This window comes from Pimephales promelas, chromosome 23 (assembly GCF_988280905.1).
Source record: "Pimephales promelas chromosome 23, fPimPro1.hap1.1, whole genome shotgun sequence".
In the NCBI taxonomy this organism is placed as follows: domain Eukaryota; kingdom Metazoa; phylum Chordata; class Actinopteri; order Cypriniformes; family Leuciscidae; genus Pimephales; species Pimephales promelas.
The window spans coordinates 11162269-11306447 of NC_142791.1; the positions used below are offsets into that span (position 1 = coordinate 11162269).

The 144179-nt window shown below is 37.2% G+C and overlaps 4 protein-coding genes and 1 long non-coding RNA gene across 9 annotated transcripts; 2 read left to right on the forward strand and 3 right to left on the reverse strand.

Annotated features, from left to right (window-relative positions):
- Window positions 1–240: 240 nt before the first annotated feature.
- On the reverse strand, window positions 241–78510 carry LOC148969409 (uncharacterized). Of its 2 annotated transcripts, XR_016149533.1 has the most exons (4): window positions 78218–78510; window positions 71971–72125; window positions 3120–3277; window positions 241–677 (listed from the first exon to the last, which is right to left on the reverse strand). It is a non-coding gene; the product is annotated as an uncharacterized LOC148969409 (long non-coding RNA). The 2 variants fall into 2 exon arrangements; XR_016149532.1 differs by lacking the exon at window positions 71971–72125 and having other exon boundaries at window positions 78218–78508.
- A 714-nt stretch (window positions 78511–79224) lies between these two features.
- Window positions 79225–81403, forward strand: ppp1r3c2a (protein phosphatase 1 regulatory subunit 3C2, duplicate a). 2 transcript variants are annotated; one of them, XM_039675757.2, is made up of 3 exons: window positions 79225–79398; window positions 79604–79669; window positions 80082–81403. In XM_039675757.2, the coding sequence occupies exons 2-3, from the start codon at window positions 79656–79658 to the stop codon at window positions 81043–81045; spliced, it is 978 nt and encodes a 325-aa protein (XP_039531691.2). In that variant the 5' UTR covers window positions 79225–79398; window positions 79604–79655; the 3' UTR covers window positions 81046–81403. The 2 variants fall into 2 exon arrangements, with proteins under 2 accessions (XP_039531691.2, XP_039531692.2); XM_039675758.2 differs by having other exon boundaries at window positions 79607–79669.
- Window positions 81404–94012: 12609 nt separating this feature from the next.
- prkab1a (protein kinase, AMP-activated, beta 1 non-catalytic subunit, a) lies at window positions 94013–99019 on the reverse strand. The gene is made up of 8 exons (XM_039675430.2): window positions 98887–99019; window positions 97712–97925; window positions 97459–97628; window positions 97048–97141; window positions 96307–96421; window positions 96004–96137; window positions 94780–94848; window positions 94013–94689 (listed from the first exon to the last, which is right to left on the reverse strand). Exons 2-8 carry the CDS (start codon window positions 97856–97858, stop codon window positions 94612–94614), a joined length of 807 nt encoding a protein of 268 aa, XP_039531364.1. The 5' UTR covers window positions 97859–97925; window positions 98887–99019; the 3' UTR covers window positions 94013–94611.
- A 6190-nt stretch (window positions 99020–105209) lies between these two features.
- phf24 (PHD finger protein 24) lies at window positions 105210–140727 on the reverse strand. Of its 3 annotated transcripts, XR_005623535.2 has the most exons (10): window positions 140356–140727; window positions 129670–130097; window positions 123545–123730; window positions 112725–112803; window positions 112348–112550; window positions 111671–111837; window positions 110437–110472; window positions 109453–109542; window positions 107866–108012; window positions 105210–107310 (listed from the first exon to the last, which is right to left on the reverse strand). XR_005623535.2 is itself a non-coding variant. In XM_039677941.2 (9 exons), exons 2-9 carry the CDS (start codon window positions 130093–130095, stop codon window positions 107916–107918), a joined length of 1284 nt encoding a protein of 427 aa, XP_039533875.2. In that variant the 5' UTR covers window positions 130096–130097; window positions 140356–140727; the 3' UTR covers window positions 105210–107915. The 3 variants fall into 3 exon arrangements, 2 of the variants coding, with proteins under 2 accessions (XP_039533875.2, XP_039533876.2); XM_039677941.2 differs by having other exon boundaries at window positions 105210–108012; XM_039677942.2 differs by lacking the exon at window positions 110437–110472 and having other exon boundaries at window positions 105210–108012; window positions 140356–140725.
- LOC148969410 (uncharacterized) lies at window positions 115371–119241 on the forward strand. The gene is made up of 5 exons (XM_089126223.1): window positions 115371–115671; window positions 116092–116168; window positions 116381–116470; window positions 116619–116711; window positions 118811–119241. The coding sequence occupies exons 3-5, from the start codon at window positions 116432–116434 to the stop codon at window positions 119114–119116; spliced, it is 438 nt and encodes a 145-aa protein (XP_088982349.1). The 5' UTR covers window positions 115371–115671; window positions 116092–116168; window positions 116381–116431; the 3' UTR covers window positions 119117–119241.
- Window positions 140728–144179: the final 3452 nt, after the last annotated feature.

The window sequence follows — 144179 nt, forward strand, 5'->3', positions numbered from 1 at the left end:
CACACAAAGCCCTCACCTCTGAGAGCAGATCCAGACAGGGGCATCAGGATTAGGCTAGGATCTGCTCGGGTTATAATCACAGAAGAATCCAAATGGATATTGCACAGGCAGTACAAAAAAAATCAATTTGCCTATTTTGTCAATGGTGGTATTAATCACATAAAAAGCCATTATGTGAATAGGGATTTTTAATGCTTAAAAAATGTTATGCCCCCCCCCCCCCCCCCCCCCCCGCCCCCCTCACACCCACACACTCAAATCCTTATGCGGTTTATTCACAGAAAAAAGATAGGTCAGTAGGTTAAGAGGAATTTTACGAAACAGAAACACTTAATCCCCCTTTATAAAACAACAGACAACAGGTTCCAACTATAAGTTCTGATTGGACTGCATTCAAATGTGAAAATTGTCAGTAAACATAAAAGTTGTGATGTAATTATTGTGAAGCTTTATAGACATAACACTTTATAACAAACAAAAAACTTTTTTATATATTATTATAAAGAAGCATAGAATGTTTTAGAGCAGCTCAGCTACTGTGGGGGCGGGGTCAGCAGTGTGATATTTAAATAACATGCAAATCATTATTTGACTGCTGTAGTCAGATGGTGACCAGACAAGGAGGCCCGCTGTACATCTCTTAGGTTTGTCAGCAGATGGTGGGAAGTCAGACTGATCTGTGTGGGAGACAAGATGGAGAGAGACAGAGAGAAATGCATAATCAACTATTTATTATGTTTTATTCTTCCAGTCTCTGCTGCATCTGCCTTAGGGGCATCGTAAGGAACTTCAAATCAATACAGACCTCTCATTCACACTCTAAAAAGCAGCTCTGTTTATCGAAAACACGCAACAGACAAACAAGACATTGCTCTCTCCACTCCGGTTCCCATTTGTATTTTAATTAAAATGTTAAGATGTTTGGCAGTTGCTACCTATTTTACACCCATTATGTGATATTCCCTTTCGAGGGAACTTAACACTGCGTCATTGAAAACAACTCTATGGGGACGCTCTCTAAGTGTGCGCTTCTGAAGTATGAATGAAACTTGTCCAATCCTGATTGGTGTTGCGTCGTGACGTAAGGTGACGGTGACATAACCGGATGCATAAAAATGATCAGATGATCACACATCAGCTTTCGCTCTCCAGCAAGCGCTCTATGTTACGACTGTCTGTCTTATTTGGTGTTATTTGTCTGATTCAAGTTTATTTTGGGCAGCAAACAGTTTAAGAGGTGTGTGCACCCCACACTACAGTGGTTCCAGAGCAGGCTAAGGTGATGGAACAAGAAGTGCAATCTCTGCTGCTAAAGGAGCCCATAGAACATGTTCCTCATTCAGACAGGTAGTCCGGGTTTTACAGCCGGTACTATATAGTTCCAAAGAAGGATGGGGGGTTGAGGCCGATTCTAGATCTCAGAGTTTTGAACCGGTCTCTGAGGAGATGGGTTCAAAATCAAATGCTTAATCAAATGTTCAGGTTCAAAATGCTTACTATTCCTGTCATCGTGAGTCAGATCAGATCCGAGGACTGGTTTGTCACGATAGATCTAAAAGACGCCTATTTTCATGTATCCATCCTTCCATGTCACACGAGGTTCCTGAGCTTCACTTTCGGGGGCGAAGCTTACCAATATTGGGTTCTTCCGTTTGGCCTAGCACTCTCTTCCCACACATTCACCAAATGTATGGATGCAGCACTTGCTCCACTGAGACTTCAGGGCATCCACATACTGAATTATATCGATGACTGGCTCATTCTGACCCAGTCTCGAGAAATGGAGGTTCGGCATTGAGATGTCGTCCTTTGCCACATTCGAAAATTGGGGTAGAGACTTAACACAAAAAAGGGTGTGTAAGAACCATCCCAGTGCACAACGTTTCTGGGCATTGTGTGGAATTCGATTACGATGCAGGCATGCATGTCTCCTGCACATATCGAGTCCATTCTGGCGATGGTGTCACGGTTAAAGCTAGGCCAGGCCATCACCGCAAAGACTGCTGGGTCTCATGGCAGTGGCTCCCAACATTACACCATTGGGCCTTCTACACGTGAGACCCCTTCAGTGGTGGCTGAAAGCCAAGGGGTTTTTCCCTAGGGGAATCCGTTTCGTATGATCAGAGTAACGCGCAGATGCCTTCATTCTCTACTAATATGGAAGAAACATGTCCCAAGGGCCAGTGTTGGGAGCGTCATGTCGCCGGAAAACCGTTTCGACAGACGCCTCCCGCTTTGCCAGGGGTCTGTGGCAGGACCATCATCATTCTTGGCACATAAATTGTCTAGAGATGTTGGCTGTTTTCAGGGCTCTGAGGAGCTTCCTTCCAGACGTCAAGGGTTACCATGTCGTACGATCGGACAATACATCATTGGTAGCTTATCTGAACTGACAAGGGGGACTCAGATCGCACCCTCTGTAGAGACTGGCGCATCAGATTATTCTTTGGTCCCAAGTAGGGATGGGAATTGATAAGATTTTATCAATATCAATGCCACTAACGATTCTGCTTACCGATCCGATTCTTTAACGACTCTCTTATCGATTCCTGATAGCACTGTGTGGGAAAAAGTAGTCATATGCTTTTTTGGAGGAAAAAACAAGTGGTTTTGTTTGTTTTAAACCTTACACTTGACTCAGCAAACTGTACTTTCTATGTAATTTATGTAATAAATGGAACCTTATAGAAAAGTGTTATGATTAGTCATACACCGATTAAACGTCCCATGAGTTCAGTGTTGTTCAAACTGTAATTTATAGTTCAATGCTTTACAATAAACGTACAGTATACAGATCCTTTACTAATGAATTAATTAGAGACCAACCTTAAAAATTGTACTGAGCATTGAACTACAAACATTTATTTTCAGATATATGCTCAAAAATGGGGGTGAAAATTGATAGTTTTTTGTTATTATATATTTTTTAAATTATTATTATGTATTTTGCAGACATATTCTCAAAAATGTACTCGAAGTATGTCCTATTTGAACAAAATGGCATGTTGTGTTGATGCCACAGTGAAGTTCACCCAAGAACGACTTACTTATAGTTGTCTCAGCACATTACACAGATATAGGAGAAAGAATTTAACTATCGAAAAAATTACACACTTCACCTTTTACTCAGGAAATTGAAGCCCCATGTGTCGTAAGTAGTTAGTTGTCTCTTTCTGTCTCTCTCGTTTTCTTGGAGACGCCTTCGGGACACAGTGGAGGACAAGCTGTATTGTCAGACCACACATATACACACACTCATGCACCACTGGTCATGCGCCTGGCAGGATGACAAGGAGAAAGCAAGGTATGAGCTATTCCCCAGCCACAAACTTACAGTACACACACACACACTATCATATGGATCCGAATCTCAGCATCATATATTCCCTCTACTGTCATCTTCATTGGCTTAAGGATTTATTGAGGCTTTAGTTGGAGTGTTCCAATAAACCGTATTTGATAAGGAGGTGCGGTCGACCTAGAAAGGGAGGGGGATGGGAAAAGCGTTGGATGATAAAGGGGATTACATGGTAAAGGTGATAGCTGTAAAGGAAAGGTGAATAGGTTTCATGTTAAAGACGCGCTTGATGGTTATTTTCAGAGCATATTGTCATGTAAATTGGACTGGTTCATATTTCATTTCAATTGGAAATGGAGATTGTCCTCCCTGTGGAATCAAACCTGAGAGAATGTGTTTGGAACCGGCTCCTTCCGGATCTAATTCCTCTTGCGAAATATTTTTGTTGGAATATAAGCCTTTTGGTAATACTAACCTCAGCCCCAACTTGTTTTTAGCCACTGAAGCAAATTTGGGCTGAAAACTGTCCAAAAAGAAAGAAAGAAATAGAAAAAAGGGTGCTGCATGCAAATAATCATGAATGTAGTTTATAAAAGAATAAAAACACCTTCACATATACAGTTGCAGGAGTCAGTCTCATCCGGGCAGGTGTATGGGAACTTATCATGGTGTGCATCCCCATCATTGAAGTGTAAATCCAGAGGTAAATATGGATGGGAAAGGGACATACAGGGATTAGTGAGAAAAATCCATTACAATCTTGGGTGTGTGTGTGTGCAAGTGAGCGCTCTATGTCTGACCTCCTGGCTATGCACTTAGATTTGTCTGTTGTAGAAAGATATATCAGTCTTAACCGAACCGAATTTTTAAAAAAAATTAATATATCATACAGCAGCATTACTAATTATATCGAAAACAGTCTGTTTTGACCTAATATATTAACATACAGACACAAAAACGTTAGTATATTAGTCACGCGTATATTGGTCACGAATGTCTATCAAATGCGCCATAGCCAATCGGCCCAATTATACCAGATGACGTATGTAGAGTGACAGAAAATTAAAAGGAAGAAGACGATGGGTCAGAGATTTATGTACACACAAAGGCTGTATCAAAAGGTAACTTTGCGTCCGCTGCCGTGATAGATCCAAAGATATAAAGAAACAAATGGCCAGTGTTGCCACCTTGTGTAACAACTGATCAATGCAAAATAAAATTCAATATTCAACCCTTGTGTATAAATAAAAACCATTTAAACCAAAAAGTATACTGTAGACATCAAGTGTGTGATTAAAAAAACCAAGGTGTGTCTAATCCTCTGAATACAATTTGGCAGAATTTCAAAAAAATAAAGCCATTCTGATTAATGACACTTTGCAAAGCTTGATCTTGTTTAAGATGCAGCAGGCCAGTTTCTTATGTAACGAGAACAAAATCACTGCTGCTCTTCTAGAAGATAATCCTGATTCTACAACAGGGGGAATTATATACTGCTATTCTTGTAGTATATTCGCCTTAATCTATTATGCTCTTAGAATATTCTTCATAGCATTTACTTCACACAATCATGGACTTATCCAACAATTGAGTGGTACAGAACAAAGAGATGTAAAGTCTAATCTCTAAGCAAGATACCATTATGAGTTTTATGCGAATGGAAAGATGCTTCCACAGCATTAAATCCATAAAAGAAAAAGGAGAAGGGACAATTGTACCTCCATTTCATCATGCTGGCATTCATATGTTTGCTCTTACCCTCTGGGAGGTTGTGAAGAACAAATGCTTTTTCTCTGTCTCTCTTTCTCCCTCCTATTGTCTTGTATTTTTCCTTGTCCTGTCAACTACACTCAGGCTCATTAGCATAGCATACGTTCCATAATTTGGTTAACTATTCAAGAAGAAATTTAAATGGCTCAAGCCAAGTATTATTTGTATTGTCCCGTTATATATGATGTTCTCCCATCACCACAGAACCTTAACATCTAAGTAGGAGAAGATTCCTCTCAGTGTTGTAGTCGAGACCACCTCACTCGAGTCCAAGTCGACACCGAGACCAGAGAGAGTCGAGTCCGAGTCAAGACCGAGTCCATAGAGAGTCGAGTCCGAGTCAAGACCGAGTCCATAGAGAGTCGAGTCCGAGTCGAGTCCGAGACCAGAGATGGTCGAGTCCGAGTCGAGACCGAGACCAGTGAGGGTTGATTACCTAATTTACTTTTATTTACTTGGAGAAATCCTTTTTTTTTTTTTTTTTTTTACTGAATTTACTTAGAGTTTAAAAAAATATGATCAGTTTAGGGTAAAAAGGCCACATAGTAGGTGGTGTTAAAAGTAATTTTATTACAATTTGTCATGCGCAGTTGCACACTAGAAAATCACCAATCACTGGGCGTGTCAATCAATTTAAAGAAACGTTTTATTAACATACATTAATAATCATGAAAAATATTTTTAATTGAACTCGAGTGGACTCGGGAATAATTCCGAGTCCTAAAAAAAAAAAAAATTTTGAGTATGAGTCAATTCCGAGTCCAAATGGACACGAGTCCATGACAAGACCAAGACCATTAAAATATGGTCTCGAGACCGAGTCCGAGACGAGTCCGAGTCTCGAGTACTACAACACTGATTCCTCTTGTCCTTTGTGTTCATCACCTGCCACATTAAGGCACATTTTGACAGCTTAGCCAAGGTCGTTTTACTTGGCGCCATGACCAAGTACAGCAATGTTTGGCTTTAGCATTGGAAGGCAAGCGTAACATGACCAATAAGTTGCCACCTGTTCTAGCAAAACATTACACACAGAAGACAATATCCCTCCGCCCAGGCGAGCAACCACCAAGAAAAGGTGTTAAAACCAATTCTCGCCCAGGACAACTGGAAGCTGCTAGGGACTGGAAAATGCTGGCTGATCTTGATCAATGGCTTATTTTTTGCACATGAGATTGCTACCACTAACCTCCGACCAAATATTGTTTTGTGGTCTGGATCAGCATGCATTGTTCAATTGATAGAGTTAACAGCGCCATGGGAGGATGTGGTAGATGGAGGCATATGAGAAGAAGAAACTCCGGTATGCTTATCTGGCCACTGATTTGCAATTATTTATTTATTCATTTGTTTATTTATTTTTTATTTTATTCAAATTTGTTCATGAAAAAATAAATTTCAGCATATTATTATGACACAGTTTTATATTCTGCCAAGCAGAATATATGCAGATTTTTATTATGTCTAAATTTTTATTTTGTTTAGATTTTTTTTATGTCTAAAAATCTATTTTATGAGGATGTTGCTTTTCTTTTCTATAAATGTATGACAGGTGTATCTTGGTAAAATGCTTTTTTATGACCTAAATTAACCTAATCATTTGTCTTTGTAAGTATTCGAATGTGTTATTGCAATGCATGAGATGAAATGTCTTGACCGTGTCACTGTGCAAGCATAGGTATAAGAAACATATGTAAGAAACATCCAAATGCATTAAAGATCTTTGCTTTTAGTTTGGGTCATTTAACATTTCCCAACAGGCGCATGATATTGTGCCACGTAGTTAAAATAAACAGCCATTTTTAAATATATTGTTTCCCATGGCACAGGAATAGATATTCTCACCCGGTGAAGATCAGTGCTGTGCCATAGCTCGATGGCAGTCTGTTTACTGTGTACACACTTCTTGTATTTTTATTGATTTTAGTATTAGACCCCACAACCCAAACCCCATTTATTTAATTAGAGTGCCCTTACATTCCTCATCGGGGGCGTGATTAATTGAATGTGCACTGTATGAACTCGTTCTATGATTAATGAAGGCCACACAAGACCAACATTTTTCACTGTTGCCAAGCTGCCTTCAAATTCAAGGTAATCAGGGTTTTGTGTGCAAATAAGAAGCTTTAGTGCTGTTTGCAAGTCATTGTTAAATATTTTTATTCAATTTTATCATTTTGTCTGACATTAAGCAGCCAACACAAAGGCCAAATAGGCAAACATTTACTGGTAGTTCTAATCATGAAAATATAGCAAATTTGTTGTTTACCCAAAATCATGTAATTTCAACTCCATTTACCTTTCTTTTTCTCCATTCATGAAACACAAAATGAGATGTTTGACAAAATATCCAAGCTGGTCTTTTCTCAAAATGTCTAAACTGGCATCAACATGCTTACTTGTAAGATACTGGCACATACACTGTTGTTTTATGGAAAAGAAAAACAATCTTTTTGTGTGTGTGTTTCACAGATTAAAGAACGACAAACAAGTTTGGAATGACATGAAAGTGAATAAATTATGTTAATTTTGTGGTAACACTTTATTTTACGACCCGCAAACAACTGTATAAGTACTGAAATTACGGTGTACGTTTCTGTAATTATAATGTACTTCCGTGTAGGTATAAGGGAACAATATGTTAAGTTTGGGGTAATAAAGGGGTAACAAACAGATATACAACCTGCAAATAACTGTGTAAGTACACTGAAATTACGTTGTAAGTTTCTGTAATTTTAGTACACCTCCGTGTAGTTATAAGGGAACAATATGTTAAGTTTGGGGTAATAAAGGGATAACAAGCAATACAAGCAAATTATTTAATTAGTTAAAAAATAACAGGTACCTATTCTGTTAATATATTCCAGGCAAAAATTGTACGTCTGTTGTTTATAAAACATATCACATTTCTGACAAAATATGTTCTTGTGCAATGTTGCAGGGTAATTTTGACATCTGTGGGTTAAAAATTAAACACACACACACACACACACACATATACACTGTATATATACTATGATAAAAATTACATTTATTGGCATTTCTTACTAGATTACTTAATGTTAAGTCAAAATAATTTGTTTTTGCTATAATTTTAATTTAGACCTTACCATGTGGTAATTAGTACCTTATCCCATTGAATTGCAATGCCACTTAAATGTCATGGCAAATATAATGTGTAGCCTAATTAAAAGGTTTTTTTTTTTTTAGATAACAGTACCTTTCTCTGTAATTATTACAGTGCGTGTTGTTTCGTACTGCTACATAGTAAGTAGCGTTTGTTACCCCCTTGTTCTGCGTAGTTACAAGGTAAGTGTAACTCCTGCGGGCTGTAAATTAAAGTGGTGCTTGATACCCCTTTATTACCCAAAACTTAACATATTGTTCCCTTATACCGACACGGAAGTACACTATAATTACAGAAACGTACACCGTAATTTCATTGTACTTACACAGTTGTTTGCGGGTCGTAAAATAAAGTGTTACCAATTTTGTTACAAGTTAATTCTTGGATGAACTTTGTATTTAAAACTCAACATTTGTTCTGGCCAGATCTCAGTTGTCCCTTTAAATTCGATGACCTGTATTTGCTCTGTGGAGTCAGTATCAAAACTGTTCTAAACTTCAGAAAGTCCTGGGTAGCATTACAAGTATCAGTGAAATGGTTGAGCTGACACTAATGCTGAGAAGCATGATTCTGGGGGAAAATCTAGAAGGATTCCGGAACAACGAGGCCATATCTGGCTGTCCTCTCAGCTTTCTTGTGGCAGAGATCACTATCAGAATGCAAATGTCAGTACAGTTCTATTGCACAGGTCTTAGTTGCCCAGTAATATGAAAAAAATAAAAAAATAATTAAAAAAATAAGAAAAAAGCAAATTAACATTAATGATGACCTTGCTATGTTGTAAGTTATGAGAGCCTATAAATATAATTTGACTTTGAGAGAGAAATTTACAACACTCCCAAAAATCTAGTTGTTAAAAAATTGCAATTCCATGAAAGATGGTGTTGGCTGGTACAAGAAAATGATGGTGGGGTTAAAAGTAAAGCCAAAAGTTTATCCTGACTAACAATATCTACAATAATACAATAATTAGTTTTCCTATTATTAGTTTTATCCATAAAGCTAAAATAAGATTAAGAGCAGCGGTCTCTGATGGTGAAATGAAAAAACTACATTGTGATTGATCATCTTTAGGTTAAAGTTTTAAGTTGGGTCTTCGTGAAAACAAATAGATGATTTTAGACGTGCCAGCCAATAATGTGCAAGCTCCATTAAACAACCCCAAAAGTTCAAAAGAATTGGAGGCTAGAGGCTAATATTAAAGAAGTCATTGATGGGCAATACATTTTACAATACAAGTTTTAAAGGTTATATATATATATGTATATATGTAATAACTTCAGGACTTTCTGTATTGGACTCTCTTCAACCTGTCTATGCTTCAAACGCACGTTGTTGTTACCACCCGAATGTGTTAGAGGCAACAATGCCAAAGGAAATACGGGTGGAAAGGAGGAGGAGCAGATTATGAGGCAACCCTATAGACATTTTTGGTAGTTTATAGACAGCCCATTCTCACCCCCAAGGCGTCACCTAACTGACGCCTTGGGAAGCATTTGGACATGCTTCAAAATCTGACGCTTTAGGCGCCCTTTAGCGTCAGTAAGATGACGCCCTAGGATCGCGTGTACCCTACCCCCACCCCACACCTAAACCTAACCGCGTCCTCTAACAGACGCTTTCCTTTAGCGTCAGTTAGATGACGCCGTAGGATCGCGTCATGTAAGTGACGCTAAAGGGCGCCTAAAACGTCAAATATTGAAGCATGGTCAAAGGTGACGCCTTGGGGTGAGAATGCGTTGTTATAGACTATTGGCAGTTCATTTACACGACAACAACTTTTTGGGGGCTTAAAAACGCAAACATTTTGAAAACGGTATTTGCGTCCATAAAGTCTAAATCAGTCCAAAGTTTCAAAAGGGTTCTTGGTGAATGCTTTTGCCTATTTTAGACTGAGTTAGTTAATGTAAATTAATAATTTCAAAAAAACAGCTGATTTATTTGCTCATAGTTTCTGTGTGGCATATACATTTTTTATTCATATTAGATTTCTTCTTTGATTTGATAGCTTCTGTTGTTCACCACTATTTTTGCCATGGCATTTTTAGTTGCATTCAGGGCCGTCATTGGTGTGGTGAAAGGGGTGGCCCACTTAGTGTAAATTTACCTTTCCAAGGTTTCTTGATTATAATAACTCCTTTCAAATTCCAGATTGATTTATATTTTCCATAGCAGAAAAAGCTAAATGAATACATTCAAATTCGAATAGCTTGTGCTGCCTATAAAACGATTTAAGATTTTCTGTCAAACTGTTACCTACTATAACCCAAGCCTCCTTCTGACTTTAAAAGACAAGTGTTCTCTGTGAAGCCTGTTGTGCCGGCAAATCTTTCATCAAAACAAAGTTCAAAATCTTCAGAGTTTCAAAAAGGAACAGACATCTACACAGCCCCCCGCTCACAGCTGTTCAGAACAATTCTTAAGTGTCTTTAACATGCCCGCTGGGAAATTTGCAAAAACCCATCCCTGACAAAAGCAAAAGAGGATGAGCAAAAGCAAAAGCACAACAAAGTAGAGGGGGTTAGACAATCAATAAATAAATGCTTCAAAGGAGATACCTGGGAGAGAGGTGGGGATCACTCCAAACAAGAATATAGAGAAAGGGGAAGAGAGAGAGAAATTGATTTTCTGTAATGGTTTCTGTGCCACACTCTGACACGATTATGATTTAGCTTCGTGTATTGGCACAGATTCAGGCCATGGTCAAAGCTCATCACTTACATTAATTAAACTACACAATCAATTGCTTGTTTAAGAAAATTACTATTATACAGCATTCATATTCCTGACATAATCTTCATGAAGGGAGTTTATTATCTTTTAGCATATGCTACGGATGGGATTTTATCTCTTGAGTCTCGAGCCTTGCCTCAAATGCGTCTTATGCGCTGAAGGATTTGGTTGACAAATATATCAATTCCAGAGAATTCCAGAGTCAGATTACGTTGTTTGCCAGGTAGAAGGCGAGATAAACCCAAAGCGAACAACATCTGTTTACGGTGCAGTCTGCATCCTCCGTTGTTTACTTCTTTGACATTCTTCTCATGGCTAACAATTCAATCTAAAAGCCCTTGTAACCCCTCACCTTGCCTAAGGACACCCACTGCACCTTCACCTAGGAAGCGGCTTCACCCCTTGGGCTGCTGGGTTTTTTCAATCAGGTTAGTCCTTTCCCTCAGACATGCCAACATGACAGCTGACCTTCACAAAAGTATAGCCTTGGCCTTTTTCTCGGCAGAAAGTGTTTTTACTGTTATCCGGTGATGGAATGCTTTAGCCTCCGAATAAGGTAAAGCAGAATGGACTTAGACATGGGGGGAAAGAGCACAATAGAGTGACCCAGAGAGACCGATAGATGGAGAAAAGGAGAGTGGTCTGAAGAATGATTAGCTTAAAGGGTTAGTTCACCCAAAAATGAAAATCAAGTCATTAATTACTCACCCCCATGCTGTACCAACCCCGTAAGACCTTCGTTCATCTTCGGAACACAAATGAAGATATTTTTGATTAAATTTGAGAGCTGTATAACTACCACATTGGCTCCTAAGGGACTGCCTCTTGACGGCCCAGAAAGTCATTGAAGAAAATGTTTAAATATTCCATGTGACTACAGTGGCTCAACTATAAGTTTATCAAGCGACAAGTTTTTTGTGCGAAAAAACAAACAAAAATAATGACTTTATTCGACTATTCCTTCTCTTCCTTGTTGGCCTGAAACGAGACTTCCTTAGATTTCCATGACGCATGCGCGAGAATTGCGATCTCCTTCAGCTACTTCAGTTCAGTTCTCGCGCATGCGTCGTGGAAATCTAAGGAAGTCTCGTTTCTGGCCAACAAGGAAGAAAGGGAATAGTCGAATAAAGTCGTTATTTTTGTTTGTTTTTTCGCACAAAAAGTATTCTCGTCGCTTGATAAACTTATAGTTGAGCCACGGTAGTCACTTGGAATATTTAAACATTTTCTTCATTGACTTTCTGGGCCGTCAAGTGCTAGTCCCTTAGGAGCCAATGTGGTAGTTATACAGCTCTCAAATTTAATCCAAAATATCTTCATTTGTGTTCCGAAGATGAACGAAGGTCTTACGGGGTTGGTACAGCATGGGTAATTAATGACTTAATTCTCATTTTTGGTTGAACTAACTCTTTAAAACCGGCTGTCTTTTTTTTCTTTTTTTTTTTGGTAAAAATTGGTCTCTTGGAATTACACTTTCCTCAAATTGCATGACAGCCAGGGAGAATTTGTTTTGAGAGGCAAAATACATCACACAGTTGGCAACTGTAATTGTACACCAGGCAAAAAGAAGTATTCAACCTTACTTTCGGTGGCTTTCTCTGATTTGAACATTAATTGTACATGCAAACAAAAACGTGAATCGGAATTGGAGATTTTAACGTTTTTAAAGTGTAAAGTTAAAATTCATTTGAGGGGAAAAAAAATGTTGCTTGTGTCGATTATTACACAACAACTGTAAAGTCTGTCAGATTGCAGTAGTCTCCACAATCTAGAACTCAGAAATTCACGTATGGGAATTGTAGCGTGCAAATTACGTTTTGTCGCTAAAATTCCAAAGACGATGTTTCAAATGAAAAAGAAAATTTAGCAGCCACAATTCTTTCAATTAATCCACCCCCTCTCCCCTCCAAAGCCTTCACAGCTATTATAGTGTGCACTTTAATGATCTCACCTCGCAGGGGTCCTTTATTTTCATCAAATGCCAAAGCTACAAAAGAGGAGTAAATGGATCTTTCTCACAGTGGACACTTGTTTAGGATTAAACAATCTATAGCACTCCAGATGTGACCCTAGTAGTTTCTGTCAGGCGGCAATTCCTGTGCAGAAGATTAAGGCTCTGAGGAAAGCATGTCAGTGTAAGGTCAATCGAATCCATCTCCAAAACACACTTACTGTCGCTAAATATCACGCTGAAGATATCAAAACATTGCCCGCAATCTATCTCGGCAGATGTCTGCTTGTGTTTTGCTTCAGTAGGGGTAGTGGAAGAACGCAGATAATAAGCTTAACTGAAATGACAACACACATTAGGTTCAGCGGCTGCAGACTTTGGAAAGTTTTCCATATGTCTCAGCTAAATGTGCATTCGGTCCAGAACTAAGGGAAAGCCGACGCAGGCTGTCACTTTAGTACAAATATGGGCTGTTACTCATGAACTTCCCCTTCGGCTATACTTCATTACTGACCTAATGAGCCTAAACAAACGAGTAGAGAGCTCTAGCCCCGCTAACAACACAGAGCACACTTTAACCTCGCAGTTGAACGCTGTATGACTGTAGTCCATGGTAAGTGAGCTGACTCGGGTTGCTGTCCTGTCGAATTAAGTTGGCTTTATTGACCTGTTTTTGGACTTGTTGGCATTCTAGATCCAGGAACATCTCTAAACGTGAATAACATATTTGTTTTGAATGTTGAATACAGTTTTCTGAAAGCTAAGATATCTTATACGATATCTTCATATAAAATTGCTGGGCTATAACTGCCACACTTGCTAACCAAATTTATACGCTAAATCCTTTCTTCTTCTTTCTTTCACACTTCATTCTAATTAGCATTACATTTGCATTATGTGGTTTGTGTTGACAAGAATAATGTGACTAATGAGTGACTTATAAGGTGTCGAATGTGCACCAGACACAATATAAATGGCACTTTAGGTACTTTCCTGTTGATTTCCAGTGCCCAGCATTCCAGTACAGAAGTTTGAATAAAGTTGATACCTCTGTATTATTAAATTAAATTAGTCCCAAGTTTGATTTGGACAGGCGTACAAAATGCATGAGATGCAACATTTATAGTGCAACTGATTACTGTTAAATAAGACACTTCTTATTTAAATTAAATTACCTTTTTTAGATGAAACATTACAACAAACATTAATCACTCAAATTTGTGCTTTAAAATTGCAATTTTATTTTATAAAAATTATAGTATTATTATGAATACATGGTTAGTATTATTTATATAAATGCATATGGGTGTATTAGCCTACACCAACACTATCTCACGACCAATTCGTACGAATTCGACACATGATTAAAAAGTGACTTATTCGTACTAATTCGTAGGACCTCACTCGTACTAATTCGTACGATTTGTCTAAACCCACGTGATGGTTAGGTTTAGGGGCGGGGTAAGGGGTAGGTCATTCGTACGAATTCATGCGAATTGGCCAATTCGTAAAATATGTACGATTTAGCAAAATCGTATTAATTCGTACGAGTGAGGTCGTATGAATTGTTACGAATTAGCCACTTTTTAATCATTCGTCGAATTAGAACGACTTGGTCGTGAGATCAGGTTGCCTACACACATGTATACTCATGGATGTATGGCATGTATATTACAGAATTTTTATGATGGACTTTCATATTTCATGAAAATCTGGGTCTGGGATAAGAGTAAAAACTTAAAATAAATAAACTTTAAATAAAAAAAATGAAGGTTTGTAAAAGATTTAATGTTTTAACAATAGAAAAAACAACTAGTAGGGGCAAATTTGGGTTGTGGATAAGACTGTCACATGCCTTTGGTGTGAGAGACCCGGGTTCGGGTCCCTGAGCAAGACACTTAACCCCAGTGCTTCAGAGGAGTGCAACCTCTGGCATATATAGCAATTGTAAGATGCTTTGGATAAAAGCTCAGTTAAATGTAAATGTAGTAGTAGTAGTAAAAAACATCAATTCTTGACGATGACAGTTGAATGCTGCACACTGGTGGGGGTTGAGGAGATTTCCCCTTCCATGTAAAGCGCTTTGAGTACCCAGAAAACCGCTGTATAAATGTAACAAATTATTAATTATAATTTGTTCTATCCAAGCTCCCATAAATCCTTAAAAAAAGGGCTGTCGTCCCTCTAGTGCGGTGGCAGTAAGCTCACCCTCTTCTCAAACACTGTGTTACTCCAAATGGCATTACCCTACATCACAAGTACAGAAATTCCTGGAAAGGCTGTTTTTCAGTGGGACATGCCAGGGCCAACTCTTGCTAAAGCTCAGCTTTTAGTGGCTCTTTTTTTTTCCTTTTGAGACAAGCCAGTTGAGGGAAAGACTCTCATGGCAGATTTTGCCTACATCAGAAACAAACTGGTGTCAGTTGGAATACAATGACAAAAGTTTGATGACATCCATAATTTAAGTCTGCTCAGGAAAAATGCACATATGATAATGAACTTATAACAATTTCCTGCATTTTTGCTTATGTTACTCTCTTTCCTCAAGTGATTGTGTCAGCTGAATGTTTTGGCTTAACATATTCTAGCCTCATTTGGTAAACAGCTCTCATGTTCCCGTTTATTCATAAACTCAGTACTGCCCTCTGGATTATGTATTCACATCTAATTCCTTTATTGCACTGTACCTTTGTTCCAACTGATTCAAATTTAATTGAATAAATCAAATTAAATAAACATGTACCTAAACATAAATGCATGTATGTATACAGTCATTTACATTTTTAATTAACCTTGTTTTATAATTGTGTCATTGTTTTATGTTACATTAAGGTTAAATAACTTCACTCACATTTTTAATGCATCTCAGATGTACAGTAGCATGAATACATTTACAATGCAGTCGTAATTACATAAATTCTGAGATTGTTTTAAATATAACATTTTGAATATACAAATGTGAAACGGTGTAAAAATTAAGTTAAGTTTTCTTAAAATATAGAATATTGAAAATCATATTTAGTACTGATACTGTCAAAAGATGGCACAAGTCTTAATGAGTGAGTCATTGAACCATTTATTCAACTGAAAGTAATGAAGTTGAATGAAGTTGTGCAATGGTTCCACAAAAGAAAAGTAAAAAGAAAAGAAAAATGACACTTTTTGGTGTCTTTAATACTGTGTACTCACATAAAAATGCTTAGGTACAATATACTTGTTCATGTTGCTTTGCAACACACTTTTTCTGCTATTGATGTGGGATAAAGGTAAGGTTAGGAACAGATTTGGTAATACGGATAGGTTTAAATGTGGGTTAAGGGATTAAGGGGTAAGGAAAAGGTCAACTGTATTTATAGATGTCATTATAGAATTGAATTATAAATTTAATATGCAGGCATTTTGGTTACACTTCCTTTTACAGTGCATTACTTACAGTGTACTTACCTAGAAAGCGCTGGCTAATATAAGGTAAGTACATGGAACAGGGGTAGGTTTAGGGGTAGGTTCAGGGTTATACTAGTTATTACCCAGTAATTGTAGTTACTAAAATAAGTACATAGTATTTACATACACAATAAGTGCATTGTATCCGATTATTTTGATATACATGTTATAGTACATAGTGTTAAATACACTTAATATAAATTGAGACTGAGAACTCTGCACGACATGAGTGCATTCAAAATGATCCGGCTGCAAGAGAAGCATATCTTGCGAAAAGAGAAGAATGAATTGTATTTAGTATATTGTGTTTCAATAATGTTGCTATGCATCTAAATTCTAAACTGACAGGCTGATGATTTTGCATCAATATGAAACATGACTTTTGTTGTTATTCAGTCAAAGTCGATTACAGTGTCAGTTGATCTAATCAATCTATTGCACTGTTTTGAATGTGATGCCATGTGATTTATTCTGTTTTTGACAACTCACTTGTCAAAATTTTCTGTCAAAATCACTAGAAAAGGCAGTATCCTCACAACTACAGTATGTTCCTTTGTTAGAAAGAAATGGTATCTGCCAGGATTTCCAGTCAGGATTTAGACCGTACCATAGAACAGAGACTGCTATCATTAGAGTCACTAATGATTTCCTCTTACCATCCAATCGTGGTTATATCTTTATATTAGTTTTACCCGACCTTAGTACAATCAACCACATCATTCTTTTGAATAGACTCGAAAATTATGTTGGCATTAGTGGAATTGCACTAGCATAGTTTTAAAATCGTACTTCGATCAAAAGTTCAGGAGTACCACAAGGCTCAGTACTAGGACCGTTGCTGTTCACTCTGTACATACCCTTGGGAGATTCCATTAGGAAGCATGGCATTAGTTTTCACTGTTATGCTGATGATACTCAGTTCTATATTTCTTTGCACCCCAACAAAACACCATAATTTACAAAATTCCAAACCAGAGTCGGGGGACTTAGTTAAGTATTTTGAATGAATGGTTTTAAAATAGTATTATATATAAAAAATAAAAAATAAACTAATAATAAATCACTCCTTCACTCATTTTTGGCGCCCCTATTGAGTGGTGGTGCCCCTAGCATTTGCCTATATCGCCTATGCCACGGGCTGGCCCTGATCTCTACTAGACATCGTCCCCTTGCCGAGCAGAAACAGAGAGAGTTGGCCGAAATTCTCTAGCCCAGAGGAGGCCACTGTCTGTCAAGATGTGTTAACCTCACAGAGGTTGTTGGCTTTTCTTTGGTCTCAGAGGTGAAGGGGCTTTATATGGCTCTCTTACTCAGAGAGAAAGCACAGGATTGCATTTCCGCCCAGAATCATGAAACTGGGAAATAAACTTATTGAAGCCACAAATAGACCACGTCACATACATTCTGGGGGGGGGGGGGGACCTTAAAAAATTAATTTAAATATGTATATTTTGCCCATTCATATATGAGTACAAAGCTCTTAATTTTTTTACAAGTTTTACATTTTTATTAACACATTTTATTTGTATTGATACAACAACTGTTATAATCTATGCTGTATTGACCATTGGCTGTTTGTCAGGGTTTTTTCTTTATTTCTTTATGTTTTGGAGTGTGTTTTTGTTCTGAGGATGAGCCAAATACCATATAAGAAGATCATTATATTTTAGAAACCCTTGGAATAAGGGTCAGACACATCTTTAAGCCAAACATGCAACAACATAAGCAGGAATTCAGTTGTGGTATAAAGGGATTTTTCTTTCTCAATTTCCGCTACAAGTGTTTAAAGAAGGTAATGTGATGTCAAAGCACCCACCACCTTTGTATGAATTAGAAAGTGAGGGAAACCGTGGGAGAATGGTGCATGCAAAACAAAGACACACACACATCTCAATCCCTAAAGCAGTGCATGAAATAGCCGTCCTACTTTCTAAAGGTTGTAATTAATGTAATGCCCCATCCGCGATCCTCCCCGCGCCATTTCCACCCGACAAACGGGAGGATCCTGTTAGCTCTCCACTAATCCAGCTCAGGGTGGCACGGTTCCCAGATCATCAGAGTGGTTGGACACAGAGAGATTACCGCTAACTGAGGAAATGCAGGCCAGGCCTGTGACACGGGCGCTTTTTACGCACATTCACAACTACTTCTACAGCCTAATGCCATCCTTACCCTCTGTCTCAGCCAGGCCACATGCATGTGACAGCAGTCTCTCACCTCAAATTACCATAATCAACAGCTTTCTTCAGCTTAGTCTTCATTTAATGCTGTAATTCTATACATACAGAGCAGATTCCGGCTGTTTTTTCACAACTACTGTAAGTGCTCTACATTACAACACTCTTCCTGTATGTTACAACTGCGCTTTTATCGGTTCATTCAGATCTTTCTTTAAGCTTGATGTTTTTCACGTTAGGCTTCATACATTTTTTACTCAGGTGAAGAAGGTTGTTTGAAGACTGCTCCTTATATGTAATGCAGTGATACATAATTCTGCACTACCATGTGTGAGGTGTTTTGCACAGTCATAAACTCACTATAAAATATTTCCAGGATTTGATTTAACTGTAACTAGTTAGTTAAAATTCTGTATTCGGCATACAATATAAATGCAAAATCAGTTCAGGCCAGATCATTTTCTGTCATAAGACAAGTAATTACTATAAAAATTGACCATATTTCATTACTGTGTTTCATTTGATGTCACCATTATGATGATTAGCATTCCCTTTGGCTGGAAGGTTGGACTTGTATTACTTTTAATTTTCAATTTCTCACAGGCGGTGTAAGGGGCCATCACACAGAACGTTTTTCCTTTAAAATGTGAGATGCAGGACGGTGGACTTGGGAAAAAAAGGTTTTACTTGTGGAATGTTTTCAGAATGGTATGCATATTCAGAATGGAGCTGTTGCCAAAGTCAAAACACAAGCACAATGGTCAAAAGACATGCAACACAGTTTCATCTTCATTGTATTCCTTTACTATTTTGCCTGCTAGTTAGTTGTCCTATGTTCTCTGTTATCCGCAACTAGTTTGTCACCTTGGTTAAATATATAACAACTCTATATTGTATTCAATTTCCTAATTGTCTGGAAATTCACACATACACTTTGGGGGATTTAGATGTCTTTATTCGTCCTTGGTCCTTTGCAACCTTTCCGCTTTTGTTTTCAGTCTTTGTTTTTCTTTTAAAATTTTCTTGCTGGTCCTTGTATTTATCATACAGTATCTACTTGGAGGCACAGAAGTAACCATAGAAACTTTCAAACCTGTTTCCTTATTTTATCTCTCCGTCATTTTTCTTTCCTCAAGTGTCCCTGACATTTAAGGGGGACTTAAATTTTCTTTATGACTTTTTTTCCCAACAGGTTTGCTGTATGATTACTGTCTGAATGTTGATTTTTAAAATATTTTAGCTGATATGGGGCAGCAAAATGTAAAAACGCACAGGACATTGTGTACCAAACATGATTATGCTCTTTCTTTAACCCTGTGACAAGAATTATGTTGTATGTATTTTTACAAAATATCTATAATTATTTAAATAATAAAAAAAAAAAAATGATTATGCACCTGGTTAATTACTGTCTGAATGTTGATTTTTAAAATATTTTAGCTGATATGGGGCAGCAAAATGTAAAAACGCACAGGACATTTTGTACCAAATATGATTATGTTCTTTCTTTAATCCTGTGACAAGAATTATGTTGTATATTTTTACAAAATATCTCTAATAATTTAAATAAATAAAAAATGATTATGCACCTGGTTATGTACTTGCTCATTAATTTATTTTGGATTATTTTTAACACCAAAAATTATCCAAAATAAATTAAATAGCAAGTAAATAGCAGTTAAATAGCATTTAGCTGGTTCAAAACTGCTATTAAATAGCAGTTTTGAACCAGCGTTCAAAACTGTCTGCTTGCCTTAGCTCGATTCAAAACGGTAAGCATGTTTTTAATTCCAGTGGTACTGGTGGATTTCCATGTGGATTTCGCTTTCGAGCATGTCTTTGAGCCATTACGTCACATCTGTACACATAAAGAAGGAGGTTATATGCTATAGGCTATATTGCGATTGAGGATGCTGGAGGTAGAGATTTATAGCCTTTTTTCACATAACTTGATATAAATGTATCAATTTGATGGAGGATCCAGAAAACAGTCCCCAGTGACAACAGATTCACCCGTTGTAAAATGCAAAAGACTTTGTTCGGACTTCGGAGTGGCTACAGAAAAAAGAGACTGCAACCAGACCCATGCGAAAACATGGATAAATATCAGAAGGGCATTAAATGCAATCACGTTAGATTCGTTACAAGAATACAAGAATAGCCACACACGTAGTGATCGTTAGATTTAATCGGCATGATTTACTGCAATGTTTTTGTTTGTTTTTTTTCCCTATGTTTGTCATAAAAAAGTGGATGTTACTTACTTGTTCCTTACAAGTGTTACTTGCTTGCTCCTCAAAACATCGGATTCATCCGTGCTGTGCCGTGCCGAGGCACAACCCCCGTAAAGTTGATATTACGCGTATAGCTGCAATTGCAGATTTTGAACAGAGATGGCGGAAAAAAGAGGAAAAACTGTGGACAGCAGCTTTAAATAAACTATGTATAAACTATGTACTATATAAACTAAGTTTCTGTGCTCCTTACTGTTGATGTTCACTATCTCTCTCTCTATCTCTCTCTCTCTCTCTCTCTCTCTCTCTCTCTCTCTCTCTCTCTCTCTCTGTGCTTCAATGAAAGCATTAATATAGAACAGTGATTAAACTGACTGATTAAACTACCTGTGCATTAAACGGTTTTAATAGGCACCTTCAGGCCAATATGAATCGAATATCCAGACAGACCATGGTATAATTCAATATAATTGAATTTTTTCCCCTTTAATTATTTGGTGTACTGTAGAGCTACAAAATTGAGTGAAATATCATATTTTTCCTGAAGCAAACTTTCTCACTGTTGTCAATGGGAAAAGCTATGTGTGCGCTCTCCTTGCCATTACCCTAAAACATGTTCAGTTTTGTCTTAAAAGAAGAAATTCATATATCAATTGTGTTATTTTTCCTTATATCATGGAAACACTTCTAAAAATGAATAAATGTTATAATACAATTGATGCCAGTAATTATTCCCAATGAGAAAATACATTAATGCAATTCCATTTTCTGTAACAACATCTAATTGTCAAAAATGGAGCAAAAGAAATGCCAACATGTGTTTAATATAGAGCACTATGTTGAGTACTTGTGCAGGGGTCTCCTCGGTAAAAGCAACCCTGGGAAAATGAGTCTTGAATGGAAAAAATCAATGGTAATGTGACTTAATAACAGCATAATACTTGAAAATGTGACCTTGGTATTTACCAGTTAGCATTCAAGACCAAAACGATCTTTTTTAAAGTTCTCTATATTCCCCAAACTCTCCTTCCTTTATTAAGAAGTTCTTTCTAAAGGTAATGCGCTATATTTCCCCCTTACACACACAGGACAACCTCAAAATTAAGAGAAAATAAAAGAAGAAAAATCATTAAAGTCAGCCGAAGACACGCTGGAAACATCACAAGTCTGCACAGCATGAAAGCAAAGTGTTGGAGGAGGTCTTCTTTGCCAGCCCGGCTGTGAGGTGTCGTAATCAATTGAATGTTCCACTGAGGAGAAACCCCCGAAGGCCCTCCATACCCAGCCAGAAGTAGGCCGCAGTGAACTTTCTGCAACGCTGCCCCGAAAGACATGTGTCTTAATTAAAACCTGGGAGTTGTTAGGTCCACCAACTTTCTCCTTCTCTCCCTCATTGGCAGTCTAGTGCAGTACAGCCTCTCTGAGGGCCTAGAAAAGGCCCCTCTGGAGGGAACACTCCGCTCCGAGTTTGCCGGTGACAGGAAGCTGCTGTATTTCCAGTCTCAGTAATCATCTGCTTTGGTCTTGCAAGAAACTTCACATGAATAAACTAAAGAGGATAAGATCCCCTGCTAGAGGTCATTTGTTCTTGTGTCTTGTACCTGAGCACCTCTTTACAAAAAGTGAAAGGTAGAAGTCAAGTTTAGCAAGATGGCTGAGGTCAAATATATCCAATTTGGATATATTTTCCTTTGCTTTATGAACTCCAAAGCAATAAGTTCCTCTGTGATGGCCACAGCTCTGCATGCTGCTGGAATAAAAGAACACATAAATAGCGGCAGTGATGTTAAATCAAGTTGTCAGCAGACATAAAGTTGCCTCTGGTGCTTGAATGAGCCGCGGGCGTTTCTGTTGTAGATTTGAAGAGCTCACTATCTTATTTGCTTGTTAAATTGCACTCTACAATGCACCAATCAGTACAAAGTTCATTGACATTGAAAGATCATTTAAGTCCTGTTAGATGACGTGGGTGTTCTGTTTCTTTACAGTGACTAAAAGACTTTAAAGCTTTGGCTTCTGAAATCAGTGTTCAGATTATTAAACCCGATAGGTCAATGCACCACACAGGCTCCTTTTTGCTTTTGTGAAGCCATTTGCCTGTCAGGAGCACTCTTTTATCCCTGGAGCTTTTTATTCAGGGGGCCTTCAATAGAAATTAGTCATTGATTGACAGTATAAGCAAGTCCTGATGAGACAAGCTTTGATTTTAGATCTTTTTAGGGGGTTTTAGTTCTTTTTTTCACCACAGTTTCTAAAACTGTTGCATGCAGATTCAAAACAGACACATGTGGAGAGACTCAGGAAGAAATTACGTTTCTGAAAGGTTAGCTGATGAATCTATGTAGTTACTTTGGAGTTTATTCATCTTATCGATTAGCATGTTCTGTCATGATTATCTATAAATTGTTGTACCGGTGCTCATGTAGGAACTCTAGTAGGACGTTGGTATCGACCCATATTTCATAATCAACTTTTGCCAATCATTACAGACATTAGACATCGCGGTGCAGACATTATATCAATAGGTGTTATAGCGAGGATATAAACATGACGGACTGTGCGCTCACTCAGGGCGGGATGTGGGTGTGGCTTGGCCCTACTGTATCATCACTGTAGGGGGAAATCTGGAACAGCGTATTTTTAGACACTGCTTCTGATTCATGGGGATTATTTATATAAAAAAGTGAGTGGGTGGATTTTTATAGGCTGGTTGTTTACATCAGTGTTCAAACACCATGTAAAAGTGAATTTTGCATGAATTTTGCATTTTCTCACTGAATATTGGCATGTGTTATTAATAATTGCATTTAATTTGTGTAGTACTGTATCAGGTCTTCAGTATCATTTGTTTCAAAAATGAATTGTTTTATTTAATTAAATTTATACCTGGATTGGTATTATGAAAATAAATAAAACAACTACGAAACCCAGTGACCTTTTTTGCTATTATTTCGACATGAAAATAATTAATCACCAGTGCAAAGTATTGGTTAACAAAGACTTCCAGTGATGCAAGTCTTTTAATTACAGGGTTGTGGAAACATGCGTTCCACATTAGTGCAGCAATATGGAATTAATTCAAGCATTTATCAAAGTGATAAGCCATGATTGGTTTTAATTGGTTTCACAGCCTCCTCATCTCTTTTCCATCTTCCAAACATTCCGAAGCTGTGTTCCAAGAATAACTCATGGAGTTACAACAAACAACGGCAGACTATATTTGATACAATGATTATATGTTTGCAGGACCACAACACTTATTTGACTGAAAGAATGAGAATTTGAACATTTCCATTTCTTTTTTTGCTCCTTGTTGCTGGATTAATTATTTGTTGCCATGATGTGAGGAAAAAAAAAAACAATAACAATTTTTTTTCAGTCAGCATATAGAACGCTACAGCAAGAGTGAGGATTGGGTCACAAGCCACACTGATTAAAAGTCAACAAGGTCCTTCCATTCTGATTGGACGGCTCGCAGGTGATTAGCAAAACATTTGAAACGCTCCGGTCTGTTGACAGAACAGAAAACAGCCATGAAATTCATCTGTTTTCTTTGTCCCCATAAAGAAAGAAACTGAGAGTGACATTGCCAAAAAAGATCATTAATAATAACAACGACTTGGTGAAGGAGATCAGCTTACGGCCATTTATCTAGAGATGACAGCCGAGGAAGCGCTGAGGAACATACGTTTTATGAGCCTGGATGGTATTTTTACGCAGATGCTACTTGACATGCAGTTCACGGTGAGGGTTCGCCCCGGACCATCAAATTATGTGGCTATTCTTGTAATCTTCAATTTGTTCACGCTGCCATTTCTGAAAGCATGTCATATTCTTTGTGTCTCAAGCATGAAGACAAACCTGTGTGCAGTTTTAAAACGGGCAGCTGAATTCTGGGTAATTTCACTAGCATAATGAGAAATGATCTGATAGCGTTATCAATGAATCTCATTCTCATATGTGACATGCGCCTTCACTTATCTGTGGACAAATCATGATTGGTCACCAATGATTCTCAGTTTAATCCTAAAATCCATGAGGTCACGTGGTGCACTGATAATAAGGGAAGCTCATTCAGATGCATACAAATGATGTAGATGACTAATTGTCCAGATACAATAAAAAAAGAGTTCACTGGTCCATGCCTTAATTTCATTTTGATGACGATACACCAATCTTCTCTTTTGTGGTATTAACACAACAAGTCTTTCTTTGGTGATGCTGGAAGACTTTGCTCCAGACACAGGGGAATAGATATGGATCTCTCCTCCTGGTATTTAGCTTTTAGCGGAAAAAGGGATTACCTGCCGTGGCCCAAAAGCTCTCGAGCTCTTCAGAGTGATTCCCCTTTTAATCGGCCAAATTGAAAAAGTATTTATAGTCAATCTGGCGGCCTGTCTCTGCGACCAGATAATCAGATCTGGGACGTGCTTTTGTTGCAATTTGTTTTAGGTTGAAGACCCTTGTGCACATGCACCTGCTAGTTTGGATTAAGAATTTGACTGAAATTCACTGCAGAGATTGAAGCTATATTGAGTTTGACCTGAAAAATTGAGTACTTAATGTGATCCCAGAAACACTTGTTAGCTGGCAGAATTAAACGCACACCTATTGCCATTTATTGCAGACATGACTTTCTGAAGAGGTAAAGGGTGTTTTGTTTGCTATTGCATCGCTATAGGATGTAACTGAATTGTTGACCTGAAAGAAAAGAGACCCACAATTCTCTCTGACATTCAAATGCTAAAATATGATCCGTCTGATTTCTTTTTAATGACTTTTTCCCACCTGATTTTTCATCTGCCAGATTAACATTCGAAATCCAATAGCTTAAAAAAGGAAAGGGAGCAAATATATATATTTTTAAATATCATATAATGTATTGCCAAATATTGGCAAAATTGTGTGGTATTCCTTCAAAATCATGTTTTAATAAACTATGTTATTATTATAATTATTACTACTCTTACTTTGAGAAGTGCATTCCACTGTACAGTAGTAATATATTTCTGTCAAACTGTATTCAGGTTAAAACGTTTGTAGTGAAGACCTTTGATTGTATGTGTGTATCTGACCATATAGATTTATTAAATGGTTAAATGTCCATATGGGAGAACATTTTTATTTCTGAGCAGGACAATAATTTTTTCCAGCTTTTTTACAGAGTATGTGGACAATGTTCTTTGTAATCATTCATTCTGTTCATATTGAAGCAACAACATGTGAAGTGTCCTGTAATCTCCACCCACTCGTATTACCTCTCTGCTCTCCACGTCAGATGCTGGACAATTTGTATGTTTCTTATGTTCTACACTCAACACTGCCATGTTTTCCACAGTGTCCTTTACACATTATATCCTAATTATTTTAGCGGTGTAACTAAGTGGAGCCAGAGAGCTCCCTCTTGTTTGTTCGCTTCAGTGTTGGCATGCACATTTGTGTCATTGATTCTCTTTAAGTTATTGTTGGTTCAGAGATTTGTTAAAGGAAGTCTGCTTTATATAACGTGCCAGCTGCTATTGTTCATCTGTCTGGAGAGCTTAAATCAAAAACCTTTGAGTGTGGCTGTGCAGCAAAATGATCTATATATGTAGCCTATTTGTATTTGTTGCACTGATAAAATCAGCTGTCTATGTTTCTTTTAAATACAATTGAGCGGAGCTTAAAATAGAAGTGTAAATGAAATGCTCATTTTAGACCCTTTTCCTGTAGCAGATATGCCTTATTTAGATAGCAGAAATATAGACACAACCTTTATGTAAAATAAATGCATTTCAGCATGACATTAAAATTCACCCTATATATTTTCTAAATGCATACAATATGAGCATGATATATCAATTATCAATACAATTTACATGTTCTTTTCTTTCTTTCTTTTTTTTTGGACCTTGTGTATAATCAAAATGTCAAAACTGGGTCTTCAGATGAAAACCGCACACTTCTCTCTTGTCATTTAGTGCGCTTTGACCCTGTCATTCCACAACCTACTGCAAACTCGTATTTATTTTTAGAGTGCAATGCCGCATCTCAAATTCAGCCAATTGAACAGCTAATTTCTCTCGAGAAAACACGCTTGTGCATTTTTTTTCTCTGATTCGATCATAAACTAGCACATTTCATATCGTTTCACTAGCCTGCTTTCACTTCACTTTAGCAACATCATTATGACATGGCATTGATTACGGGATTTGTTCACACAGTGCGTGTTCAGGACTGAACTTGGTAAAGTTACTAAGTCCCAAACCCAGCATCAATCCCAAATCATGTTTGCATTCACATAAAAGTGTTAGTAAAAGTAATTTCTTGGATATTTCCTGGGATCAACGTGCTATGTGAAAGGGTCTTTAAATTCATTCACTGACCCTTTCGACAGGTTACAATGTTTTGCCAGTAAGTGCTGACATTTGTATGCCACAGTTCTGCACAAGTGAGTCATTGAGTTATTCACTTGACTGATCTGTACAAAATATTAAGTTGTTCACAACCAAAACAAGTCTGAGTTTGTGTAGACTAAAAAAACATGTATTTTACCTGGCATTAACATAGAATATTATACATTTCTATTCTTCAAATCAGTTAAATGATTATTAGGCTGCATAGATTAGGTCAGTCAGAACCGGGGACACTGCCTATAACACCCGATGTACTCGTTACATCATAAAAAGAATGGCATCTACGCTGATGTTAGTCTTTCCATTTGTTCCTTGGTTTACTAAACTCAGTCAATGACAAATGAATTAATGATAGCCTACATACAGTACATGTTGTCGATTTAGATGATTTAATAAATTTATAGCAATGAATGAATGGAATTTTTCCTGATATGACACTGTAGTTGATGGTTGCATTATTTTTTTCTCTAATATTATCAATCTTGTAAGTAAAGAAGTTCATAAAGTCATTATTGCTGTGCAGCTTGGAAACGCATCACACACACGTATCATGACCAGTGTCAGCCAATAATGAGCCACAGAAGCATTAAAACGCTACGCGAAATATCAAGGCCCACAGAGAAGGAAATGAAGAGTTTAATAAAAGACGTTGTACACAAAAAAGTATTCTTGTCGCTTGATAAACTGCTGTGGTCACTTGGACTATTTTAACAATGTCTTTAACTTTTCTGGGCCAGCAAGTTCCGATCCCTTAGAAGCCTATGGAGGAGTGATCCAACTCTCAGATTTAATCAAACATATCTGAATGAGGGTAATAACTGACAGAATTTTTATTTTGGGGTGAACTATCCCTTTAAGACATCTAAATAAACCAAAAACAGGACAGAATGCTCAAGCATACCTGGTCATATTCTTGTCACAGGAGATAAGTTGCCCATTACAGTTCGGTACAGGCAGCAGATTCCTTTGCATATTTTATGAGCTCCTTGTGAGTTCTCAACTGGTAAAAATACCATCATATAAAAATACAATGAGCACACACAGTCCAGGTTGTGCAACCTTGTCCTTATGCCTTTTGTTTTGTAGCTTTAAGTTCGGTTTCTTATCATTATCATTTATATCATAAATCATTCTTTTTTTTTTTTTTTGGTCCAGACCAAAATAATCGACGGCCCGGCTTCAGTCTAATATTGTTTTTTCACTCACCAGAGCTCCGGGTTTTCATTTACCTAATTTATTTGACCCAATAATGGGACACCATGTTCTCAGTTAAAGTCCTGGCTATCTTCACAGTTGGCTACTTGTTGTGTAGCCGAGAGCCCTGTTGTTTAATGCACCTGTGATCGTATTAATATCTTGAGAATGCAAGAGTTATTCTAAGAATAAAGTCCGAATAACACCTCGAACTCCAGCCATTGTGCTTTATGCTCGTCTAAATGCACACGGCCATAGCCGCTTTTGTAAGCGTGTTACCAATCACCATGGCAGCCGGGTTTTTTGTCTCCAAATGTAACCTTTCTTCTTACATTGCCAGATAAAGGACTTTAAAGTGATAGTTTGTGTTGCTATGATGATTAGATTTCAAGCGCTCAAAATGGAGACTAAGCAGGGGAAAGAAAAACATGAAAGCTTTGCAGGGAAGATCTGGGGACGCCGTCGAAAATGAACTTCTCCGCTTTAGACCTGGGGCCATTTTCCCAATTATGCCGTCATCCTCTCCAACAAACCCAAATGAATTGACAAGGATCTTGATGGGCAAGGTTTAATTAAGCTAACGCAAGCTCATTAGACAGCCAGGCTTAAGCAACGCCAAAGCTCTAAAGGACCTTGGATCGACAAGAGATTTGGAAGTATTCACTGTCTTTTGAACTGCGTCCATTTTTGCTGGGCTCATTTAAAAGACCTCCTGTCTGACTAGCAATGCCTTGCAACTCCCACTCAAAGTATGCAAGGAAGCTGTGCTCTTGAAAAAAATAAGAATCTGATGAGAGCGTGGTGAAATTGAAATCACTGTTGTATCAACTCGAAACGACTCCCTCCAGTTGCTTTTGATTTTTCCCTCGATAAATCTGTAGAATAAGTTTCTAGACATAACAATTGTGCTTTGATCAGTAACTTTAAGTTATGTCTTATATCTCTCCTGGAATGTGCGAGGAATCCACGCAAGCCTGGCACGAGCATCGCATGTCGAGGGACGTGCCCTCTGTCGCCCTCTTGGCTGAGACTACTGTTGCAGTGGTGCTGTGCGTTCTATATGTGTGTGTGTCATTGTGTTATAACGAGTGGTGATTAATCACACAGTGACTCTTGGTCCCACAGCTGCGTCCGCTCAGGGTCCGCTGGGGGTGTGCGACAAGAGTTCCTGGGGACATCCAGAGGGGCCGAACCTAGTGCGTTTGACACTGTAAGATAGTGGCCAGACACCTCTCTTAAATCCCACCTGTCACTTCCAATCCCCTCAGACAAGCCACATCCCCACACATCGCTTCGACAGCTCCAACACAAAGTCTTACAACAAGCTTTTAGGGATAAAAACAAATCTTTCAGTGCAAAAATAACATTGATTGCAGAACCATCCACTCGCTAGGTTACTTCTTACCATCGCTGCATCTTATCTAGGCTTATGTTTTGAATATGCTTTTTAATAACGCCTCAGGGCACACAACAGCAGGTCCTTGAAGAGATGTTACAGAAAGGCAAAATCAAACGAGGTAATGTAAAAGGTTTACAGTTTTTCTCAGTCGCTTGGGTGCATTTCTTAGATCAAAAGTGCAATTCTTAATACTACTTCTATAAATTACAAATTATCTTGTCACTTGTGCACATCATTAGCAATTTCTTATTCAGTTGAACAAATTGCAATAGCATTTGTAAATATTGCAATTGATAATGTACAAGTGTCAGTTTTTGTTCCACATTTTCAATTGCTCATATCATGTTGATCAAAATATAGTAAATGGTTCTATGTTGAATAGTCTTACCCCTGAAACATCTAGGCATTAGTTCATTGCAATTTGCATAAGCCAAAACAAAATCCTGTGCAGTCTTTTCAATCAATAACACCCACATACTGTAATATCTAAATAGTACTGTTGAAATTGATATATGCCATAGAAGTGCAGCTTTGTGAATTTTCAAGTAACTGTCATCCAAACTGTAGCCTAAGTTTACATGAGGAACTGTCAAAGTACACAGCAAGTTCTATCTATCTATCTATCTATCTATCTATCTATCTATCTATCTATCTATCTATCTATCTATCTATCTATCTATCTATCTATCTATCTATCTATCCATCTATCCATCTATCTATCTATCTATCTATCTATCTATCTATCTATCTATCTATCTATCTATCTAAGTTCGTTTCAGTTTGCAGTTTGCACTGAAACTGTCCTTTGGACCTTGAACCGTTTGGTTACCAGTAAAGTGCATTATATGGAGAAAAATCCTGGAATGTTTTCATCAAAAACCTTAATTTCTTTTCAACTGAAGAAAGAAAGACATGGACATCTTTGATGTCATGGGGGTGAGTAAATTTTCGGCAGAAGTTTTTTTTTTTTTTAACTACTCCTTTAATGTGAATGTATGTGCCCCTTTCTATTTTTTACAGTATATGGCCCCCATGGGGAATATTCTGTTGCTTTAAACATACAACTTTATTTGTTGTATGCCTGACAATTGTTCAGGTAGGAGTATGTGTGATTTATATGACCTCAGCTATTAAGACCTGTTAGCTGACTGAAAATTACAAGGTTGCAGTTCATACTAATAGCAATCTATGAACACAAAAAAAATGTAAGTTGGGTCTCAGAGTTGGCTGCTGATATGCGCTGCATGTGATTGTGTATATTATTTTTGCTGCCTGGCGATATACACACATTAGCAGGTTTAAAAAAAAAAAGGATAATACTTGGAACACGTAATTGGATGATGAAGAAAAGCATTATAACTCCCCTCGGAACAAAGGAACCACGCACGCTGCTAAAACATGCACGCGCCGGGACAGGCCATGCAAGAACGCCGCCACCGCGCTCCACGTGACCCACGCACGCAGGAAAGCACCTCCATCCAACATACACCTCCATCCAACATGCACCTCCATCCGCGTAAGGAGCCCGCGACACACACAGACCAAATATGTATCATTGTAACGTAGTGAATGTTTAAGTAGTTCTGCCTTATTAAATGCAATATACATTCATTTCTGATTGATTTACTGTCTGCTCATTATGCCAGTCCCTGATATGCCGATCAAAAGCTGCAAGCTTTACAGAACTAAAGATACCTAAAAGGGTATCTGTTTATAGAGCAGGAAAACTAATTATTGTGGCCACAGAATTACTTTTCATAAACTCTATAACTAATTGAGCTGATTAATTTTACCTGTCTTGTAAAATGTGGTCTGTGTAATTAATTACAATAAATTAATTGCAGAGATGCACATGCATGCATGCGGGTAAAATTGACAAAGCTTCCCTCAATGGGAGATTTATTAACATGTAAGACTGATCTGATCCAAATCTGTATGAATAATTATTAATTATCAATTATTAATTATGATATGCAAATCCCCCCTTGATCAGACCCAAACAGAGTCTTTACACACACACACACACACACACATATATACACACATATATATACTATATATATATATATATATATATAATTAAAATATATTTTTTCAATAGTGACAAATATTCATGAGAACATTTATGAAATCAGGCAAAATCTAAGTCTGTGTCTTTCCATGATTCACCTGATACTTGTTTCCATGTTGTTTTAGTTTTTCACATGTAACAGTGTTATTATGTATTATGTACCATTATTATGTCAACTCAGTTTGCACATTTGTAATTTTTTTATTATTATTTTGCAGTTTCATTTTATTTATTCATGAATGATTACATGCCATAGAATCTCTTAACCAATTATCTTTAACCACAAACATGAAAGCTCACTTCTGAGCCAAAAAAAATAATATAATAAAAAAAATTAAATCCATACTCACAAAAACAAACCCCTTGGCCCCAAATGAATCCCTCCGTTTAAAATAGCGAGGCTATTAACTGCTTGAGGGGATTTGAACTGTAAGATGACTTAATGGTTGATTTATTTGTTGTATGCCTGACAATGTTTTCATCCATTTTCAAAGACCCACCTGCCTCGCTATCCCTTTGTTTGAGGCGCTGCATTATATGATGAGCAGAATAGCGTTACGCTATCTGATCATCATTCATTTAAGATGTTCCACCGTTCAATTCGCTCCCTCCTCTTTCCTCCCCCCTCCTCTCTTGTTTGAATCCCATCCTGCTTGCTACATAGAACAGAATTCAGATTGTTCTGCTATGGGAACCCGCCATCAAATCTCCATCTCGTCATCCACCAGGCGGAACTATCAGACAATAGCACTCTATTCAAGGGAGCTTGGGCAAAGTGACACAAAAATAGTGTCATTGCCATCAAATTGATTCACCAAACCTGGAAAGCTCTTAAGAGGAATATGGGAGACCATGTCGAGGTGTTTGGGCGAGAAGACACAAGTGAAGGAAAGTGGTGGGACAGGATGTGTTTGTAGCCACTGTTCATCTGAGATTGAGAGTTAGCTAGCTGGGTTTTCATAAAGCCCTTTTAATGAGCACCATTATTAGCATCATGTGGCAGCCCCCACACCTGCCACTCCAAGCATCCATGCTAGCCGGTCACGCAGACGGAGAGTGGGCGGCTAATATCGAGAGGTGACAGAGAGGCTATGTGAAGTGCCTGCTAAAGCTGCACCATTTACATTTCCAATGCTAACCACCAATCTGAAAGTGCTAACTTTGGTGAAACCTCCAACACCACCACATGGAATCTTACTAATATTTCTTTTCAGCCTCCAAGCTTAATGGAACGGTAATTGTAGTGAAATCATTACTTTGAATCCTGCTGTGATTTCTGTTGGTGTTGGTGGAGACTCTGAGCCCCTAATTAAGGCTTAAACCACCCAAAAATGAGTTAGTTTGTCCATAAAAATAGGCACTCGCCTATATAGATACTGTATACATACTGTATCACAGTAAAAAATAAATCCATAAAATAACAGAAAAGGTACAGACAGCTTACCTGGACATTATCCAGTCATTTTATTGTGATCAGTTTTGGGCAGTATGTCAACAAAACAATTACAAATATATTGGTAAAAAAAACTGTATAATGTTTGACATTTTGTTAAGTGTGCAAATGAGATTGATAGACAGATTGTTGAATGAATGACAGATTGTTGATTGTTGTTTAAATGTGCTTTTTAAATAAATGTACTATTGCAAATCTACATTTTGTAAATGTGCTTTGTGTTCATATTGGTCAACCTTTTATACAATATGCAAGGAAAAAATAATAATTTAAAGGCGTAATAAAATATTAATATTTAAAAAGTAAATTAGTTTTAACTATCTTTAATCGTTATTTTCAGTCATTTTTAAATCAATTTTCTTATTATTTAATCTATATTAAACAATGTAAACATTAATAAGAAGTGAAGCACTTTTGTTAAATATATATATATAATTACTATTCATAATAATAATCATTAAGAGATGCTTTTTGTAATGAAATGTGAATTATTTTACTGTATGCTCCCATATATATATATTCAATTTTAAATTTCATATTTATATGCTTCTTATATTCTGACATACATTGCCAATGTAGTTTTATTTGTCATTACATTGCCAATTTTTTTTTCACTGGCTATGAATATCATAATTGTCTTGTGAAAGCAATGCTTCAAAACACTTTTTCTTTCCCATCATTGATACCTTTTTCTCTTTAGATCCTCATCTACATGCACAGAAAACTCGGATGAAGAGCAGCAGATGATAAGCCAGGCTTTTTCTACAAGTCTGTCCCTCTCAGGCACAGAAAGGCTTAGTAAGAGAGAAGATGTAGTCTCTGACTGCGTAACAAGATCAGGACAGAGTTTATGATCCTGTGGGACTCCCCTCATTCCTGTCAATGGCGCGGAACGCTTGATCCCGTGGCATTAGACCTCCTGTTTGAGTTAATACCCCGGGTAAAGCTGTTTTATTCTGGCCTTAGAGTATAATGCTTCTGGAAGTGTGTGAGTCGTGGAGGCCTGGGACCGCAGCTGGTCATCGAATCTGTCCTTTATAAACCGTTGTATCTGTTTTATTATCAAATAAATATATACACTCCTGGGCAAAAAAAAAAAAAATGGCTAAACACTAAGCTTTTCATTTGTTTCAACCAGAAATTATTGGTATGGAAATTAGCAAAAAATTAAGCAAATGCACTACTTAAAAATCCATTGCTGTCTCAGAAAAAACTTCAAAGACATAATTAAGTTTTTGTCCTGGGCGATGAATCACAATGAAACACGAGTTGCATGGTGATGCTCCAGAGCGGTGTCTGAAAATCTGCTGAGAAATACAGTATAATAATAAATGCATCTAGTGAAGCATTGAGGAAGAGTGTCATTGTGTGGAGAGCTTTTCACTGTTGGTATTGGAGAGCTACTGGAGAAAAGTCATTTAATGCTTTGGAGTTGAGCAAATTATTGCAGAATGACTTGCTTCCCACAAATGAAAAGTTTTTTAAAGAGGAATGATCAGATGTTATTTTTCAAAAATACTCCTACCCAAGTTGCAAAGACAACCAATAAGTGGCTTTAGAAAAAGCCTGATGGCTCTCATGTTTGGGGATAGTCAGAGTCCGGATTTGAACCATATAGCGAATATTTGGTCTCACATTATACGTACTCGGTTACTAACGTAACCTCGGTTGTCTCAAGGGAATGACTACTGGGTAATATCTTACGCTAGGGGAAAACCTCTTTTCCACAAGTTATCGAAGCCAAAAACTATCCTTAATTTTGAATTAATGTAAAACGTGCGTGGATCCAACACCAAAGTCCCAAAGGCCTGGCGCTCATATGCATAATCACCAGGGACTCACAGAGAGTCTGAGAAGAGAGGCTAGAAACATCATTCCCAATAAGTTAGCATCGTAAGGGTGCTAATCACATCAACAGTGTTCCACACAGCCAGGGTGAACTGTGTAACAATGTGTTCTAATTTTATCGATCAGAGAGCAGTGCTCAAGCGGTTGTAGTATTCTGAGCTGAAACAACGGGGCAGACATTACTGATTTTAGACCGAAAGTTGTTTAGCCTGTAAGACGGGAACCTCTAGGTAGATGCGGAGGCCCAGCCTGCCGCCATACGGATATCCTGCAAGGTATTCCCATTGGACCAAGTCCACGACGAGGCCATGTCTCTTGTGAAGTGCGCTTTAACACCTAAAAGAACACTTCAAGCCTTTAGACGTGTATGTCAGCGCTATGGCATCAACTATCCATCTGGATAGGCTCTGTTTCGATGTGGCTAGTCCCTTAGCACGTCCGCTGAACGAAACGAAGAGCTGCTCAGTCTGTCTGAAAACAGACGAGCGAGACACATAAGCTCTTAATGCCCTGACTGGGCAAAGAAAGCTGCCTTGATTTTCCTCCTTGTAAACCGGCAGGGTAGACAAGGAAATAACCTGACCCCTGAATGATGTGTTGAGGGATTTAGGCACGTATCCGTGTCTTGATTTGAGTGTGCCTTGAGTCATTTTGCCCAAATTCCATAAAATCTTGCTTCACTAAAGCAAGAGCCATAAGAAACACTGACTTGAATGACAGATGTTTCATGTCCAACAAGTGTATTGGTTCGAACCGGGCACCATTCATGGCTTCCAAAACCATGGGGACTGAGGGGGGTCTGGGAGGATTCAGTATCTTAGCTCCATTAAGGAACCGGGTGACCAGAACATTCTTCCCCAGTGACTGGCCAGTTAGTAAACGCTGCAATGGTTGCCATGTAAACTTTGAGCATGGATGGGTTTCTGCCCTTTTCCAGTAGTTCTTGAAAGAAGGTGAGAACTTCCATAACTCCGCACTCTAAGGGTGAAAAGCTTTGCACCAGCCAGAAAACACTGACCATTTTGAGGAATCAAGTTGTCTAGTAGATGGCGCTCTTGCCTGCGTGATCGTGTTTAACACTCCCTCCGAGAGGTTTGCAGGTACCTGTTGATGGCTCATGCATACAGCTCTGGGCGAGGATCCCAGATCAATCCCTTGGCCTGAGAGAGGAGGTCTTTCCTCATCGGTATTGGCCATGGGGCAGTGCTTATCAGCTTATCATGGGGCAGTGCATCAGAACTGGGAACCAAGCCTGGTTTTTCCAGAGCGGAGCTACAAGCAGCACTGCGCATCCGTCTTTCCTGTGTCTACCCGTACTCTGCCGAATGTCTCCCACAGCAGTAGGACCGTTTGTGGGTGCAGAGACCATTCTCCTGCTGGAGCATTATTTCTGGACAGTCTGTCTGGTCCCAAATGTAGGTGTCCAGGCATATGTGCTGATCTCAATGAGCGCAGATTGTGCTGAGCCCAGACCAGGAGGTGTTCTGTCAGCCTGTAAAGGTTTTGGGACCTGACGGGCCCGGCAGAGCGAGACCGTGGTCTCTGGTCAGACAATGCTGCTGAGACAGAGACCATTCCAAGACTTCGCAACTTCTTCATGAAGCTCAGGAAGGAAAGGGACGGGCCTAAAAGGCGGTGGGACACTGTCCTTTTGCAGGAAACATCCGTCCAGCCGATACTGCACGGGCGCCTGCCACTCGAGGCCTGTGAGAGCAGACTTGATGCTGGCCCATTTGCCTGACGACTCGCGGACAGAGCGGGGGAGGTCCACAGAGCTCGCCCACTCCTCACTGTCCGACGTCAGGATAGAGCAGCTGGCCTCCTACATAGATGCAGCTGCCTCATCGTTGTCGGTGGCGGAAGCGGCGGCGGATGGTGGCTGTTGTCCGTCACTGAGTGACCCGAGTGAAGCTGCCCAAGCTGGCAGGCGAACCAGCGAGTGGAGCTTTTTACAGCTTGGTGAAGGATGCCAGGCAAGTCCTCAGAGGCAACATGGGATATAGCTCACAGTGAGGGCAGCAGCAGTCAGCGAGCGTGAGAGCTGCATGTTCCTCTCCCAGGCAGGAAACGCAGATGACATGGTGGTCTCCATGGCTGAGTGCAGCTCGGCATGAGCGGCAGGAAAGAGGCATCTTTAAAAAGACAGGAGCTCTTTTAGAGAGGATAGAGAGAGAGAGAAAAGGAAAGACCAGGGATTGAAATTAAGGTTTTTGTTCACCAGCCACTGTGGCCAGGGGTTTTCCAAAGTTACTTGCCACTCAGCATTTTCACTGGCCACAATTTTGACATCGATACCATGGGGGAAAACTGCCACGTATTTATTTTATTATATCCACAAGTTTCCGAGGGGCGCTCCTGTAAAAAATAAAGTGGGTGAAACTTCCGGTGACGCGGCGGAAGTAGCATTCCAATGGTATTTTGTGTGTTAGTTAGCGAAGATGCTAGCTGTTGTTCGGAGAATTATTTTACTATTTAAAGACGCAAATCTTTATGAGAGATGTCGTTACGGAGCTCAGGGACAATATGTGCTGTTCGCGGTTGTATGTATAACCGGACTAAACTAGTTCAGTGGCTTAAACGTGATTGTTTTGAACATAAGCTGAAAACGAGTGATCCTGCTAGAGCCCGTCTCTGATCCTGCCAACGACTGTAACGTTAGTTTCCATCACCTCCCAAAAGACGACGAATCTTCCTGTGTACATTTTTTTTAATTCTTTATATTTTATAAACTCTATCAGCATGTGATTGGCTGTTCGCTACTGATGTTACACCTAAACTCAGGATCAAAGCCTGTGTTGACAGAATACCAAATGTGCCAGTTAATGTATTCAAGCAACACATTCATTTATAATTTTGAATAAACTCCAAAGCACAATGACTAAGTGTGTATTTTTTTATTTGAATTGTTTGTCAGCTTGCACATCTGTCTGTCACCATGCCTTGATGAGTATTGATAATTAATAATGTTATTATAATACTCCCAATCAACGACTGCGGAGGGTAAAGGTACTGTTATTTCACCCTTTTTAATTTCGTTGAGGTTGTGTTCCCACATCGTTAGCTAGTTTGGATCGCTATAACTTGAATGACTGTCAACTGTTGAATGAACGAGTGTCAAGCATGTCAAATCACGCTTTGTTTACTTCCAACCGGAAGTCGCGCCCACTTTTGACGCAAGGCCTCATGGGGCGTAGGAAACTTGTGGATTAGGCTGATGTCAATTTAAGACCTGAAACATACTGTTACACATGCGTTTTCTTTTTCAACTGTTTACGTTAAAACATAACTGACTCTGTTTAGGTGAATTCTCGCCAAGACTGGCATTTTGACATTATTTTGTGTGTGTTTGACTGTTTAACTGCAATAAGCAGAAAAACATTTGGTGAGAGCACAAAATCTGTGGGAATGAGTAAAATTATGCGCAATGCAATCCCATGCCAAAATTCAAGCCTTACAGCAACAACATTAATAAGGAGTAAATGAAACGAGTGAGTGAGAGGAGTCTGGTTTCTGTGTCAACTCGCTGTCGGAGATGACTGAGTGAGAAATGCTGCTATTCTGTGGGAAATGAGATTTGGAAGCATTTCAGATATTTCAGTATAAATATATACATTTGAAAAATCTATATTTTTGACAAGACTACATTGCACTTAGTTTATTTTTCAGATGTATTTTTAAAAGACAATTGCAAAGTGTATGTATTATATGTGAAATTTAACTCACCAAAGTGGTAAGTAGGAGTGACTGTGCTACATGCCACTGCTGAAGTCCACCTGGCGAGTGGTAATGTCATGCCCTGGTTAAGACCATTAAAAAAAAAAACACTAAATATTTAATATTTATATATTTTAAAATATTTATATATCAGTGTTTGTCAGAATCAACAGTACATCTGAAACTGTAATGGTTTTTAATGCCTCATCCACAGAGGGGTCCATCTGGCCCTTGGTTTGAATGGCAGGTGATCCCTGCATGCTCCTTCCCCTCCCATATGGATGCGGTTGTGGCTCTTTGAGAGAGTTCACACAGTGCTTTGGCTCTGTGACTTTGCTTTGGGGAGAATGGCATCTCTCGAGGACTCAACTTGACAAGCTTGTTTTGTTTGGCATCAGAGAGACCATTAATGAGATGAAAGCCACAGAAAGGCTTGAGATCATGCATTTTGTGGAAACGAATTTACAGCATCACCCCAATAGATTGAGAATGTGTTCAATGAATGATTGCATAATATGAACGTGTGTGTGTTCACTCTTAAATGCAGCCCATTAAAGGCCTTTTTGTAAAGTCAGACCCCAGTCAATTCACCTCCAATTACTGACAGTCTTTACCCTTTGCAAGGAAAATGTCACAGTATTGACTCAACATTGTTTCTCCCTTGTGGGTTGCCGGGCAGATTTTCAAATGCACTTTAATTTTTCTTTCCCCCTCCCCCCTTTTAAAAGACACGTAGCATTTATTAAAGTTATGAAAGCTAAATTAGTATGGCTATTCCAAATGGATTTTATATGTGTTATTTTATAATATGCGCCCTGCAGTAACCGGTTAGGACACACAGAGCCGAGTCGGTCATTAATAATAGTGTTATTTGGTCAGTAACTATGCGCATCGCTTAATGCTAGAGGAAGTTTGTGTAGTACAACTTTGTGTCACTAAACTGTAATATAAAAAAAACTCAATAATTAAATCATCCAGATACACATAGAGTAGTCTAAACCATATCAACAGCCAAAACATGGAACATATCCACTGAGACGGGGGTCAAACCTGATAGCACTATTATTTCCTTTCTTTCATCTGTCTCCAATTATTTGTATTTCTCTCTCCATTGTTCTGTCATAAAGTCCATTTGACAGCCACCTAAAGCCCTCCAAGAGAGATCACTGACAAAAACACTATTAAAACATAATTAAATATTTAATTCAGAATACACTTCCCCTTTTCAATGGCTGTTAATGGGATAATCCACCCACAAATAAAAATTGGTTAATTAATTACTCACCCTTGTGACGTTCAAACCCCACTGTACATCTTCAGAACACAAATGAAGATAATTTTGATGAAATCTGAGAGCTGTATGTCCCTCCATTAACACTACCTCCATTACCTCCACTGTCCCTCCATTAACTACCACTTTGAGGCTTCAAAAATGTCAAAAAGGGAGATTGTAAAACTCATCCATATGAATTGAGTGAATTAGTCCAACATTTTTTTCATTCCATTATTTCATTCTTGTGTTACACAGCACCTTCTGCAAATGTGGTTTAGTCACGCAGCATGTTTGAGCTTCAGCAAGAACCAATGAGGTTCATTCTTGTGTTACACATCAGGTTTGAGCTTCTACAAGAACCAATGAGGTTCACTTTGTAGATTTTACTTGGCAACAATGTCTAAAGTGATTCTTTCTGCACGTTTGTGCGATGACAGGAGCACTGGAGCCAAACAAAATGATTTCTTTCATGATTCAGAGCTGTAAAAGTGAACAATTTACTACAAATGCTCTGAGCCAATGCTATTTTGTTAACATGCACCATCTACTTAGTCCGGTAACGATTCCAGCCTGATTAATTCATCACTCTAAAGGGAGAGGAGAGGGGGAAAAGACACAATGATGAGGAGTGGGAGGTATCTCACTGGAGATGTGACCCAAGATGAGGAGACAGTTCACAACCTTGGACAAATTGGGAAAGACAAAGGACGGTTGTCCTTCTGAAGTATCTTGAAAGACATAGGCTTTTAGTTTCTCTAATAGTCCTCTTACATTTAAAGTGCATAGTATTTGAGGCCATCTAAATGCTAATATACCTAAATGTTGATTTGACATTGATGACTCATCCTGCACTGATTTTTCCAATAACATGTTCTTCTTCTAAGACCTGTCAGGAACAACAATAGGATCTGGCAAATAAGGGTAAATATAAAAAAATAAATATACAAAGAAATTACACTGTAGCATAGACAGCTTAAAATAAAGATTATCCAAAACATTTACCATCAGTTTTTTGAAAATGCTCTCAAGTAGTACATGACAACAAATTCGAGGTGTCAAGGTCTAGCTTGTTAGCATGTTTCAGTTTGCCCCTGCATTTTTATCCATTGATAGCCATTTAAAAGTGGTTGCATATTACAGCTGAATAATTGTTACATTCATATTTATATTTCAAGGAGTGAATCTGATCTTTCAACTGACTCCCGGAGCATAAGCAGCCAGTCACCTCCACCATCATAATTTAGGCATCTTGGTACCTCATCTTCCAAGATATATCTTAACTCGAGTAAGCTGCTTCAAGCTCCTCTACTGCAGACAGCAAGCCAGGTTTTCAGTTGCAACATTTTTCCTGTTTGCTGTCTTTGTCATCACAACTCTAAAAACTTTGTAGTTTACATCAGCCAATCATCATTGCCATCATCTAGTAGCACTGAAAGGATTTTTACAGCAGAGTTATCATGGCTAAATAAGGAATAGACACAATTTGTTATACAAAAATGCTGATGACGCTCAAATATATATTTCATCACGGCCAGATGAATACGCTAAATTATCCAAATTGACAGATTGTGTAAAAGATATAAAAGATTGGATGACGCGTAATTTTCTTTTATTAAATCCAGACAAGACAGAGGTAATACTTATCGGTTCTAAAAACCGTCCACAAAACCTTTCGCAGCATGACTTTAACATATTAGGATGCCCTTTTACTTTATCCGCTACAGTAAAAGACCAGGGTGTTACATTACACTGCAACCTGTCTTTTGAAAAGCATATTTCATATGTTACAAAAACAGCCTTTTTCCACCTTAGAAACATTGCTAAGCTACGCAACATGCTATCTGTCTCTGATGCAGAAAAGTTAGTTCATGCATTCATGACCTCGAGACTAGATGTAATGCTTTATTAGCTGGTTGTCCTGCATCCTCAATAAATAAGCTACAGTTAGTCCAAAATGCAGTCGCTAGAGTTCTTACTAGATCAAAAAAATATGATCATGACACCATTCTATCATCACTTCATTGGCTACCTATAAAGTTCCGTATTAATTACAAGGTATTGCTTTTGACATATAAAGCTCTAAATGGTTTAGCTCCAGTCTATTTAACGGATCTTCCATCGCCCTACAATCCATCACGCTCCTTAAGATCACTAAATTCGAGGCTTCTGGTCATTCCTAGGATCTCCAGATCCACCAAAGGCATTTTCACATTCAGCTCTGAAGCTCTGGAATAGCCTTCCTGATATTGTCCGTTGCTCAGACTCGCTCTCTCAGTTTAAAGCTAGACTAAAGACGCATTTATTTAGCCAGGCATTCATATACATTTTTTTATCTTACAGTTACTATAAATTTGGCCTCTAAACGCCAGAGGAGAACTGGCCCCCGACTGAGTCTGGGTTCTCCCATGGTTTTTTTTTTTTTTCTCCATTGGGTCATATGATGGAGTTTTAGTACACCATCGGGTCACTTGATGGAGGTTTTTGGTTCCTTGCCACTGTTGCCTTTGGCTTGCTCAGTTGGGGATATTCAAATTAAATGACCCATCATACCATTGATCACCTCTACCAAACTTGATTGTCTTTTTTTTTTTTTTCAAACACTGTTAAGTTGTCTTGATTGATATTGTGAAGCAGCTTTGACACAATCTGTATTGTGAAAAGCTCTATATAAATATATTTGACTTGACTTGACAATAGGAGAAAGTTTTAATATTTGCATTTCAAATCGCTGTCAATATGGTAAGGCAGTATAAGCTCAGGTAATCCTCAATCACAATTTATCTTTGCCAAAAACTGGTTTAATATTAATAACATTAAAAGAAATGTTGGTAGCTAAGAGTAAAAAAATATGTTTGTTTTTTTTTTTTATTTTATTCAAAGGTTTGTGTCATGTTACAGCTATTATAAGCAGCACACACATTAGCCAAATGAACAGTGTTCGCTGATCCCAAAAATAAGTGACGTAGATTGTGATGTGTGCAATATAAGGGAGCGGAGCACATGAGGAACAGGTGAACACAATTAGGCCAATGATGACCAGACAAGGACTAAACAAGGGGGTGTGGTAAAGGGAAACATGGAGGCAGGATGAGGCCCCATCCGCACGAAGACGTTTCGATACGTATAAAATTTTTATCGTATTGGCGTTTCGTCCACACGGATCCAGCGTTTTGGGAGAGTGAAACCGCTATTTTTTGAAGCCAGGTCCCAAGGTGGATAAATCTGAAAATGACACCCTTGCATTTTTGTGTGTACGGCCAATCCGTATATTTTGTAGAACAATGCTGTCGTCACCCCACGTGTCGACTAGTCAAACAACAACTGCCGAACTGCTTTTATAATAATATAATATAATGCAGCAGAAACTTCTGAGCCTCTTGTATTCCTTTATTTATTATGAATGTGTTTTTATTTTTTTAGGCCTATACTTTCTTTCGTATGCTGCTTGTCTGTTGTCTGATAAAGACATTTTGTATTTTATAGGGATGGGGATTTAAAGCAAAAATAATATTCAACGATCGATGGGAATTATTTGATTATTTTGTACTTGTTATATCCATTAAAGCAATGTATTTAGTTTACTATTCATGTTTAAATATGTTATTTTTTATTGAATCTATGTATGTTAATTATGAAAAGTGAACCACGTGCATATGCACAATAGGCTATATATCGGGAGACCTAATTTTGACCACATTAAGTTTTGTTTTGAATAAAGCCCTTCTTTGAAGTGAATTTCATTTTTTTTTTAATTTGTATCTTTATTTTATTAAATGTTTCATCAACCAGTAACCAGTTAGTTGCATCGCTCGTGAACTGGAGCTCGTCTCATAAATTAACCGAAACTCAGAAATATATAGAAATCTTGAAATGTCTATGTTTAAACAACATCGACAAACAACAATTAAATACAAACAGAAACAGATACTCTCTCTTATAGCCTAATCTGTATGAAGTGCATTAGCCTCCATAGGAGCATTCACAATACTGCAAAGTGGCGAGTCAGCATCATCAACTTCCTCTTTTCAGTCAAGAATGACACAGAAAACATTAGTTTATTAATAAACAATTAAAATGTCTATATTTGACACTTTCGTTACTTTTGCCGGTTCTTTGTGGCAAGCTTTCTGAGTCTAACTAATTGAAATTCGCTAACTAATCGAATTTCGTGACTCCCTATTTTGTACCGGGCAAATTATGGTTGTTCCATAAAGTTCTTGGTAAAAACGAAAATAAGCAGTGGTTTCGTGTGGACGCAGATATTTTTTGAGACGCCGCCGTGTTTACAGACTTTTTTTTTAGAACGAGGAAAAAAAAAATATCGAAACATTAAACAACGACAAAACCCTGACTACTTCATTGAAAATAAATTTCAGCACAGTGCTACGTCAACCATACAGATATGACCCTTCACAATAGATAATGCTTTACAATGAATCTACTTAATTTATGTTCAATTAAATACCATACTCACCTTTTGAGTAATAAAAAAAAATAAACATTTCAACGTCGCTTTTACAATATTTCAAAACGGTTAGTTCTTGCCATCTCCAAAAAGTCATGCTCATGTTGATTCTAGTTTTATTACGAGCTCTGTCGCATTCTCACTTTTCCAACAGACTCTCCTCTGTTCGCCGTTTTTTAAGAGGGTGATTCACCAGAGGTTTAAGTCAACCTTTCTCACTCACAGTGCCAACCTATTCCCGCACATAATACACGTATCAAGTAAGTAGACAGAGCAATTTTTGTCTAATTACAGATATGACAAACCATGCATAGGCAAGTGAAGTTTGTATGCAATTTCTCACAAAAACCATCCCAACAGGTCTAAAATATTTTTGTCTGGGTAAGACAAAAACACGTTTTCGAAGAAGGATTGATGATGTATCGTTAATTTTGAACAAAAATCCAGTACTTCCCTACGCTATCTCACGACCACTTCGTACGAATTCGACGAATGATTAATTGTAAAAATACCCTTAGGTCTCAGGAACGTTAAAAAGTGTCTAATTCGTACTAATTCGTACAACCTTACTTATGAATTCGTACGATTTGTCTAAACCCACGTGATGGGTAGGTTTACGGGCGGGGTAAGGGGTAGGTCATTCATACAAATACATACGAATTGGCCAATTCGTAAAATATACGATTTAACAAAATCGTACTAATTCGTATGATTTGTTATGAATTAGCTACTTTTTAATCATTCGTCGAATTCGTACGATTTGGTCGTGAGATCAGGTTGTACTTCCTTATCCTCCTAGTAGGCCTAATAGGAAAAACCTGAGAAGGACAGGAGAGGACAGTTGTCTTTCTGAATCCTGGCAGACATAGGCTGTTAACTTCTAGTTCTATGGAAAGTATGCAGGTTTTTTGAGGTCGTGGCCTAACAGACAATGATTAATGACCTGGTGCCTTGTTTGTGAGAGGATTTTCAGTCAGCTCTACTCCTCTCTGTCTCTCTTGCACACTCTTTCACTCTTTGTCCATCAATCTGTCTGAGCTCTTTGCATGCACAGTCTGACTAAAACTTAGCCAAAGGTCTGAAAGAACAAGACAGTGGCCTCGTAACTGATCTCAAAGGTGACAGTTCCGTAAAGATCAGCTTCCACAGTGTCTAAGTTTCTGATTTAGTGTGGGGATTCTTAAAGTTTGCTTCAAATCTAAATTTACTTTGTTAGTGTACAGTACTAATAATTAATGGTAAACAATTAACCCGTGCAAATTAATCCACAGAAAAAAAAAAGTTTTTTCAGAATCTGAAAACACATTAAGCATGGAACGAAAAAATAAACATCTGAAAACATGTAGAACAAATAATATTGATAAATTAGCATCCTAGCAAGCTAGCCATTGCCCTTTTCCATGACTTTAGTATTTAAAAAAAAAATGCTTTTTACACAGAAAATCACATTTAATATTTGTAACTCTTGACAAACAGTTATCACTATATCTGGAAAAAAAAGAGCCAAAATGCCCTTCTTGGAGATACTCAGTCCCACTTGTTTCTGTGAGTCAGTCACAGTCGCATAAACTATGCCAATAAGATCGATGCCATTTCCGTCAAAATAAAAGATCATGTGCTTATCTCTTTCAAGTATAGAAATCAGTACGAAACTAATTAAGTTGCTTTTATTTTTCAGTGCATTTGTTTTATAACATATAGCTCTTACTGCCATGGGATTAATATTATAACTAGCATGATGTAGTAGCGCAATGTAGACTGACACTACTGTATATCACAACTAAAAGAGTTTTGAGTTTTTCTTTGTTCAATTTGCACACTGAATATGGGTTGGCGCTCTTAATTTTGAACTAAAAAAACGTGCACCAGATTGACGAATTTGACTAGCTTGGTTAAAACCAGACCATTCTCAGTTGTACCTGAGTAACACAGTCTCATCCCAAAAAGTCATATAACTGACGTTTTGGGACGTATTTTGACCATACGTCAATATCCGCCTTTTTAGGGCCCCCTTAAACGTCTCCGAGTGTTGTTCTTTGCTTGGTTTTTAACAAAAAGGAAACGTTCAAATCGCTTAAAACAGACACGATAGCCGATTCGAACGAGTGATGTTCGATGGCGGCATCCATCTTTGTAAATCTGCTTCAAAATCCTAGTGCTGTCGTCATCGTGTAAAGCCCGCCCCAACGTTTCTGATTAGTGCCTCGATTTCGCCGGATTGGAAATGGGCTTAAATGAGCTCTTTGCCAGACCAATTTTCAGAGCAAATCTAAATTTGCCGGAAGTTGTCTGGGTTTTCCGAGGCTAGAATTTAACATTAAAAAGCACAAATTTTAAAAAGCACTTACTACAGATTTCCCAAAATCCTATGGGAAAAATCGGTATTGCTATACCAGTGCAGCTTATAGCTTGTTTTAGGATTACTGTGGAGTATAGTTCAACTTCATTATTTAATCTGTTAAATCGTACTTACTCCTATTCACTTATTACATGGCATTAGTGGTTTTAATAGGAGTTGGTATACATATTCAAGGGCGTACAAAGTTTGGTTGTGTTTATGATCATATGTAGTGGGCCAGTCTGGGCCAAAATGCCTGGGACGATTTTTTGTCCTAGTCCAGACCTGGTTCCGGGGGCATGAAGTTTATGTATATTTTAGGGTTTGTGATGTCACTTACCCGTGATGAATGTCGTGTAGCCTCTACCAGCCGTTTGTTGTTTTAAAAAGCAATTCCCCTTTGCTTTGAACTTTAAGCATTGTATCTTTGCAGACATTTATGCTCAAACAGCATAATTACGCACTAACTAAAGTTAGAAAAGTGAAATCATAATCAACCACGCATTTAAATGCACTTTTAAAAGCAAATCTTGACTTGACTTGACTTTAAATTCACATTAAGCCATTATCAATTTGTTCAATGAGCAAAATAAGGGCCAAAAACAGGGCAATTTAGCTATTTACTGAAATAAAGCTAGAAGTATTTGACATGTCTGCTAAAATTCAGGGAAACCCAAGAGACATGTGGTATCAATTTTATTATCTTAAAATTTATTTGAAAAAGGTATCTTAATTGGAAAATGTCTACACATATTGATTTGTAACTTATTTTTTAACCTATTTATTTATTTATTCCTTAACTTTCATTGGACACCATGTGTGCCAGGACTTCCTGGTGCCTCTTCAAAAATCACAGGTGCTCCAGAGCACATAATAATGGTTAATTTGAAAAAGCAAGAATTGCTTTTACAGTCCCAGGAACTCGTTTTACACAACAACAAAAAAAAAAAACTAAACAAAAAAAAAAAAACCATCAAAGACACCCACATGAACACAGCAATCAGAAATGCAGTGAGTGATAAGAAATTTATTAAGGTCACAAAAATCTGCTTTGTATTTTGCCCGTGTGAGTGTGTTTGCAGCGGAGTGACTCATGTTTGCGAGGCGTCTTAAGCGGGAAAATAAATATCGCTTCGTGAGGAGGCAGAGAAGTGAGCATTTATTTATTTATTTTGGCTTATTGATTTAGTCTGAAGAGGAAGAGCTCAGCTTCCAATCATCCCTTTGAATTATAATGAAATGCGGTGGATTGGAGCGTGCAGCCAATCGTCGAGAACAACTAAACGAGGGCAACCACTGAGTGATCAAAGTAATAAATTCAACCAGACGAGTGCTTCTCATTCTCTCTCACCCTTAATTCACCCAGCCGACACTCACCTAAATGCATTTTCAGTAGGTGACGTAAATGAGCGTTATGCGGTTTTGGCCCAAATCTTATCAGTATGCACAAAAGGCCACAGTCAGTGTCCCCATGCACGTAGTATGTAAAGAATCCTGCATTCATGGATACTCTCCCAGCAGTTTAACGATTCAGACCAGCTCCTGTGGGAACGGGTTAGCCTACAGCTTGCTATGCAAAAGGCTGCTGCATCAAGCAGTAAGATCCCTTCCTAAAGCACAAAGGTTCTTTTATATGGACATACATTTTAATGTAATCTGGTCAGTGCAGGTTCTGCTGCTCTGTTGATATTTTGTGTAATTTAACCACGTTCACGTGTGCACTGTGCAATGTTGTCCCTGTTTTGTTTCAAACGGATTTGAGATGTTTTCATTCATTTCTATTAATTTCATTTTCCAAGCCATGCAATATTCTTATCATTGTGCAGACTTAGTGATAAACTTAGTGAAAATAGTTCACCCAAATTGAAAAATTCTAATCAATAATATGCTTCAATATCACATGTCAATCCAAACCTTCATGACTTTCTTATTTCTGTGGAAAATTAAAAGAAGATATTTTAACGAACTTTAGAGGGGAGGAGGATATATTTTTTTAGCTCCACGGAACAAAGTAATACGAATGTAAAGCATAATGACATTTTAATGTTGGGTAAACTATCATTTTACATTTTGCTGTGAAAATGTTTTAAATATATATGTTCTCTTTCACTTTGCCCACGTTTAAGATGCTGAAATTAGAAAATAAGTGCCATGATTTTTTTTGTGTATAATTTCCATCAAGAAGACTTTGTAGCTTAATTAATCTCCCTGGCTCGCAGCGCACTTCCTCGCACCCTGTCACTTCTTCCTCCAAAAACACAAACGTCTATTTGTTAAATCAATTATTCCAGAGAGGGAAATGAGGCATTTCACACACACGTATAAAGTTTAGAAGAAAAATGGGAATGTTTTATATGCAGGGCTGTTGATTTAATGTGTTAATTTAGTTAATGGAAGAGAATTTATGGGTCTCAGTGCACTTTTTCTCTTAAAATGTTGTATACATTTGGTGCTGCATTTATCTGTCTTATGTTTAAATAGACAAAAAATATCAAACTTTAGTCTACCTAATAAGGAAATATAACAAACAGTATTTCACATTTATGAGACACTTTATTTTATTCCAAGATACACATTTACTTTCTTATCAGATCTTGCTTTCCCTGTTAATCAAACCCATGACCTTAGCATTGTAAGCACCAACACTTTACTGCTTGAGCTACAAGAAAGCCTTGGTGTTTGTACATTTTGCCTCATATTCTCCCATTCACTCACTCATTCATACACCGACGACACTGTCAGCCATGCAAGGTGCCATCCTGGGGTGTCTCGCTCATGGACACACACTGTAAAAAATTTGGAGTAGGATTTACTTGAAAAAACCTTGCTAAACGATCTCACTCAGAAAATGCTAGTAAATTTACAAAGATTTGCCAAGTAAAAACCTAAACATATTTATCAGTAGCTTTAATTAGAAATCTTTAAGTTAAATTTACTTGGAATGTTGAATTAAGTAAACTTTACAAAAAATAAGTAATTTTAACTCGGCTTGTAAAAGGTTGATTAATACCGATTTCCTTTACCTTTGTATTACACTTCACTAAAACAATTATCTTGAATTTTATTAGTCATTTATAGTATGTTCTTTACTTAGATCATCTAAGTAATTATATCATATCAAACTTTAAGCCTTATGTGAATGCAAACACCTCAACACTTGGTAGACAATACACAATGGTGGTAACATTTGATGGAGCGTTTTTGTGTTTGAATGTGTCGTTTTAAGCAAAAAAATTACTCAAAATGTCACAAAATGGCAATTTACTAATACTGAAAACAAAAATGAATGATAAAACAGTGTAAATACAGCTGGAAACCAGTGAAAAATGAACCTCATTAATTATTCAAGGTCCAGTGCATGATGGGAACCCCAGTATCAGAAAAGTTTAGTAATTTTTACTTAATTTTATTGAGTTGATATTACACTTTCATTTATACTCGCTTGAAATAAGTACTGATATGGAATTTACTTAGTTTTTTAAATTCTTGCCTGAACTAACTTTTTCAAGTAAATTACATTGGGTTTTTTCACTACTATTTACTTAACCAAAAAATCATTTTTTACAGTGCATGAAAGGTCATTTCTGAAAAGCATAATAAGCATAGACATTTTTTATTTCAGGGCTTTTCTCAGCAAATTTTGGTATATAATGCATTTAATTCAACTAAAATGGATTAATAGTACTTGTTTTATGTCATCAGCAAAGGGAGGCTTGTTGACTAGAAGTGTTTGTGAAGTGTGGAGAAGTGTGAGCGTGCCACTTCTCGGGGCACACAGCCACATGAAACAGGAAAACAAGCAGCATGGATTAGAAAAGGAAACTAGGAAATGTGGGATTTGCCCCATGGAGCTCTGGAGGAGAATTTGTAAACACCAGTGCTCTCGAATGTTGTCCTTGGCCCTTTCTCCCCCCGTCAGTGCAAACAGAGCCTTAGGCCCCCCAGGAGACCCCATCACCACACAAGGAGAGACACTAGGAGAAATAAAGAGGCGTATAGCAAATGTTCCAAACACATACAAACAATTGCATCAAAAGGATCAAGGAGAATTGTAATCATTGTTAAAATCAACAACAAAATTACTGACGGAAGTGTCTGGTGGTAATTGTTTTATAAATGGTAAAAATGGTAAATGGACTGCATTTATATAGCGCTTTCATAGACCTAATGGCCACCAAAGCGCTTTACATATTGCCTCACATTCACCCATTCATACAAGCCATACAAGGCGTCATCCAGCTCGTTGGGAGCAGCTGGGGTTAGGTGTCTTGCTCATGGACACCTTGACACTTGGTCAGGTGGAACCGAGGATTGAATCACCAATCTTTCGGTTTGTAGACAACCCACATGAACCACTGAGCCACTGCCTCCCACAAGTGACTATATTTTCAAGGATGAAGAAGACAAAGAAAAGAAAAAAAAGGAAAAAAAGTACTGTACCATGACTATAATTAAATTAATCAGAACATTTGGTTCATGTAAAAAAATTAGAAAAAGGTGGACTAACAAAGACTCGCACTGTAATACTGAACCACTTGAGCTGAAACCCAGTGAACCGAAACTCTTCCCTAGTTTCTGTAACGCTGCTGGAGAAAGCAGGCGAATGCAATGATCTATCAGCAGGGTTTTTAATGAAATAAAACATAGAACAAATAATAAAGAACTCCAAGGACAAAGAAATAAAACCATGAGAAGGAACCGACTAGAAACAACCATACATGTACAACAACTGACAAAGTGAAACACAAGGGCTATAAATACACAGGGGCAAACAAGCTTAACTAGGAAATGAGGAAACAAGACATACTTGGGGAGACTAATCAACATGAAAAACTACTACAAGACTTAGCACAAGACAGGAAATGACAAAAGTACAAACAAGACAAGTGAAACACAAGACAGAAATCATGACAGTCATTTACCCTGAACAACATTATAAATGCAACACTTTTATTTTTTCCCCATTTTCATGAGCTGAACTCAAAGATCTAAGACTTTTCACTATGTACACAAAAGGCCTATTTCTCTCAAATTTCTTCACAAATCTGTCTAAATCTGTGTTAGTGAGCACTTCTCCTTTGCAAGATAATCCATCCACCTCACGGGTATAGTATATTAAGATGCAGATTAGACAGCATGATAACTGCACAGGTGTGCCTTAGGCACTCCCTGATGCAATACTGTTTCCCTGTTTGGATTTTTTTTTTCTTGGTTGGATTTTCTTTGTTTAATACTTCAGTATTTTAATTTTATAAAGTATTAAAATAATAAAAAAAAATATAATATAAATTAAAAAAATATGTTTTTTTAGGTTAGTGTAATTTTTGGTAACACTTTATTTAACAGTGTCCTTGTTACTTATGTTAAATGTAATTACCATAGTCACAACAGTAAATTATGCTTAATTACATGCAATTAACCCTCAACCAAAACCTAACCCAAATACATGTAGTTAATCATTATTACTCAGTACTTAAATATATAATTACAACATGACACAAACTGAAGTGTAACCGATTTTCTTTTATTTAAATGTAGTGTAAACAAATGTAAAGCAATAAAAATCCAATTTAAACTAACTTTACATTTTGTGGCTCTATGTTTTCTCACCTCTCACAGTTGCTGCACAAAATTAGCAAAATGTTTTCTTGTTTTGTGTGTTGTCTATAAGTGTAATTGTATTGAGCAGAGCTGAGGTCATTTCTGTCCTAGTAGCAATTTTTAGACAATCATCTGTTTCAATGACACTTTTAATCATTCATTTATTTTTCTCCACAGACTGCCATTCACACTGGGATCCATTGGAGAGCTAAGCTGAGGACATGAAGACTAAATGAAAATGTTCTTCGCCTTTTTCTTTTTTGCCTGAAAACACATGGTATGTTTCTCCTGCCCAGAGGGCCAAATTTGATGCTACTTGATGGTAGAGCACGTTTTCTGACAGGTGAATTAAAATATCAAAGCTGTATTCACGATGTTGCGTGTGTGTTATTGTCGCCTGTTGTTTTTTGTACTTATTAGAGAGTGTATTCAAATATCTAACAGCTTGTCAAACATGGAAAGCAATTTTCATTTACTTTATCTAAATATTATGCAGAATCAAGTATGTGATGTACACTCTGAAGTGGGGAAATAGACTATTTCTAGGCTCATTTGAGGTAGAGAAAGGCAAGCCTGGCTGGTTCAGTTTAAATCACTTTGCTCTATCTTGTCATGGGACACATTTCATTAAGCAGACCAGCTGGGGCAGCGGCGTGTGATGCATCCGCTGATCCGTCACACAAATACATGACACACAAATCTCTCTCTCTCTCTCTCTCTCTCTCTCTCTCTCTCTCTCTCTCTCTCTCTCTCTCTCTCTCTCTCATTCACTTCCTCTATTTCTCCCACTGACAGAGCGTGAGTGATCGGTGTCGATCCATCTGATGAGATGACTGACTGCTAGGACATATTTATTTCCCTCTCACCCTCTTACTCGCACCCTCCACATTTTCTCGGCTTTGTTTATTTGTCCATTGGACTCATATGTTGCCGTTTTAGAGGCCAAGTCAAACACAGATAGTGTCCTTTTTATGATGGTGATTTGTTCTATTCGTTTTGCTTACTCTAGGTTTAGTGATTTGAAAAAAAAACTTTAACCTTATGATGCATAATTACAGGTGCTACACACATGAATGAATCTTAAGATCATGTAGTTTGCTGAGGTGTCCTATTAATTTTTTAAGCGAATGGATATTCTGGTTTCATCTGTAGGACAATGTAAATTCTCGATGCAACAAATTACCATTGAAGTCACGACACAAACATAATCAACTGACCAGGGCTAAAAAAACGTTTGTTATCTGAAAAGAGAAGAGTATATCATTTTAAGTAGTTTATCTATCAGAGGGGTGTATTTGGTCTTTGTGTTGTGTCTTGCTATTTATTTCTCTGTATAAGATACTGTGTTTAGTTCAACTGTGAAAAGCATGTCTCAAGACCCTTTGAGTTCTGTTTCTTTCCATTGCCCTCTGTCTGTTTCAAATTCAAAAAAGCATCTTGTGTGATTGGTCTCATATAGATCAAAAAGCAATGAATGACAGAATTCAGAAAAGAAATTCACAGAATTCACAAAGAAAATACTCTGCATGCAAGAGAAAATTCATCTAGGGGCCAAAATAGTAAGTGAGTGCATTTTAAATTCCAAAAATGAATTCTTAAATTGAAATTGAGGTATACTCTAGCAAATGCAGAATTGCAATTTAAAATTGAATGTAAGGAAACAAGTAAAACCCTGACCCGGACGGAGCAGGGTGGAAGAACACTTAATTGTGGTAGAGAGTTTTCTGTGGACCACTCAAATTTTGTTTTAAAGCATAACTTCAGTGGTAGATATTTCATACACTGGCTCTGATGGCTTAATTTAGTCTAATTGGAACAGGCCAGCAGCAGGAGGGGGATGAATTTCAGGCCGATAGCTAAGAAAGGTCAGGAAAGGTGAGTAGACTGATACGTGAATGAAAGTTTTATGGTTAATAATTAAAGGGAAGTCTCTGAAGCAAATTTAAGATGAGGCTTTCATCTTCAAGTCTTCATACATGAAAGGCCAAATATGTTTGCGACAGTTTGCATCGGTAAATTGTGCACAGGTATCTCAACGGAATTTCTGTTTCCAAGTCCGACATATAACAAGGGTTAGTGTTTCTATCTTGAGATGTCAAATATCCCTCTGAGGGGGAATAGAAAATGGTATTCTGCACCTTCTGCTCACATGGGAGCAAATACACAATGAGCCCTCCCATTTGAAAAAGAATAAGCAATGATTTCCCTCAAGGAATCACCTCCTGTGCTCTTCCTTGTGGAGGATGCTAAGCTAGGGGACAAATGGGAGGGGAAATATAAACAGAGGAGAGAGAACATATGAGTCACAAGCTCACTAGAAGAGAATTCCGTCAGAAGGAGAGACTGGGGAAATGGGAGAGGAGAGGTGAGGTGAGATGAGGAGAAAATGAAATTGCAAGCAAATCCCTCAACAGGCTGGCATGTTACAGGGCAGAAGAAGAGGAAGGGTGGGTGGGAAGAGGGGTGGACAAAAAAACAGTGTGAGAGGGACAAATGGAATGAAGAGGTGTTTGATCGAGATATGGTGGCGAGACTGTTTCCCGAGCCAGCTGTGGAGTTAATCCGTTTAGAGGCCTGAAGATTGGGGGAATTGCGTAGAGGTGCGTCTGGGTCAGGGAAAGGTTTCTGCAACAGTCCTGCAGGTCCCCAACGCTCCGGTCCAGTCGACCTAGCAAACTGAGGTTTGTGTGTGTGTGTGTGTGTGTTCGTGCATTCTGCCTCTGACCCTCTTTAGCAGAGTATAATCCAAAAGCCTCAGTGAGTTGACTCCTCGACAGCACCAGATGTGAGCCTGAAACCCGGCTGATACTCAGCAGCCCGCTAAACACTCACATGTTAACTGACTTTTAGAGGACATCCAATCAAATGGCAACATCTAGGTTGATTCTGCCAGTAGAGTATCTGTCAAAATAAGCCAGCTGCATCAGTGAGTCAGTGGTATGTGAGGTCCAAGTACACAGGCTGGTATTGACACAGAGATTAATATTCTGTCATAATTTACTCACCCTTATTTCTTTCCAAACCCATGTGACTTTTGTTCTTCTGTGTAACACAAAAGAAGATGATTCAACTAATGTTTTTGTCCACACAATAAAAGTCATTGGGGTTTGGAAAAAAAACAATGATACATTTCTAACCTTTTTTTGTGTTTCACAGAAGAAAAAATATCATACTGGTTTGGAACACTTTTCACTCAATGTTGGCTCGGTGGGTAACTACAGTATGTCGGCTCACTGCAAGATCCCCCATTCAAGCCCCGGCTGAACCAAGGACACCTTTCTTTATGGAGATTGCATGTTCTCCCCATTTTGGGTTTCGCCCCATTACCATTACGTCCAGAGAGGGGGAGCTGGATTTCAAGCTCTATCTATTGTCTCTGCATTGAGCAGCCTCTCCAAGCATCAACCAAAATCTAAAGCTTGTGTCCTGAGATGCTGGGTTAGGTTCCAACATCCTCAAGACATAGTACAAGCAGATGGATGGATAAATGGATGTTTGTATACATTGGGCAACTATGCCAGTCAACAGAAGTAAAATGGGTTGCATTGCAATAGCATTTCACTTCTACTTCAGGAAAGCTCAGCCCTCATTTGCCCTGTGCTGCAGGGTAAAGTTAACTCAAAATTTACAGGCGAAAATGTATTTACCATTGAACAGACAAAATTGTCCGCAGAGGATGTTTGCTCAACATTAGAAGTGAGGATGAAGCAATCACTGGGGGTAATTGAGAAAACATCTAAGGCCAGTGGTGCTTAATGGACATATGACTTTATGCATCAAACGCTAGCCTTGCTCATTTGCAAAATCACTCTCTTCTCTAGTTTGCTAGTTTGCTGTTTACCCCTGAGGTGCCACATCGCTCCGAATCTGGTTGTCTTAGTCTAGGGTAAACCCTATTAAAGGTATCAAAACCCAGAGGGAATGCGGAGCCCCCTGTGCGCTAACACACAAACTCACGTACAGACACAGCCAGACAGCAGGCTAAATCTCTCAAACACCTCTCACCAGCCGGGCTGCAGCAGTGCAATATCCTATTCAGTTGTTTTGACATCACTGTCAACATACTGTTAGTCCCCGTGTGAAACCTTTACAATAAATATCATTACGTGGGTAGCAAAGAGGTCCTGAAACCCATTCCCTATAATTAACATGTGCTTTGTCTTGGTTAGCAACAGTGCTAAACGGTCCACGAAGAGTAGATTGTGGTAAAGGAACCAGTCAACAAACATGACACATAAATTGAGCAGAACTATGGCAAGTGATGAAAGAATTATTTGTTATGTGTGGTGTTATACTGATAAAATCTGACGAAAACAGCAGCAATGTTAAAAGATTACACAGGGGAGTAGGAGGTCTTTATTCTGGATGTGTTAAAGCAGGGCTGCCAAAAAAACACTAAGGATGGGACAATTCCAGGGGCCATGATCAGAGAGCCACCACCCCTGGAAAGCGATTTTGAAAGGCCCCAGATGCAATAAGCTGTCCAGGGGGGCCAGAAAACCTGTCGGCGCCACTGGGTTAAAGGATAGATCAAAAATAAAAATTCTGACATTATATTTACTGACTTTCTATCTTCTGCTGAACTCAAAAGAAGATATTTTGAATATTTTAACTGTTTTTGTTCATACAATATAAGTCAATGGGTTTGTTTTAGACCTCATTAAAAAACTTGTTTCTGTGAAACTAGTTCGTTTGTATTCCACAAAATAAAGAAAGTCATATGTACATATACAAAGATTTGAAGATTTTATTTCTGTTTCCATACATTTTCTTGGAAAAGTCTCTTTTGAGATCCTTGAGTTGAGTTCTTTTACACATAAGAGGGATGAACTACAAATTTCACAGTCTTTTTCTTAAAGGAAAATGGCTTGTGTGATTGGAAAGAAAACTCATCTCAGCTCGCCAACAGCCCTATGGTGGAAGGTCAGGTCTCAGCCAAAGCAATCCCAAAGACTGCATTTGGCTCATCATCTCGAAACACAATCGTCAAATAAGCAAGGGTCCACCTCGTTTGCGGTTTATCTTGGCAATGACCAAAGTCATCATGACAAGGGACGAGGGGGGAAAAAAAGTATTTACGAATCCAATTACTCAAAGAATACTTTCTTTCAAGAGGTGAAGGGTTGCGAAAGTGGCTCCAGTTTGTGGTAAAATCAAAGTGGAAGATATTCATTCCTTGAGCCAATTGTATTTTCAAGTCAAAAGTTCTGCACCAAAGGCTGCATGCTGGCCAGAGTATATGGCATGCTTTTCCTGTGACTGATAGGTATGTCATCATTGTCTTCAGTCTTTGAATAGTCAGTGCATTTGTCACACATAATGACCACACCTAATTGGCCTGTGCAACAAACTGTATGAGTCATAGCATCTAAAGTCATTGAGAACAGTTTGGTTTAAGAACATTAGCAAGACATTACCTCCTAGTACAACTTGCCATGTATTCATGCATTTTTGAAGCCTTATAGTGTATCATGTGCCGTAAAATTGCAAAAATGGAAAAAAAATAACATCATTCAAAAGGGTCATGAGGTATTGGGGACTGGGTATCTTTGTACTCTGGGTGATATGTGCTCACAAAAGAGCTCTTTGACAGGAGTGCCATACTTTCAATAACAGCAAGTAGCATTTTCTTGCTCTTTTTCTATACTGTGACTCGCTTGCGGTCTGGGAGTATCGATGTACAATGAAGCCTGATAAGGTGCAGCCTGTAACCACCATGATTGCCTGACTACAGCTGTGATTGACATGTTAAGGACAACCTGTTATTCACTACATACAGTACAGTAAGATAGGTTTGGCATGTTGCCCATTTTAAATGCAAGTCATAAAACTTTTAACTTTTAATTAGCTAACATACAAACCAATTTCAGTTGCAATCCTTCTTTTCTTGGTTGGGTTTCACCATGTTAAGGTACAAAAAAAATGCGTATGGAGTTAGGCTGAATTTGATGGCTGTATAACGTATATCATTCATAGCGAAAACAATCCAACATGCATGTAGTTTGTTTAATATGGAAAATAATTAATACAAATAATTAAGTTTAAAATAAATAAAACAGTGAAATAATTGTGTGTCGTGTATATTTATGCAAATAAAAGTATCATGCTGCGTCACATTTAGAAGCGGTTGACTAACATGCGGCAGGGGATAATTTTAACTTCATGAGCAGTTGCGGCCAATATATTTCTTTATTCACAAGTAAACCATTTTCTTTGGAAACCTTACAGGTCCTCTGGAATGGGCCCTGTTTTGGTTTTCTGTAAGAGCTCCTTGTGAAGCTCCTTTAGGAGACTCTTAATGGAGCAACAGCTGTGCTGTAGCCGTTCCTCATTTAGATCACTTAGGGCCTGTTTCCTCACTCAGCCCTTGAGTAAAGCATAGCGTAGCTGTTTTCTCACTGTCTCCTGCCCCATGACCTGATTGTCAAACTTTTGTAAATAGCAGGAAGTAGTTGATATTTTTCTTCATTTGTCACGTTCCTGCAATAACGAGGACACCATCTAATACACTCCCGAATAAGGGTTTGTTAGGCTTGTCTAAGTGAGTAATTCAATTTTACTGTACTGTAAGCACAGATTTTGATTCAACAGATTGAGTTCATATGACTTAAATGTGTCAAATTTATTAGTTTATAACTATATTTACTAATTAAATACATTTATTAATTCTGATTAATCTGAACTTTTCCCTTTTCACTCATGTCCTTTCTTATTGTAATTGACCTTATGCACAGCTGAAATACTTCCTGAACTTAAGCAAGCTCCTTGTTTCCTGTCTGCCATTATTGGCAGAACTTGATTAGGTGTGTCTGATTATTGTTGCTGTGACTACTCAGGTCAGGCACACCTGAATTAATCAATTTGGCCAATAATGACAGACAGGAAACAAGGAGCTGGCTTAAGTTCAGGAAGTAATGCAGCTGTGCATAAAGTCCATTGTGTTTTTAAGTCCAATCAGTAGTTTCTACTCAAACAAACTGAGTTTGTATTACTGTACTTGAACATGTGTCATTTTTTTACATTAATTATGAATTCTGAGTATCAGTATATCAAGTTTCATTTCTATAGAACTGTAACTTCGTTATTTAACAAAAAACGTGAAAAAACAACTTGCCTAGCTAGTTTTTGACAAGGAATCTAACCAATCTTTGCTAACGTATGTGTTCACTGGTCACTTTAGCTAGCACCAGTAACAGAATTTTGTGTGTTGCCCCCAGACAGCTAATGCAAGTAGAGCTGAGCCAGACACCTAAAGCATTAGCTCAACCACGGACCAGCGAACATCCTGGTAAGTTGGCGCAGATCCCAGCTGCCTTGTTAAAGCGGATTCTATTGTGTGACACCAAGTACGAGTACGCGAATTAAGCTTTGCGCTGATGTGACCATCGGCTTTGGGTTAAGCCTGTTTTATGCTTCTGCGTCGAATCGACGGTGTGCCCCCACAAACCCCTCTGCGACGCCGTGAAGCCCTCTCCGACCCCTCCGCCGTGGCTCACTGTGCACCTCTAAAAAATTGTAACTACGCACCGAGGCTACGCAGACCCCAAGCTCTGATGGGTCTGATTATACATAATTTCCAGAGTGTAGCCACCAGTTTGTTTCAACGATGGATCAAGTTCTTCTGCGATTAAACATTTGCAATACAATAATTTGTGGTTGAACGTTGATTAGCTCCAGCCGCAACAACATTCCCTCTCTTTCGCTCGCCATTAGACGCTTTTCCATAACAGATATGCGCAAAACTTTTGCGTTTTTTCTAAATGTCGATAAAAAACAATAGCGAAATGAAAGTGTTTCCATTAACCGATGTTATGCGACTAAAGAGCCTTTTTTTCCTCTCACGATAAGTCATTCCAAAAATCATGGCAACGGATGTTGCTAGGTTTATAGCCTATATCACAGCCACCGCACTAGACGTTATTATTATTGATGGAAGGAGACATGGTGTGTTATCCAAGCATTAATGGCAGGGAAAGACACAGAGTTCCTTGGTGTTTCTCCCTCATTTCTGCTCTGAGGCCTTTATTGTGGCATTTCTTTAAGGTTAAGTCCAATAGGCTATGCCTGTAATTATTTTGTTTCTTTTATGAATTTAATAAAGAACTTTCTCATATTATGTCCAAACGGTCAGTGTACTTCTGTGTCCAATTATTTTCCCTTATTTAAGTAGTAGTATAATTTTATTGTCCCTTTGGGGAAATTCTTTTTCACTTTTCCATAAACATTTTGCCTCATACATGTGTATATTCAAGGCACATATAGACATACGTATTTCATACACAGTAGACATTTGACATAAGGGAGAAACATATTATTTCACTGCATACGATTTATTTTATCTGTGTGGCTTTGAACTTATTGCGTGTTTGGATAGCTGAAGGAATTAGGGTTCTACTGAAGCAAGTTTTATTGTATCTTATGCTTCTGAACCTCCTGCCAGAGGGAAGGAGTGAGAAGTATTGACTTAGTGGGTGGGTAATCTCCAGGGATATTACATGAGCGTTATGTGTGATGGCTTAGGTGTTTAGTTCATGTAGATTTGGAGTGAGCAATCCTATTATTTTGGCGGTGGTTATCTGGAAAAGTTTGTTTCATTTTTTTACAGTAAGCGTGTTAAAAAAACAAGTGGAACAGTATAGTAGGATAGGTTGAACAATGCTAAAATACAGTAAATGGGGGGCAACGTGAAGTCATTTTAGTTTACGCACCGCAGACAATCTTTGTCAATCGAGTCCAAGATATTTGAAATGGTCTACTATCCCTACCGTTTCATTGTTAATGATAATGGGGTGGTGCCGATCCAAAGGCCATTTCTTTTGTTTTGCTGATGTTGTAGCTGTTTGCTGTTTGAATCATTGTAGCTGTTTTCCAGAGGGTGGGGATTTTGCATTGATGGCAGTCTTTACAGAAGAGTGGATGGATTATTGCAGAAAGTTGAGTGGCACAGGACTTAAGCAGTGGCACCTTTGCTGGAATCCCATCAGGCCCTGGGGTCTTGCCTGGCTTGCATCTCCTCAGTTGCCGCCTGACATCCTCCTTAGAAAAGGGGGCTGGGTCGTTCAGGGACCGACCAACAGGGGGAAAGCATCCTAACTAACTGCAACACTCCTTTGAGTAGTCAACTGATTCGAACCGGTTAAACAAGATGTTCAGCTGATGTCCTTGCTCTGTTGAGATTGAAGTGTTGGGTCTAGGTGCATTTCCTATCAGTGTTTTGGTCATCTGAAAGGCTTGTCTGATGTTCATAGAGCTGAATTTTTGTTCCAGTTTATTCTTGTATAATTGTTTGGCTTTAAGTACCTCATTTTTTTACTGCTCTGTTTGGTATAAGTGCTGTCCAGTCCTTGAGCTTAACAGCTTTGGTGTTTTTCCTTTAGTCTTTTTCTTAGCTGACGTGTAATCCATAGTCTAGAGTTAGGGTATTTTTTTTATTTTCTTAACTGTTATGGTAGCCTGGATGCCAGCCCGAACCCCGTCCACAACATTTTTTCATGGAAGTTTGGTCTGGACTCGATCCATTGAGGAGTAATTATGATCCATCAATTTATCAGCATGGCTCCGATGGTCGCTAAGAAGCTGGGACACAATGAAAACCCAGTTGCCATTGTGCTTTTTTCTTTTGGTTGCACTCATGGAAGACCAAGTAAAAGAAGGAACCAAAATGGGCATCACGGTGATGCAACTCATGTCATCGCTGCATCAAACAATGGTGACGTTCACCATTCACCCTAGTGACGTTGACAGAGCATTCATCTCTCCCATCTCTTGAACGCTCGGGGATCAGAGAAGTCAGTCGCTCGGAGAAGTCAGATGCCTTGTCCTCAGCGGGCTGTCATTCTTGGCGATGATCCATCCACCTTCTCCAAGGCTTACCTTCTTATACCTCCCCTTCCACCTTCTTCTACCTCCCCTCCTCTCTCCCAACCATACAAATTATTTTAAGGTGTGCATGTGTTACTAGTTTCTTTTGTTGTTGTTTGAAAAAACAAAACTTGGAGACATAATCCAAAATTGTGACCTGTGTTCACTAGGGGTGGAACAGTACACAGAATTCATGGTTCAGTTCATACCTCAGTTCACACATTATGCTTCGGTTCTGTACAATGGAGGGGAAAACAAAACAAAAATGTAAAAGGCAATTAGTGTCATAAGTCTCTCCCCTGAACTAGCTATAACAGCCTTACTTTACCATGTGTAAAGCATGATGTAAACAGTAAACAATAAGTAGGCCTACCCAAAATCATCTCCAGACTCCATTTGGAACTTAATAAGAGAATCAGACATTAGACAAAACAAAATAAGACAATCAGCTATAAAACTGGAAATACAGCATCTCTGTGTCTGTAGCACTGTGTTGTCATGTTGATGCGATCATGCCCTGGTCCTTTTTTCAGGACATTGATGATGAAGTAGGTTCGTACAATGATGTGTCAGTGGGGATCCTCTGCCATGAACAGGAAAACATGGGAAACAAGGGACTCCACATACACAGTCCCTTCACCACACTGCATTTTCAGTGGGAATCATCTTAAAGGAAAACATTGTGATGGATGTTGAGAGCCTGCCCCAGGCCATGTACATTGTCTTTGGACCTATGCACTGCATCTCAACTACCCAAAGTACATGAAGCACACTTTAGATTTTATTCAACAGGTACTTCTGAAGTTAGGTAAGACAGATCTGTAACCTAAACTTCAAACACTCAAGAATCAGCTTGCAATGTAAGATTCAGCACCTCCTCTTGGGTGGGGAATGAATGTTTAAACTAAGTATCTTCAGTTGCAACTCGGTCATTCGTACATTCAACTTAAATGGTCTATTCCATTCCATTATGGGCTTATTGAACGTAGTCCACTTCACTTATTCAACTAATGCTTCATACTTAAAAAAAATTAAGGTTACCTTGTTTTTTTAAGTAGATTCTACTTATCTGGGTTTACAGGTCACATATAAGGGGCTGGAGCCCATATGAGGGCCCCAGAAAACGTACAAGGGGCAACAAGATTACATGATTACTTATGAGCATTTAAAATAAGTGTTTTTAAAAGAATCTCACTTAATTGAAATTTAAAAAGAGGGAAACACGTGCAAAAGATCTACAACGTGTAAAATGTAAAATCACATTTCTTATGTGAAAATATTGCACACAACTTTATATCAGACCATTTAAATGTTTTTCACTGCAATATATAGGTCTGTGAAGACTTGTTTTTATAGACTACTGCGAATCTCATTCCACACCTGCCCACTCCCACAGAGGGGTACACATGGTCTCTGCTCACAATGAATTTGTTCCTGGCTGAACCTGCTTATTTCAGATCTCATTACTGTAATAAATTATTTAATACTTTAATACTAAATTGTCAAGTGGACACAAAGCTGTTCATTCTTTTCAATATAATGTCAGTAAGACTAGTGGCCTAGTATTGAAAGCAGTGGCAGGCCGTGCATTTCACACCTAGGCCTTCAGTGGAGTCCTACGTGAATTAATATTTACCTGAATTTTAACAGTGTAGCAGTGCACAGACTCTCTATATAATTGTTGTGAAATTACGCTTCTTATTTTGCACCGGCAGTTATGAGGTTAATGCTGTGAGTTCGGAAAAGGTCGGGTAGAGAGAAATGAGCGAGTGAGTTCGACTTATGCGTAGGTTCTTGGATTCCGATTATAAGTTCAAGAAATGGATCCTCCCTTGTCTTGTCCTTCAAGGGTTATAATAGTCCCTTGTCAGTCGTTACAGTTCGAATGTTTGAAAAAAAAAAAAAACATTTCATCATAAATTTACAAGACAAATTAAGAAGAAAATCACATTCACCATGGAAAAAAAACGGGCAAAAAAGCATTATAGCCTAGTCGCCAATGATTATTTTTTTGCACAAAATCCATCCTAATTAATTTATTTAAAAATACTTACATTCCTCTGTTGTGGCTACCTGTGCACCCGGACAGATCACGTTAAACTGTATAAGGCTGAATAAGGGATTATTTCCCGGTAGGTTTGAATCTCCTTGGGGTCGAAGTAATTTGTGGGCTGAAAAACTATTAAATCTACAGGAATATATTTTAGTTTATGCAGTTCGCTACAGATACGGCTAGCTATCTCTGACTATCAGTGATAGTACCACGCTCTCTGACCATCCAATAAAAGGACATGAAAATGCAGAGGTTATTGTACGCCTGCTAGGTGGCCCCGCTGTAGTCAAATCGAAATCTGATTGGCTGATTAAATCTGACTGATTATCAAATTTTTTAAAGCAACGTTTTCATTGCCATTCATTTTAAGCTACAAGCTACAGGCCCACACTGTCGATTCTGAAGGCAGATTTATTTGAGCCTGACAACTCATGATGGCTGAAATATGATTGGATAAAAGTGCTAAAATAGATATACACTACTGGAAGCAGCGCAAGCAAGAGAAAAGCTATGAAATTAAGATAATGGACTATTGGGAATAATTTAATACTCATTCATGGAAAAAAAATATATTAAAGTGCAAGTCAGTGATTCTGATAGTGTTTAGCCAAGCCAAGGCCTTGCTGGCCCTGACCGCCCACCACTGATTGAAAGCTACACATTTTTATAGCTTAAAATTAAATTTTATATCATGTTTAAAGGTAGGCAATTTTTAAACACTTTTTGTTATCCTGGTTAAAATTATCTTTACATCCTGATAGCAATCATCAAAAAAAGTTGCCTAAATATTAAGCAGTCAAGTGGTAAAATAAGGGCTCTGTAAGTTGTTCATGTTCATTATTATCGTGATGTTTTGTGCTTTGAGACATGAGAGTCACCGTGATTTTGCCAAGTAAGATATTTTGTTGATCCTGGATCAACGTTCCTGTCCCAAAATGTAGTCCTTACCCAATCCCTATCCCTAAACCTAACCCTACCCATAACTTTTCCATAAAATCGTAGGGTAATGATTGGTGAATAACACTGATGTTTAAGTACTTCACCCTGGTTGTAAGCCTAATCTTGACATAAACTGTAAACTTGTCCCTCAAATCTGATTGGTTGATTGGAAAGTTGATCCAGGATCAACAAAGATGTTGATCCAGGAACATGTGGTACTTGGTGAAATCACGTTCACCAAGACATGAGGTAGGGGAGGATGGGATCTCATTGTTTCAAAGCTAACTTATTGCTAGCCACACTCTGAACTCGCCTACCTTGAAATCTTAAATGTTTAAATGAATTTGTTTGTTTGTGTGGCTCAGACACAATGACATGGCACAGTTATCAAATTTGGGAAGTGGGCTTGGGACCACTTATATGTAAAAATAAATAAACTTCTTTAACAATGATTGGTGCATTTTAAAATGATTTCTGGCCGTCCCTCTAAAAAACCATCGGAAATATTTTTTAAACCATTTACCAACCGTGCACAAAGGGTGTCTTTACAGAACCCTGTTATCAAGCATTGTTAAAAGCCATATTAAGGGATTGTGCTCACTCACTGAAAATGAATTATGTCCTAGAGCAGTGGATAACTTGTTCCAAACAGCTCGGTCTTATACATCCCCTTCTCACTGCAGCTGTCTGTCGGGCCATGAGAAAAGTCTCCTCGCCTGCTAGAAGTCAAATGTGAAGGAGTAATGAATGTTAACGTGAATGTTAATTTAGATATCAAGTTGAATTGCAATATATAATCCAACCAAATGACCACTAGCTTCCTTGTTTTTAGAGGCTTTTGCATCGGAGGTCCTCCGGTGGTATTGTACAGTAAGTTATTGTATGTTAAGGTGGTTGGAACATCTTAAGTGACTTAAAAAGAAAAAGTTGCATATTAATTGAAGGGGTTCAAGGATCATGGATACAGACACACAAAAAAAAATTATGGATTCGAGGAATTTTGTGGTTGAAATTTTAGACAAAAAACTTTAATGGATTCAAGGAGTTTTCTGGTTAAAATTTTAGACAAAAAAAATAATAATGAATTCAAGGAGTTTTGTGGAATTTTAAAGTAACAAATTGGGTCAAATTGACCCATATTGGAATGAATTGAATGCGATAAATGCTTCAGTACACATAGAAATCATAAAATTGCTCAAAAAATGCTTTTCTAGGAGACTGTTGCTCAGTGGCAGATACAGAAAGTGGATGATGAGTGGGCTTCCAAATGTGTGGGTGGAAAAATTAGCATCACCTCATCTCTTTCAACCAGCTTAATTTAAAAAAAATAAAATAAATAAAAAATTGACGGACTCTGCGCGGATCTATAAATGTAATATGACATTCATGGGTTTATCTCCCTCTGAAGTATAAACACTGAGCCTCCCAGATGCCATCAAAACATTGAAAGCGGTCCACTCAGATCTTTTAATCTCTTTCCAGCTTAACCAATAGTGTGAGTTTAGGGGTGTGGCTACTGGAGCAGGCAGAGCCAGAGGGTGTTTATCCACTATGGGACCATGGTTGATGCTTTAAAGTAATTCAGCTTCGGTTACAGCAATGCAAAACACAAGACACGAGACTAGCACAGGCGAACAGAACAGAATTCAGTGCCATAAAGACAAAAAACGATTAGGCAGAATGATTGAGGTATTTTCAAAGTAAGAATAAAAATCCAAGTCAAAACCAAATTCTTCTCTATACTACTCTGGACTCCTTCAGCTCCAATATGAGCACAAGAGACTCACGGCCCCTACTGAGGTTCACCTGGACCTTCGGCCGGGATATCATTCAAAGCCCTCGAACACAACCCTCAGTTAGCGCTCATTGGCAGTCACTCAACAGACACAAAGGAAGTGCCTTTAGAAAGAGCTTTCGCACTTTAAAGTAGTAAATGGTAGGAAAGTCTGTTCCTCCTTGACTTTTCCTTTGGCTCGGTTTTAACGTTGAGCCCATTGAGTATCTCAAAAACCATTGCAAACACCAGACTCACAGCAGAGGATGCTCAGTGTGCAGTATCATGCATTAGCACATTTGTCACTTCATCAGCAGCCCATGTTCTTATGCAAATGAGTTGATGTACATTATCAGTCTGATAGTTTAAGTTCCCAATAAACACCTCTTTCATTTCTCAAGCAATTAAATGTTTCATCCTTTAAAACCAACAATGTGATTTCAATGATATTCTAAAAAAAAATTTAGATGGAATTTCTGGTCTTTTTGGTTTTGAGATTCATTTTGAGATATCATTACCTTTCCATTTAAACCTTTAAAAAAATATTTGTATGAAGGCATAAATTGACTCAGAGACTCAAAAATCTCAGAGGATTAAACAAAACCAGGCTTTGCAGTTGCCAGGCAGCATAGCTGAAGATAAGTGGGCTTCACGACTAGCAGTTGAGCGCTAAGCAATAAGCATTAGTTGCTGATGTGACTTATAGTACACTTATTAGAGGGATTGTCCTCCTGGAACAACATGAGGTTAAGTGCCCTGCTCTAAAGTTCAATGGTTCATAGATCAACTCGTGGGATTTGAACCTACAACTCTTCTGTTACATCATTAACTGCTAGGCTTTGCTAATTTCTTTGACCTGTTACTATATTGGCATAGTGCTGCTAATAAAGCACAAAAGGAAACCAGTCACTGTGATATAAGATTTCCTTTCAAACAGAGATGATCAAACAGCTGCCAAGGTTTACATAAAGAGTGAGGGAGCAAAATGAGCTGTGATTTCCCAGAGTGCTCCGCTAACATGCTAATGAAAGGCAAATTCTAAAAGGCATTGCTATTTTCATCCTCAGAAAGCACTGTGGTTTTCAAACAAGAGTGAACAATGGAGGGCCCTTCGACAAAGCCGTACTAACGTAATTGCTTTAAAGACCAGCTGAAAACAGAAATTGTTTGGCCTGCATTGACTTACTTCCTTTTCAAACAGGAAGTTGGGGCCAATAAATATATCACAGAAGTGAATCGTGTTTTGCTAAGCGATTGTTAGTGAGGCAGGTCATATTAGTGGGAGGGGCATTTTTATAGAGAACATTTGATTGGACGAAGATATGGACATGCCCACACGTGCAGATTTACTCTTTTGGTCTGTTACCAAGAATAGAAAGACATTTTAAATGCATAAACATGTCGTATTTCAGTTTTCTTTTCTTTTTTGTAGTGTGAAGGTAACAGGTAACATTTAAAATGAAAAATGACAGAGAGATTACATGGCGCAGGGTGTACCAAATGTGGCATGAATAGCGCTCAAAAAATGGCACATGTCTCATCTTTGGGAAACAATCAGTCTAGATGCAGCACAGCTGTGACCAAGGGCGGATAGGGATTTTGTTTTATCATTTAGGCAGGTTCAAATACCATTTATGGCTTCAAAATGTTTAATGGCAATTAATTATAGGTTAATAAACCGTGCATTAACCAGCACTCCCTAGAGCGTCACACTTTCGTTATGTCAAGATCACACATATGTGAATCACTTGAGAAAATGCCGGCTTCTGGTTTTAATCTAATATGAAATCTGATTCCATCAAGCATAACTTTTCCAGCATAAAAACAATAACATAAGCTAACCCCTCTTGTGTTATAGGGAAATAGCTAGACAATTGCAATATAGAGCATCACACAGCTTCTACCTGTATGAGGAGATTGCACATGGGAAGCAGAACGGTTCCTATCGAATTTCAGTTCCCAATTAACACCTCTCTCATTTCTCAAGCAATGAAATGTTTCATCATTTAAAACCAACACAATGTGATTTCAATGATATTATTAAAAATGTAAATAGAATTTCTGGTCTCTTTGGTTTTGAGTTTAACTTTGAGATAATATCATTACCTTTCCATTTAAACCTTTAAAAAAATATTTGTTTGAAGGCAAAAATTTACCAATCTCAGAGGATTAATCAAAACCAGGCTTTGCAGTTGCCTAGCAGGCAGCATAGCTAAAGATAAGTGGCCTTCACGACTAGCAGTTTAGCGCTAAGCATTATTTGCTGATGTGACTTATAGTACACTTATTAGAGGGATTGTCCTCCAGGAACAACATGAGGTTAAGTGCCCTGCTCTAAAGTTCAATGGTTCATAGATCAACTCGTGGGATTTGAACCTACAACACTTCTGTTAGATCATTAACTGCTAGGCTTTGCTAATTTCTTTGACCTGTCACTATATTGGCATGGCAGTGCTGCTAATAAAGCACAAAAGGAAACCAGTCACTGTGATGTAAGATTTCCTTTCAAACAGAGATGATCAAACAGCTGCCAAGGTTTACATAAAGAGTGAGGGAGCAAAATGAGCTGTGATTTCCCAGAGTGCTCCGCTAACATGCTAATGAAAGGCAAATTCTAAAAAGCATTGCTATTTTCATCCTCAGAAAGCACTGTGGTTTTCAAACAAGAGCGAACAATGGAATCACTTCAAGGGCCCTTTGACAAAGCCATACTAACGTAACAGCTTGAAAGACCAGCTGAAAACAGAAGTTGTTTGTCCTGCATTGACTTGCTTCCTTTTCAGACAGGAAGTTGGGGCCAATAAATATATCACAGAAGTGAATCGTGTTTTGCTCCATGCTATTGTTAGTTGTAATATGTTGACACGCCCACACATGCAGAATTACTCTTTTGGTCTGTTACCAAGAATAGAAAGACATTTTAAATGCATGTCATATTTCAGTTTTCTTTTCTCGTGGTGTGAAGGTAACAAGTAACATTTAAAATGAAAAATGACAGCGAGATTATATGGCGCAGGGTGTACCAAATGTGGCATGAATAGCGCTCAAAAAATGGCACATGTCTCATCTTTGGGAAACAATCAGTCTAGATGCAGCACAGCTGTGACCAAGGGCAGCGAGGGATTTTGTTTCATCATTTCTGCAGGTTCAAATACCTTTTATGGCTTCAAAATTGTTAATGGCAAATTAATTATAGGTTGAAAAAAAAAAGTGCATTAACCAGCACTCCCTGGAGTGTCACACTTTCGTTATGTCAAGATCACACGTAGTGGTTTCTGTTTTTAATCTAATATGAAATTTGATTCCATCAAACATAAACCTTTCCAGTATAAAAACAATAACATAAGCTAACCCCCTCTTTGTTATAGGGAAATAGCTAGACAATTGCAATAGAGCCTCACACAGGTTCAACCACTTACCGGTAATCATATCACAGCCGTGAACATTTGAATTCAGGCCGTAACGTTTCTGTGAAACACACCTGTGCTGAACCTCAAAGATTTGATCCAATTTTCACAGGGTGCTGCAATCAATCAAAACTTCCATCAGATCTATTTTATAAAAATCGATCACATAACAGTTTTTCTCTTTTGAGGCATTATTTTGCATGGACAGTTCCACAAGCATTGGCAAGCATATTTCAGCCTTGGTTATGGTGATATAGTTTAGGTAGTTTATTTTGTACTTCCTGTACTGCACTGCAGATTGAAAGTGTGTGTGTGTGTCTGTGTGTGTGTGCGTGCACTTAAAAGTTGTCTGGTGCTTTGCTGCCATCATGTGGTTACACATCGTCATTTGTTGGTTGGACCATATTGATTCTGAAGCCCTATTCTTTTAGCTCATTTTTTCATATGCACCAGAAACTGTAAACTTGGAAAATCTTGTTAATGATTTTATCACCAACAGGGTTGATTATATTGTAATGGACTCAAACAGAACGCTGCTCCCAGGATTGTGAACAGAACCAGACAATCTGAACATATACAGTACACCAGACATCGGTTCTTTACACTAGCTTCTAGTTACATAGGCCTATAGAATTGATTTAAAATACTACTACTTGTTTATAAATCACTCAATGATCTAGGACCTCAGTAGTACATTGCAGATAAGCTAATTGAATATAAACGGATGATTAGGATCAAGATGAGTTTAAATCAGAAACCAGATTTTTATTATTTGCTTTTATGGTCAATTCTAATGCATTTGCTGCTTATTTTATAATTATTTTCTCTTACTCTTTTTACATAAAGCACTTTTATTTAATTGTACGAAACACTAAACTAGCCTTGCCTGTCTAAAACCTGTTTAAAGACTTCTGATTCATTGATTAGTTTGGCAGATTAATGATTTTTTGGGGATACAGCCCACATTGACTAAACCTGTTGGCCTATTTATTTATGAATGCAGCAATCAATCATTTTAACAATTTTGAGGGAACGCAACAAATTTTGGCAAATTCTGCCTAACATCTAACCATTTAATTAAAACTCTTAATATTCACTCCTCATGTTCAGACAATTTTTAAAACTGTGGTTCTAGGAATAGGAGAAAAATGTTGCATAACCTGACCTAAAACGCCTTCCTAGACAACCAGTTCTGCATATAATCATCCACATTCCAGATTTAGGAGTGATAAACAAAGGCCTAATAATTAGAATACATTTTTGCTGTATTCTTGTCAAGTCTTTTTGCAGGAAAAATACTAAAAAAAAAAAAACTAGTTTGAGTAGAAGAAAGTTGTGCAGTGCAGTACATTATAGCACAACACTAATGTGACATTAATATGTCTTTTTCAGTGGCACAAAATGAACACAAGGGAGAGCATTAACCTTCCCATGTTCTTTCTCTAGCCTACCTGGGAGACTGAAACCGATCAAAGTGTGCACGAAGGTCCAGCAACCGCACAGATCAATGCAGAGATTAGTAGCGGAATTGGAGAGCAGAGATGGTGACATTTGCTTTGCCAGTGCTGCCTTTCCAATAAATGAGAATTCCCAGATAACAGTCAACCTGTTGAGGAGAATTGATCACCTGAGTTAGCTGAGGCAATCCTTATTGATTTCGTTCAATCAGCGCGCGTACAGTGGTTTTACAGACTAAGATGATAGATTCAGTGAAGTCCACACAGCCAATTACTACTTCAATAAGTGTGTGTGTGTGTGTGTGTGAGAGAGAGAGAGAGAGAGAGAGAGAGAGAGAGAGAGAGAGAGAGAGAGAGAGAGAGAGAGAGAGAGAGAGAGAGAGACCAACCTGAGGCCTTGTCCACACTACGTTTTCGTTTGAAAATGTATATTTTTCTCTGCGTTTTGGCCTTCAGGCCACACTGAGACACGTTTTTATTGATAAAAAACTATCGACGCCTTTTGAAAACGCTCTTTAAAGTGGATAATTTTGAAAAGCATAATCGAAGCATAATTAGATATATGCATGTTATTGTAGCCTGTTATGTGCTATTCACTTTCACACTGTTGCTAAAATGTTACTTTGCACACTCATATCACAGTCCTGCAAAGATGACAAAGATGAAAATTTACTCACATTTGCTGTCCTGCGGCAAAAACAGTTGGGTTTTAGACCAAACATATGGTGACTGAGTGCGACCTATAAACCTTATGTAGCCCCGCCCCTTTTCAGCGTTGCGCTCGTTTGTATCTTCGTTGTATTTTCACAGCGATCTTGCATAGGTATGAATGAACTGCTCGTAAAAAAAATCCCGGTCGACATTTGTTAAGACATCTGCTTTATGCTTATGATAAACATTGCAATGCTCATTATAACTTTTTTTAACTCTACAATAAATCCACTTCACCAGCTAACTCCTCGACAGCGATGCCATAGAAATATAGGTTACAGCGACCGCAAAAACGGAAGTTCAAAGACAATATTCTAAAGATGAGGCACCCGCATTTCTCTGGTGCATAAGGTCTATACGCATCGTGAATGGTGAGATCTTGCACTAAATAAACTTATCCTGTCAGAAGATTTGCGCAATACATTTATTTTTCTGTTTTTATCATCTCAGTGAGGTTTTATGCATGCGCAGTAAGGTTCTAAAACTTTCTCATCCACACTGAAACGTCAAAAAAAAAAAAAACTGTATGGGTGTGCACGCGACGTTCCTGGACGTGCACATCAACACAGACTCTCCACAGTTGCGGTAGCGATGAAACTAGAAACAACAACAGGTGACTTTAAGCTAGGTTCATATCCTGCCCTTATTCACGTAAAAGCTTTTAAACCATTTATGCGGAACAAGAAAAAAGAGAACGCGCTGCCAGCGAATGTCCTCCTGATACACACACACAACGCACAGAAAGATGTGCACCAAGTTCTATTTCGCCGTTTGAACGAACAAAAACCCACATGTATGCCAAAACATGGCATCGAGTATCCTCACATAAATAACAGTCTTAAATGAGTTAAATAAAACTCATAACACAGTTAACACAGTCTTAAACGAGTTAAATAAAATCTTAAATGTAAGTAAAGTGAGAGAATGAGATGCATGAGATCCTGTCAGCAGCAGCAGATCTTAAAGTGACAGCAGCCTGTAATTCTGTAAAGTTAACCAAATAACAAAGGGAAAAGAAAAAAATACTAACTGCTCTTGACTAAATAATGTGTGTAGCTTTAATAAGGATTAATCTATATTTATATTTATGCAGTGCGGACTGTTTGATTTCTCTATAGCCTATTTCATACCTGTTACACGGCATAGGTAAATGTGACGTTTATTGTGGGTTTATGTTAGGTTTGTTTTAAGATCAAGGGAGGGGGGGAATCATTTTCATCGAGACATCAGTAGCTACTGTACACACTAACCTAAAGGATTATTAGGAACACCATACTAATACTGTGTTTGACCCCCTTTCGCCTTCACAACTGCCTTAATTATACATGGCATTGATTCAACAAGGTGCTGAAAGCATTCTTTAGAAATGTTGATAGCATCTTGCAGTTGATGGAGATTTGTGGGATGCACATCCAGGGCACGAAGCTCCCGTTCCATCACATCCCAAAGATGCTTTATTGGGTTGTGATCTGGTGACTGTGGGGGCCATTTTAGTACAGTGAACTCATTGTCATGTTCAAGAAACCAATTTGAAAGGATTCAAGCTTTGTGACATTATCCTCCTGATTCAGGCTTTGTGACTGTGGTGCATTATCCTGCTGGAAGTAGCCATCAGAGGATGGGTACATGGTGGCCATAAAGGGATGGACATGGTCAGAAACAATGCTCAGGTAGGCTGTGGCATTTTACCGATGCCCAATAGGCACTAAGGGGCCTAAACATCCCCCACACCATTACACCACCACCAGCAGCCTGCACAGTTGTAACAAGCAGCCCAAGGCATGATGGATCCATGTTCTCATTCTGTTTATGCCAAATTCTGACTCTACCATCTGAATGTCTCAACAGAAATGGAGACTCATCAGACCAGGCAACATTTTTCCAGTCTTCAACTGTCCAATTTTGGTGAGCTCTTGCAAATTGTAGCCTCTTTTTTCTATATTTGTAGTGGAGATGAGTGGTACCCGGTGGGGTCTTCTGCTGTTGTAGCCCATCCGCCTCAAGGTTGTGCATGTTGTGGCTTCACAAATGCTTTGCTGCATACCTCGGTTGTAACGAGTGGTTATTTCAGTCAAAGTTGCTTTTCTATCAGATTGAATAAGTTGGCCCATTCTCCTCTGACCTCTTGCATCAACAAGGCATTTTTGCCCACAGGACTGCCGCATACTGGATGTTTTTTTTTCCTTTTCACACCATTCTTTGTAAACCCTAGAAATGATTGTGTGTGAAAATCCCAGTAACTGAGCAGATTGTGAAATACTCAGACCGGCCCATCTGGCACCAACAACCATGCCATGCTCAAAATTGCTTAAATAACCTTTCTTTCCCATTCAGGAGTTCAGGAGATTGTCTTGACCAGGAACAACCAGGTTGATTAGATAATTGCATTCATGAGAAACTGAACAGGTGTTCCTAATAATCCTTTAGGTGAGTGTAAATAATATATGTGATACTGGGTTAGGTTAGGGTTAGGGTTTGGGTTAGAGCTCTTCATTCATAAACAAATGCCATTAAACAATTATTTTAAATATACTGTCTTGAGCATGTTGTTTCTAGATTACAGTGGAAATCGAGGCTCACATTATTTACATTTTTATTTACACACAAAACATTAATGGCTAAAATTTTGACTTTATAAAATGATTCTCTAAAGTCTTGCCGATCAATGTATCAATTTGCACATAAAATAACAAACCAGGTGGCTTCCAGATCCTATGGCAACATAACATTAGTTAGGATCTGCATTCCAAAAGGATTGCAAACAAGCTATTTAATTATTTTGTGTAAATGTGAAGGATGGAAGAATCACTTATGGAGAGAAGTCATAAGGAGTGGGTGAAACTTGTTGGATGGAAACATAGATGTCTTGGTTGCACAACCCTATGCATGATCCACCTATAAATGTACCTTTCACCTTATTGATGTTATGAAACAAGAATGTACACACCTCTAAACTGAAGTCACAGATTTTGTTTTGTTGTAAAGTTTAAATTAACAAAAAAAATCACATTTTCAATGTGAGCATGTGAAAAACTGCAATAATAATAAAAATAATAAATAAAATAATTATTATAATTAAAACGGTATACAATTTTGAATTTTATGCTAAATTTTGTCAGTCTTGCATCGTAGATGTTCCTTTTGTTTACATGAGTCCATATAGGAAACTTCCAAACAGTTTAATAAGTTTATTGCTAACTTACAACAAATAGAAACCTACAGTGAAAACAATTCATATCAGAAGATTGTCCTGCACTAACCCTAATACTGCACATTTTCTAGTAGTTAATCTCTCTATAATCACTATTTAAGCCCATCTGATTCATCTCAATGTGTCAGATTTCTGTTACAATGTCAAGAGATGATTTAGTTTACAGATGCTACAATGATGTTTTGAACATGAGTTCACCACATTAATCATGTTTCTGTGGAGCTATTCACAATGCCTTTTGTAATACCAACCTATTTTAGCCAGAGACAGTTCTGATGACATATAAAAATAATGTCTTGAATTCTTACATTTTTAATAATGTATATATTTATTTGCCAATCCTTTGTTTGCAGGTGTAATGTAAATATTTTATCATATGCTTTTATCATAAGATTTTATCATTTGTTTTACTGAAGAAATTAGCTCCTTAGAAAAGTAATAACTATAATAATGTTTTAAAATTTACATAAATGCATTTCTTTTTATTTATATATTAGGGAGCGTTTACATGACAGCTTTCGACTAAAAACATTCTGTTCATTTACACAAAAGCGGTGTTTTGTGGGCCTGAAAACGCAAACTTTTGAAAACAGGTTTTATGGAGTCAATACCGTTATCGTCTCCATGTCGCCAACTACTGGCCTGGCATGAATAATACAGTGTTTTTAGTTGATTTTGTGGATCCTCAAGAACTGAGATTGTTTTAACAAGGGCTTTACCTGAAAAATGCAAAGGAAAAAATGCATAGGGGTGGTGATGGCGCAGTGGATAAGACACATGCCTTTGGTGTGAGACACCTGGGTTCAAATACACTGCGAGACACCAATGTGTCCCTGAGAAAGACACTTAACCCTTTGTTGCTCCAGAGGCCTGCAACCTCTGACATACATAGCAATTGTAAGTCGCTTTGGATAAAAGCGTCAGCTAAATGGAAATGGAAAACACTTTTCTGTTTATGAATCATTGCCGTGTAAACTTACCCTTAAACGATTTTGCATTCAATAAATACATTTTATCAGTAACCTTTACTTTGCTCTACTGTGTGAGCTTTTGAAAATGTAACAATAAGAATTCAATAAGACTTGCTGCTTACATTCATCACAATATTTATATTATGTAAGCATGGAATTTAGCATTGCATTTGAGCATGAATCTAGGTAACTATCATTATATAATCAAAACCTAGCAACCAATCCTCACAAACTGCAGATACACAATGGAAAAAAAAATTGGAGTAATTAACGTTTAGATCATCATAATACATTCTCATTCTAATGGGGTGAGGTTTTTTCCAAAGCTTTTGGAGATTTGTGCATTCTCGACCAACTTAACTTTAGAATAGGCCTGTGAACTGAAATGACCTAATTTCTTATTTTGCTTGTGATCTACATTAGTAATTTTAGTGTTTCTCAAAAAATGACAACTCGTTACTTGTGACCTCAATTGACGTATTGAGTGTTTTGGGTTTTTTTTTTCTAAAAGGACAGCGTAATTTTTATTATTATGCACATGTATATGCTCATCTGCATTTTACAGTGACCTCAAATATACCTCACCCAATCAAATGAAATCTATCTATTTTATAATAATTGTTTAGTTTAGCTAATCCAAATGATGTAATGTTATGCAATTATGCATTGTGTGGGTATACTATTGGCCCTATTGTGTGTTGTGAAAATTCAAGATAAGCCATTGTTTTAAATATAGCCAAAAAATATTTTTTCACATATTATTTACCTATATGGAAGATGTGGGTGATTCTTTAACTATGGTCCTGTAATGTCAAAGAGGTTGATTTAAAATAATATTTTATATTTTTATTGAGTGAAAATTACATAAATTGTCCCAACAAATGTGCACCTTATAAAGATTTTCAAATGTAAGTGTGCTTATTCGCCAAGAAGTCAACAGATGAACATTCCTTGAGATGAAAAATGAGAAAGAAAACAAAGAAAACCCAAGGTAAATTTATACATAGTCAATTCATGAAACTCTTACACATTGTTTTTTCTAATGCCATGGCATTAGCCAATCAGACGTTCATAACCTTATGTTTTGTCAGCGCAGTCTCATCCCAAGATGTCATACAACCGACGCTTTTGACCATAGTACATCATAGAACTCACCACATGCACTCTGTTCAAAAAGCATCTAAAAAACGGTCCATAACACATCAGACATGTCAGCATTAATAAGAATATGTATCTTCTCTCAACCCAACCTGATAGGATTAAGCCAGGATCAGACATTGGTTCAATAAGGGCATTTAAAGGAGTAGTTCACTTTAAAAAAAAAAACTTTTGCTGATAATTTACTCACCCCCATGTCATCCAAGATGTCCACGTCTTTCTTTCTTCAGTCGTACAATCTCATCCGACGTCTTCTCTCATTTCTGCCTTTTAGTTTTAGTAATTTCACTAAAATTAACTGTTTTTCCACATCAATAAGCTCCAACTCCAACATGATCCGCTCTCTTTCAGTCGCCATTGCTTGTAGTAACCTAACCATGAGGAATCTAAACACAGTGGAACATTAAAACCCTCCGCCACCAACTAGTGTTTCGGAGCAGTACTGCAGAGCAACCAAGACCTGAACGCAGAAGGATAAATGCTCACGACGGTGTCGCCTACGTGCATAGCCTACGCCGTACACTACGGCATACCCTCGACGTAGAAGTATAAATTGGCCTTAAGGGTCTTATCTAGCGAAACGATCAGTCATTTCAAAAATAAATAAAAAAGTTTATGTTTTATAAGCACAAATGCTCATCTTGCTCTGTTCTGTGATGAGCGTTCGTGACTCTCCTGTTCAAACTCGTTCATCAAAATGAACAAATCTTTTTTCGAGTCATGACTCGAAGGGTCCTAGACAAGACCCTTAATCATCGCCTGATGTCGTTTAAAGCCCTTTGAATCAGCACTGAAACTCTCATTGGGACCTTGAACCGTTTGGTTCCCAATGACGTCCATTATATGGAGAAAATCCTGGAATGTTTTCATCAAAAACCTTAATTTTTTTTCAACTGAAGAAAGAAAGACGTGGACATCTTGGATTACACGGGCGTGAGTAAATTATCAGCAAAAGTTTGTTTTTTTAAAGTGAAATACTGCTTTAATGTAGGAGAGATAGAGAGGGAGAGAGAGTGAGAGAGAGAGAGAGAGAGAGAGAGAGAGAGAGAGAGAGAGAGAGAGAGAGAGAGAGAGAGAGAGAGAGAGAGAGAGAGAAAGTACAGGCATTGACGCATGATATGAGTAGCCTATAGCAGATTCGGGGAGGGGCCAGTCATTCCTGCATTTGGGTGTGCTTTACAACCCTTTAAAACCACACAGCACTAAAACACAGTTTATTTTGAGGAAGGTTGCCAATGAGGGTTTGTTGAATGGAAAAGAGTATTGTTTACTTCTCATAACTACTTATGCGGTACATTTCTTTGGCATTGACCGAGTTTCTACATTGAAAAGTTAAAGAAAAATACATTTCAGAGCATCTTTCATTGATAGGTAAGTCTTTCAAATAATTCTGCATGTTTTAACATTGAAGACCTAGGCTATTACAGTCTGTCATACGTAAATAGTTTGACCTGACACTTTTATAAAAATTAATTGTTTTCTGTAAATAGATTCACCCGTAGATCTAAGATTGTTCCCCTTTCAGTGTTTACTTCAACTTTTACTTAGATTTTTTCTTCTTCTTCTTCTTTTCCAGCAGACATTTTACTATCAACAATCCTCTTCATCTGAGGTTCATCTGAGCAAAGATGAGCATTACAAAGTAAGTTGAGTAGTCCACTGCACAACTGAATGCATGTGATAGCCTATTACAGAAAGTAGATCATTTGCTTCAGTTAAGTTACAGTTTGGGTTCAAATGGATTTTCGGATATTTGATCACAAAACTTTGTCACATTGTTCCACATTGTCTGGGACCACTTGTGAAAATGTTGTGAACATTTTAAGAATCTGAAGAACCATTTTCCACCATAAAGAACCTTGTTTGGGAATGTAGATGTTAAAGTTTCTTCATGAGACCATAGATTCCGATAAAAACCTCTTTTTAAGAGTGCATGATTTCCAGGTTTACATTAGATTTTATTTGCAATGTCATCTCAGACTCTTGGACCCCAATGTATGTCTCTGTATTTTCCAAATTGTCTAACATAGCTTTTTCCCCATGTGTTTTCACAGACCATATGGATGCAATTACTCTTTCCCTGAGGTTGTGATGCCAGTGGATTTGGCCATGCATGCGCAAGTTAGCCCACAGCTCATTGGCATGTCCTCTCTCAGGCCTTCTTCATCCAACATGTCCTCACCGGAGCTTCTAAGAGCCAGACTTTCGCCTCCTTCCCCAACATCTTCACTGTCTTCCTCCAGCTCTGGCAGCTCCCTGTCCTCGTACTCTCCTGAAAGCAGCACGCTACGCAAGAAGAAGCGAGTCGTATTCGCTGATGCTAAAGGCCTCGCTCTCTCCTCCGTGCGCATCTTCACCGCGGACCCATCGGAGACTGAAACAGAAGATGCCCCACAACCAGAGGAGTGTGTGAAGGCTAGAGCACCCATACAGAGCATGAGACTGCGACTGAAGCTTGGTTTTCCACAGCCTGTTGTCGACCGTGCAAGCTTGAAGGTAAACTTCGTGCAGCTGGAGAGCTGTAGCGTGACCGAAAGGGTGTTGAGCGGAACTGTACGGGTCTGCAACCTTAAGTGCGACAAGACTGTCTTTATCCGAATAACTTTTGACTCATGGCGAAGCCAGAAAGACATTGCATGCACTTATGTGAGAGAACAACATACAAATTTGGAGACCAAATTGTATGCTTTTAATGTGTCTTTACCGTCCGAGCTGAACCAAAAGGACCGCCTGGAATTCGTAGTGGGATTCCAATCCGGCAGCTTGAAGCTCATAGACCACAACAATGGTAAAAACTACCAGATTTATGTGGAAAACGTGGCATCGGAACCTCGGCTGGTGATGCCAAGCAGGCGGAACTTCGTTACACCAAGTCCTCAACGTCTTTCTGTGTGGCCTGTGGTCAGAAGTCATCCTCTACAGATCGCGAAAAACCTGCCATGCAAAAGCCCACCCTACCCAGACCGTCTGGTACACAGGACCTGGGGAAGAATGACAAATGTGGCTCCATTGTGTTAAGATGGGACTGAGACACTTGTGTGGTCCATATTTCTACCTAAGAATGACTTCATGCGCCCCAGTGTTGTACATATCACTTACTTGAATGGACTATCTTGCTTGGTGCTTGCTAGTTTGCACATGCTGCCGAGGCAGTGAAATGTGAATGTTTACATTAGCCTAAGTTTATTTGATTTTAATTTGCACATTACATTTAATAATACAAGTTTTATGGGGAAACATTCCTGTGTCTGAAGAAGTAAATTAACATGGAAAAGTGCAGAAGAATCTTTTGTATGTATGTATGTATGTATGCATGTATAAATGTATATATTATTTATTTTGAACTATGTCATTAAAAGGAACTGCTTGATATGAACTTTTGCATGATTTTTGTGTCTTGCACAAAAGTATGTGTTAGTACGTGCCTGGGGCATTGTCATGCCTAAACTGGTCACACAACTTAGTGTATTATATCAAGACACTCCTCTGGCCTATTACCTAACTGAAACCACCTAGCAACCAGACAAACAATTAGTGTGAAAGAATGTTCCAGATGTTCTAATCGATTAGAACATTTCATTCCAAACCACAACCACATGTACAGCACATTATGTTACTCTCCTGACAGGTTATCAATGTAAGTTAATATTAGAGTATTACATAAGTATTACACTTTATTTCGATACTCCACTTTAGGCTTCTACTAAGTAACGTGTGATTCTAAAACAGCTAAAACGTGTTTTCTAATTGTATTTATTTGTGAACTAACTGTACAGACAGTATATATATATATATATATATATATATATATTAGGGCTGTGCAAAGATGAATTGCGATTAATCGCATCCAAAATAAAAGTTTGTGTTTACATAATATATCTGTGTGTGCTGCGTATAATTATTTTGTATATATAAATGCACACATCCATGTATATAATTAAGAAAATGTGTTATTCATCTATAAAATATTTATATATATATATATATATATATAATATAGATTATGTATGTATATGTAATTGTAAATAAACACAGTATTTACACTTACATATACATGCATGCATATGTATTTATATATACAAAATAATTACACACATCACACACACAAATATATTACAGTATATAAACAAAAACCTCTGTTTTTTTCTGTTACCTTTGTGGATGTTTATTCAGTCAAATGTTTATCGTGTAAAGAATCGTTACACTGATTCAAAGCGATTTCAAAACAAGTTTGTGAGTGCAAGTTTAATTAGCCATGCAGGAAACTTTCAGTAAAAGATCTTGCTGGATAAACATCTTTGTTGTTTCTGGAACTACATTCTAATGCATTCAGTGCCCAAGGGATGAGTTTAAAAATTGAAAGAATGCTGTTAGGGGTAGAAGATAGACATCATAGAAAAAAAAAAATCATATTACTGTAAATTTTTTGTAATTAACTATTGTGTCTTTTGCTTGTTCAATGTGCAGTGGAGTGTACAGGAGTTTTGTCATAGCACTCACATGTACATGTACTGTATGTGCATAAATACACTGTATGTATGCACCACTGATGAACTTTACAGTTACTAAACTGAACTGAATTAACACTGAAGTGACTTGAGCTGAATTGGCTTGTTAGAGCTGCTTTACAGCTGAATTTGAATTTGTTACTATTGTGAAGCTGCTTTGAAACAGTCTGTGTTGTATGAAGTGTTACAAAAATAAAGGTGTCCTCTATTCATTGTGATAGGTTTTTTAAACTGATCATTAAAAAAAATCTTGCAGGAATAACATTTATATGCTTTTGAAACCTAAATGTTTCCAAACACTTTGGTTAGTCAGTCAGTGTGTGTTTGTCTCACCATGTGTAAATCAAGAAATAAGGGTTTGCTTCTAGTAACTGAAGGGTTTCTTTCTTTCTGACAACATAGAGTTTTGATTTCAAAGTGGTCAATTTATGTATAAGTGTTTTCACACGATCATTGGATGCGGGTAACAGAAATGATTGTGGCAATAACATTTTTCTAAAAGAAACACAAGAGCTGTTAGTCTTGAATGATGTGTGTAATGTATAAAACTGTGTTAAACGTTCAGCAAAAAGTTTGTTTTACAAATGCAAACTGAGTGCACTGTATATAATATGCTTGCAGTTTTGCAGACTTGGTCTGAAGATTAGGTATATGAGTGAATGGTTAAACTGAGTTGGCCTCAACTCAAGTATTACTTATAGTGTGTAAGCAATTAAAAAAAAAAAACATTCATTTTTCTAGATAATAACATGCTGTAGTTATAAATGTAATTTGAGGTAAATCACCTTTCCTGAGGTAAATAGTTTACAAGCTGTATTATTGACCTCTAACGTTTGAAACCCCGTTTGATTGATTGAGCGATTAAATAAGACATGATCAGTTCACATGCCACTTCAACTGAAGAGCTACAGCGATCTGTCCCTTAACATTTAAGAATATTAATTGTTTGAATTTCGCAAGAAAATGGATGTGTGACGTGAGAGCGTGAGAACAGTGTCCATTGCGTGAGTCTCGTTCTGAATGAATGCGTGAGAGTTGGCACTCCTGCCATACATTCAATAAGGCCTGGATTAGCCCATATATGGTTCTCTTAAACAATAAATGTCTTGAGAATACCTATGAAATGAGTCTTCCCTCCATCACATTTTTTCCATATTCTGTTCTGAGGCCATATTGAGAAACTAAACTTAAGAACTGAGTTGCTTAAGTGTGTGGCGGTGAACAACTCTCTCTGTTCTCCATCTCAACTCTAGATTGGAATTTGTGATATCAAGTTTTGGTGTGATTTGTTCAGCCCAGGACTGGAATGCCGTAGGCGTGGGAGTTTGCCATACAGTACAAGTCTAGTACTCTATTACAAGTTTAGTTCAGTCTCTCCAGTTTGCACTTTTAATTATGTAAGAAACTAACCTGGGCTGTGTTTCTTAAAATCATCATAAGCCTAAGTTGATCATGAGACCATTGGTGATAATTGTTCTATGACCAACTTAGGCTTGTGATGCTTTTGGGAAACCCTGTTCTATCTGTGAACAACCTACAACCACCACGCATGTGAACATGCACACTCGCAGTCTCTTATACCTTATCTTTTATCGTATAAGATAATGAGGAGAAAGGTGGGAACATTTCTAGGTCCTCTCAAGTCTCCTGCAAGAGAATGGTCCAATGGAAACGCTGTACGTACAGTAATAGAATCCCTTTACAAAGGTCCAGTATTCAAGTCTATTAGTGAAGTGCACAGACTGGGTTGCTCTCCAGAGGCTTGTGATCAGTGGTGTAAAGTATTTGAGTAAATGTATTTAGGTGTGGTTTCACTAAGATTAGCAACTTTTACTCTCTACTTGACTACATTTTTGAGCAAGCGCTGTAAATATACTCTTTACTCCAATACATTTGTAATGAGGCTCGTAACATTTTGCATGCCACCTTTTTCCGCAGCAGTTTATTTCTGCTACAAAAAAAGTGATATGTCCATCTAAAGTGGATTAAAGGTACTACATGAGACCAGTGAAAGTGCAGTTCTGAGTCTCTGCCCATTCATTTAGATAGGAGCCTGCCTGATCTTGTTAGTCCGAAATAGCTGCCCGGAGGCATTGCCAAAATGGTGGCTGAGTGGCATGACTTGCCTAAATGGACTTTGGTTTTATCCAAAGTTGAACATTTTTTCAACTCTCGACGGCCAGTAAAAAAATGCCGGTCGCTCGGCGCTTCAGCGTGAAAAAAACGTTCAGCGTCTTTGCGCTGATGGCGTTTAAAAAACGTTGTGCTCCCATTGAAAACATATGCCAGGCGTGTGGAAAAATGCTTTGGTACTTTGGACACACGGTCTTAGTACGAGTAAGATACTTAAGTAGCCTAAAGTTAAAATCAGATACCCTAAAGCCTGGTTTCACAGATGGGGATAGGATTAAGCCAGGATTAGCCTTAGGGAAAAAAAAAAAAACATTACTGGTGTGCATCTTGAGACAAAACAATGGCAGTGACATATGTTAAGATATGCAAGGTGCTTTCAGTTAAAACAGTGGACGTTTCACAGACGTAGGCTTACTTTTAATCTTGTCCGAATCAGCCATGTCAGTGTTTTTCCCGCAGAAAATTCTAGGGGAAATTACCTATTGTTTTTCAGCAAACTCAATGGTCCTCTGAGAAATCTAATCCGTCTGAATGCGAATGTCTGTGATTGCTGATGTTGTGATATTCTAACGCTTCATGTGGTGATTATGCATTTTGATCAGAATGGGTCGGCCCTTGTAAATCTTATACAGATGGGATTCACTATATGATGCGATTCATTCTTACAGGAATGACAGGTTCTGCTCAGTCCTATACTGTCACCTCTGATGATGCAAGTTTTTAAAACGGCCAAATGTCAACAACACCTCGTTCACTAGGAAACTGTTTTAGCATGACACCAAACAAACCATCGTCACCAGCTACCCATTCATTCATTTCAATGAACAAACTGAAGATAAGCATCTATTACATCTGGATATACATAGATACCCGTTAATTTATATAGGCAAAATGAAGACTATACATAGTATAGTATATGTATAGCCTTCATTTTGCCCAATGAATGGGTATCTATGACCACCTATGGACCACCCACATGTGGTTTTTCGAGAAATGAGAAGCTGAAAATGACTTTCGCATGAGTCTTCCCCCTTTCTTCTACTGCAAACTCTAAAACAGGGACAAGGGAATCATTGTGAGGCCCAACCCACCCAGACCGAAGCAATATTGCGTAAATAGATACCGCAGGCATTAGGGTAAAAGGTTTTGTGCCTGGATGGTGTGAATATAAAGCAGGGAAACACTATGTTCTCCACCTCCAACGACTTATAGTGATTTGTTCAGCCAAGAGCAGTGAGGCGAACACACTGGAATGTCCTCGTAACTGTGGGAGTTTGTCATTGACACCTGTCCCTTGTCATGCGAGTTGATTTATGCGTTTTCAAAGTGTCTCCCCCTCTAGCAGTTTATGTTTGTAATGATGTCAGAAACAAACCTGCTACTACTCAAAAACACAACGTGCTGTTGTCTATGGGTGTGTCTATCTTTAAAGGAGAACTCCGGGGCAAAATTAACCTTTGGTCTAATTCCACATTTTTACCTAGTCAACCGTTATCTGAGATTTGTTTTCATGATTGGCGAATGTAAATAGTTTTATCTCTAAAATCAGTTTAGCCTATAATGCTAGTATAACGCTAGTATATAGGGCATAGAGTAATGACAAATAAAAATCGTTTGTTATTACCACTAAAAAGGCTCAAAATACCCCAACACTAACACCGTAGCATAATAAGGGTCCCTACATTCAAACCGAAGCATTGAGAACTTTGTCAGTGTCCATACAGTTTAATAAGAAGATATTTTATACATACAGTCAACTTCGCGAAAACAGCAAGAAGCCATCTTTGAAAAATAGTCTCTACCTAGTCGATCTACGAACGCCGATCCAAGTGCGCTGAAGTGTGCAGAATCTCATATGGTCCGTTGTTTCCGGAAGAAACACAAACACAAACCATTTTCATCTCTTCAGTATGTACACGTAGCCTACTGTTCGCGCTCACCTTATCACCTTATTCACATCTCACCAGTGCACAAGATCGCGCAATTCTGACTTTATATCACGCAATTCTAACTTTATATCACACAATTCTGACTTTTATCACACAACTCTGACTTTAAATCTCACAATTCTGACTATATCTCACAATTCTGACTTTAAATCTCGTAATTCTAACTTTATAACACGCAATTCTGACTTTATATTTCACAATTCTGACTTTATATCATGCAATTCTGACTTTATATCACGCAATTCTGACTTTATATCTCGCAATTCTGACTTTATAACATGCAATTCTGACTTTATATCTCGCAATTCTGACTTTATATCTCGCAATTCTGACTCTAAATCTCGAAATTCTGACTTTAAATCTTGAAATTCGGACTTTATATCATGCAATTCTGACTTTATATCTCGCAATTCTGACTTTATATCTCGCAATTCTAACTTTATAACACGCAATTCTGACTTTATATTTCACAATTCTGACTTTATATCATGCAATTCTGACTTTATATCATGCAATTCTGACTTTATATCACGCAATTCTGACTTTATATCTCGCAATTCTGACTTTATAACATGCAATTCTGACTTTATATCTCGCAATTCTGACTTTATATCTCGCAATTCTGACTCTAAATCTCGAAATTCTGACTTTAAATCTTGAAATTCGGACTTTATATCATGCAATTCTGACTTTATATCTCGCAATTCTGACTTTATATCTCGCAATTCTGACTTTAAATCTTGAAATTCTGACTTTATATCATGCAATTCTGAGAAATAAAGTCAGAATTGCGAGATAAAAAGTCGCTATTAACAAGCTTAGGCGGAAACAAGCTTCCATAATCAGCAACTTAAATACACACAGCTGAATAATATTTTTACTCTAAATTTGTTTAAATTTACAAAATTACAGCTTCATTGCAAAAATATTCAGATTTTTCAATGTTTTCAAAATGCTTCACTAATAATATTGTGTTGGAAATATCAAGGCAGACATAAAAGTTAAAAAATTGTTTATAAAGAATTATAAAGGATTTTTCATAGGATTTTTCAGGGATAGTTCGCCCAAAAATGAATATTTTGTCATGAATTATTCACTGTCATGTCGTTCCAAACCCGCAAAGTTCGTTTTCGGAACACAAATGAAGAAAGTTTGTATGAAATCAGAGAGCTTTCTGATGATCACGTGAACAGTGTCTGTGACTGACACGGGAGAGAAGAAATTGAATAAAGTCATTTTTGGGGCACAAAAAGTATTCTCATCACAATTGTTATTTTACATTATAATAATATTTCTCAATATTAATGTTACTGTATTTTTGATCAAATAAATGTCTTTTGGTGTGCAAATCTTTGAAAAAAAATCATAGAGACCCCAAACTTTTGAACGATAGAGAATGCTCAGTGCTAAACAGAGACGCATAGAGGTTCAGCATGAGAGGATGAGATCATACAGTCCACAAATCTCTAAGTCTGAAATGATTCATGTGACGATATATAAGCAGCATCTGGATTCACGTCTGGGAACATCTCGTCTGCTCTCACTGTCTGTGTGTAATTGAGTTCTTCGACGGGCCATCATGCGCATGATGAAATATTACAATTCGTCATGTCTTCCCACAGCAGGGACGACTGTATGGATAAATTCCACATGCAGACAGATGAACTGGGTTTTTACTATCTGGAGGACATACTCTAAAATGCTTAGTTTCTAATTCAACTCATTACACTCAATGTTATTTTACTTTGAGTCCCAAGATACTGCAATCATGTCAGAGAAAGCCTCATTCCTCCACCTCCCATATCATGCATTCACCTCAAGTGATTTAATTCAATGAAGCAAGCAGACTGGAATGTCATTGTGTGACAGTTTGACGTTCATACCTCTCCCTTTGTCATCTGAGGTGATTTATGCAATTCAAAATGTTTCACCTCCCAATCATGCTTGCATTCTTTTTAATGTTTGGTCTGTGTGGACTGAATTAACATGCCTTATTAAATATTATATGACTCACAATCAAACGCGGTGTCTTAGCACAGCACAGATTCTGTGTGCAATTCCATTTTTAGACTGGGATTCATTCTGACAGAATGATATATTATATGTCTTCTTCAGGAGAGGAGGAAATATTGCTGATGATACTCTGCTGTATTGGAAAGATCATTGGTGCATGCTGGGATGTTGATGTTCCCTGAGTTTAGTCAAATTCCCCAAAGGCTTCTGGCGTAGTGCCATATCTTCTTTTGCTCTTGGAAAATTATTCCCCGAATGAGCCTTCTCTGTGCTTTAGGAATTTCTCAGAAAAGAAGAGACACTCACGTGTTCAGACTCGATAACCTGATAGCACAAGGGAATTGCGGGCTTTGTTGTCATGGATGTAAACAGGAAAGGAGAGGGGCAGGGGGAAGGAGGAGTGAAATTAAGCCTTTTTTTTTTTTTTTTTTTGATATGTCCTGCTATACATGTGTTCTTTGATGCAGGACATATTGTATATTATATTGCCAATACAAAATATCATGTTGTAACACCTGGTAAAGTATTACTGAAACGCCAATGACCGAACCAAGCACACATGCAATGTTTTTAGAATCATCAATGCATTATATAAGAGCATACTGTGCCATATAAAACTGTCAAGCATTGTATAATAAAATATAAAATACACTGTTATGCTCTGTCCGGTTCTTGTTAGTCCCTGATATGTTCATCTTCCTCCACCTGTGTCTGGTTAGTTCCCGCATTTCACCTTGTTTTTACTCTCTGTTCTGTTCAGTCCTTTGCCATTGTTATTGTTCATTAACTTCGTTGTTGTTGGATGTCATGCTTTTATCTCAAAATATATTTTATATGTAAAATAAATTATTATTTGATCAATTAAAAAAAATCCAAAATAATGATTGAAAAAGTTCACATATATATGAATAAAAATAATAAATAAATATTGTAAAATAATCAAAATACATATAAAATACAATTAAAATTGTATATATATATATATAATTTATCATTTTAATTTATCAATTAATATTATATATATATATATATATATATATATATATATATATATCAATAAATGTATTTTACAATAATTTATCATTTTAATTGATCAATTAATAATTTATTTTACATGATATTTATAAATATATTTAAAACTTATATTAAAAATGTATACTTTTAAATTAATAAATTAGATATTTTAAATGTATATATATATATATATATATATATATACATTTAAAATATCTAATTTATCAAATTAGATATTTTATATATATATCTAATTTAATAAATTAGATATTATATATATATATATATATATATATATATATATATATATATAATACAATATTAAAATACAATATTTAATTTGATTATATGTATTATGTTTATAGAAATATATGATAAACACACACATAATTTTGGGGTAATTATAAATACTAAATAATTATACATTAAAAAATATATATAATAACTATTTTATAACAATATAAAATATGTATTTAAAGCAAGGACTTTGTCATACTTGCCTATGGCTAAACTGAAGTAGAGTCACGTGAGTCAGAGATTGTTGCTATGGGAACACATTTTACCTCTTTGATATTTTCGCCTCACCTTTTCTTTTGTTATGGGATGGTATCAATTCTATTTTCTGTCTCTCGCCAGAGAACTGCCTCTTCTCCACCTTTTCTGTTAGAAACCATTCACCCTTCTTTAGAATGCCACTGACTCAGGCGAAAGGTTATTCATAAATTCTAATTCTTTATAAGGTCAGGACATTTACTTCAGGACAGTATGGTTATACAATGAGACCTGGCTAAATGGCATATAATCTGGCTGACATTATATGTATGCAATCTTGAAACTATCAAGCCAAGTTTAAAATAATACTAAAGTGAAAATATCAACAGAACGTCTGATAATAATTATTGTCAAGCTATTTTTTTTTTTTTTCAGGTTAATCTTTAATTCTTGAAACTTATAACCTAACATTTCCCACATATTGCATTAATCAAGGAGGTATTCACTTCATTTTTGTTTTTTTTTGGTCAAACTGTTTTGTTAAAAGTTGCATATTTGGTAGATTATAAGTACTTCTAAATCTTTGAAGAAATCAAAAAAGATAGCAGTTTGTCGGCTCATTTGGGGATGTATGATGTACACAAGTCTTTGGGTTGTATAGGGATTGTAAACCTTCCTTAAGTTAAAACCTTCATACGGATAAAGTTTATAGTGTCTTCTAGTGGTGAACTTTTAAATTACAATCTAAGAATTTGTTAACATTGTTCACAAAAGTAAACAAACTATTTCTTGAGATAGTTCCTCAGAACTGGAATGTATTCATGACTTTTAGCTTTACCAATGCATGATATCCAGAGTTTGACCGACATACAGTTCCTCCACAGACTTACTAACCTGATTTTATCCTGAAGCCTCAAGTGAAATTTGAAATGAATCACAAATGGTTACAAGTACATCATGTGCTTGCCAGACACTTAACTCGCCCAAATTGTCCTGCAGCACAGCATTTAAAGAAACGTCATTTAAAACATCTGAAAACAAAAGGTTTGAATGTTCAGGAATTCGAACATCTCCTGATTTTGATATGTAGTTTTTCCTGCTTGCATGTCTTTGTGGCCTCATTATGCTAATAATGAGGAAATGGCTTATGAGGTCAAATTTGTCCAGATTAAACCTTTAAACAGGTCATATGTACCCTATTTATTAAATACTTAGGCCTAAAAAAAGGGACAAGGACATCCACTAAGAAAACAACGGTTCTTTCAAGAATTGTTCGCTGAAAGGTTCTTAAAATATGACATTGCTGCAAAAACAACCCTTTTGAACTTTATTTTTTAAGTCTGAGCCTATTTTTTTATTTTTTATACATTTTCAAGGACACTTTACAATAAGGTCCTGATTAATCAGTGTTGTGGAAAGTTATTTTTAAACATAATGTTACAATATTGTGTTACTCCCTTAAAAAGTAACTAATTGATTTTTTATGGAAAGTATGTTTCATTACTTTTCTCACCTGGGCTGAACTTACTTGTTTGTTTGTTTTTACTTAAATAAAGTTGGATTTTTGGCAAATATGAAGGCCCACTTATGCCAAAAGTTCCACAACTCCACACATGTACAGTAGAGGGCGATGAATAGGAAAAATAAAATAATAAAACGTAAATGTGATGTTTATCTAAAGTCATTTTTTGTTTATTGGTATGGTTGAATTAAATACATAAAGAGTATTATTTAACAGATTTAATTATTTCAGGTTTGCATAATATTCTGAGTTTGCATTTCACTGTTTTTATTCATTTTGAGGATTACTGAATCTGTTTTTTTTGTGCATGTAAATGGGAAAACAGAGTAGCTTGCGTTGCTTATTTGAAAAAGTATCTCCGATATTTTATAACAGTAATGCATTAGTTTACTATAGTTAAAAAGTCATGGTTATGTACGTTATGTTACTTGTAATGCATTGCCCTCAACACAGTTGGTTAACATTAGTTCATGCATCAACTAAAAAGTTATATGATCAATAAGTTCAGACAAAATATATTTTACATTAAGTCTATTTTACATTTTTAATTAATTCAGTTTAACGTAATTTAAGTTGAAATGACTTAAACATCCCAATTGATTGTACTGAAAAAAACATTTTTTTTTAATAATTTAAAAAAGCGTAAGATGAGTTACAATTAGTTAATAAAAATACAACTGTCCATTGTTCGCTCAAGTCCATTGATCAATACAACTACATTTCAACTCGTTCCCCGCCAGTTTTTGAGAAAAAAGCAGTTAGTCACTGCCAGTCACTGATCAAAACACAGATGCAGTAGTTTGATCAACACTTGATCCATTGCTCATAGGTCGAGTCCATCAATCCCCAAAGCACAGTCCTGTAGCTCGTCCTGGGTCGACGTTTAAATTAGTTTTGATTTATATGCTGTTTAATGTTGATGATCGTATGTGTATTAGCGCCCCCTGGCTGCCATATAACAGTGAAAACACATAAAAGTGAAAACACGGAAAGCCTAAAATTTCCATCTATATTGGTGGGGAAGCGCTGTCTCATAAATGCCGGAAATGTCCGTCAGTGGTGGGGAAAGAGATAATAATGCTGAAGCAAATTGTGAAAATAACATAAACTAAGACTAATAAATGTTTTACAAGTATTCGACAAACAAACCGAATCTTATTGTAGTGTTACCAAATTTTGTCAAGAACATTGTCTTTTAAGATTTTGACCCTATTTACTGATTTATTTCAATGTGTGCTATTAAGCCATGCACATGCGTCGGCACACACACATGTTGGATGGTTGGATGTTTTGCGTCAGCACTCCTATAAACTGTAATTGTCTTTTTTTAATACACCAAAGATTGCAGACAGACCTGTTTGTACTGCGCACCTTGCGTCATGAGTGACCTGAAATAAGCAATTTATATCCATCTTCTGTGCTAGAAGTGCCAAAACACATTATGATTCTAATTTACTTAAGGCTTTATATGACCATGTAATTGCATGAGTAACTACTAAGGAGTGCTATGTAACATGGACTGTTCTCACCTGAATATTTTCTGTAATCCAACAATGTGATAAGTAGGCCAAGCCAAACGTTGTTATTCACAGCAGATGACCAGCTTTCCTGGCCCGTCACAGCTGTAGACATAGGGTATGTTGTATGGGTGGTCCTGGATGGACTAGCATTTTATGCATTGCATAATCTTGTGATGAATTTGACAGCATCTATGGAGGAAATTGATCAAATGTTAGTATGTTTATTAGCCAGTTCATGTTAAAATTCAGTGCATTAGAAAATAAAATATGGAGACTAATCAACTGGTCTTAATGGGCTTTTTAGTGGATTCATGAAGACAGTTAGCACAGGTATTGTTCATCATTGTAACTATGCACTGCACATCTTACACAAATGTTGGACAACTGGAAGAGCCCAAATACTTTTCAAGATTTTTGCAATTGAACTACAATTGAAATAGATGCAACTAAAATAAATGCTATATCAGTCCTTAAATGGTTTATACACTCTTAAAAATAGAAGTGTAACCCTCAAAAAGGGATTTTTCTTAGTGATGCCAAATGATTTTTTTGTCTTGCCTCAGTGGGAAGAATATTTGATAATCTGAATAACTTTTTTCCACTAAAAAGAAGATCCATGAGCATAACATTGTGAGTCAATAAAGATATATTATTATGGGGATATTTTGGTCTATATAATATCCAGATTATTTTCAAGTATTTTTTTATATTTTTATATATATATATTTTTATATATATATTCCCAATTGCTGCTGTACTTACCCAGAATGTCCAAAGCCAACACGAAGGGCATCCTAATACGATTGTAAACGCGATAATGACATGGAGCCAAAATTAGTGGAATCATTTATTAAAAGTGATATTTAATTTCAGAGAACATAACACAGATTAAAAGTTAAATCAAGATGTTTAGAATAATTATTTTGCTCTGTTCTGTCTTTTAGAAGATTAAAAGATGGATGTAAAAAGATACATTTTTTCATGAAATTGAAAAAAAAAATGTCATTAGTTTCTTGAGTGAAACAGTTTCTTCAACCCATCAGTTTTTCTACATTAGGGTCTCTGACTGCTAAAACTGCTAATAACAGGCCTTTTTCTGGCCGAAAATCAATAAGCTTCCTAATAATATATTAATATTTATCTACACAGCTATGTCATTTGTTTTAACACTGTACTAAACAAAATAATGAGTATGTCAAGCTCTATTTACACTAATTTTCACATTCAAGAACACCTCTTATCCAAATACTGGTTTAGATTCAGTCATTTTGGCCCAGTTCCACTAAGTAATGGTTTTAAAAAGTGTACCAACCTGTACCAGAGGGTAGGGCTCTTTCTCTAAAGTGCATTTCTGTACATCCCTATTTACAATAATACATACTGATATAAGATCAGAGGTCATATAAACTGAGCGTTTGAAACGGCCATGTTTCTCAGATTGGCTTGTACAGCAGGGTTGTGACATATTTCTTCTTATACCGGTGGGTGGCACTCAGAACCATTACGCCATCCTGTCAGAGAGCCGGACGAGATACAGAGTCATCAGAACAGACTTGAAATCAATGCGGGTTCATCTCACAGAGCTCTTTAAGTTGCTTTACCTTAATGGACAGAGCGTACAGGTGATTAAGCATGACGTGATTGGGCTCAGGGAGCAGAGCTGGATCACACTGTTAGAAAACAAGAACGCATTTCTATTAGCAGCATCTGTATTGGACCTTACAATGTAATTATGCAAAATACACACTTTTTAAGAAATAAAGTGAAGAAATCAAATGAACATAATTACTCATCAGGGTTTCCAGATCACTGATCCCCAAAAGAAAAAAACTCTTGCTTCATTTAGGTCATTTATAATGGGAGTCTATTTTGACCAATTAAACAACATGACTCTTTTCATATAAATATCCCATGCCTTGTTCTATTAAAATGCAAATCAATTTGCTAGTTAATCATGTGATTGTGATAAACTGTGAACCAGATTTACTGAAAAGACAAAAAGGACCAAGTTTTAAGGTTTGAAAATTGATTCCAACTATAGTGTTTTTCTGTGCTGTTATAGTTGTTGTGTGGAGGTCTGTCTTCTTTTATATTTAGAATGATTTTTAAAACCATATCTTTATTGTTATAGATATCATCCTTGGTGTGAACGGACCTTTACTCTATACAAGAGGAATATTTGCAGATACGAGCTAAGTGCACATAATGTTATAGAATCTAAAGTTATAGATAGAACTAGAAAGAGTATATTTAAGCTGAAAATATTATTTTATAAAACACATTTTTATATTATTGATAGTGCTATATATAGAGTGCTATGAAATACAATTAAAAAGAAAAGTTTCTCTTTTTTTTCTTTGTTGTCCAGTTAATTTTTTTCTGGATTCTGTGTTTTATGATTTAATACAAATTAATTTATAAAAACTAAAAATGTAATTCAGTTTCTTTTTTGTCAAATAAAATACTGCACATCTACACTTTTATTATAAAAAATTACAGCAATATTTTCAATAAATTGTATTTTTATTACCTATTATTATTATTTTAAGAAGTACATACTACAAAATAGTCCATTTCTCTCGTTACTTCGAGTTAAACGAAACTTTTATTTTGGCGGTTTGTAGTGATAATGTTATTTAATAATCAAAGACACTAGTCCAAATATCGCAAATTGAATTTGATTAATCGTAAATCGTACTTTTGTTATATAAATTCTTTACATTCCAGTAAAAATCATAGGGCCTTTCATCAAATCAAATAATTTTGTTGAGAATGGTACTACTCATTTTTACAGGCCTAATGCAAGGTCTTCTGCAGATACTCACCGAGATGCCTGTGTCCTTATTGAGTATGACCTGTAACAGATGAGGGGGCAGGATGGGGGGAGATTTGAATTTCTCCTCCTGTTTGGGGACGTAAGAGTCCTGATGGTACGGCCCAGGAGGAGAGCTGGACAGGTCTATAATCAATGAAGACAGTGTGTCACAACAACCCCAGACTGACCATTTTTGTCATTAATGATACATCATGTAGCAGATCATTTTCAGTTGTTTTTTTTTGTTGTTTTTTTGTGATTAAACAGCTGTAAAATATGATGAAAGGAAACGTGGAAATGGTTGTGCTCAAACCTGATATGTCAGAGCATTTCTGTGAATCCACCATGAGTGCATCGAACACCTCAAAGTCTGTCTTCTTCACCTGGATGATGTTGTTGACCGTGCCGAGCTGGTTGGTCACGACAGGCTGAAGAGAAATAAGGTCAATATTATGCTGGTTTTATAGTACTAATGGAGGGTAATGATGATGATGATGGTGGTGGTTAGGAGTGTAACAATATATCGTGATACAATATATCTCAATACAAAAATGCAACAATATATATTGTGGATAGTTCATGCAAAACAAAAATTACTGTGTGAGAAATTCAAATTACAGAGTTTTAGTGTCAGCAATTAAACTACTATATAACTAATTTGTTGAATATATTGTATAACAATGCAATGGAGGAATATTTGTGGGTCTTGATAATAAAGCCGAATTTTTTTTAAACATATCTAGCCAGTGACAGAGTGAAAAGCACATTAATCTAAAATGATTCTGTATTTTCAGCTTCAGAATCATTAATATTTTTATTCTGGTGTCACCATTGTTCTGTGCATTGGGTTTTCAGCGCCAAGTCCAAGCCTCATATTCATTTACACCCACAATGTAACACCAAATTTAGCATTTTAATCAACAGTAAATTTTTTGTTAGCCTTTTATCATATGTCTTGGAGTATCACAATAATATCGTATTGTGAGTTCAGTATCGCGATATGCATCGATGAGGGTATGGTTACACCCCTAATGATGGTTGATGTCTCCATTACCTCTGTTGGGTCATGTGTCCACTGTCCATCCACAAAGAATTTATACTGGTGTTCACCCTCAGGCAAATCCACAATCGCCACAAAGTTGTTTTGACTGTTGAAGAAACAGACGTAAACATTAATGTTAAATGAATGAATTTGTCATGTAAAGGTATCTTGTAATTGCAAGCAGACTCAGTTAAGGACCTATCAGCGCCATCTAGAGTTTCATGACAGAACTTTGTATTTATATACAATTATATTTTTTATTAGCTTAGCAGTTTTAATTTTAATCTTAGGTTAAGTTTTTAGCAATTTTACTTTATAATTAATATTATTTTATTTTCATTTTTTATATTACTATTTAGGTTTAAATTTATTTATTTAACAGAACTATTTTAATAGTTCTAGTTACCGTTAAATGTTACATACCTCCTAATCAAAGGAATCTTATTGGTCCAATTATTAAAAGAGCCAGAAATATAGACTTCTCTTCCAGCTCCTGTCCACCGAAACACAGTGGGTCGATCTAAAGTGAGAACCTTTTCACTGGTGTCCAGGTCTGCTCTCCAGTCAATGAATTCCTCTTTTACTAATGGTGCCTATTAGAAAAGTAAAGATAGAACACATGGTCATAAATTGTGATAACTTCATAAGCGAACAGATAATGTGAGCCAGCACACACTTTGATGTCCTCCCCATGAAAAATATCGGCATCTTCTGGGCTGTCCATTAGGATTTTGGGACGGTCACCTTCCTTAGTTCCTCGACTGTCCCTTCTGTGGGCCTTTTCCTGGCCCATGCCTGCCCTCTCACTGCTTGTGTTCCCCATAGTGCTCTTAAAAACCTTCCAAGAGGTCACAGGGGGTGAGCAGACAGCTGGTTGGACTAGAAATGATCTGTAACCCAAAACAAACACCACAACAGTGTAAGAAACATGAGGATCTTAATGTAATGCATCACTAATCATAATGTAAAACATGGATTTCCCGCAGTTATCAGAGCATTGGCTAACGTTCTGGGAAGGTTCTCTCAAAGGTCATGAACAAACGTTATTCCAGTAACATTCATACAGCATTATTCAACACTCTCAAAATGTTCCATTTTTGATTGGGTCTGAAGGTGTGCTTAGGGTTTTTGGATTTCAATACTTAAAGACTAGTTTTAAAATCTTCATTGAATTAAACAAATTTCATTGATAATTTGATAAATTGATGGATATCAATATTGTCAGGATATTGTAATTTTAGCATACAAAAGGCTGATTGGTCTTAATCAAACAACTGAGTAAGTAGTCAAACTTGGTATAAATGTGTTTTAGGTTATTCATCTAGCAAGCACTGGTATTATTTCTGAATACTGCTTACTCAACAAAACAACATTTTGACAAAGCTGACACCCCCATTAATTTAACTGCGTAACATTACTTACTGAAGCAACCTCATGACACTTTTTTTTTCATATGTTTTTAGAAAACCTTACTCTACTCAGTCTACTGCAAGGTCACAGGCTCTCAAAGAAAGTCTGAGAAAAAGGAAAAAAAAAAGATAAGGATAAAGAAGAGCCAGTAAGCTTCATGTTCAAACGTATGGAAGATATGTATGGTCCTGATATCAAATGCTTTATCCATTAGTCGATTTGCCTTTAGTGGCAGCCTTCATCTAAATTTCAATATCAATCTTCACTATGACGGGAAAATAATGCAAACGTTTTGACTATGAAACAACAAAACTCACTGTATAGTGCTAGTTAGCCGCATCGAGCATTCTTATCGACTGCACATTTGACACATATTTTTCATTTTATATATATGTATATAATTTAATTACGGTTGCACATTTTTAATGCGACGGGACTTACTATTTTGCGCAGTACTGTATGAATTGGATTCGCGACCGCTACTTGCCCTCGATCACAGTTATTTCGTCATTTTTTCATTCACGTTGCTTATCGTCACAAACACACTGTACATCCTCGCAACCACCCCGCCCACCGCGGACTATAACTTCACTACGCATGCGCGACTTCAACTACACTCGCAGCAGCTGTTTCTGTGCGCATGCGCGTTTGCGGGGATGGAAGTGGAGAACAGCACAGCAGACTGTGAGATATATAGATCTACCGTTTTTTCAATCGCGTCCTCTGTAGAAAGCTCCTAAATCAATTATAGTTTTCCACAGCTTATGTTTTTTGTTTGTCTGCTGAATAAATAACCCTCTGAAGAGACGGCTATCATTCGACCCTCACAGCCTTGCTTTCATTCCCGTTAAAGGGATAGTTCACCCAAAAATGAAAATTCTGTCGTACTCACTCTCGTGTTGTTCCAAACCTACATGGGTTTCTTTCCTCTGCTGAACACAAAAGACACTGTTTTGAAAAATGTTGGTAACCAGACAGAGACAGCCTATTAATAGAGTGGTGCAGATATGAGGTCACTATGGCAGCATCACACTGGTTACCTCAACAAAAACCCAATAGGAATTTCCATACAGGACTTTGGAGTAGGCCTATCGCTAAAAGCAAGCTATGTGGCAAACAAAAGTTTAGGATACTTGAATGTTTTGTCCTTCAAGATAACTATCACAGATAGACACACATTTTATGAATTTTGAAGCCTAAATGCTCTGCCAGAAGTAAAAAGCTAAAGGTCGGCTATCAACGAACAACACCAGGGAATTTGTTCCCTCAAATTCACCATCACTAGCTTCCGACAATTCTTTATCTTATAGGCTTATCTTATCTCATATTGACAATTCTTTTATATATTTTCACGCTATTATAAGCATAACGAGGCTATAAGTGGACTGAGTTTACCTCTTCATCGTGTTAATGTTTAATCTCCTCGACAGCCTCTGTAGTGCCATTTAGCCACTCATTAGACTGCCTTTTTCAAGACAAGTAACCGCTTTAAAAAAAAATCATGAGTGGGGTAATATGTTATGTCATAATACAATTTGAGAGAGTCTTGAACTTGTATTCACCACAGACCTTATTCCAGCCATTTAACCAAAACCCAAAACACTGACGATTGAACCAGAAGTGCTAAAATGCTAACTCGCTTGCGTGTTTTGGCCTACAAATTGATGTCTTTCCTGCACTACTCTATTGACTTCCACTGTATTTTTTCTTTTCAGTTAACTCTCTCATTATAACATTCATCAAAATGTTTTCTTTTGTGTTCAAACGAGAGAGAAAAAACAGATTTGGGACAAATTTTAATTTTTTAATTTTTCTAAATTTCAAAGATGGTGCTCTGTCAATAAGGTCTATGCCTATGGACTTCTTAAATCTTTATGAAAACATGTAATGTAGTAATAAAACATCCAAGAAAGTGTGCAGCAGTTTTCACATTTGTTTCCACATGAAAAATCTTTATTTATTAAAAATCTTTTATTTCCATTGCATTTAGAGCGAAACGTGCCTAGGTTTTGTCTATATGGGAAAATGTGCAATGTCCATTGGACAACACCGGATGGAGACATCTAACCACAAAATAGAGAAGAGACTAGAGGAGATGGTTGTCTAAGGAAATAAATTGAATTGATTTTGCTTTCATTTTGAGATGCAAAGATATCTTGAATGTGTACATTTGATAACAATCATCTGTGCATGGCATGTACATGTATCTGAGTTTTCCGCTTAATTTGCGCCTTTCCTCAGTCTCAGTGTATCATCAGATTCACTGGCCCTCATTTATCAAAAGTGCAAACACAAAATTTCCAGGATCAGTTGCAAGCCTGTGCGCTTTACCTGACGTTTCAGGGTTAGGCCTGGCAGGTGCGCACGGACTGGGTTCAGTAATGAAAGGCTTTCAATGGCCAAAAAAAAAAAAATCCAGACTGACAAAATAATAAAAATGACATTCTTCTTCTTTTAAATATTAATAATAATAATAATACAAAGAATAATAATAACAACAACATGCTTCTTCTAAATAACAATAAGCTTCATTAATAATAAAAATCATAATAATAAGAAGAAGAATATTACAAATTGTCATGCAATTTTTAATATGAATGAATGGTACTCCACATCACATCATCCTCATCACTATTGTAGGTTACACCCCAATGCATGTGATTGATATGAAATTAAATGCTAATTGTTTCTAAACACGCACGGTAAAAAATGCATTGTGATTGGTAATTTCGGCTCCACGTCAGATAAGTTTATCTTCTTTGCCGTCTTCCGTGGGTCCATGGCGTAAAATGAAACAGAAAAACAGAACACAAAATCCAGATCCAACTTCTATGTAATCCAACTCTTACATACTTGTTAAATAAAACCAAAATCGCGATGCTCTGATCCACGAACCTGTGTTGCGGTCAGGGAAGGAGATATCCTTCCCTTCCAGATTTAATATAGCTACCATATCTTTACTATTTGTATTATTTGAAGTTAACATTATAAAATTCGTAGACCTACACAACTAGTAAATGATTTAAAATCATTTAAAATTTGGCGATTCTAGCGTTATGGACGTGACATTTGCAGTCAAAACCTGAAATATAAATTTTCAGAAAATGCATTTAGGCTATTGAAACCTCTGTTTATATCATACTCCAATAATAAAGGAGTCCCATTCAAAAAATATAACACATGCATTTTATATTTAATTTGAGGGAAATACCGAATGCCAAAAGGATAATACCAACTATCCAAAATGTAATTACGACTAGTCAAAAAGACGTTGTTGATATCTACAATGTTAATTCTGGATAGTCAAACTTAGCTTTAAAATGTTAAAAGGGCTTGCCATACAATGTGTGTGTCATGCAAAGTGCAATTACTCCCCCACTGGCTTTCCCTCTGTCATAACCAGTGTTACAGACGAACCACTACACACACACACATGCTTTCTCCACTTTCTCACCCTCCCACTTAAACATGCAGTGAAAAAAATGCTCTTTAGCATTAAAAAGGAAGATTGCTGTGCAAAAACAAGAATGTGTAACATGTTGCACTTATGCAGTGCTTTTCTGAGTTGAGCGGTTGCTTTACAATCAGAGAACATTTGAATTCCAGAATTTGCATTTGTGATCCCCTTCAAGTTTATCCTATTAGACAGCACACCGTTTTGCTCACATGCACACACTTAGGCACGCACCAGAAAAGACTAGGGAAAAGAGTGGGAGGGATTCCAGTTCAACCTGAGTTTCATTTCATATTAATCTTCAACGCCTGACAATTCGCATAGTATAAGCAAAAGTGACTGTTGCTTTTGAAATTACAGACACTCCGTCTCACTTCCTTTCTCTTAGACGTGCACTTCTGGAGCTTCAGTGCTATTTACATTATTTATGATGAATTCCTAGATTTGCATCACATTATACTTCTCTTTGTTTTGGCCATACAATATTAAAACAGATGTGATGAACTTGACTGAGATAGTCTACTTTTGGTCTGGTTAATTGTCTAATGCAGCTCTTGAAGTAAAAACCATATGAAATTGGTGTCAAGTTATTCTTTGTAAAGAACAAAATTATAGATAGAAATCCGTGGCACTGAATTTATGATCAGCCTGTGAAGGTGAGAAGTATTTTTAAGGTTACTGCATCATATTGACAAAAATAGGTCAGCGGAGTGCATTACAGCTGAAAACGCTGAAAGAATTGTTTAAATATTTCATGAAATGTGCTTTTAAAAATAGAAACAAAGATGTAAGGCTAGACAGCAAAGACTCCATCAGCTGCATCTCCTGCTCTCTCTGATTATATTGTGTGAAATTAAATGTAGGATTAGGGAACTCGCACTGCATCGACTGATGCTTTGGGGAACACCTCGTGACAGGTGTCTGAAATCACTATAAAAATCAAGGCAATCATATTCATAGACATATACACTAGACCTCACCTTGGCTACGGCAGTTCATTGGAACGAATGCGTCAATAGAGCCGCCATCTTGAAACAGGGGAGCCCCTCCACTTTAATGCATCTGCGTCAATGTAGTAGACACAGGTCTAACGGAAATAAAATCACCATAAATCATCATGAATGCAATTTTTCTTGTTTTTTTGGTTTGTTCCAATGGTCAGACATGTATTTATCATTGATTACAGAAAGAAATTTTTTTTAATTTTTTTTTTTTTTTAAAAACATTCTTCCTAGTTCAGATTTCATCCGTGAACATCATATGCTGCACAAAAGTCCGCCACCATCAATGAATTCGAAGTAAAAGCACAGATAGCAGCGTTACCTAGCTACTTCCTATGACAAGACCCCTGTTCCAAGATGGCGGCGGTTTTGACGCATGCTTAGAACCCCAAGATGAGGTCTAGTGTATATGTCTATGAATCATATTGACCAGCGACAGCCTGTGAATCATTAAAGGCACAATATGTAGGTTTTTTCACCACAAGAGGGCGCAGTTTCCAACAATAACAAAGGCTTTGATGCAGTGATGAGCTGAATGATGGGATTTGCTGTCAAGCTGATGGATCTAATAATGTTTATGGATGAGTGCAAACATTAATGTTTTTTTTTTTAACATTACATATGAAGCAGGTCGCGATAGCGAAAGAGACAGATATCACATGCGAGTCCTGCAGATATAAAGAAATAAGGACATTTAATTCGAACTACCCACAAGGAATACTCACACAGGTCAGTTTATAAGATGAATTAAACTTGTGAGGTAATGCTGTGTCGATCACCTCGAGAGGGCTGTAAACCTCTCAGATGATCTGGCGACAAACGAATGCGATGTGTGCAGGTCGATGATGATGATTTTTTGCAGACTGTTCCTACAGATATTGCTCTTTGGGACGAGCAGGAGATGGCTAAAGAGACTGATAATCAGGTAGATCCTAAACCCTTACAGCCACCCTGCCCCATGTATGCGGCAACACACTAGAGGATAGACTACTTGCGGCAGGCTCAACGATTGGTTTCTCCATGGCCATAGACCACCAGCTCAGATGAGCCTTCCATTTCTTCCTGACCTTCATACTTAAGTCGATAGGGCATGGAAGATATAAAGTGTGTAGGTTTTGTAGTTGATGCTATGTTGAAAGTTCAAGTTTATTCATATCCTTAAATGAATCCTTGAGAAAAATAAGTGTGCTGCTGCTTTAGTTTTTCTTCTTTACATTCAGGCTGCACTAATAACAAATTGGCTTCTGCTCTTAAATCTAATTCACCTGACATTCCAAGCTGGTCTAGAGCATGAATGAGTGCTGAGAAGACACTGATGTCCAAGTGTTCAGTGATGAGACTCAGCTTTCAGTCAGACTGTCCTCCAGCTGATGAGTGATGCTATCTACTGCTCTGTGAAACTCATGACACAACTTCATTCAGAGTCAAAGGAAGTTGCTGTCAGTAACACATGATCATGAGTACAAGTTTACAACATTTCATGTGAAATACTCCATATCCAGACTATCTAGACAAATGAGCATCGTAGCTCATTCAGGGTAATGCATAAAGAAAAACTTTAATTGGATTAAAGTTAAGCTAAGTGCAAGTTAAGCTAAGTGTTCACTTAGGTTCACCGAATGGCAGTCTGATATTGCCAAGAGAATGTGAGATGCAGGACAGGCCCTATGGGACAGCGCAGAGGCAGTGACGCTGTGCATTACCAGATGTGTAAAAAGCTCCCTACCAGGGGCCATGTCTGTCACATCTGCTACTGCAACTTCCCTTAGTGCTCTCCTCTGAGCCCAACTTTATTAGCCTGATTAAGGCCATCACCATTTCCAGCTGTTCCGTTCCAACAAAACATCACAGTTTTTAATGGCATTGAACATGATCGAAATTGTGGATTTGTTTTGAATTCTGTGTAGTAAAGAGCATATAGATGGAAATGCAATTTGTTGAGCAAATTGTGTACCAGTATTTCTATGGGTGCTCAGCTGTTTAGGGTGCTATGAGTGTCACACACAGAGAGAGAGAGAGAGAGAGGATAGATAGATAGATAGATAGATAGATAGATAGATAGATAGATAGATAGATAGATAGATAGATAGATAGATAGATAGATAGATAGATAGATAGATAGATAGATAGATAGATAGATAGATAGATAGATAGATAGATAGATAGATAGATAGATAGATAGATTCCTTCATTGTATAATTTTTTCAATTAACTTAATATTTTCAAGCAACCAGGTTACTCACCTTTTTAAGTAAAACCAACAATGTTTTTACAGTGTATAAATGACTCATACCCACACAGCTGAAGTGTAATTTTTGGAGTTAACGCCATGCATTTATTTCCAGCACTACCAGCAAAACTCAAGAGTATTGCACAGTCCCTTGAAATAACTGTCTAGCTAGCACAATCCAATACAAACTTTCTATAAGCAAATACAGTGGATATGACCATATAAACAAGAGCAGCTGTTTCATACCCTTCAAACAGTTCGATATATTGAGTGTTTTAACCCAGGAGCCATTTTACAGGAGTGTGTATGATTTACACCTATAATAAAAAAGGGTTTTAGATATTAGAAATTGTTTTCATCTGCAGCAGATGTAAGAACAACTTCAACATGATCATACTACAAGGAAGGAAGGAAGGAAGGAAAGAAGGAAAGAAGGAAGGAAGGAAAGAAAGAAACATATCTGAGTTGTTTTGTTTAGGCAGTAAGTTCTAATCCTTGCACGGCTCTTTCCTTTAAATTAGTATTTTAATCTTTTGGAAGATTGTATTTGCATCAGTTTTTACATACCCAGTAAAATATAATAATTCTGAGACTAGTGAGTTAAAGAAACATCAAATGGAAAATAAAACAACAGAAGCATGCAATGAAGGATTATGGTCTATACGAGGCCCTGTGTTATTGCTTTTTCCCTGGGGATGAAACAAATTATAAAATTAAATCTTAAAAATACTTTTTAATTGTGACTTTGCATTTTATCAACCTAGTGAGCTGCTTTGCTATAGCTACATATAGGTAGGACAGAATCCAGAAATGAAACCTTAAATGTGACCAATTTGTACTGATTCAAAGCAACTATGATGATTGGATCAAACACACAGGATAGACTTGACTGACAACTGATTTCAACAGAGTCTGGCATTAGCATGTTGCTAAGCTAACTATACAATGGGTAAAATCGTTGATTTCAATGACATCTTTAAATAGAGATCATAAGTATTTTATTATTGAAATAATCATACCTATTTTAATAAAAAAATATATAAGTGGAACCTTAGAAAGAAGCATGCTAAGACTTGACAGATTCAAAGACACAAGATGTGTCAGTCGTATTGTTTTGAACAGCGAAAGTCTAATGCTCAATATGGTGGAATAAGTCCCGCCTTCTAAATACGAGCCAATCACTGATTGGTAAAGTCATCGTGTCACAGCAGCTGCCAGTCAGACGCCCTTCCACTGTGCATCAGCTTGATTTTCTGTCATGATTCGAGCGTTTAGAAGCAAAAAACATGAGACAGTTGTTGTCACATTTCATTGGCGATTTCAAATATTAAATTAAATCTAAATTTTGGTGAACAGTTTTGAAAAATGTTATGTTTTCCCATTCAAAAAGATATGCACTTGCATGACCAAGAGGCGTTTCAAGATGGCAGCTGTGTGAAATTACTTGTCTTAAAGGGACTTTGCAGTTTGAAATTAGCATGTTGCTAAGCTAAGGATATTATATTCTTAAAACTACTAAAAAATACATAGAACACAGAGATATTGGGTAAAATAATTAGATATTTAATTGAAAGTTTTTATTAGACTTTATTATTAAGTCATATGATTTTTGTCAAAATTAGGTTTCTTAGAAAGCTTCTTAATGAAGTTTTTGGTTGTTAAACTAACTAAGAAATACTCTAATACCCATAAATATTCACAAACATATACTGGGTAAAATAAGATTCTTATAAGATAAACTTTTCGATATTTATTTACTTATTGATGCTGCCTGTACATTTTGGAACACATTTTGCATCAGGAACATGCCTATGGTGCCTTAAATACGGAGTAAGTTGGCAGCTCACTAAGTTTTAGAAACGAATCAAAAATACCTTATTTCACAATCCAATAAATTCACCATAGATAGAAATTGTTCTGCCTTACCTTTTCCACTTTACATATCCTCTTTCACTCAGAAATAAAATATGGCAGTAGAAAATTAAGAACCACAACTTCTCATAATGCGACTTGTCAAGTGACTGGAAACTCATACTGATGTCGATCTTCTTACTGTAGTATCTTAATTGCAAGTAGTGTTTGTCTGTCAATAACAATTTTATGTTTCCTTAGTTTTCACTTGACTCAGATTAAGGCCTCTGGCAGTCTGGAAGCTCCTTGACCTGGTCCATGATCCATCCCTGAATGTATGGGAATAAATACAAATACAATATTTCGTATAATATACACATATATATATATATATATATATATATATATATATATATATATATATATATATGTATACTGTATATAGTATCAATAGCATCTCACTTTGATTTTTTGACCATATTCTCTGTATATTCATATTTTATGGTGACTGAAATGAGATCAGCAATGATCCGACTACTGCTCAAACACATTGATCCCACAACTCATTTGGCTAGAGCCACAACTGGAAAATGGTACAACACGTCAACATCAAAAACACTACGCAAACACTGTGGTGCTGTAATTTTGCAAACGTGCGGCAGGGTCTCTGATCGAAACAGTGACTTGGTCACAGAAATCAAACAAGCTTGTGAAAGCTCAATTGTGAAGTGCTGACAGATGTGCTATTGTTCAAGAGCATTGAATTTGTCAGTGTGTCGCTAGCTTGGGTTAGAGGAAAAATCCATCGATGGCTTGTACAGTCTTTGAGTGTGGTGGCCCACTCATTTGCTTTGTCGTGTAACTCTCGTTTTAGTCCTCTGTACCTCTTGCTCATGAATCTGTACACGGGTAGCCCCTCTGGAAATCTCCGCGGTTAGAGTGGCAAACGGATGTGCATGGCTGAGCTGTTGGGCCTGGCGGCCAGGATGTAGATGGCGCTCTCCCTCAGGAAGTTATCCCAGGTAAACGGTCTGGAAAACATGATGGTACAGTTACTGAGAAAGCTATTAAACCACTTATAATTGTTAGGCATTGCTAAGCAGTTGCTAAAGTGTTCTAGATGGTTGCTAGGGTATTTCTACACAGTGCTTTGGGTAGGGGTTTTTTAACCAATTCCGGTTGATTGAGGTGGTTGCTAGGGTGTTCTGGCCGGTTTCTTTGCTGTTGCTAGGCAGTTTATATGGTGTTCTGGATGGTTGGTAGGGAGTTTTCAGGTGGTTGCTAGAGCATTACACTCTAAAAATGCAGGGTTGTTTCAACTCAATTTTGGGTCAAATATAGACCAACCTAAAAAATTAATTTATAAATGTAACCCAACGGCTGGGTTTATATATATTTGACCCAAAGTTGAGTTTAAACAACCCAGTATTTTTTTTTAGCATTTTCTGGTTGATTGGTGATTTCTATGGTATTATGGATGGCTTCTATACTGTTGCTAGGTGGTTGCTAAGCATTTGCTAGGGTGTTTTGGATGGTTGGTAGGGCATTTATAGGGGGTTACTAACAAGTTATGGTTGATTGACTATTATTTCCAGGTGGTTGCTAGGGTGTTCTGTTGGTTTCTATGTTGTTGCTAAGTGGTTGCTTAGCAGTTGCTTGGGTGATCTGAATGGTTGGCAGGGCATTTCCATGTGGTTGTTAGAGCATTGATTGTGGGTTACTAAGGAGTTATGGTTGACATTTCCAGGTGATTGCTAGGGTGTTCTGGCTTGTTTCTATGCTGTTGCTAGGTGGTTGCTTAGCAGTTGCTAGGGTGTTCTGGATGGTTGGTAGGGCGTTTCCAGGTGGCTCCATTGATGGGGAGTTGCTAAAGACTTCTGGTTGATTTACTTGGCATTAGTAGGTGGTTGCTAGAGTGCTTTGGGAAGTTTCTATACTGTCTTTAGGCAGTGTTACTGGACGGTGCTTAGGATGTTCTAACACAGTCTCATCCCAAATCGTCATATAACTGACGTTTTGGGACGTATTTTGACCATACGTCAATATCCGCCTTTTTAGGGCCCCCTTAAACGTCGGTAGATGGCGATCCCGGGCCGTCATACAACTGACGCTTTACCTTTAACGTCAGTTAGGTGACGGATTAGGTTTAGGGTTAAGTTTAGGTATGGGGTAGAGTTAGGATCCCATAACCTCATCTACCGACGTTTAAGGGGGCCCTAAAAAGGCGAATATTGACGTATGGTCAAAAGACGTCCCAAAACGTCAGTTATATGACGATTTGGGATGAGACCGGGTTGGATGTTCTTACATGGTTCAGATTCCACCTTTATTAGTCTATGACTTGTTTCAACAGATTTGAATGGGAATCATGGAAAAGGGGGATTTGATTATTAAGGGAGAATAGTTTTGCAGTGCATCTTGGGTGATAGACCATCTGCACTGTAAGTGATCACACACACACATACACCAACCTGTTGTCATTCTCCATGGCTTTATCTCTGCTTCTCTCACTACTGGAACTGGCAGGACTGCTCTCAGATATTGGACCAACATGGCTGATACTGCAGATGAAGAAAGCGAGCTTAAACACACGCTGTTTGATTCACACCCACACAGACACACACACACTACTGGACAGCTCACAGCAGGCAGCACTTCAACCGGCTCTGGGTTTTCACAGTCTTATTTGTTGTTCTCATGACACCTCAGAGCCCTGGGAGACGATACCCAACCACCAGCAAGATAAAACTAGTTCACTCATGCATTCAGGACTTGAATTGGAGTTTAAAATACATTCTCAATTAAATTCTCAATGGCCCACAATCGTTGTATATACAGTAGTCTCACAAACTGCAGACTTTGCATGCCGTTCAGTACACTGAAAGGATCTGACAAACTTCATTGAGTGAAATTCTTTTGAAACGTGAACTTCTTGTAATTAAGTTCAATGATGTGTGAAGCAAAACAGAGTGCAACCATGACCAGAGCATTATACAGCGACCCAAACATCTCCTGCAGAACTGGGACCGCTCTGAGTCGAGGCGGTCTGCTTTGATCTCAAGCCCTCAGTTGATTTTAATGAGCGTAAATTAGGATGCAAGCTTAGTCATGCCATGAACAAGCCAAACACCCACAACCCCATGCACCCGCACACTTAGGAGCTCATTTAACCTGCTGTTCCGCTTAAAACTGATGAAAAATATCCTTGAGGTTTTCTCTAAGGGGAAAAAAAGCCCCTCTTTTGATCTTGATAATGGGAGGACAAGATCTCATCTAATATAGCGAACAACCATTACAGTCAGTTTAGCTTTGATATTTTTAACCACTGATTCCTTGGCCTCCATCATGGAATATTCAGTAATTGAGGTGATAATGATAAAAATGAGAATAATGATGGTGATGGCAGGGAACGTAAGATGTTTCCAGGGGAGGCCCATGCAGATCGAGTGACTTACCCCATACTGAACAAAGGGGAACACAATCCAATGAGTCTGCAGGGCAAATGGACATTCAGCAGTGGTGAAAAGGTTGGGATGATAGGTGAAAAAATAAAATAGAGCATGGAAGATGGATGTCAAAACAGACTGTCCAAATACTGAATTCACAGATATGTTGATAAGTTAATCAAATTCATGTTTTAAAAAAAAGTATCATTATTAAATCATTATTAAAATATAAGTAATACTGTAAGTAATATATATATATATATATATATATATATATATATATATATGAAGAGTTCAGATGCAAAAGCCTCTAAATGCCATTTGAAATTTTCTTCTTTTAATGATGATTTTTGTCAAACTTGTATATTTAAGTTCAGTAATTTCACTTAAATAACAATTAATAGGTAATTATCATTGCCATTTAAGTGAAATCACTGAACTTAAATATACAAGCTTGATAAAAATGATCATTCTAGAAGAAAATTTCAAATGGCACTTAGAGGCTTTTGCATCTGAACTCTTCATATATATATATATATAGAAGGATATTTCAGAATCACTGTATCATGATACCATTGATATGATGGACAAAATTGTATTGTAGTTGCGAGAACACCAGAGACCTAGGCAATTATTCTTGCCTCGCTAAATGCCGCAAGGTGGAAATGGCCACCCTACCCACAAATCTCTGCAAAAATGCATCATTCTGACTTTTGGGATCTTCGAGCGAGGTTTGAGTTATGATATGACTGGCAAAGTGTGCTCTGTCAAAGTAAGTCCCTGTCCTTGGATTTAGCCTGTCATTGAGAATATTTCTCCTTTCCACAGATGACTTTTCCAACCGGTTATATCATCTAATTTACGTTACTTATGCATTAATCCCAAAGTCAGAACTGTCAGCAAATGTGCTGCTTAAATGATTCATATTCCCTCGTTAGAGTTACTGAACTCAAAGTTACCTCGTAATTTGTGAGAAGAGATGGTGGATACATGCTAAAGTGAGAGCAGTTAGCATTGGCTAGCAGCTCATGGAAGCATTGGCAGCTTGACATGACAATAAAAACTGCCAAGCTTGATCCGATTTATTGCTCCCAGGGGCCAGGCAAATTGGACGAGTCCCTGAGATGATTTTGAAGTGTTTGTCAGAAGTTTATTGTTGAGTATGTAGGTGGCTGTGATTGAGAACCATTCAGAAATGTCCCGCTAACTGTGATTACTGACTCATATACAGTAATTAGCTCACCTGACACTGCAGGACTGTGATTCTTTGTTAGTCTTGTGGAACCAGGAGGTTTGGGCTCTTCTGGCTTCACCGGCAGTAATGATCCCATCTTTGTCCTGGTCTAGACTCTGGAAAACGGCCCGTGCCCGATCCCTTTCCTTCGCTGTGAGGATTCTCACCAGCGAATTCTGGATTGAAAATAAAAGAGAAAAATTTCTATAATGCATTTAATTGATTGCTTGATTGTTTTTTTATAATTTAGCATTTTGAAAGTGTTGAACATTAAAAAATGCTTATAAAACAGATAGTTAAGCTTGTAAACTCTGATTGGTTTCGCCACGTCTGATTGGTTTCGGTCACACCTCACATGTTAAGTTGCTATGTTGTAATATGTAATGCCCAAACTATAATAATATTTCACAATATTACTGTTTTTACTGCATTTATCATTAAATAATATTTGATTGATAAACATTAGTTTAAACTTTTTCTTTTCTTTTTTACAGTCATTTTTCATTGCTTTGAATAAACAATTTAATGTGGTGCATTCATATTTTACTCATTGTGGCCTCTTTTGGCCTCAGGAGACAAGTCAAAAGATTTTTTTCCCTAACTGAAATTATACCATTTAAATTCAAATATATATTCAAATATTAGTAATAATCAAAAAAAAAGCCCTATGAAAATGAAAGCCCTACCTCAGTCCGGAATTTCTGCAGCACTGAGAGCGACTCGTGGTAGAGGAAGTCAGACCACTCAATCTGACCCTTCTTCTCTGGATCCAGTGCTGCAAACTGAGCCAGAACCTCCTCTTCCTCTTCATCGGTCAAGTCTCGTTCAAAAAGCTGCTTGGTTACAAAGTGCCTGTACTGAAGGAGTTCATCTGACACCAGGCACGACTCTGAGCAGAAAGTGGGTGAGAAGGAAGATCCAGCATCACCAATCAATGGAAACAGTTTAGGGCTAATTACAGTACTGATGTGACAAATTAGTAAACCTTTAATTAGCTTCCTTAGTTTACTCCACAAAGTCACATATTTAAAGCATGGGGTTAACATGGGACTGAGAGAAACACCTGGAATGATCTTGCACTGCTTGAAGGTCTCCATCAGACTGTACATCTCTTCTTCAGTAAGCAGCAGGTTCACATTATCCTGAGGGATGTAGAGGGAGAGCAGGTAGATCAGTTCACTTTAAAGAGAATACATTACACTGCTTTCTTGCTTGTGGACTAATTGTTGAAACAACAGTTTCAACAGGAAATGTATTTAATAAAACAATAAGACAAGAACATTGTGCTTTCACTGCTAAATTGTAAGATATTTAGAGATGATTTTAGATGATGATGCATAATCCAATATATTTACATAGTGGAATAAATGGAAACATTTGCTAATTTAGAACAAATTTCTAAATAGTGAAAAGGTAAAATAAATAAAAAAAAACTTTAAATATTAAACACAAAATACAATCCCAGAACAGTGTTATTCAGTGACAAAACTAAAACTAAAACTGAAATAAAAATGAATCAAAAAAGACATTACAAAATAATGACAAAAACTCATAACAAAATGAAATGAACAGAAAATATAAAAATAAAAATAAAATTCAAAAATATCTCAATTATACACTACACAATATTTACTGATTAATACACATACTGTACATCAATAGTTGCTGCAAAAAGCCTGTGACGTGGCAGATTAGTAAACCATGGAATGGATATTACAAAAAGTGGTTTATTTGTTGATAAGTATTCTAAATTAACACATAAAATTAACAAGAGATTTTTTTAACGACTTAATGAGAAAAAAAATCTCACATAAAGCCTCTGGGCCCTTCAGACTGAGCCCTAAAACACTGTTGCATTAATTATCTTCAGCAGCAGGTGATTCAATCTTTCTCTCTTCCTTTATCTTTCTAAAAAGGCTAACAATCTCTGAACTAAGGGAAATGAACTGCCTGAATGAGTCGGCTCTTAAGGAAACCTAATGAGTATGAGGTGTACGAGGTGCAGGAAAAAGCTCTCAGTGATCAAATGACTGCTTGTCCTTTCATATCAAATTCAGAGCGAGATTTCTTTCCTGGCTCAAGCTCTACCTTCAAACAAATGCTGCCAGAGCCCAGTAGCACTGGGACTAGCTGTATGTTCAATCAGCTTTTCTCAGCCTGATGAGAACTCATCTGAACAATAGCACTAGACCAGATGGGGAGGGGTAAGTCTCAGAGGTTCCTCCATTTCCTGTCAGCAGTGACTGTGAGATACACTCCTTTTTTGAGGATGATCATTGAAATGAGATTAGATTTCATGTCTATTGTGTTTTCTACAACCCATTCTCAATAGACACAGGTCAGAAACCCCAAAATGAAGAACAGATGTTATACACAATGCTTAGGGAGAGGTGGGATTTGCCGTGGTCTTGAAGGCCATAAACATACTCGGTGCAGGTACACAGATAGGAATGTTTGCAGTCCGTTGTTCATATCTCAGTGGTACATTTTCTGACCCCTGGAAGTATGTGATTTGAAATCTGCCATCTTTGCTCATGGTTGAGCCAATTTCCCCATTAGTTATGGGCCCTTTTTGTAACCAATAAATGCCATGTGACTATGGATCTGCGGGAAGTTTACATCATGAGAACACTGATTGACTGATGGCACCGCGAGAACATGCAGTTCCAAGTCACCATTGATGTAGTACCCCAGAGTGCAGTCTGGATGATCAGTTTAATGGTGATGGCACCTGTCGAAGTCGAAGTGCTCCTAAGCACTTGCTGTGGTATTTCGCCATACATTAGCGCAACATTATATTTTGTGTCACCAGTCTTGGTCGAGTTACACTACTCGTGTAACCATATTTAAATAGGGAAAACGTGGATGTGTTTGGTCGCTTCTCTGCTAGGAATGAACTGGGCTAAGTTAAGTGCTATCAAAGTGTCTCGCGCGCCAGAGCCATTAAGTGCGCACATGAGACACGAGAGGTATGTTCACTCTAAAAAATTTTGTTTTAACCCTTTCACACGTAAGTTTAAAATATTCGAACTGACCCCCCAGCGTGAGTTTTTCAAGGCGACCGTTATTTAGAACTTGCACTGAACTTGCACATGAAACACTGATATTCCGATTGTCACATATGTGCAAATGGATGGGTTTTGTTGTTTAGACATCTTTATAACGATCGCGTTAGTTGAGCTGTATGCACAATGGGCGGCGCCATTTTAGTTTCGTTTTCAGTTCAGAGAATCGGATCTGTTGGATTTATAACGTCAATTCATCCACTTCTCACGAAATACATGATAGTAAATGGCTGGTCAACTGGGAGAAGAATAGGATCAAATGTTAAGCTACTTACACAATGTGTATCTGATATGAATAAAACGTGTCATCTTATTATAATTGAAAGGATTATTATTGCCGCTTCTATGGACATCTGTGTGTATTTTACAAAATCATTGTTTTGCCAGTACATGTGTGTATTTAAATGTCTGAAACCTAAAATAAACATTATGTGGTTGAAAACACTCAATAGTTGTGATATATGACAGCACTGAGTGCGTCTGTCTCTGGCTGAGCGCCAGCCAACGCGCGAGAGCAAGTTTGAATTTAGCAGTTTCTGACGTGTGCACTGAACGTTCTAATCACACCGGTGTGATCGTACGCGTGAAAGGGTTAACCCAATTTTGGGTGAAATATTGACAAACCCAACCATTGCACTGAAAAAAGTGAACAAGGCATGTCATTACTCTAAAGAAATTTTTATACTTGATGTAACACAAAACAATTAATTTTCTATCTAGCCATCAGTTTAATGTAAAATTTTTCGTTGATTTAAATTAAAAGTAAGTATTGTTAGTGTAAAGTAAATGGATTTCTTTAAATTAAAGTAAAAATATTGGTTTCCGTTGTCACGTGACTTCTGACGTCATCCGTGCCGTGGTCGTGCGTGAGACGTTCAGCTTTCCGCCATCTTGTTAAACCGCATGGAAGAACTCAGCGTGGGAAAACGGGAAGCAAGAAAATTGGTAAGTAATTTTAAACATATGTTTGGGCGTGTTATAAACATAATATATCAGGGCTTGACATTAACACCCGCCATTCGCGTGTGGGTTTCAGCTGTGGTGTGTAACAAAGTAATGTTACTCCCTCTATCATTTTGGTGGGTTGAGTCTTCTCAAAAGGCATCTCTTATACGATAATCGCGTTGCGCATTAGAACAAACACACGCGATTCTTTTGAGTTTATGAATACAATTTCTAATAATCAAAAGTTGTTCAGATTAGTCATCGCGTAAGATTAGTTCAGAGCGCGCGCGCGCACGCACGCGCGCGCTCTCTCACTGAAATCTGCACTCAAACCAGAGATGTACGTGCGATGTAATTAGCCTACATCATAGATTCATTAAGTTAATCATACAGTGATTGACAGGTTTTGTTCTATTTCAGCAGCGAATAGTTTCACAGAAATATCACATCAGAACCATTAGTGCATTGGATGGCCAGCTCTGTTTCAACAAGAGGAGGTAAAAGCATTTATTTGTAATGAAATTTTTTTAAATGTGACTAATCCTGAATTTACCATAGTTTTTATAATTGAATTTTGGTATGTAGTATTTTTGAAAATGTCTTGGATGCCCTAATTATAACTTTTGTTGTTTAATGCTTTGTGTGTCTATGTATTTTTACAACTAATTCTGAAAGTAAAATCACTTTTTTCTGTTTCTCTTTCTTGTAGATTAATGCCGAATTTTTTCTTATCACGACCTTACCTTTGCAATCAAGATTTATGGCCTCTTTGGACAGACAGAGCTCTCAGCTTCTCCAGGTGATCAGGAGCGAAGGTGGACTTCTTCGTGAAAAAACTAAGGATACTATAAAAGTTATGGATCAGATATTGGTTGCATGAGAACAAAATTGCTTGTGGCAATCAATTTAGTAGTGTTTTGGTCTAATAAAAACAATACATTTTGTAGAGTCCGGACATAGACGTCAGAAGAGAGTGCCTGCTGAAGTGCCTGATCATGTACCTTGGTGAAGATGCAAGCTGTCTGATCAAAGAATACCAGGTAATGTAGACAAATTGCTGAAATTTTGTCCAACCATGTTTGCCTTAAAGGGTTCGTTCACCCAAAAATGAAAATTAAGTCATTAATTACTCACCCCCATGCTGTACCAACCCCGTAAGACCTTCGTTCATCTTCGCAACACAAATGAACATATTTTTGATTAAATTTGAGAGCTGTCTCACTACCACATTGGCTTCCTAAGGGACTGGCTCTTGACGGCCCAGAAAGTCAATGAAAAAAATGTTTAAATATCCCAGGTGACTACGGTGGCTCAACTATAAGTTTATCAAGCGACGAGAATACTTTTTGTGCGAAAAAACAAACAAAAATAACGACTTTATTCGACTATTCCTTTTCTTCCTTGTTGGCCTGAAATGAGACTTCCTTAGATTTCCACGACGCATGCGCGAGAATTGCAATCTCCTTCAACTACTTCATTTCAGTTCTCGCGCAATTTAATTTAGTTTAATTTAATTTAGTAAGTTTGGTAGTGACATATCGCTCAAAAGTAATTGTTATCATTTACACATCGGCCTGTGTGACTTTCTACCACAGAATACAAAAGAATGTATTTTGAAGAAGGAGTAGTTCACTTTAAAAAAAAGTTTTGCTGATAATTTCCTCACCCCCATGTCATCCAAGATGTCCATGTCTTTCTTTCTTCAGTCGAAAAGAAATTAAGGTTTTTGATGAAAACATTCCAGGATTTTTCTCCATATAATGGACTTCAATAAACCCCAAATGGTTCAAGGTCCAAATGAGTTTCAATTTTCTGTTCTGTGATACACGTTCGTGACGTCACGTAATACACAATTATGTTGAAACGAACGTGCATCACAGAACAGAGCAAGGCGAGCATTTGTGCTTATAAAACTTATTATTTTTTAAATGCCCGATTGTTTTGCTAGATAAGACCCTTATTCATCGTCTGGTGTCGTTTAAAGCCCTTTGAACAGTTTGCACTGAAACTGTCATTTGGACCTTGAACCGTTTGGTTCCCAATGAAGTCCATTATATGGAGAAAATCCTGTAATGTTTTCATCAAAAACCTTAATTTCTTTTCGACTGAAGAAAGAAAGACATGGACATCTTGGATGACATGGGGGTGAGTAAATTATCAGCAAAAGGTTTTTTTTAAGTGGACTAATCCTTTAAGAGCCCCCCATTCACTTGCATTGGTTTTGTGTCCATACAATAACAGTGAATGGGGGCAGTGCTGTTCTGTCACCAACGCTGTTCAAAATTCTGCAGAGTACAGTAATTCATACTGGTTTGAAATGACAAGAGAAATTTAAACGATGACAGAATTTTTATTTTGAATTACTTAGGGATGGGCAATGATTAATCGCGATTAATTGTTAGCAAAATAAAAGTTTGTGTTTACATAATATATATGTATGTAGTGTGTATAATTAATTTGTATATATAAATACACACACACACACACACACACACATGCATGTATATATTTAAGAAATATTTGCATGTATATACTTTATATATATTTATACATAATTAATATTATATATAAATATAAATATTTGATATGTTAATAACACATTTTTCTTAAACATGCATGTGTGGGTATTTATATATACAAATTAATTATACACACTACACACACATATATTATGTAAACACAAACTTTTATTTTGCTAACGATTAATCGCGATAAATCGTTGCCCATCCCTTGAATTACTCCTTTAATAGGGGTTGGTTCACCCCAAAATACATTTTGAACACTGTTGAGTGGATTGATAAATGCCTCTGATTGGCCATTGTGGTACTGCACTCAACAAATATGTCTGTGATTGTCTACAATGGTCAGCAACTGGGAGCCTTTGAAAGTGTTTTAAAGCATTTTCAAAGCTAAAGAGAGTGTAAAAGTACATCGTCACCCAAAAATGAAAATTGTCATCACTTACTCTACTCTTGTAATAAACCCTACAAATTTTATTGAAGATATTTTAATTAAAGTTAACAACAGATGTTTGGGCTCTACATTGACCTTAGTAGTACAGCTAACTAAATTTTGGGGCTGGGGTTTTTTTTCTTCTTCCACAGTCCCTCAATTGCTCTCTGTTTTTGTATGTTTTTAGGATGACCAGAGGAAGGAAGCGGAGAGAGAATTTGAAAAGACCACTATGGCATTTTTTGTGATCCGTGAAAGTGATGCTCTTAGTCGTGTGCTGGACATTTCCATTGCCATTGAAGGTGTGGAAGTACTGAAGGAGTTGCCCACTGTTGCCTGTGCCATGATGTTTGGACTCGTTTATGCACTGAGACTAAAATATCCTGAGGGACTCAAATATACTTTTGAGGCCTTTCAGATAATAATCATGGACATAGAGAGTAAGCAGATGAGCCGAAGGGTGCAGAACCTCTCTTCAAAGCTGCAGGGGTAAATTTGTTTCCTTTGACCCAGCTACAATTTTCTGCTGAAGTTTGATGTTTACATTGTTAGACATTGTGTATGAGGATACTGTACACGTAAAAGAAAAAGTTATGACAAAATAAATTGTCAAAAGTTTGATGCTTGAAGTCATTTTTCTTAAATGATAAAATTACACATTCTAAAAAGTAAATAAATTTCTTTATAATACATTAATATTTTAAATTGTATTTTTTTGGATATTTGGTTAGATATGTAAAGTACAATAATTAAGTCAATACAACTTAAGAAAACATTAAGACAAAGTATAATTTGATATTTCATTCAACTTAAAAACTTTATTTGATTCAAAGATTAATTTTTACTTTAGCTAAGTAATGGATGGTTAATTCTCTTCAAAGTAAAAATTTTAAGTTGATAGAAAGTAAATCAATTAGATGTAACCAGTTGACGCAATTTTTTTACTTTGATCTAATGAGACACTTTTTTCAGTGTGGGTTACATTTTTTTAATGAAATTTTTAACCCAATGGCTGTGTTTGTCCATATTTTACCCAAAATTGGGTTAAACAACCCAGCATTTTTTAGAGTGTATCAACTCGTCTTAGTTAAAGGAATAACATAGTTTAATAGGGAAAAATGGTGGAGTATCCCTTTCAGCAGGCTGGGTAACCCCACTGCTTAAAACCCACTCTTTAGAAAACTCCAGACTGGTATCCCTTCTTTTATTCATCACTAAAACACTTGAATAAGTCATGTTCAACCAAGTCTTTACCTTTCTTACACAGAACAACCTCCTGGACAACAACCAGTCTGGCTTCAAAAGCCGCCACTTTACTGAGACTGCCCTGCTCTCGGTTATTGAAGCGAGACTAGAAAGAGCAGCTTCCAAATCCTTTGTACTCATCTTACTGGATGATCTGTCTGCTGCTTTTCACAGTTAACCACCAGAGCCTCCTGTCAACATCAGAGCCTCCCGGCATCTCAGGAACAGCTTGCATGGCTTACCTCTCAGGCAGGGTCCTTGATAACAGACATTTCTTGCTGGTTGAAGGACCACCACTAAACATTGCAAAGACAGAACTGCTTGTAGTCTCAGCCAACCCAACATATCATCACAACTTCTCCATTCAGTAAGGTCCGTCAAACATAACTGTCTGGTCCAGCAGATTTGCTTTATACAACATTAGGAGGATACTAGAAAACTCTTTGTCCAGTCTCTTCTATCCATACCTGACTATTGTGATGCTCTCTATGTAGGTACTATCAAACCTCTGCAACTGATCCAGAATGCTGTAGCAAGAGTAGTCTTTAACGAGCTCAAGAGAGCAAAAGTAACACCTCTCTTCATAAACTCATTGCCAATTGCCACTCGCATTAAATTCAAGGCACTGATGTTTGCCTACACAACAATCGCTGGCTCTGCACCCCTATACCTAAACTCATTACTTTGCAACATGTACATTTTGAAATAAAACAGCAATATAAGTTCAAGCTTGTATATATTTTCTACAGAAGAAAGTCATATGGGTTTGGAATGAGATAAGAGTCAATTATGACTGAATTTTTATTTGTAAGTGAGCTATCCCTTTAAAGTTTCAACCTAATTGTTTGCTGAAACTCAAGAAATTTTAATTCCACTAGCCACAAAACAGAAAAAAAAACATACAACACAGCAACTTCAGCACAATGCACCACTGTTGGGTGATATTTTCAAACCACAAACCTCAGAAAATTTCAGAACATGCTGAAAAAATCAGTTCTGCTTCAGTTCTGAGTCCGGTTTTGTCTACGTTCAGTGTCCGATATTGTCTATGCTAAGTGTGTGTTGCTATCCATTTTCCTTCCTATTAGGTCTTTAGAGAATAAACCTTTTGAATTTAATTGTATACGTCTTCCTCATCTGTCTGCCAGTAACCACCCGAGACACTCGCAAAGGAAAAAAGCTAGCTAGCAAGATAATACACAGCTTATTCATTTGGACTTTGTGTATATGTTGTTTCAGCTCAAAATTTTCTTTGTTGACGTTCCTCATCATCAATGACTTTTGAAGCATATCTCCACACCAGGTGCATGTCATATCAGTTTGAGATTTTATAGCTATTTTTGAGCAAAAAGGTTCTGTAATTATCTGAATTGTCACACTAATCACAGTACTTATTCTGTTGAATGGCAAATCCCACATTTGACACCAAGTGCCAAAATCTGCTTGACAACCAAGCCTGGACTCTTAATTCATTTTCCACCACGGTCTTCTTGTTAACACTTCCTGATGCTAAATTTCATGCTAAGAGTTCCCCATCCCACTCTCCCACATCCCATCCCATCCCTAAACTGTCTGTATGTTTGCTTTCATCTCATGACATGAGGACGCCATGCTGGTTTGATGAATGCAGCACAATTTAATGTTTTACTGATCCCAGGAATTTAATCAAATAAAAACAAATGAAAAAAATACAAAAATAAATACAAAAGAAAAATATACAAATGAAATAAACAGATTTCGGGTCTAACAGTATTTAGGTCCAAAATACTATAATGTCTAAATTAAATATATATTATTTCAATTAAAGCTAAAGAACTAATTCAGTCAAGAGTAGATTTGAGCAAATACGTTTTTAAATTTGCTTTTGTTCTTTAAATGTTCAATGTTCACTTTATTTATAAAACGCATATTAACAACAAAAGTTGACCACAGTGCTGTACATGAGCCTAGGTAAAATAAACATAAAATCACATTTAAATTCTATAACATTTCTAAAAATAATCACGAAACAAAACTGACACGGTTCATGAATTCAGTGTCTCTCTTTCGTCTCACCCAACAACTTCAACATCTGAGAGGTCCCCCTGCACCACCCACACCGCCCGTTCAACCCCTACCACCAGAGTCGCCTCATCAGCGCGAACCGCGCTTGTCGACACCTGAAGGATACTCAAGAATGTTTGTGAAGACCGAGGTCACATACTGCTTCTAAATAACAAGTGGATTTTTACCAAGTAGCCGAAAAGCATGATCTCCCTCAAAATCCAGAGCTGAACTGAACATATCACCAATTGGACTTTTTTTGGCATGGGGCCAGAGTGGGCCAAGCTCCTGATTGAGTGGGCCAGATATTGGATGGTGTTACATGAAGAAAAACATATGCGTCCCTTGAAAGCATAATCCCTACTCTCAGCATCTCTTGTTTTCGACACACACACACACACACACACACACGTGGATTAGGTTGTAGAGAGGGCAGAGTGAGAAAATATCAGCATAAACATAAGCTGTGAATTAGCCCTCCAAGGAAATACACGCCAGACATTCCGCCAACAACAAGCCGCTTCACATATTGTTTTGAGAGATGTGTCCACAGCTGTTAATGTTTGCAATGCAACATGGGATACATCCCATTTGATGGTGTGAGTCTACTGGAAAGCAGAGAGTGAATCTGGGGTGTGGAGTGCTACAAAAATGTCTTACTCGCTCAACAAATGATTTAAGCATCAGCAGCCTGTGCGACCAAGATAAGCGCTGACCGATGAAGGACGCTTGTACGCTTTGGCAGCCCACTTTTTAATTTTAGTGCCAGACTTCTCTAATGCTGGGAGAAATAGCACTTTGAACAAAGCACAGACTCTCTTGCGTTACACCATCTTCTTGACATGCTCATCTCCACGCTGACCTTTGCAAGGAGCTGCACATGGGTAAGGATCTGTGAATATATGCTGGGCAACAAGTGGTTTATGATCACTTGATCACTTTATCAGCACTTTTAAAGAATAAGAATATTTAAAAGAAGCACAGTTTGTCCCTGATCCTTATAAATGGTCCCCAGTGAATTACATTATTGTTCCTCTCAACTTTGCTCTTCTGTTAACGTATCTATAATTTGAACAACATAAATCTGCTTGATTTGAAAGTGAAGTGAAGTTTTGTGTGAGCTTCATCTATATCATATTTTTATCCAATCAAATCTCAAAATATACAGTATTCATTACCTCCCACTGAACATTTCAATTAGAAATATGTCATGTTATAGAAGTGATAAGCTTTGTGAATGCTATTTAATAATGCCATTTAAAGGGACAGTTCACTCACGCAAAAATGTATTCACCCATTTTTTTCTCACCTATTGTTCTAAACCTGTGCGCTGTTTTTTTTTTTCTTTATTTTTTTTATCTTTTCCATACAATGCCAGTTCATACTGATTACGACTATGTCACAATCATGTTGTTGTAATTTCTGAGTAAACTGTTCCTTTAAGACAGCCACACAGATAATTATAGGCTGATCCCTCTGGAACAGGTCATTGTTACAGACTAAAAGACATGTACTTTACAGTAATAGCTCTGAAACAACTTCAAACAACCAGTGATGTGAAATGTGCTTGTAAATATGTTTGTATGTGATTTTGTGCATATGTACTCATGATGAGAGTGTTGAGAAAACTCACGCAGTAATAGCAGCTCCAGCCAGTGGTGGTGTGGGCTGTCTCTCTCATCTCCTGCAGGGCTTCATTGCTCAGGTAGCCCATCTCCCGCAGACAGCCGTCGTGGAAGACCCGCGTGCACGTCCCGCAGGGGAACAGATCGTCCGCCGTCCAAACCTCACACACCTCACACATCTCATCATTGACGTGCTGAAGGCAAAACAATGAGAGACAAGACAGATCAAATCATTCCTTACTTAGCAACGAGACTGTTATTGATCCAGTGAGAAAATTGCAAAATGCATAATTGCGCGTCAGGAAGGGTAGTGAGTCATCAAAAAGCGAACACTTCTATGATCAAACTTCTATACCTCCCTGCATTAGTTGCTTTCCATTAAAGGTCACCAAATATAGAAATAATCTTACTTGACATTCACTGCTCATTTAAAGTATCCTATGGTGCACTGTGCTACAGCTTCTGAATCTGCATGTGGTTTCCTTTCATCTCATGATATTAGGACGTCATGCTAGTTTGATGAACGCACAAGTAACGTTTTACTGATCCCAGGAATTTAATTTATTTAAAGTGTTATGAATACTAAACTGTGAAATAGAATAGAATAGAATAGAATAGAATAGAATAGAATAGAATAGAATAGAATAGAATAGAATAGAATAGAATAGAATAGAATAGAATTTTGCTCTTTTAAAATAGTTGGCCCTTTATCTTTACTGCTTTAACTAGCAGTATTAGGGTACCGCAGTATTGACACTGCAGCTTGATCAAACCAGTGTTGTCATTGTTAACTAGAACTATTAAATATCTTTAATATTGGATGAAAAACTTACAATTAAATAAGCAAAACTAAAATTTGAAATGGTCTTGGCAATTAATTGAAAAAAAAATAGGTTAAAGTTGAAGATAATACTGTATTTGTAAAAACAAATAAGGACAAAAGCAAAAAAATCACAAAACATTAACTAAAAATTGAAATGAAAAAAACAAAAATCAAAACTAATTGAAAATATTCAAAAAAAATATAATAATAGCGAGCAAGATGGCAGTTTAAGAACATAGCTTAGCAATGTTTAACATAGCAAAACAGCAATTAAAAGTAATAGTTTGCAGCATTGTTACTTTTAGTTACTTTCCGACAGGTATAATTCCAATTCCAATTTATTTATAAAGCACATAATAATAATAAAAAAATGCTGACCATAGTGCTGCACAAACAATAAAACATTAACAATAACATATAACAAACAAAAATAACTATAAATAAAAAATATATGCAAAGTATCTACTCTCAAATTATCATACCCACAGACTCTTAAGTCTTAAATGCACCGAAATCATCTTCAGACTCTAAAAAACGAATTCCAGTGACAACATTACTTCGACACTCATGTAATCAATCATGTAACTAAGATGAAAAAAATGTTTTTAAATGCCTTTTAAACTCACTAAGGGTTGATGACAATCTAATATTGTGATAAATTGTTCCATAACCTTGGGCCAGCACCTGCAAAGGCACGCTCCTCTTGTTTTCAGATTCGTCCTTGGAACTACTAAAAGATTCTGTGACTGAGATCGTAAAATTCTGATCCTGAATCAGGTATGCAATATACAGAAGGGCTGGACCGTGTAAAGATTTAAAAACAAATAATAAAATCTTAAAATTGACATGATCATATTTGTGAGTGCTTGTTAACAGTCTTGCAGATGTATTTTTGATCATTTGTAATCTGTCCAAGATTTTAGTTTGAACACCATAATTGAGTGAGTTGCAAGAGTCTAATCTCAAAAAGATAAATGCATGAAAAATCCAGGATAAAAAAAAAAAGCTTAATCTTAATAATGAGTGTCTCATGAACCCCATCTTGCATCGTCCTATTTCATGCTGCTCGTCGTATAGTGTCGCCCATCTAGAGACAGACTGTGGAAACTGGATATTATTGACAACCTGTCACATTAATGCAACTCAGGGTCAGACATTTTAAAGACTTGGAAACGTGTGGAGACAAAACATTTGATGCAGACCCAAGTCTCTCTAGAGGAGTTTAGTTGGTTTGAGAGCTGTTTTTATGATGAGTCTACCCAGTTATGGGGGGTGATGATACCAAGGGTCCACACACTTTTGGGGCCCCCAGAGATCGATTTCATTGATGATTAGGGCTTTCAAGCGATTAATCGCATCCAAAATAAAAGTTTGTGTTTACATAACTTATGTGGGTGCACTGTGTATAATTATTTTGTATACATATAAATACACACACATGTATGTATATTTAAGAAAAAAATATTATTTATATACAAAATATTTATATAATATAAATTATATATAAATCTATATACAGTAAATGAAAATATGTCTTAAATATATACAAGTGTCACGAACTGCTCTGAGAAGAGGGTTAAGATCCAAACGCGGCTTTATTTGAGGGCAATCCAGAGGTGTAATCCAATGTTAGGCAGTCCAAGACAGATACACAGAGAAACAAACAAAACAGGCAGGGACCAGAGGCAAGAGAGTAATCCAGGGAACAGGGCAAGCTATCCGAAACCCGTAGAATGCTCAGAATTGCAGTGTAACACTTAAACAAGACTTCGCGGTGAGTGACTGAATGAACATGGTAAATATAGCCAGACTAACAAGATGAGACAGGTGAATGCAATAGTGAATGAGGTACAGGTGAATGTGATCAGTGATGATGAGTCCGGGCAGTGAGTTCTGGGAACTGTAGTTTGTGTGAAACATAGTCTTATCTGGAGTGCCCTCTGGTGGCTCAATAGGGCACTCCAGCTGGTAACCGTTACAACAAGCATGTGTGTGCATTTATATATATAAAATAATTATACACGGTGCACCCACATATATTACATTTGGGATGCAATTAATCGCGATTAATCGTTTGACAGCCCTTTTGATGATATGGATGTGGTAGGGGACCCAACCTTATATTCTTTCATAGGGCCCAACTTATCTAGCGGCGCTCCCAGTTGGTACGATGCAAATGTAAAAACAAAGCTAAATATTACAAAGTGAAAAGAGACCTGGAAGGAGGGGAACTGAACGAGGTGAAACTGATTTCTTATTCATATCAAACCAAGCATGTAAAGGGCACACGCAAAGTTACAGTAGCTAGAACCACTTCTCCAAAACTATGGCTAATTAATCAGCTTAAGTAATTAATTCCTTTGCTTATTAAATTGGAGCATTACACACTTTTTAAGTATCTTGTGGCTAGAGGAAACCAGGGATCAAATTGTCAGACATTCCAGATGCTAAATTTACTGATTCCTTCTTGTGTAGGCATCAGACACACTTGCTCTTCAGATTGTGACGTGTCTCGTCACAGTCTCAGAGTGAGGATTGTGATATGAGCGCGGGGGAGAGGTGCTGTATTTAGAACCGGGGTGATCAGAAGAGCCAAAGGACGTCACCTTGGCAGTGTGCCTCTGAATCTGACTCCAGCTCTGCATCAGTACTCGGAGCATCTGAATGCTGTTTAATACTGGACTCAAATCTGGGCATTTTGCTGTGGTATTTTCGTTTACTAAAACTAAAATGATTTAAATACATGTTAATTGAAATAAAATTGAAATAAAATAATATATACTGTTTATAGATTAAAAACTTTAACCAAATGAACATTAGAAATGATGCATTTCTACTGAATTAAGGCAACTTACTGAAATAGGTTTGAGTTAAAGAACTAACTATAAATAAATCTAAAACTAAAACTGAATAAAAATAATAAATAAATTCCGAAACAGTAATTTTTTAAAAAATAACAAAAACTAATACAAATGACAAAAGCACATAAAAAAATGCTAATAAGTAAACTAAAAAAAGTATGTATATATACAGTATATGTATAGACCATTTTGCAAGATGTAAACGACATTGGTCCAGAAACACTTCCTGTTTCAGTTTGTAACTGTTTTCTTTATTTCACATGTAAAGAAAACATCTTAAAGATGTGTGTTTAACTTTTTGATTCAGTTTTATATTTTCTGTTGGTTGTAATTTATCCCAGCTTTTATGTAGTGTTAAAAAACTGAAACAGGAAGTGCTTCTGGACCAGTGTTGTTTACATCTTGCAAAATGGTCTATAAACACTGCTTGGTGTAGCTAACAATACAATATGCCACATTAAAACATTCAGACTGGAAATATGACCACCAAATGACATAGCATGCATTTTTAAAAAACAACAGAATGAATAAATGCTTACAGTTTTTAGTAGATTATAGAGTTGAATAGATCAATTATTTAAGACATACAATGAATGAGTGTCATGAAATGTTCAGAAATTCACATTCCAACCATCAAACTAATTAAATATAAACACACATAATTATGTTTGCTCTGTTCTTGTAACAACCTAGCATTGCCATAGAAACCACCACAACCCCCTAGCAACACCATAGCAACCATTCAGAACAACCACTCTGAAGCCCTTAATTTCAGCTAGCAACACTCTAGCAACCACTCCAGAACTCTCCCAGCAACACCTGAACAACCCCTCAGAACACCATAGCAATCCCATAGTTAACCACTCTGTGGCCATTAGTGACCAGTTAGTAACACCCTAGCAACCAACAACTGTATAACATCCTCTACTGATAAAAAAGACCCTTATAATCTCACAAGTATCACCACAGAGATGTCAGCAAAACTATGCTCAGATTTGCCAAAATACCAAATCTGCAATCAAACATTCGAAATTTCACTATGGAGCCGAAGTGATAGCGTTTGTTTTTTTTTTCCCTTTATCACAATTATGTTCACCAGCTGTTCTGTTTTTCTTTCATTGCAGTTCTGTCTGTTTTTTCTTTTTTTTTCTTGAACCAAATTTGAACATCAACAAATGCATCTAGACATAACTCACAAAGACAAGCCCAACTGCATCTCACTCCACCTGCTCTTATGTCTTTTATATTTGCTGAGAGAGAGAGACTGGAGGTAATCAAAAGCATTCTGTTGAGTGGAGCTGTGTGGAGTGGCTCTTCTCTGGCTCGCTGTGAGGCCTAGCCCCATCACCACAAGCTTCGGTGACCCCAATTAATTTTCGGACTGATCTCAGACGCCACTGCAGCTCACATAGCCAGGTTTTTCCTGCACAGCCTTTACCCACTGCCCACGTCCTCTCAACAAAAACTGGGCTGCCATTTAGGCTGAGCAGGGGTCAGCTTACCTAACTCACAATCTTGACATTTTCTCACATATGTGCGTCACAGAGCAGGTTTCAGCTCCGATAGGTTACCCAAAGGATAACCTTCACTAACATCCCTCCACTATTTTACTTGAGTTATTTGTTTTCGTGAACTTGTAGATATGGAATTTTTCATGGAGTAAATAGCCATGTTTGTGCTTGAGGTGAGTATTTTTTTTTTTTTTTTTTTTTTTGAGGCATGGTGTTTACAATCGACAAATAAAAATATATATAAAAATATATAATATAAAACATGAATATATACATTTTCTACCAAATATCTGAAAAACTAAGAACCCCTTAAAGGGACACGGTGAAGGGAAAAAATGTGATGGAGGAAAAAATTATTTGTCGATGCTTTTGCGTTCCCTCACAAATGTTTTCCGTTCCGCCGATGTGTTAATGTTAATTTCAACATTTCTTAATTCATAATTAAAATCAAAAATTGCATCTGATAATATTATTTAATGGAGCACACGTGAACTAACAACGAACAGTTGTATTTATCACCTAACCAAGATGAATACTACAACAACACTGTAAAAAAAATATTGTTGGTTTAACTTAAAAAAGTAAGTAACCTGGTTGACTTAAAATTTTAAGTTGATTGAACTGGAAAAAGTGAGTTAATACAATGAAGGAGATTGAGTTAATCATCAGAAACTCAAAATAATAAGTTATCTCAACTAAATAAATTATTTAAGTTGATTTGACAAAAGAAAAAATGTTGTGACAACAAACCTTGAAAAGATTTTTTTTACAGTGAAATGTATTGTTATAAGGATGTTTATATATGTTTAAAAAAAATATTTTGCAGTTAACACAATCCTAATCACAGATAAAGAGAAAAGTGGGCAGCACCAAAAATAAACAAATTAAATTATTATATCATCATTATTTAAAAATATGTATCCTTTCAGTAAATTTACCTGCTCAGTTTGCTCAAGCGAGACGTTTAGCGGTTGGTCGTCGTCGACCTCTCTCTTCGGCCTCACGAACGTCGGAGGAGTGAGCTGATGCGCCTTCTTTAGATCCTCAGGCTCCACCCCTTTCCCGTCACGGAGACGCCCCCAAGCCTCCTGATTGGCCCTATGTTCCTCTCTGGATGAAGCTGAGGCCTGCTGATTTGGTAATGACCCTGGTTTACTGTCCTTGTCTTTCTGCTCAGTGTGATCTTTGTTAGCCTGGTGGGATCCTTCAGCAGATTCATCCCCGTTCTCCGCTATGACCTCTTCAGTCTGGGCCGCATCTGCTGGGGCCGCCCGATCCTTCAGACCATCTTTAAATGCTGACACCACCACACTGCACTTCTGCACCTTCTCCACCTGCTGCTTCCTAGACATCAGCACACCCATGGCTGCAATATAGTGACATAACATTATTTTAGCATATCAGGCAGGCCATGCAATCACCTATGCTGATCTTTTCAGCAGTGTAAGCTTCAAATCCTTCATTATATTAATGTAGTAAAGAGACAGGCCTCATGCTTGCTGCTCGGTGTTAGCACCCTGTTGCATAACAAATATTAAGGGTGAAAACAAGACAATGTTCTATCGACTTTGTCTCTAATCCACTGCTGTGGCAATTTACGCCCACATGCTGGATCAAGCAGAGTTTGTGATCCACTGCGAATGTGCCGCAAACCACCTCGCTAGCGCTTTCCTAACATAGATCTCTCATATAATTGATCACTGGAAAGATTTTCTTCGTATTGCCGTGCTGCCATCACAGTTCATCATCTTCACTAATGGCAACCTGTGGCGAGTGCAGAGTGAACAGGGAGCAAAACCAGGTTTTGTGATTCAGAATCAGGAGCTGAGAAAGCCTTTAAATTACAATTTAAGTATACTTATTCAGATCAGAAGAATATTACAATGAATGCCTGAAGAATACAGAACATTAATTTTATTTTATTGTAAGAAAGAAGATTTTAAATTTAATGTTTTTTTTTTGTTTGTTTTTTTATAATAGCTATAATGGTAGTTTTAAAAAAAATAAACAAAAAATAATATGAATGAACTGTAAATATGTTGTTATAAAGAATGTATGGCCTTAGAAAAGATTACATAATTAGATTATATTATTAACCCTCTGGGGTTGTTCGTTTCAGAGTCACACTCGGGGTGTTCGGGTCCAAATGGACCCAAAGGGCGGGATTCATATTTAAAAAAAAAAAAATCATGATTTTTTTTTTTACTCGTTTTTTATAATATTTTTTCTTTTCTTTTTTTCTTTTTTTTTAAAGCTGTATTTCATTTTAGAGTCAAGCCTAGGCCTCATAAAAGCAATTTTTGAAATGAGATGGATGTCATCTGGTGGACAAACTGAGCATTTTAAAAATGCAAAACACATGTATAATCTGAAAATTTTTTGGTGTGTTTGTGTATAAAAGTGTGTTTGTGTGCATGTGTGTGTGTGTCTGGATGTGTCTGTTATGCACTCTTGATGTTTTATAGATTCATCCCTTCACTGCTGTGTGCTAATTAAACATCGTGGCTGATTTGTAGAGTGTATACGCACAAAAAAAACTCAGTATTTTCACATTTTTGCCAATTTCCCATTCATTTTCCATGCGGGTCCATTTGGACCCGAACACCCCAAGTGTGACTATTTTTTTTACAACCACTTGGACTATTCACATCCTGTCCCCTTTTTTGGGGGGTGTTCAAATACCAAATAGCAACAAAGTCACCAAATTTCTGACCATTTCGAGGAAAATTGGTATTTAAATTCTTCGGGTCCATTTGGGCCGAACAACCCCAGAGGGTTAATCATTATATATATACATAATTAAGTCCATAAAGTATATAATTTTATTTATATATATGAACAGAACGTTCAAAAGAACCGCATTTGTTTGAAATAGATTCTTTTTTGCATGCAATTTAATAGTCTTTACTGACTCAATTAAATTCAACTTTCTGTGTCTATTTCAACTCAAATTCACTCTCTCAATTCACAAGGGAGCCAAATCTTGTGTTTTGCTGTGCTGTAGGGCAGATTGAGCTGATTTAGCTTGTCCGAAGCAGACATCACGTAATCTTGAATGCTAACTCCATCTATTCAGCCTTTAATCGGGGTAATGGTGTGAAACTGCTTCAGTTGGCATTATCTCGCCTTCTAAACGCAAAGCTCAGCGTGCTTGTGAATTTCAATAGATATTTCCTTCTCTCATTTATTCTTAACTATCAACCCAAGCTTTGACCCATCGCGTTCTTCTCTCTGAATACCCACGTAAAAAAGCCACACTGTAATATCACCGTTCGAGAATGAACTTTAATTATGTGTGAAATCAAGGAGGCGTTCCTGAGCCTCATTTCATGGAAGGCTTGGGAGTGAGTGACAGAGAGTTTTTCCAGTTTTGTCACTGAATTAATTTATGTGTATCTTTTAGGCACAATTTCAAAGCTGCCAACAAGCAGCATATACTGTATAACTGTCTAAAAATAATATTATTTTTCTCTTAAGTCAATTAAAAATTGCAATCTGTCTTTGCATGTTGAGGAAACTACTTTAAAACTGTATCTTATCAAACAAACAATTATTTTTCAGTGGGTAAATTACAGTCAGGAAACCAGAATACAATTTCAGAAAACAATCAAGATTCCTAATTAGGCTGACAGAATTAAACTGCATTTAAGCATATTTATTTACATGAAAACCCACCAATAAAACAAACAGTCATTTAGTTGGAATTTAACGTATAAAAAATTGTAGAATTGATGATTAAATATCTTGTTGAATAAATATTTTGTAGACTGCAATAAAGAAAATGTAATAAGTGTTTGTATTGTGTATACATTTATGTTTGTTTAGTAATGTTTGTTAAATGATTTATTTGGAACTGGTTCATTTAAATAAACTGACAAATAAATAATCAGACTTCACAAAACTGAATATGTGGGCATTTTAGAAAGTCTGTACATTCAAATAATGTTATCAAAAAAGCAATGTTTTATGTTACAAAAGTGCTACAATGTTAAAAAAATAGTGAAGGACGAGTTGTCTCATTATTTTTAATAAAAAGTAACTAACAAAATTAGTGACCTTTTTAGGGAGTAAAACAATATTGTAATGCATTAAATGCAATGCATTTAAAAGTATGTAATGCATTTAAAAGTAACTTTCCCCAACACCGCTGTGTGAAGCCTAGTCATCTTTGGCTTCTTATGTAACAAAACCAATGCTTATTATAGGTGCTTAGGTGCATGCATCTGAAATTATATGCGTTCCTTTTCAGAAGCACTCATTGTATCAGCCTGGGAAAGTGTAAATGTGGGCGAATATTGCATAGAAGCCAGACAAACAGTTCATGGAACTGGTGATTTCAGCCGGCAATATGCAACAGACAATGCATGAATGGTCTGAGGCTAGACTTACTCTATGACTGTACAGTGACAGATGAAATGTCCTCCGAGACAGGAGGCAGAGGAAGAAAGAGGTCAGTGCTGGCTGCCTCTAGGAGAATAAAAGATGAGAATCTCGGGCTACAGAGCCAAATAACATCTCAGTCAATCCCTTTGTGAAACCCTTATGAAAATGACTTCTGGCAAGAAATCCCACTGCATGTGAACACTCAGATTATAACATGTTCATTTCAGTGATGACTGGTGCTTTCAGATGCAGGGGAAGCAATTACTGTGGAAATTACTGAAGAAAGATAATTGACCAGACTCAGAACAGGAGTTTTACAATATTTACAAATGGCAATTTAAACTTTTTTTTTATTATTATTATTTTTTGTCCATGAATTATTTAAAAATGGATTTTACATTTTTTTTCTCTCTCTCTCTCTTTATATAAATCGAATGTAAAGAACTTTAATTTAGCATTGTCTTTTAAAAGTGCTTTATTAGGTCAAATAAATTATCATGAGCATAAACGTGTCACGATACGCACACACAAACAGGTAAGATCCAAGTGTATTTACTGGGCAATCCGTAAACGTAATTCCGGGCAGGCAAAAACAGACACCGGACCAGGAACAGAGGAAACAGACATAGGTTTAGGGACAGACAGCGGCTCGGGAACTATGGCTATGGCTATCTTGTCCTGAGAAACTGGCTCTGGCTCGGCAGAAATAATGTGAAACGTCTCTGGCTGGACAGAAATAATTTGAACCATCTCTGGCAAGACAGAAGCGACGTAAACCGTCTCTGGCTAGACAGAATCAACGTAAACCGTCTCTAGCTAAACAGAAGCAACGTGAACCATCTCTAGCTGGGCAGAAGCGACGTGAACCATCTCTGGCTACGCAGAAACAACGTGAACCGTCTCTGGCTGGGCAGAAGCGACATGAACCATCTCTGGTTGGGCAGAAGCAACGTGAACTATCTCTGGCTAAACAGAAGCAACGTGAACCATCTCTAGCTGGGCAGAAGCGACGTGAACCATCTCTGGCTGGGCAGAAGCAACGTGAACCGTCTCTGGCTGGGCAGAAGCAACGTGAACCGTCTCTGGCTGGGCAGAAGCGACATGAACCATCTCTGGTCGGGCAGAAGCAACGTGAACCATCTCTGGTCGGGCAGAAGCAAGGTGAACTATCTCTGGCTGGGCAGAAGCGACATGAACCATCTCTGGTCGGGCAGAAGTAACGTGAACTATCTCTGGCTAAACAGAAGCAACGTGAACCATCTCTAGCTGGGCAGAAGCGACGTGAACCATCTCTGGCTACGCAGAAGCAACGTGAACCATCTCTGGTTGGGCAGAAGCGACATGAACCATCTCTGGTTGGGCAGAAGCGACGTGATCCGTCACTTCTTGTAGTCCATACCTGCATCATTGTAGTCCATACCTTTAGAGAGAGTCCAAAAAGTCTGAGCCAGACAACCCACCGTCTGGCCCTGTTGGCGTAGGTCCATCAAATTTTGGAAAGTTAATTTTCTTTTATATGACAATAAATGTAAAAAAAAAAGACACCCAAAGAACTTGTCATTTAATTCCATTCCAAATACGTGTTTATCAGATGTGGGGGTTTTTTTTAGTTTTTTTTTTATTTTATTTTTTTTTTATAAAAATTACATTGCATAACCCATAGAGATCGCACTGTCAGAGAGTTTGGGAATATTCACACATAACGTATACACACACAAAAAAAAAAAAATATATATATATATATATGTATATCGGAGTTTTGAAAATTAAACGCTTTAAAAGAGAGCAATACATCACGGTTGTTTAAACCGTGAATCGTGATTTTGATCAGAGTCGGTGGAGAACAACTGCAGAATCTGACACATGCGCCTTGCGGTCGCGAGAGGTTTTTTGACGTGTCAGCATGACATCAGACCAAGGCGGACCGCACTCGGACACATTTCTAACCGGCATGCATCTCACGGTTCTGCACAGATTTTTCTCATCTCAAACAAGCCTATTTAAATAAAAGAAAAAAAAGTCATCAAAATCATATGCTCCACATTTGAGACATCTTTCCTTTTTTGGAAAAATCCAATTCCCAAAGGATAAAAATAAGTCTGACCCAACATTTTAACTCATTAAAATTTAAATATACTGTTTCACTCTAACACAGTCTCATCCCAAAAAGTCATATAACTGACGTCTTGGGACGTCTTTTGACCATACGTCAATATCTGCCTTTTTAGGGCCCCCTTAAATGTCGGTAGATAGCGATCCCGGGCCGTCATACAACTGACGCTTTACCTTTAACGTCAGTTAGGTGACGGGTTAGGTTTAGGGTTAGGTTTAGGTCTGGGGTAGAGTTAGGATCCCATAACCTCATCTACCGACGTTTAAGGGGGCCCTAAAAAGGCGAACATTGACGTATGGTCAAAAGACGTCCCAAAACGTCAGTTATATGACGTCTTGGGATGAGACCGGGTTGTTCACTCAAAGCAGATAATAGAAATAAAATGGGTTAAATGGCTAGTAAATGTAACGTGTGTTCTGTTTTGGGTTACTTTTCACTGTTTCCTAGTTTGCCTGTGTTCATTGTTCACTTTGTTGATTGTTTCATGGTTGTTAATTAGTTTTACACACCTGTTTCTCTTCAGCTAATTATCTGACTATTTTTTCTTGCATTAACATTGCATGTTTGGTCAGTGGTTATCATTCATATGACTGTATTCATTAAAGAATATATATTGAACAATAAACAATCAGATTTCTTAATCTCTGCCTGGACTTTGCCTCTGGAAATGGAACGGAAAAAACACCATTTGAATTCTGAGAAACACTTGTGAAAGATTTGCTATTTCCTAATTGTGGTCCCTGAGAATGTTTAGATTTGGAAATGCGGCTTTGTGCTAAATGATGTACCAAGTCAGCAATCTCACAGTCACAGAAAGAGAGAAAAAAGAGAGCAATAACTTTCCCATAAACTTGAAGGCAGCTGTCTCACCAACACAGCTCACTAACAGGCCTGCTAGACTTCCCTGAAAAATTTAGATGACTCTACTGAAAAAGAAATGAAGTTGGTGATGGTAGGGAGACATGTATGAAAAATCATAAAGGCAAAGCCATGTACACGGCTATATCTGTCTCTCTTTACATAACATTTGACACAGAATGCAGCTCACATTATGGTTCTGACCTTAATCTGCGATTTGTGACACTTCAGGACTGACTTAATTGGTTGAGTATTTCTATATTACAGTGTTTCTCAATCACTTTAGCACAGTTCTCGAATTAGATAAGTTCAAAACAATAAGTTCAGATCTCTGAACAGTTTCCTGTTCACAAAATATTTAAATTTCTTGTTGATTTTAACAAATTGCATGTTGTGCAAAAGAGTAAGCACAATTAATTTTCTAAAAGAACAATATATATATAAAAAAAGTCTTGCAAAGTATAGAAAGCATACAGTGTCAACAAAAATGTTGAACAAAGATGAAATTCGTATACAGTATAACAAATATTTCCATAGTGGGAAAACAATTTGACCAGTAGCTGACACACTGACAAAAACATATTTTTTTGTTTTTTGGGGGGTTTTTTTGAGTGGCATTGGCCAATTTACTGATACAGTACTTGGGGTTTTGCAGCATGCAATAAATGTTTTGGGAGAGTTACAACATTTTGCAGATGCAATAGTTCTGATGTTCCAGCAAACAGTTGTGACAATTGAGTAGTTTAGAGAATGACTGACTGACTCCAAAAAATGTGTCAAAGTGTTTGAGGAAAACTGTCATATATGGATTTTATATATATATATATATATATATATATATATGAAGAGTTCAGATGCAAAAGCCTCTAAATGCCATTTGAAATTTTCTTCTTTAATGATGATTTTTATCAAACTTGTATATTTAAGTTCAGTAATTTCACTTAAATGGCAATGAGAATTACCTATTAATTGTTATTTAAGTGAAATTACTGAACTTAAATATACAAGTTTGATAAAAATCATCATTAAAGATGAAAATTTCAAATGGCATTTAGAGGCTTTTGCATCTGAACTCTTCATATATATATATATATATATATATAGTACAGTCATACTGACAGATAACTACGTATGTAGGTAGATAGCTTGCTTTCAATATCATGTTGACGACACCCATGTAAATTGGGAAATCATATCTCATTAAGCGAGGCTGTGAATTGGAGTTTGTAGGCAATTTATGTGAGGGCGCCGGGACACCTTGGCGTCTTATTAATATTCTGTTTGAGGCATCTGTCTGCACAGATGTTCAGCAGAAAAGGGGTTATAGTTTAGTACATTTAATTCACATAGAGGCAATGCTTGCTTCTTCTAAGTGTTCAATTAAATTATATTTTTCTGAATACTTATTCTCTCTCTCTCTCTCTCTCTCTCTCTCTCTCTCATGTATTAAACTTGATCCATTTTTTGAATCAGTTCATTTAAATTAATTCAGAAGTGCAAATAGCCTACATGGATAAAAAAAACGGTACCGCTTCCTTTTACAGTACAGTACTTACAGTGTACTTGCAGTGTACTTACCTAGGGAGCACTGGCTAATATAAGGTAAGTACATGGAATAGGGGTAGGTTTAGGGGTAGGTTCAGGATTAGTACTAGTTATTACCCAGTAATTATAGTTACTAAAATAAGTACATAGTATTTACATGGGTAACTGGACTGTAAAAGGAAGCGTTACCAAAAAAACAGTAAGTATTTTCTTAAAAAAATATCTATTTTTTGTTAAAAATTGAAGAAAAATTCAAACATTTCGGAAGCTACTCTTGTTTGCTCCAGAAAAACATCTGAGTTTCTGTGAATGTTCTTGATTCAGATCCATTGCATCAGCCTTTGTTTCCCCCTCTAATATTTTTGTAATACCATGTTTCACAAATCGGCTTCGCACTGTCAAGTTGTCGCTGACTTGAATCCCAACAATCCCTGCCTTTCATGTGTTACTCCTGTGAGGAACCGTTCTGAATAGGATGGCGACAAAGCTTTCTTTTTTTTTTCCATGGGAATGCTTCCCATTGATGTAAATATCCCATCCCCAAAGGCCTGGAACTAATCACACTAACGAGTTCACTAAGGCCACCTTCTGCCAGTGATTTGAATCACAAACACCCACCGAAAAAAAAAAAAGGAATTTTTTTTTTTTTTTGAAAAATTCAAAAATAAAATCGCCAACCCTCTCTGTAAAGGCTAATGAGTAATAAAGTGATAAAACACTTAATCATGTCTTTCTATGCAATGTGGGTTTGTAAATGTCTGAGCGCATATACGCTCATAGTGCCTGACCTTGGACACTCAGTAGCCCAAAAGCAAAGTACACTGGCCAAACTAAGAGTGTTGGGATTTGAAATTCCACACGCACGCTGGCCTATGTGTGCGGAGGCGGCGCAATGTGGAGGAATTTGAATGTAAATGCCTCCAGAGAGAGGAGCCCCCACGTTGGCATTCAGTTGCTGTCAGGCACAGAGTCTGTGCCAGGCAATCTTCTGAGAGGACTTGACAATGAGCGCTGTGAGAGAGATGAGGGAACCTAGAGTGTCTGCAGGGTTCCAAAGCTGACACTCATGGTGCATTGTGGGTAGAAGGGCAGACAGGAGAGAACTGAGTACTTAAAGGTGGAGGACAGTCCTGAGGAGCTAGGGCGTTTGTGTTTGAACCACTGCTAAAGCTGAACCATTACTAATAGTAAATGTATGACTAGAAAGGGCAGAAATAATGGAATATATCAAATGTTAGCTAACATTTAGTCACAAACACGCACATGTGTTCAGGGTTATGAAGAGTCTGATTTGGAATTTGATTCAGCACTACAATTAACCCTTTCATTTGGTTTAGATCAACTTTATTTTTTTATGTTCTGTCGTTAATAATAATACAATTATTTTTATTATCAATAATATAGTTTTTTATATAATAATAATAATAGTAATAATAATAAAGTTCTGTTTCAAGTTCTGTTTAAATCAACTTTATTTTCATATATAATTTATTATTATATCAATGATAATGTTCATTTTGGTTATGGTGTTGTTGTTGCTTGTTGTTGTTATATTTATTGATAGTAGGAGTAATAATAAACCTATTGTTATTATTATTATGCAATTACTATAAAATCGATGCTTAATTCTGAAATAATATTGCTTACTATATCTTTTAAATTGTATTTAAATGATTATTAAAAATGTACACAAGAGTTCAAATTCAGTACACTCCTATTAACCCTTTCATTTGGTTTAGATCAACTTAATTTTTTTATGTTCTCTGTTATTAATAATAACATTAATGTTATTTTAAATAATAAAGTTTATTACGGTATATGAACAAAAATAAATATATTTTATTTCCATTATCATCAAGTTCTCTTTAAATCAACTTAATGTTCAGATAATCTATTATTATTGCTCATAATAATCATTTCTGTTGCTCAGTAAAAGCTTTTTCATTCTTGAAAAAAAATGAAATATAAAAACATATTTTCCATGTAATACTATTACTTATTATATTAATAAATGGTTAAAAATATTGTAATCTAAAACAAATAAACAGCATTTAAATGAATGTTTGACCTTGAAATTCTGTAAGATCTTCCCTAAATCTGAGACTTTGGAGAACATTTCTGAATGCAAGCGAGCTCCTTAGTCCATCGTCTCAATGACTACATAACACACCGGACTGTGACGTCAGAGGTGATGCACAAGGTCTTACAAAGAGAGATTGCAAATGATCCAGCTAAACTTACCTCTGCAGTACTGCTCAAAGGAGCATATACACTTCATCACGCACAACTTATCATGTATAGGTAAATCTTAGGAAAATGTCACTTCATCCCTCACCGTATAGCAAATATGTAACGTGGCAAAAGTTATTGCGTAAAGTCTGGCTATATAAACAGCCTCATCTTACATTTCACAGTGGAAAATCATGAAACACAATGCATGGCTCTCTCATACTAACAGCACTGACCGATCGAGTTGTAGCCTATACACTGACTGGGTGTTTTTCTACACCCACAAAAAACTGATGCATGAATGATCCGTCTCGTGATATTTAGCTACGTCTATGCATGCTTCCGTTTGTAACCTGCAGTTTGAATGTATAGCAATATTATGTTGCATAATGCACGTTCTGCAAGATTGACTAATTGGCTTTAAATGTGGACTGTGAAAATCATAATAGTCTTGATCTACTTAGTAGCCTATAGTTAGAAAAGAACTAAGACTAACCTGGAGGAAATTGGATGGTGCTCCTGTACTTGGGACTGGATTTCTTCTGCTCCTCTCCTCACGCGCTGCCAGCAGTCATTTCAAGCGTTGCTTTCGTCAGTGAAGGCTATGCGTGTGTAATCGCGGCGGCCACTGTACCACAGCCTAATGGTGTGTGTGTGTGTGTGTGTCCCAGTCAAAGAAATATCCCGCAGCCGAAGACCGCGTTGTTTGTGAAGCGCGTGCTGAGGGCGCGGAAGCTGGACAGCTCCAGTGCTGAAAACCTACAGCTCTTGTAATTAAACACAGCCCTGCTAAAAGTTGTCTGCTGCTGACGAACCCACTAGATTTGCCAGGGGTCCAATGTTCTTCGAGCCTCTTCGTGGAACTTGTTTTCAGCCTGCGAAAGGAGACGTTTCATTGGTCTGTTCAAATGACGTTGGCACTGGGAAATGAGAGGAGCCAATGCACAGAATATGGATGAAAAAACTGCTTTAATTAGAGATTAACATTTATTATGTTGTTAATTTTGTGGTTTTAGATAACAGGGTGTACAAGCCAATTAATTTAATTATCGTGGTCGGTTAATGTACACCCAATAGTGCCCATCAATTTGTCTTAAATAGGTAAAATGTAAACAGTATAACAATTAAAACAAAATTCATGACTAAAACAAAAAAAAAGTTAGTAAAAGTTAACACTCAAAAAAAATCAAAACATTGTTTTGGTAAACAGATATTTTAAAATATTAAGGGTGTGGCATGTATACGTACGGCATAGTATGGCATATATATATATATATATATATATATGAAGAGTTCAGATGCAAAAGCCTCTAAGTGCCATTTGAAATTTTCTTCTAGAATGATCATTTTTATCAAGCTTATATATTCAAGTTCAGTAATTTCACTTAAATGACAATTAATAGGTAATCTTCATTGCAATTTAAGTGAAATTACTGAACTTAAATATACAAGCTTGATAAAAATGATCATTCTAGAAGAAAATTTCAAATGGCACTTAGAGGCTTTTGCATCTGAACTCTTCATATATATATATATATATATATATATATATATATATTAACACTGATTTTAATGCACCAAAGTTCTCAGAATTCTTTGACTGACCAGTCAGGGTGACGATATTTATATTTATATTTAATATTTATATATAAACAATATGAATGTAAGCCAGAGGAGAACTGGCCCCCGACTGAGCCTGGGTTCTCCCAAGTTTTTTCTCCATCCAATCTGATGGAGTTTTGGCTCCTTGCCACTGTCGCCTTGCTTTTGGCTTGCTTAGTTGGGGTTATTTAATATTTAATATTTAACAATATTTTTGATCTGTGTTGTACTACTTTCATGTTATCACTGTGAAGCTTTGATACAATCTGTATAAAAGCGCTATATAAATAAATGTGACTTGACTTGACTTGACCGTGATTTTGCCAAGACATGGTCCTGGATCAACGTATCCTGTCCCAAAATATAGTCCTTACCCAATCCCTACCCCAAAACCTAACCCTACCCATAACTTTTCCCTATAAACTTAGGGTAATGATTGGTGAATAACACTGATGTTTAATTACTTCACCCTGGTTCTAAGCCTAAACTTGACATAAAGTGTAAACTTGTCCCTCAGATCTGATTGGTTGGAAACTTGATCCAGGATCAACACAGATGTTGATCCAGGAACATGTGGTACTTGGTGAAATCACGTTCACCGACCAATCAGAATCCAGTTGTCACAAATAAGTTCTGTCTCGTCTGCACCTGTTCTCATTAGTCCTTAGTTCATCTTCGTCTAGAGACCCGAGTTCTCTCATGTGTATTTATACACTCAGTTTTGTTCAGACCCTTGTCGGTTCTCGTTGATGTTTGATGTGGTTGTTTCTGTTGTGCTTGAATTTAGAAAGTCTGCATTTCACCCTCGTCTTCATTGTGTGCTTTCAGCAACCACCAGAACGTTACAGAATATCAGAGAGCTCAAAATTCATTATATTGTATTAAAATGAAAGTTTATTTTACAAAACATTTACAAAATTAATTGTCTGATGTTTACACTTTTGTTTATGGGCCAGTGGGGCACAGTAAATGTTATGATGACACTAAAAAAATAATCAAGATTATATACGAATGTGCATAATTATGAATAATGCAAGGGTGTGATTCATGAGCTGTAACTACATTTTAATTTTAATTGGCTTTTATGTTTTTGCAGTTTAATAGTCCTCCGGTGTGACAATTTAATTTTGATAAATAATCCATGTCTTTTTTTTTTTAATAATATGAGGTCATTCAATCTTTACATAATTATCTTGAACAAAATTAGGTTGAGGGATTATCACACAAAATATATTATCCTAATACATTTGTTCTTGTATGACCACCAAAAGTTTGTGAGTTACTTATGAATCGATAACTGTTTCCATACACCTTCATGAAGATCTCAAATACCCATGGGCATCTCATTTTAATCCTGCGTAGGCAGTTATTTCCAACACTTCCCAGTATGTGGTCCCAGTGCATACTGGGTCAAATGGAAACGCATACATAATTAATACAGAGGTTAATGCACATTGAGCAATGGAGGCCCTAGGGACCGCTAAACCTTACTGTCAAAAAGGAAATCAAAGAGAAGATTGCACACTCATATATTAGTCCCTGTAACAAGCTAATGTTCAAATGAATATTCCTTTTTGATATGTTGAGGCTAATGATGCTAATGATGCTTTGTGTGGTGGCATTTTAGCAGAAATCACATGGCGTCTGAGGTTCATTGCTGGGTGTTTTTAATTGAAGGAATATTCTCTGTTCAAAACAAGGTAAAGGCAGGGTAGGTAGAATTCCCCCAAAAATACTTTTTTTCCAAATTTGTTTAAACTGTCTTTATATATCAATGCATATTTAAAATGTGAGTAGGCCTACTCTGGAAAATAAATTATAAAAATCGAGTGTCTGTAGTCCTCTCATGGACTGTAATAAACACAGATCATTATTCCATTCGGGACGAAAGAAATAATTGGCTGTCACTCTCCCTCGCTGTGCTGATACAGGAGCAGCCCAAATGTATGCACCCGTTGGAAGAGGCATGGAAGCTACTAATAACAATTATAGCAAAGAAAGAACAGTCAATACCTGCATATAGAGGTAAAAAAAGGAAGACAGTATTTAATGTGTGTATTCTACCCTATCACACTAAATGCGTCTTTATATATGCACCAGATAAACGTGGGCACCGTCATCTTTAGAATATTGTCTTTGAACTTCCATTTTTGCGGTCGCTCTGTATATTTCTAAGGCATCGCTGTCGAGGAGTAATTAGCTGGTGAAGTGGATTTACTTACTGAGTTAACAAAAGTTATCAAGAGCATTGTAATGTTTATCATAAGCATTGTAAAGCTGTAATAAATGTCGAACGGGAATTTTTTTTCGAGCAGTTCATTCATACCTATGCAAGATCGCTGTGAAAATACAGACCGGAAGTCAAAAGACAACGAGCGCAGCGCTGAAAAGGGGCGGGGCTACATAAGGTCTATATCACGCATGTGAATTGTCGTGTAATTTATACGCTAAAGTGAGTTTTTACGTGCATAGGATACGCATAGGTTGGTTAGGGTAGGTTTAGTAGAGGTGTGGGGTGCGTGTGTTTTATACGTTTGGGTAGAATTAGTGGTGTGGGGTGCGTGTGTATTACACGCAAATGAACTGCGTATCAAATGTACGCGAAAACTCATTTTCGTGTATAAATTACACGACAATACACAATGCGTGTCATAGAGACACATTTTCGTGAGACACGCCATACAGTGCATATTGTATGCACACGAAAAGTGCGTATCA

Excerpts from the sequence above, each read along its gene's own strand:
- LOC148969410 (XM_089126223.1), top strand. The coding sequence starts at position 116,432 with ATGGCCTCTTTGGACAGACAGAGCTCTCAGCTTCTCCAG. Across the intron at positions 116,471-116,618 it reads AGAGCTCTCAGCTTCTCCAG|AGTCCGGACATAGACGTCAG; the intron begins GTGATCAGGAGC and ends TACATTTTGTAG. Across the intron at positions 116,712-118,810 it reads GTCTGATCAAAGAATACCAG|GATGACCAGAGGAAGGAAGC; the intron begins GTAATGTAGACA and ends GTATGTTTTTAG.
- phf24 (XM_039677941.2), bottom strand. The coding sequence starts at position 130,095 with ATGGGTGTGCTGATGTCTAGGAAGCAGCAGGTGGAGAAGGTGCAGAAG. Across the intron at positions 123,731-129,669 it reads CGCTTGAGCAAACTGAGCAG|CACGTCAATGATGAGATGTG; the intron begins GTAAATTTACTG and ends TTTTGCCTTCAG. Across the intron at positions 112,804-123,544 it reads GCTGGAGCTGCTATTACTGC|GATAATGTGAACCTGCTGCT; the intron begins GTGAGTTTTCTC and ends TACATCCCTCAG.
- prkab1a (XM_039675430.2), bottom strand. The coding sequence starts at position 97,858 with ATGGGGAACACAAGCAGTGAGAGGGCAGGCATGGGCCAGGAAAAGGCC. Across the intron at positions 96,422-97,047 it reads GGACACATGACCCAACAGAG|CCTGTCGTGACCAACCAGCT; the intron begins GTAATGGAGACA and ends ATTTCTCTTCAG. Across the intron at positions 94,849-96,003 it reads ATAAGGACACAGGCATCTCG|TGTGATCCAGCTCTGCTCCC; the intron begins GTGAGTATCTGC and ends GTTTTCTAACAG.